Consider the following 144,179-nt stretch of genomic DNA (forward strand, 5'->3'; position numbering starts at 1 on the left):
CTATGGAGGTAAAACCCTACTTCCTGCTTGATTGATCTTGATGAATATGGGTATTACAAGAGTTGATCTACCACGAGATCGAATGGCTAAACCCTAAAAGTCTAGCCTATCTGGCTATGATTATTTTGTCTCCTTCTACGGACCTAGCCCTCCGGTTTATATAGACACCGGAGGGATCTAGGATTAAATAAGGTTGGTTACAGAGAAAGGAATCTTCATATTTGGCCGTCAAGCTTGCCTTCCACGCCAAGGAGAGTCCCATCCGGACACGGGTAGAGTCTTCGGCCTTTTTATCTTCATGGCCCATCAGTCCGACCCACATCCAATAGGTCGGACGCCCGAGGACCCCTTAGTCCAGGACTCCCTCGGTAGCCCCTGAACCAAGCTTCAATAACGAGGTGTCCGGCGCGCAAATTGTCTTCGGCATTGCAAGGCGGGTTCCCCTTTCCGAATACTCCAAGATAGTCTTCGGACGTAATGAACGTGTCCGGATCTGCAATACACGCACCGCACACACAGCCGTAGAGAGTATAATATTTCACGAGTTCCATCTGCTGACAACTTTTCCAAGATGACTTCACACATGTCCGGTCATTATACCGAACCGTTTTGTCTGCCGTTCCGCGTTTCGAGATGCGCTTTCCACTGGCACGTCTTGTCAAAGAAGAGATCGTGTCCCCTTATTGCGGGAGTCTCATCAATACGGGTGTGGGTAATTCAACCACGCCGTTTGCACAACCCTTGGGAATAGGCGAGTTTTAGGGTGAGTGGGAGGCGTTCGATATGCACTGCCTTTATAAGGGGATAAGGACTCCCTTTATTCTCCCACGCCTTCTCTCTTCCTCTACCCTTCCATTCTTGAGCTCCAGCGCCCAAGTTCTCATCTTTCCCAACTCGAGCAAACACTCAACCATGTCCAGATCCGAGGGTCAAGGCAAGTGGATGGCCTCCTCCGTCAAGGAGAAGGACATCACTGAGCTTCGGGCGGCCGGGTATCTGGCGAAGGAAATCGCCCACCTTCTTCCGACCAAGGGGCAAGTCGTCCCTACACCGAAGCCCAACGAGAGGGTGGTATTCATCCCTCATTTCGTCCGCGGGCTAGGGTTTCCACTCCACCCATTCGTCCGCGGGCTGATGTTCTATTACGGGCTAGATTTCCATGATATAGCCCCGAACTCTTTCCTCAACATCTCGGCATTCATTGTTGTGTGTGAGGCTTTCCTCCGCATCCAACCCCACTTCGGACTGTGGCTCAAGGTCTTCAACATGAAGCCGAAGGTGGTGGATGGCCAACACGTGGAGTGTGGAGGCGCCATGGTGAGCAAGCTGCCCAATGTCACCTGGCCAAAAGGTACTTTCATGGAGACTGTCAAGGAGTGGCAGAAACTGTGGTTCTACATCACAGAGCCCCGCGGCGCCACCTGGGCCGCGGCTGCTGAATTCAACTCTGGAGCTCCAATGCGGCTCAACTCCTAGATTGAGAAGGGTCCAAATTGGTCTTCGTAAGATGAGTCGATAGCGCTACTGTCGGATTTCGGGTTCCGGCAGACCCTTGAGGTTCGAACACTGGGGTGCGCGCGGAGATTTCGCCTTCTACCTACCTGCACACCTCCGCCTCGCTAAGATCTAAGCTATGGAAAGAACAGCACAAGAGACACAGGGTTTATACTGGTTCGGGCCACCGTTGTGGTTTAATACCCTACTCTAGTGTGTGGTGTGGTGGATAGCCTCTTGGGCTGATGATGATGAGCAATACAAGGAAGAACAGCCTCGCGAGGGTCTGTTCTTGGCTGGGGGGATGAACTGCTAGGAGGAGTTCAGTCGCCCTTCTCTCTCTCTCTGTGATGCTACTCGATCCGATCCTAGCTAGTTTCTCTCTTGGCTTCTAGATTCTTCCTTCTTCATTGCCCCTCTACCCTGGGGGTGGCTAGTCCTATTTGTAGGAAAAGTCCCTGGGCCTCTTCCCAAATATTGAGCGGGAAGGGCGCCAACAATTGGACATTTTGAAGGGGAACATCTGGTATACTTATCCTGACTAAAGTTGGTCCTCGCCTGCCAAAGGCTCTGGTGGTGACGCTGGCTTGGGATCCACAATGACTTCCTCCCTGCCGTTGGACTTGTCTTGGTTTCGTTGCATCGAAACGGGTGCCTTTGCTTGATGCTCTCGCCTGCGCTTGCTCCCTTTGCACCAAATAGGAAAGGAGGACACTGCGCGGTTGGCGCCTTTGGTCGTCATGGCTTGCATCACGGGCACCTCGTGAGGTACCCCGCCTTGATATCTCCGCCTCCTCGTGAGCCAGCCTGATGAGGCCGTGCCTGAGGAAGCTCCGTGTCGTCCGCCCCGCGAGGCTTGGCCCCTCGCGAGGGTCTTGGGTCTGTGTTGATGAAGATGGGCCACGCTGGGCCCCCTTTTGAGCCACGCCGCAGGCCGCAGGCAGGCAAGTCTGGGGACCCCCGTTCCCAGAACGCTGACAGTAGCCCCCGGGCCCAAGGCGCGCCCGGACATGGCCGTGCAGGGAGGCGAAAGGGCAAGAGCGAAGTGCCGCGGGCCCTAACAGCCTGCGGCCTTGGGCGCCACGTGGCGGTTGACTGGACGTGTGCGCCTCAGCAACCGCGCGAGTTGATAAGGGAGCGGCATCTGCCTAGGCTTTGCTTTTTTTGCTTTCTCCGGTGGCTGCTCAGATCCCCTTTCTTGCGCCTCTCCTTCCTTCCTCCAAAATTTCCAGATCTACTCCGACCGCGTGACCTAGGAAGCCATGGCGCCTCGTCAGTCCCCGGCCGGAGCTTGGTACTCGTCTGCCCTGGACTCGCCGAACGTGTCGGAGGCGAGCCTCGCCCGGTTGCGCTGGATGGCGGCGGCGCAGGGCATCGATGGGGCGAAGGTGTTTTCAAGGCCGGCTCCGCCACCCCTGAGGGCCAAGGGAGCACCTTCTATCCGTTCGTTGTAAGCGCCATTGCTACTGGCCTGGTGCCTCCCTCCTCCGAGTTCTTCTTCTCTGTCCTCCGCCATTATAAGCTACAGGCTCTGCATCTCCACCCCAACTCCGTCCTTCTCCTGGCAATCTTCGCCTATTACTGCGAGGCTCACGTAGGGGTGCAGCCCTCAGTGGCCTTGCTGCGCGACTACTTCTACCTCCGGACCTCTCGCGGTCCTGCTTCCGCGTGCGCGAGCTTCATCGCATACAGTGGCGCCATTGCCATTTCGAACCCCGGGAAAAGGATTGAGGGCTTCAGGAGCAAGTGGGTCTTGGCAGATGCTGGGCGCATCCACCCTCGGCTGATCTTGCCCACGGAGCAACCCATGAGCTCCAGCGATTGGGGTCGAGCGGAGCTCGCGGACCCCCGCGCGAAGCTGGTGTTGGAGAAGATGGACGCGGATCTGAGGCCGGCCAACATGGCGGCGGCGAAGCTGACCGGCGCGTCGCTGCTGAGGGAATTCCTGGAGCACCAGCTGGTTCCGCTTCGGCAATACTCACTTTCGATGTGGAGGCCCCATCCGAGCCCCGCGGCCTTGGCCGATGAAGATCTAGCTACGGTCCTCCAATCTCTGGTCGGGGGCGATGTGGCGAGGTTGGAGGGCGCTCCTACGCCCTTGTTCCTCCGCGACGACTGGGAGCAGGTAGTGGAGTCCATGCCCGTCTTCAACGGGGACGGGCCTGTGCCCATGGAAACTCCCAGGGAATCGGTGGACGTGTCCTCCGACGACTCCAACGAAGAGGAGGAAGGAGGGGAGCGGGAAAAAGGGCCTGACTCCAAGGTGACTGACAGAGAGTCAAGGGCTCCCCTCCCCCGGCGCAGGTCCCGCGCTCTCTGCCTCTCTCCAAGCAATGACGACGAGGATGATGACGAGCAGGGCGGCGGGAGCTTTCCCCCGATCCCGAAGAAGGACAGGGCCGGGCTGATGTCCCGCGGGTCTGCCCCGGCCCCGAGGCGGACCGCAGACGCGCCTTCCGCTCCCGAGCTTCCCAAGGTTGACCCTCCAGCCGGCCTTTAGGCTTCAAATTTGGCCGGAGGCTGCCTGAGCTCACTGGCAATGACCCATAAGCCCTTGATTCTTGTCTTTATTTCTTGTTCTACTGCTGAGGCTTGATGTCCACATCTCTTGGACAGGCTGGCGCCCGCAACAAAGAAGCCGAAGGGAGCTCTTGAGGTTCCATCCATGGCAGTGCCTCTGCTCGCGAAGGAAGGTGACCGCGATGCACGGGCTTCTCCTGCCCGGTCGTCCTCGCGAGGCCTGGCTGAGCCGGCTGGGGCGAGCTCAGCTCCCATGGCCCAAGTGACTCCCGAGGTGCCTTTGCCTGCTGCCGCCACTACAGCCGTTGGGGCGCAGGAGGCTCCGCCTCAGGATGCTGTGGTCGCGCTGCCGCCTTCTCCTCCTACTCCACCGACTGCTGTCTCTCCGACTCCTCCTGCCGATCTGGATCATGCTGCTGCTGAGCTGGACCGGCTGCGGCAGGATCTTCTTGGCGCCGACCCTCGCTTAGTGGCCGGGCGCTTGGAGCTAGCTTCAGGATGGATTCGCTTCGATGCTTCGATTCGGGCGGCGATGGTCCAGGCCTCGACGGCTTGCGATGAGGAGAGGCTGGCCGTCCTTGATGTGAAGGCTACTCGTGACGCAGCCCTGGGGGAGGTGTTCGACGTCCGTGGTCGCTGCAAGGCGCTGGAGGATGAGCTGCAAGGCCTGCGGGACCAGCTCGCAAAAGAGGCCCGCCTTCGCCAAGAGCAGGAAGAAGGCGTGAAGGCTCACGAGGCGGCCGTCAAGGAGAGGGAGGTCAAGCTCAGGAGGCGCCGTGACCGCCTAGGCGCGCTGGAGCAGGAGTTGGGGGCGAGGAAGGTCGAGCTGCACGACAAGACCCAGGTTCTTGCCGAGGACTGCGTGGCCTTCGCGGAGATGGAGGCGAAGGCTCGTTCCTCGCTGAGGACGCTTTACGACAGCGGCCTGGAGAGCCCGCTGGCGGGCGCTGAGGATGGCCCCGCCAAGCTGCTTCCCTTCCTGGTTCACGCTCTTGAAGATGTTGCCCTTGGCCTTGGCCCCACGGCCGAGGCCGAGGCGCGTGTCCTGTCTTCTGCAGCGCTGACGCGGGTCCTCACCCACATCTACCTTCGCGATCCCGGCATCGACCTCGACAGCCTGCTGGAGCCAGTAAGCGGCGAGCGTGCCGCTGCCGCTGCCGAGGCCATGAAGGGTCGCGCGGAGGCTCTGCTGGGGAAGTTCCAGGCCTTCAACACCAAGCCGAAGCAAGGCGCTGCCGACCCCGCTGCTCCATGAGGCGAACCCACTCCGCGCTGCTCCACCGCCGACAAGTGACTCCGTTGTGGCTCCTGTCCTGCCTTTAATTCCTGCACATGTATCATGCCTCGGGGAGGCGTTTAAACTTGCGTTTGGCATTGAGATAACAGTGTGGACTATAATATTTTCTTTTGAATTCATTGAAATTTACGCTTTTCCTTCCTACTTGCTTATGTTCTACGCCGGCAGAGCCCGGCCCCGCACATACCTCAGCCGCCGTTAGCCTCGACCGGAAACCAGGACGGGACCAAGGAGTGAGGGGCTACGTGACAAGTTAGGCTCCTAAGTCGTGATGCTCAGGAGTCCCCCTTGGCGCACGAACAACAAGTAGGGAGGTGTGATGTGGGTGGAAATATCGTTCTACGTCTGCAGAGCCCGGCCGCGCGCATACCTCAACCGCCGTTTGCCTTTCGGAACTAAGGAGTGAGGGGCTACGTGACCAGTTAGGATCCTGAGTCGCGATGCTCAGGAGTCCCCCTTGACGCTCAAACGGCCTTTGTACCTTTGCTCCACTCGGGGAGAGACGCGCGACGAACCAGGCCCGGGGGGGCCTGGCTGGGTGGCGTGCGTCTGGGCGTGACCCAGGCGCAGCCCCCGTGCCCAGCCCCCTCGCACGGCACTCCCGAGGGGAGGCGTTACGATGAGGCTAGACACTGAGCTCTGGGCTCCCTGAGGTTGATGCGGCCCGGGGGCCGCCCTCAGTTGTTTATCACCAGCGCGGAGCATAGTGCTTCCGTATGTGTACGGGCATGGCCGCTCCTCGGCAGTGTCGTCAGCCAGCGCGGAGCATGGTGCTTCCACTGGTACGTGGGAGGGGGCTCCCCTCCGGGAGGAGCCCCCGGGGCGTGTACAACCCCGCCCTGACATGTGGCTGGCACGGTAGGGCCTGCGCGAGGTGTATCTGGGCACCCGTGAGCCAGCGCGGGACTCACGGGGCCCTACCTCTAGGCGGGTTGCGCCTGGCACTGGGCCTTATCTTGTGCTGTGTGCCTGCAAATTTGGTTAGATGCCGGCACTCTACGTCCTCGGGTCCCGGCCCTCTAGCTGGTCTCAGCCGTCGCTGGTATGCCAGGTCGCGATGCCGTGGACAAGGCCAGAGGGTGAGGGCTGGAGAGCCAGTAAGAGCCCTGAGTCGCGATGCTCAGGTACCCCCCCTTTAACGTGCAAGTGGTCGGCATGGAGAAGAAGAGGTGCCGTGGACAGGCATCAAATAATCAAGCATGGTGGGTCAAACGCATAGCCGGAAATAAACGCGAAAGGGATACATGCCACTGGGTCTGGCCCGAGCGACTTGGGGGATGAGGCAGCCCGAGGGGCGCCCCCAACAAGGTAAGCTAACAACATGAAATAAAAGGGATACATGCCGCAGGGACGGACCCACGCGGCCTGGGAATAATGCAGCCCTGGGGGGCGCTCCCAGCTGGAAATGAAACTTGAAAGATGTCACCTAATGATGTTGATGACGAAGGAGTGTTGGCGTAGCAGACTCGGTGGGCTGCGGAAGCCGATCCTCACGAGCCCCCTGGCCCAGGGGCCTCGGGAGGCTCCGGAGCCACTGGTGGCTCCTCGCGGACCATCTCCATCTCCGCCAAGGCTGCGGAATGCCTGGCCTCTTGAGCCTCCATGATGCCCCTCATGAGGCGCTGGTACGTGGCAGCCGCGTTCGGCAAGCCGTGAGGCATGCGAACGTAGCTGTGGGGTGGACCTTCGCAGCGCCCCACTCGCGTGGGCCAGAGGCGCTCCAGAGAGGCGACTCGATTGAGCCCTGGTATGTCGATGCGGACGTGCAGCCCACCATCCTCGCCTGGATGGGGAGCCACAGCTGGTAGGCGGCGGCCGCCTTTCATGACTCTTGACTCCTGTAGCTCCTGAATGGCCTTGCTGACGAACTCCTGAGGGTCTGGCTCTCCTTGCCTTACTCCTTCTTGAGGGAAACATGCTTCGAAACATGCCTCCATGTGGTGCCCAAGCGCCTCCCTCGTGACCTTAGCCGTGTCGGTGGCCCTCCAGGGGAGAGCCCCCGAGCCCTACCTGAGGAGGGCGCTGGGGGCGCTTTCCTATGCGATGGAAGGAGGTTCCCCCTGGGCAGGCGCGGGCCCTGAGGGGCCTGCCTCCTGAGGGGCCGGGCCAGGCAATGTCTTCTTCTTGGGGGCGGTCTCGGGAAGCCTCCTGCTTCCGCGACCTGGGTCTTCCAGTGATGCGGCCTGAAAGGCTCATTCCAGGGAACACACCGCGTCCTTCTCTTCACAGGGCACCGTGATGACTCCGCCACTTCCTGGCAACTTGAGGATGTTGTAGCCGTGGTGAGTTACGGCCATGAACTTGGCCAGCGCTGGGTACCCAAGCATGGCGTTGTACGGCAGGCGAATGTGAGCGACGTCGAAGTCGATGAGCTCGGTGCGGTAGTTGTCGCGTGCCCCGAAGGTGACAGGGAGGCGGACCTGCCCAATCGAGACCGTGGAGCCGTCGGTGACTCTGGAGAAAGGCTTGGTTGGCTGAAGCTGGTTGTAGGGCACTTGGAGATTGTTGAATGTTTCCATGGACAGGACGTTGAGCCCTGCCCCGCCATCGATGAGGGTCCTCGTGACCACCACGTTGTTGATGATTGGGGAACAAAGCATCGGGAGGACTCCGGTTGTGGCCGCACACTTGAGCTGATCTGCTGAGGTGAACGTGATGGCGCACGCCGTCCACCTGAGAGGGCGCGTGGCTTCGAGCTTAGGGAGGACTGCATTCACTTCGCGGGCGAACTACTTGAAGATGCGTTGAGAGGCTGGGGCTTGAGCCCCGCCCAGGATGCAGGCGATCGCGCGCGGCTCCTGGAAGCCCCCAGCCCCCTCGTCCTAATGGCGGTCCTCGTTTCTCCTTGGCCGCGGCGGCAGCGGAGGGAGGCCTGCGTTGCCTTGCAGGCGATCCTCGCGAGGCTGATCCCTCCAGTCTCCCTCGTGAGGTGGGTCTTGCCAACGATCCTCGCGAGACCGATCGCGCCACCCTTGGCACGGGCAGCGGTCTTCCCAGCGTCCTGCGTTCCTTCCTCCTCCTCGACTGTAGCCCCGGTCACCGTGGTCAGGGCGACGGTCGATCCTTCCTTCTCACATGGCTCGGAGCTCTTGACATTCGTTGGTGTTGTGGGTGTGGAGGTCGTGGTACACACAGTACTGACTGCCCTTGGAAGATTCGGGCTGATCTCTGCCCCGCTTGGTGTTTGGTTCTACCGCGAGCACGGCATCCCCCTTGCGCTTCACATCCTTCACCTTGGGCTTCTTCTCTTCTGGGTCCGCGGCAGGCAGCTCGAGGAGGGAGAGATGCCCTTCCTCAGCCCTGGCGCACTTGGTTGCCAAGTTGAACAACTCCAAGGAAGTGCACATGTCTTCATGCATCGCCAGCTCCTCCTTCATCTTGACATCGCGCACGCCGTCGGAGAAGGCTGAGATGATGGCCTCCTCGGTCACCTTGGGAATCTTGAGGCGCGCGTTGTTGAAGCGCTGGATGTACTTCTGCAGAGTCTCTCCGGGTTGTTGCTTGATGCGGCGCATGTCGCTCACGGTGGGTGGCCGGTCGCGAGTACCTTGGAAGTTGGCGATGAAGTGGGTGTGCATCTCGTCCCAGGAGGAGATCGTGCCTAGAGCCAGGTTCAGGAGCCAGGTGCGGGCCCCGTCCTTGAGCGCCATGGGAAACCAGTTCGCCATGACCTTCTCGTCTCCGTTGGCAGCTTCGATGCCCAGCTCATAGAGCTGGAGGAACTCCGCAGGGTCGGCCGTGCCATCATAACGAGGAGGCAGGTCTGGCTTGAACTTGCCGCGATGAGCGCAGCTCGAGCCTCCATGGGTGCACGGAGCGCACGGGACGAAGAACAGCCTGGGGTGAGCGAGGGAGTAGCGGTGCGACCGTCTTGCCGCACGGACGAATGCTGAGACGACGCTTGCTGCTCGTTCCCCGCCGGACTGGTGGCGGCGTTGACGGCAGGTGACGGGGAACGGCGAGGACGCTCGCCAACAGGAGCCGTCTGGGCGACGCGGGAAGCGAGAGCGGCCCGGCGCTCGGCGCGAGCTCGACGAGCGTCAGACATGGACGCGATGGTCACAGGAGAACGGGGTGGTGGAAGACGAATTCCGGTGCACCCCTACCTGGCGCGCCAAATGTCGGATTTCGGGTTCCGGCAGACCCTTGAGGTTCGAACACTGGGGTGCGCGTGGAGATTTCGCCTTCTACCTACCTGCACCCCTCCGCCTCGCTAAGATCTAAGCTATGGAAAGAATAGCATAAGAGACACAGGGTTTATACTGGTTCGGGCCACCGTTGTGGTGTAATACCCTACTCCAGTGTATGGTGTGGTGGATTGCCTCTTGGGCTGATGATGATGAGAAATACAAGGAAGAACAGCCTCGCGAGGGTCTGTTCTTGGCTGGGGGGATGAACTGCTGGGGGGTGTTCAGTCGCCCTTCTCTCTCTCTCTGTGTGTGTGATGCTACTCGATCCGATCCTAGCTAGTTTCTCTCTTGGAATCTAGATTCTCCCTTCTTCATTGCCCCTCTACCCTGGGGGTGGCTAGTCCTATTTATAGGCAAAGGCCCTGGGCCTCTTCCCAAATATTGAGCGGGAAGGGCGCCAACAATTGGCCATTTTGAAGGGGAACATCTGGTACACTTATCCTGACTAAAGTTGGTCCTCGCCTGCCAAAGGCTCTGGTGGTGACGTTGGCTTGGGCTCCACAATGACTTCCTCCCTGCTGTTGGACTAGTCTTGGTCTCGTTGCACCGAAACGGGTGCCTTTGCTTGATGCTCTCGCCTGCGCTTGCTTTCTTTGCACGAAAGAGGAAAGGAGGACACTGCGCGCCTGGCGCCTTTGGTCGTCATGGCTTGCGTCACGGGCACCTCGTGAGGTACCCCGCCTTGATCTCTCTGCCTCCTCGCGAGCCAGCCTGATGAGGCTGTGCCTGAGGAAGCTCCGTGTCGTCCGCCCCGCGAGGGTCTTGGGTCTGTGTTGATGAAGATGGGCCGCGCTGGGCCCCCTTTTGAGCCACGCCGTAGGCAGGCAAGTCTGGGGACCCCCGTTCCCAGAACACCGACAGCTACAAACGCGCATTCAAAGTATGGTGGATAAAAACGTTAAGCTCATCAACGTAATCCAGGTGATGCTAGTTCGCCAGATTCTCCCATGCCAAAGCCGAAGCCGCCCTTTATGGGAATTCAATCCAAAGAAGCACCAAACTCTAGAAAGGCTCTTCGGAACCACTCACGAAGATGCCTGGAAGTTGCTCTTTAAAGGCAACGGGATGCCGCTAGCCATAGACTCGGACCGCGAGCACGACATTACCCATTCCACCAATGAGGTAAGCCTTTTATGCATCCTCTACTTGCTTGTTTCAAGGAGGATATCTAAACTATTATTTCAGGTATGGACGGAGAGAGCGGAGCAGATTCGATGTCCGGCTCCATTGCCCGAAGAACCAGTCATCCTGCGCCTGGCAAAATGCCGGTACCGGCGCCCTATAAGGCGCTGGAGAAGAAGGCCAAGAAGAAGGCCAAGCGGGTCCGAAGTGGCCCCCGCCGCAAGGGCACTTCGGACGTGACGTCCGAAGACAAGACCCACTCCTTTGCCACCAAAGACGATGATGGCGAGGAGGAGGAGTAGGAGAGAAACTCTCCCCCCTGATGGGGGGAGGAGGAAGAGGGCGGCCTCCACAAATCTGGAGGCGGAGGCGCCCAAGAGAGGGAATGGCCCTCTCGCAGATAACTCCGCGCGGGACATCGACAATAGTCCGGAGCAATGCCCCCGGAACAAGCCCCTGGCCGCATCGTGAGTACTAAGAACTCGCACGCGTCCATTTATCAGGCCTCTCCACTTTATGGTATTAATATGGTTAATCATGTTATTGCAGTCTGGCCCACGACAGCTCCCAATGATCCTCATCAAGAGGCTCGTTGGATTTAAAGGCGATGGCCAGCGAGTCACAGCCGGCTGCTTACTCTCCCATGGCCAAGGGTGACGACGAGGTGCTGTCCCAAAGAACCTTCCCAGGCCAGGGAGAGGTTCAGGAGGCCGTCATGGTGGCACTAGAGGGTGAAACCTCGGGCGCTGGACACATGGGGGAACAGACCCCCATGGAGACTAACGATGGTGGGCATGCTCAGTTTGGCCCCCATCCGAGCACGAATCTGGAGACCCATACGGCTCCAGAATCCGATAAGCAGCCTCCTTCAAGAGAAGGAGGCGTGCCCGTCCTGCCGGTGAACTCTGTCCAACCAGAGGCGCCGGATAATCTACTGGGAGCGCTACGAGGCGCTTCCATTGTGGAAGAACACCATATCCTTATGGGTATGGTGATTGGGAAGGTTCAGTCCGTCAAGAGCAGACTGACCGAAGCTTGCAACAGCCTGCTGACAGGTTTTCAGGTAAGCGGCGCAAAAGATAAAAATCCCAATATAGACAGTAGCCCCTGAGACACTGTCCGGTGTTCGGAAAGAAAAGCCGGACAGAGGATCAATTAAATTTCGCAGGAAACTAACTAAATGTGTCTTATGTGAATAAGCAGGCGTCGTTGCTCGCCGCGACCTCACACACTACCGAAGTCTCCGGACTAAAGCAGAGACTGGAGTGGGCCGAGGAGGAGCTCGGCCAAGCGAGGAAGGAGCTAGAAGACCAGCAAGGTATGTAATGACTCGCTATATATTCGGAAAGAATAAATAATTTATATTGACCATAGTGTCATGATATGTGTAGGAGCGATGACCAAGGTCGAGGCCCTTAAAAAGGCCCTGGCCAAAGCTGAGGGGAAAGCTGGCAAGGAGCAGGCCGCTCGTAAGGAGATTAAGGCCAGGCTGAACGAGGTCCATCAAGAGCTCCAGGACGCTGTGAAGAAGTGCGAGACCTTGGAGTGCGATGTTTCGGCTCGGGAGACCGAACTTGCCAAGGCTCGCCAAAGCGCGGAAGTGGCCCAGGTTGAAGCCCAGGGTGCCCTCCAGGAGATCCAGGAGGCCAAGAAGATCGCAGCGGGTAAGGCATTTAGTATGCAAAGCAAGTATGTGAAGGAGTATTTCTTACTAACCTGGATTCGGAGTTCTCTAGGGGCATTTGCGGATCTGCCACACAGTGTGTCCGACACTGCGGAGTTCTTTCGAGCCGAAGAAGGGAGCTCAATGGAGAAGCTGTTCTGGTCGTAATTCCTTGCGCCAGAACATCTAGTGCCCTTCACCGATCAGCTAAGATAGCTGGTCGAGCTGCATAGAGTGTCCGAACTGGCCATGAAGGATTTAATAATCCCGCTATGGCCTGCCGAAGTTATACCCAGCAGCTACTTCGGACTCGTGAAGCGGCTGGTAGGTGCTTGCCCTCTGCTGGACATCATCAAGAGGTCGGCCTGCATCGAGGGAGCGTGCATGGCCTTCGCCCGCGTCAAGGTGTGGTGGGCGAAGATGGATGCCGTCAAGCTTGTGACCGAGGGGCCACCTAAAGGCAAGGAGCACCGCACGCCGGAGCGGTACTTTGAAGACGTCCTGGAGGGGTCCCGCATTATGGCGATGCAATGTCCGCAAGACAATATTTTTGAATGAATATATTCATGTTGTCTCTGCCTTGTATGATGAAACACATTTTGTTATGTAATATAAGGTTTTTTTTAAAAAAATCACCTCCTGTGCGGCCGTATTGTGTGAAATCTGAGAGTTGGCCAGTCGTCGGCTTCTTCCCCCACGTAGGAAGTACGGGGGTGTTCGGGATATAATCTAAACACTCTTGATCCGATTGTTTGGTCCTTGAAGGAGGTGTTTAGCGCAGCGAACCAGGCAATCAGACTATGCGGCTTGAACACCTTGACTTAGCCGTAGGAGTTCGACGATAAAAATTTAGCCACAGCCCCTGGTATCCGAACTAGGAGGCTATAAACACCTAATCGGGCAAGTACCATTCCCTCGCGTAATGCAGAAAAAATCTGTAACGATTTGAGACCTCCGAAGAGCTGACCGGCTCTTGCCGCATCATGACAGTCAGTTTTCGGCTTTCTCTACTGAGGTGCTCATCCGGGTAAACTAGGGAACAATTGCAGTAGTTCTCCCTTTACTACCCTAGCCGGTGTAGCAGAACGTAGGGTAGCAAGCACAGGAGCCGGGCAACCCAACTATTGACCAAAGACATGATTCGGAGCCAGTGCACATAGTGCTAAATTCGGGGTGCCAAACAGTAAAAAGTGTTCAGGCTTTATTGCCGTGTTGTGGGGCACTATGAAGCCCCTGGCAAATTGGAACGTACCAAAGTGTATGGGTGCTATCTGATAAGGTTATCAGTATAAAAAGGAAAACGACAAAAAAAGAGCAAGGGTAATGAGCCAAGGCCGCAGAATTTGGGCCGCAAACTATCTCCGTTATAATTTGACTAGTACATTGAAGCGCATTGATACAAATAGTGCAATAAGCAACAGGCTAAGCCATGACCAAGAGAGAGCTGCGTGTGGGTCCTGAAAACAGGTAGAGTGATTGTTAAAGAAACCACCTAAAAATTGCCCTATACATATGTGCTTTGTGCCATCTTGGTATATTTATCCTTTGAAAGGACTGGTGATTGGGACACCAGGGGGAACCTGTGGAAAGAAAACCTGAAAAGGAAAAAAGGAAACAGTGGGAGTATGTGTGTCTGGGAGCGGTCGAGTCGTATTGTGGATCACAGGCTAGTTATGCCTCCGTGGTATCTTGAGTGCGTAGTTATGTATGCATGGTATGAATGACGCTACCTGATCGGGACTGGGACGGAGGTCGAATTGCTAGTCGAGCTCTTGACGAGCGGAGCTGTCCTGCTGCAGAGTAGTCTGGACTCTCTTGACAGTGTCCGGGAGCTCGGCCGCCGAATTAAGGTTCTGTTTGAAAAGGCCGCTTTGTACTTCTGCTGCTAAGGCGGCGGTGTGCTCCTCGATGCGGAGGGAGCGTTTCGTGTTTCCATTAACTGTTATGATGCCGCGTGGTCCGGGCATTTTGAGCTTGAGATAAGCGTAGTGTGGCACCACGTTGAATCGAGCAAATGCGTTTCATCCAAGTAGTGCGTGATAGGCGTTGTGAAAGGGGACGATATCAAAGATTAACTCCTTGCTTCGGAAGTTGTCCAGAGATCCGAAGACAACCTCTAGTGTGATTGAGCCCGTACAGCGGGCCTCTACACCTGGTATGACTCCCTTAAAGGTAGTCTTGGTGGGCTTGATCCGTGATGGATTAATGCCCATTTTGCGCATTGTATCCTGATAGAGCAAGTTGAGGCTGCTGCCACCGTCCATCAGGACTCGCGTCAGGTGGAACCCGTCAATTATTGGGTCCAGGACCAGTGCGGCTGAACCGCCGTGACGGATATCGGTTGAATGATCCTGGCGGCCGAATGTGATCGAGCATGACGACCATGGATTAAATTTTGGGGCAACTGGCTCTATCGTGTAGATGTCCCTGAGCGCGCGCTTGCGCTCCCTCTTAGGGATGTGGGTAGCATACATCATGTTCATTGTTTTGACCTGAGGGGGAAACTTCTTCTGTCCTCCTATGTTTGGTGGGCGGGGCTCCTCGTCGTCTTCTTCGCTTTGCGATCCCTTCTCCTTGCTTTCGGCATTTAACTTGCCGGCTTGTTTGAAAACCCAACAATCTCTGTTGGTATGATTGGGTGGTTTGTCTGGGGTGCCTTGAATCTGGCACGGATGATCGAGTATGCGGTCCAAGCTCACTACAAGAAATATGTCAACTTATGACCACCACTATTGGTCACTGAATGGTCACAAATTTCCATTTATGACCTTTTTGTGACCAAAAACATAAGGTCAAAAGCTGGGCGTTGTAAACTGACTATAGCGACCTTTCTTCTGGAATGGTCGCAAACGTTTATGACCAAAATATGGCCACTGTGGCGTTTTGGTCACTAGCAACCTCCGCAGGCCACGTAGGCAGCGTGGCAAGCTGATGTGGCACAAGATTCAGCCCGGTCCAATTCGGTTTTCTACATGGGCCTAGCCCAACAATTCGGCCTTTTTACTATATATTTTCTCTATTAATTTTCTCTAGCTACATGGGCCTGGCCCAACAATTTGGCCTTTTTATTTTCTAGGCATGGCCTTTTTCGGTCCATTTCATTTTTATTTTCAAGGGTTTTTGTGGTGCAATTTTTAGATGGGTCCCAATTGTCAGATTTTTCCTGGCAGTGGAGCCACATCGCTTTTTATCAAAGAACTCATCAGCTTTCCATTTCTCACATTTCTCACAGTACACAAATGACAAATATTTCAAATGAAACATAACTAGGTACAAAGTATATTTCTCACATTTCTTACAGTTTTACAACTTCACTGGATTCTGCTCCAGAATGTGCCGACTACTACAGAATACAATATAACTAGGTACAAAGTACAACCAAAACACAAGGCAGATTATCCAGATAACCACCATGCTTCATCGTCTTCTCTTCCAAACAAGTGGAATGAGCCCTCTCTTCTCCTAGGCATGCTCCACCTACAACAGCAGCAAGAGCAGGTCAAGAACAACAATAGAGTCATATGAGCTGCTTCTGCTCCTGTTAAACAGAATAACAACAAATCGAGTTAATAAACAAGCTTGAAGCACTATGGGAAACAAAAGCATAAAAACAAACTAATGTCTCAGGTATAATCATAGGATAAATCTGTGTTGAATCACTGTGTTTATATGTATTTTAATTAATTTCAAATGTGTAATGTAAGGTGTTGTGGATCAGTGTATAAGAACAACAGTTTGTAAATAACAGGAACAACTTGGTATTACACACAGAGCACTATACAGATTTTAGCTTTTCTATCCAAGTACAAATAGCAAAACATACTAAATTAATTGAGACACTCATAAATACTTGCCGAGAGACTAAGATGAAACGTGTATATATATATATACTACTGTAAATTAATTGAGACGCTCATGCCAACATGTTCAGATCGAAATGCACTAACAAGTAGTACCTGCGAAACTAACAAGCGCAGTCAAGGAAGGATTCCGAGGGCAATCAAGAATATATAAATAGCACTTCCTTCATAAAGTGTTGTTGTGAACAGAATAGGAAAATGAATATTGTTGAATTAGTTTTGAACTAGGCAAGGAAGGATTTTTACATATTTGATGAAGATATGCCCCAAAGAATTTATGAGATTTTTTTGGGAATTTTGGGAATGATAGAAATATAGGTTGCTTCACAACCTAGGGCAAAAACTGCCACATGGACATGACACATAGGCAAAACTGATGAGATGGCGCCTAGTCATCACAACCCACCACAATCTACAAGGCTATGACCATCTATATTGGTCATTAACAACTAGAAATAAGGCAGCGAACTAGCACTGTTTGCTTTGTGACCATTTCGTGTAAGGAAATTACGACCTTTCTGACCAAAATGGTCGCAATGGTTTAGGGTTTGGAGCCCCCTGAACAGCTTTTGACCAATTGGTCTAAAATGGTCATAAATTTATGACAAATTCTTCGAGGGTCACTGATAGAAGGTCATAAGTTGACATATTTCTTGTAGTGGCTGGATGAGCCTGAATTGTTCTTTTGGAATGGCTTCTTCCACTGACCAGACTTAGAGCCACTGAATCCGGCATTGAACGCCATATCATCAGTGTTGTAATTGTTGTTTCGATTCTTGTATCTGTTGCGTCGGGACTTGTTGTTGCTATATTTGGCTTCAGGGGTGCCGGCGTCACTTGCATTGTTTTTGCTACGGGCCAACCAACTATCCTCACCCGCACAAAAGCGGGTCATGAGTGCCGTGAGGGCTGCCATGGACTTCGGCTTTTCTTGGCCGAGGTGGTGGGCGAGCTATTCGTCCCGGATGCTGTGTTTAAAGGCCACTAGGGCTTCGGCATCCGGACAGTCAATGATCTGGTTCTTTTTAGTTAAGAACCTAGTCCAGAATTTCCTGGCAGACTCTCTGGGGATTGAACTATATGGCTTAAGTCATCAACGTCCGGAGTTCGAACATATGTACCTTGGAAGTTATCAAGGAAGGCTTCTTCCAAGTCCTCCCAGCCGCCAATGGAATTTTTGGGCAGGCTGTTCAGCCAGTGCCGAGCTGGTCCTTTAGTTTTAGGGGAGGTATTTAATGGCATGAAGGTCGTCACCGCGGGCCATATGAATATGGAGAATGAAGTCTTCGATCCATACCGCGGGATCTGTGGTTCCATCATATGATTCGATATTCACGGGTTTGAACCCTTCTGGGAATTCATGTTCCATGACTTTGTTAGTGAAGCAAAGAGGGTGTGCGGTGCCTCTATATCGGGCCGCATCGTGACGTAGCTCTGATGGAGTCCGTCTGCGGCTTTCGGCCCGCGCATGATTAGGTTTGTGGAGGCACGTCCTCGCAATCCGTAGATCAATCTGGTATGTCCTGCTCTATTGTTTAGGTCCTGTTGGAGGTCATATGTATGACCGCGAGTTGTTTTACCTCTGTATTTGCAATGAGGCGGGGCGGGCTGGTGTTCGGCTTGAGTTGCCGTTTTATCCCCACGTGGTGGTTGGTCAGCTGCATTGCGCGATAGTGGTATGTGCTCCGGCGCCTCATCATCCAAGTGAGGTAGCAATTTGCTCTTCGGGTAGCTTTTGGCTGCGCGCTTGAGGCCGTATTCTTCGGCTGCTAGGACATCGGTCCATTTATCATTGAGCAGATCTTGGTCAGCTTGAAGCTGCTGCTGTTGGGAAACGTAGTAATTTCAAAATTTTCCTACGCACACGCAAGATCATGGTGATGCATAGCAACGAGAGGGGAGAGTGTTGTCTACGTACCCTCGTAGACCGACAGTGGAAGCGTTATGATAGCGCGGTTGATGTAGTCGTACGTCTTCACGGCCCGATCGATCAAGCACCAAAACTACGGCACCTCCGAGTTTTCGCACACGTTCAGCTCGATGACGATCCCCGGACTCCGATCCAGCAAAGTGTCGGGGAAGAGTTCCGTCAGCACGACGGTGTGGTGACGATCTTGATGTTCTACCGTCGTAGGGCTTCGCCTAAGCACCGCTACAATATTATCGAGGAGTATGGTGGAAGGGGGGCACCGCACACGGCTAAGAAAATGATCACGAGGATCAACTTGCGTGTTTAGAGGTGCCGCCTGCCCCCCTATATAAAGGAGCAAGGGGGAGGCCGGCCGGCCCTTGGGCGCGCCAAGGAGGAGGAGTCCTCCTCCTAGTAGGAGTAGGACTTCCTACTCCTACTATGAGGGGGAAAGGAAGGGGGAGAGGGAGAAGGAAAGGGGGGCGCCGCCCCCCTCTCCTAGCCCAATTCGGACCAGAGGGGGAGGGGGCACGCGGCCCACCCTGGCCACCCCTCTCTCTCTCCACTAGGGCCCATAAGGCCCATTACTTCTCTCGAGGGGTTTCTGGAAACCCTCCAACACTCTGGTTTTCTACGAAATCACCCGGAACACTTCCGGTGTCCGAATATAGCCGTCCAATATATCAATCTTTATGTCTCGACCATTTCGAGACTCCTCGTCATGTCCGTGATCACATCCGGGACTCCGAACAAACTTCGGTACATCAAAATATATAAACTCATAATGAAACTGTCATCATAACGTTAAGCGTGCGGACCCTACAGGTTCGAGAACAGTGTATACATGACCGAGACATGTCTCCGGTCAATAACCAATAGCGTAATCTGGATGCTCATATTGGCTCCCACATATTCTACAAAGATCTTTATCGGTCAGACCGCATAACAACATACTATGTTCCCTTTGTCATCGGTATGTTACTTGTCCGAGATTCGATCGTCGGTATCTCAATACCTAGTTCAATCTCATTACCGGTGTCGGCGTTCTGGGAACGGGGGTCCCCAGACTTGCCTGCCTGCGGCCTGCGGCGTGGCTCAAAGGGGGGCCCAGCGCGGCCCATCTTCACCAACACAAACTCAAGACCCTCGCAAGGGGCCAAGCCTCGCGGGGCGGACGACGCGGAGCTTCCTCAGGCGCGGCCTCGTCAGGCTGGCTCACGAGGAGGCGGAGAGATCAAGGCGGGGTACCTCACGAGGTCCCCGTGACGCAAGCCATGACGAACGGGGGCGCCAGGCGGGTGCCAGCCCGTGCAGTGTCCTCCCTTCCTCTTTGGTGCAAAGGGGGCAAGCGCAGCCGCAGAGTATAGAGGCGTCAGGCAAAGGTTGCCATTTCGGTGCAACGAGACCAAGACCAGGAGGACTACGAGACGGAGGTCACCGTGGAGCCCAAGACACCGTCATCACCAGAGCTTTGTGCAGGCGAAGACTACTTTTGTCAGGGTAGCTAGTACTAGTTGTCCCCCTTCAAATTAGCCCGCCATTGTTGGCTCCCTTCCCGCTCGATATTTGGGAAGAGGACCAGGGCCTCTATAAATAGGACCAGCCACCCACAGAGCAAAGAGAGCTGGGGGGTTTGGGAGAAAAGAGAGGTGTTTCGATCAGAAAGAGAGAGAGAGAGAAAGGTGACTGAACTCCTCCCAACAGTTCATCGCCCCAGCCAAGAACAGACCCTCGCGAGGCTGTTCTTCCTTGTATTGTTTGTCATCATCATCCCAAGAGGCAATCCACCACAGCACACACTGGAGTAGGGTATTACACCACAACGGTGGCCCGAACCAGTATAAATCCTGTGTCTCTTGTGTTGTTCTTTCCATAGTTTAGATCCTAGCAAGGCGGAGGAGTGCAGGTAGGTAGGAGGCGAAATCTCCGCGCGCACCCCAGTGTTCGAACCTGAAAGGTCTGCCGGAACCCGAAATCTGACATTTGGCGCGCCAGGTAGGGGTGCGCCGGGATTCGTCTTCCACCACCGCGTTCTCCTCCGACCATCACCCCCATGTCTGACGCTCGTCGGGCCCGCGCCGAGCGCCGGGCTGCGCTCTCTTCCCGCATCGCCCAGACGGCCCCTGTCGGCGGGCGTCCTCGCCGTTCCCCGTCACCTCCCGTCAACGCCGCCACCGGCCCGGCGGGGCACGAGCAGCAAGCATCGTCCCAGCATCCGTCCGTGCGGCAAGACGGCCGCACCGCGACTCCCTCGCTCACCCCAGCTGGTTCTTCGTCCCGCGCGCTCCGCGCGCCCATGGAGGCTCGGGCTGCACTCATCGCGGCGAACGAGCTCCTGCGCTACCGTCCCGTCGACGACGTCTACGAAGAATGGCTCGACCGCATCGCCGAGCTCGTCCGTGCCGCAGGGGGCTCTCCTGCGCCGTCCGTTCCGCTGCACCGCACCCCGCCCCGCGCGGGCAATGAAGCTCCGGCGGCGCCCCGGCCGCCTCCTCCTCAGGAAGGCGCCATGGCTCCAAGGCGCCATGCCTCCAAGACCCTGCGCCGCTCCCAGCTGTAGTGCATGGGGACATGCAAGACCAAGCTCCCCGTCACCCAAGGCCTCCCGTGGCCACAGCAGGCTGCCGCGCCTTCACCGCCGAGCTACATAGCGTCGTGTGGCCTGGCAAGTTCAAGCCAGACTTGGCTCCTCGCTACGACGGCACGGCTGACCCTGCGGAGTTCCTCCAGCTCTACGAGCTGGGTATCGAAGCTGCCAACGGAGACGAGAAGGTCATGGCGAACTGGTTCCCCATGGCACTCAAGGACGGGGCCCGCACCTAGCTCCTGAACCCGGCTCCACGCACAATCTCTTCCTGGGATGAGATGCGCACCCGCTTCATCGCCAACTTCCAAGGCACTCACGACCGGCCACCCGCCATGAGCGACATGCGCCGCATCAAGCAACAGCCTGGGGAGACCCTGCAGAAGTACATCCAGCGCTTCAACAACGCGCGCCTCAAGATTCCCAAGGTGGCTGAGGAGGCCATCATCTCGGCCTTCTCCGACGGCGTGCGCGACGCCAAGATGAAGGAGGAGCTGGCGATGCATGAAGACCTGTGCACTTCCTTGGAGCTGTTCAACCTGGCAACCAAGTGCACCAGGGCCGAGGAAGGGCGTCTCTCCCTCCTCGAGCTGCCTGCCGCAGACCCAGAAGAGAAGAAGCCCAAGGCCAAGGATGTGAAGCGCAAGGGGGCTACCATGCTCGCGGCAGAACCAGACACCAAGCGGGGCAGAGATCAGCCCGAACCTTCCAAGGGCTGCCGGTACTGTGTGTACCACGACCTCCACACCCACAACACCAACGAATGTCAAGAGCTCCGAGCCATGCGAGAAGGAAGGATCGGCTGTTGCCCTGACCGCAGTGACCGGGCTACGACCAAGGAGGAGGAAGGAACGCAGGATGCTGGGAAGACCGTGGCCCGCGCCAAGGGTGGCGCGATCAACCTCGCGAGGATCATTGGCAAGACCCGCCTCGCGAGGGAGGCTGGAGGGATCAGCCTTATGAGGGAGAATGGAGGGATCAGCCTCGCGAAGATCGCCCGCAAGGCAACGCAGGCCTCCCACCGCTGCCGTCGCAGCCAAGGAGAAACGAGGACCGCCACCAGGACGAGGGGGCTGGGGGCTTCCAGGAGCCACGCGCGATCGCCTGCATCCTGGGCGGGGCACAAGCCCCAGCCTCTCAGCGCATCTTCAAGCAGTTCGCCCGCGAAGTGAACGCAGTCCTCCCCAGGATCGAAGCCACGCGCCCTCTCAGGTGGTCGGCATGCGCCATCACGTTCAGCTCAGCAGATCAGCTCAAGTGTGCGGCTACAGCCGGGGTCCTCCCGATGCTTTGTTCCCCAATCATCAGCAACGTGGTGGTCACCAAGACCCTCATCGATGGCGGGGCAGGGCTCAACGTCCTGTCCGTGGAAACATGCAACAACCTCCAAGTGCCCTACAGCCAGCTTCAGCCAACCAAGCCTTTCTCCGGTGTCACCGACGGCTCCACGGTCCCGATTGGGCAGGTCCACCTCCCTGTCACCTTCGGGGCACGCGACAAGTACCGCACCGAGCTCATCGACTTCGACGTCGCTCACATTCGCCTACCGTACAACGCCATCCTTGGGTACCCAGCGCTGGCCAAGTTCATGGCCGTAACTCACCACGGCTACAATGTCCTCAAGATGCCAGGAAGCGGCGGAGTCATCACGGTGCCCTGTGAAGAGAAGGACGCGGTGTGTTCCCTGGAACGAGCCTTTCAGGCCGTGTCACTGGAAGACCCGGATCGTGGAAGCAGGAGGCCTCCCGAGACCGCCCCTAAGAAGAAGAAGACATCATCCGGCCCGACCACTCAGGAGGCAGGCCCCTCTGGGCCCGCGCCTGCCCAGGAGGAACCTCCTTCCATTGCATAGGAAAGCGCGCCCAGCGCCCTCCTCAGGCTGGGTTCGGGGGCTCTCTCCTGGAGGGCCACCGACCTAGCTGGGGTCATGGAGGCGTGTTTCGAAGCACGTTTCCCTCAAGAAGGAGCAAGGCAAGGAGATCCAGACCCTCAGGAGTTCGTCAGCGAGGCCATTCAGGAGCTACAGGAGTCAAGAGTCATGAAAGGCGGCCGCCGCCTACCAGCAGTGGAGCCCCATCCAGGCGAGGATGGTGGGCTGCGCGTCTGCATCAACATACCAGGGCTCAACCGAGTCGCCTCTCTGGAGTGCCTCTGGCCCTCGCGAGTGGGGCGCTGCGGAGGCCCTCCCCACAGCTACGTTCGCATGCCTTACGGTTTGCCGAACGCGGCTGACACGTACCGACGCCTCATGAGGGGCATCACGGAGGCACGAGAGGCAGGGCGTTCCGCAGCCCTGGCAGGGATGGAGATGGCCCGTGAGGAGCCGCCAGCGCCTCCGGAGCCTCCCGAGGCCCTTGGGCCTGGGGGCTCGTGAGGATCGGCTCCCGCAGCCCACCGAGCCTGCTACACCAACGCTCCTTCGTCCTCAACATCATCAGGTGACATCTTTCGAGTTTTATTTCCAGCAGGGAGCGCCCCCCAGGGCTGCATTATTCCCAGGCTGCATGGGTCCGTCCCTGCGGCGTGTATCCCTTTTTTATTCCATGTTGTTAGCTTACCTTGTTGGGGGTGCCCCTCGGGCTGCACAATCCCCGAGCCGCTCGGGCCAGGCCCAGCGGCATGTATCCCATTTGCGTTTATTTCCGATCATGCGTTAGACCCACCATGCTTGATTATTTGATGCCGGTCCACGGCACCTCTTCTTCTCCATGCTGACCACTTGCACGTTAAAGGGGGGGGGTACCTGAGCATCGCGACTCAGGGCTCTTACTGGCACTCCAGCCCTCACCCTCTGGCCTTGTCCATGGCATCGCGACCTGGCATACCAGCGACGGCTGAGACCAGCTCGAGGGCTGGGACCCGAGGACGTAGAGTGCCGACATCTAACCAAATTTGTAGGGACACATCACAAGATAAGGCCCAGTGCCAGGTGCAACCCGCCTAGAGGTAGGGCCCCGTGAGTCCCCCGCTGGCTCACGGGTGCCCAGATACACCTCGCCAGGCCCTACTGTGCCAGCCAGATGTCAGGGCGGGGCTGTACATGCCCCGGGGGCCCCTCTCGGAGGGGGCCCCCCTCCCACGTATCAGTGGAAGCACCATGCTCCACGCTGGCTGACAACACTGCCGAGGAGCTGCTATGCCCGTACACATACGGTAGCGCTATGCTCCGCGGTGGTGATAAACAACTGAGGGTGGCCCCCGGGCCACACCAACCTCATAACGCCTCCCCTTGGGAGTGCCGCACGAGGGGGCTGGGCACTGGGGCTGCACCTGGGTCACACCCAGACGCACGCCGCCCAGCCAGGTCCCCCCGGGCCTGGTTCGTCGCGCATCTCTCCCCGAGCGGAGCCAAGGTACGAAGGCCGTTTGAGCATCAAGGGGGACTCCTGAGCATCATGAATTAGGAGCCTAACTGGTCACGTAACCCCTCACTCCGTGGCCCCGTCCTGGTTTCCGGTCGGGACCAACGCTGGGTGAGGTACGCGCGCGGCCGGGCTCTGCAGACGTAGAACGGTAGATCCACCCGCATCACACCTCCCTACTTGCTGTTCGTGCGCCAAGGGGGACTCCTGAGCATCGCGACTCAGGAGCCTAACTTGTCACGTGGCCCCTCACTCCTTGGCCCCATCCTGGTTTCCGGTCGGGACCAACGCTGGGTGAGGCATGCGCGGGGCCGGGCTCTGCCGGCATAGAACATAAGCAACTAGGAAGGAAAAGCGCAAATTTCAAGGAATTCAAAAGAAAATATTACAGTCCACACTGTTATCTCAATGCCAAACGCAAGTTTAAACGCCTCCCCGAGGCATGATACATCTGCAGGAATTAAAGGCAGGATAGGAGCCGCGACGGAGTCACTTGTCGGCGGTGGAGCAGCACGGATTGGGTACGTCTCACAGAGCGGTGGAGTCGGCAGCACCTTGCTTCGGCTTGGTGCTGAAGGCCCGGAACCTCCCCAGCAGGGCCTCTGCGCGACCCTTCACGGCCTCGGCAGCGGCAGCGGCACGCTCGCCGCTCACTGGCTCCAGTAGGCTGTCGAGGTTGACACCGGGATCGCGAAGGTAGATGTGGGTGAGGACCCGCGTCAGTGCTGCAGAAGACAGGACACGCGCCTCGGCCTCGGCCGTGGGGCCAAGGCCAAGGGCGACATCTTCAAGAGCGTGAACCAGGAAGGGAAGTAGCTTGGCGGGGACGTCCTCGGCACCAGCTAGTGGGCTCTCCAGGCCGCTGTCGTAAAGCGTCCTCAGTGAGGAGCGAGCCCTCGCCTCCATCTCCGTGAAGGCCACGCGGTCCTCGGCAAGAACCAGGGCCTCATCGTCCAGCTCAGCCTTCCTCGCCCCCAACTCCTGCTCCAGCGCGCCTAGGCGGTCACGGCGTTTCTTGAGCTTGACCTCCCTCTCCTTGAGAGCCGCCTCGCGAGCCTTCACGCCTTCTTCCTGCTCTTCGCGAAGGCGGACCTCATTCGCGAGCTGGTCCCACAAATCTTGCAGTTCGCCCTCCAGCGCCTTGCAACGACCATGGACGTCGACCACCTCCCCCGGGGCTGCGTCATGAGCAGCCTTCGCCTCAAGGATGGCCTGCTTCTCGTCGCATGCTGTCGAGGCCTGGACCAGCGCCGCCCGAATCGAAGCGTCAGAGCGAACCCATCCTGAAGCCAGCTCCAAGCGCCCGGCCACCAAGCGGGGGTCGGCGCCAAGAAGATCCTGACGCAGTCGGTCCAGCTCTGCAACAGCATGATCCAGAACGGTAGAAGGAGTCGGAGAGACAGAAGCCGGTGGAGTATGAGGAGAAGGCGGCGCGCGGCCACAGCATCCTGAGGCGGAGTCTGCCGCGCCCCGACAGCTGTAGTGGCGGCGGCAGGCAAGAGCACCTTGGGAGCCACTTGGGCCATGGGGGCTGAGCTCACCCCAGCCGGCTCAGCCAGGCCTCGCGAGGACGACCGGGTAGGAGAAGCCTGTGCGTCGCGGTCACCCTCCTTCGCGGGCAGAAGCGCTGCCACGGATGGAACCTCGGGAGTCCCCTTCGGCTTCTTTGCTGCAGGCGCCAGCCTATCCAAGAAATGCGGACGTCAAGCCTCAGAAGCAGAGCAAGAAATAAAGACAAGAATCGAATTCTTACGGGTCGTCGCCGGTGAGCTCAAGCGGCCTCCAGCCAAATTTGCCCTGAAAGCCGGCTGGAAGGGTCAACCCCGGGAAGCTTGGAGGCGGAAGGTGCATCTGTGGTCCGCCTCGGGGCCGGGGCAGACCCGTGGGAGATCAGCCTGCTCCTGTCATTCTTAGGGATCTGGGGTGAGCTCCCGCCGTCCCGCTCGTCGTTGTCCTCGTCGTCGTCTTCGTCGTCATCCTCATCGTCATCGCTCGGAGAGAGGCGGAGAACACGGGACCTGCGCCGGGGGAGCCCTCGACTCTCCGTCAGTCGCCTCGGAGTCAGGCCCTTTTCCCCGCTCCCCTCCTTCCTCCTCTTCGCTGGAGTCGTCGGAGGGCACGTCCACCGATTCCTCGGGAGTTTCCACGGGCACGGGCCCATCCCTGTTGAAGACGGGCATGGACTCCACTACCTGCTCCCAGTCATCGCGGAGGAACAAGGGCGTAGGAGCGCCCGCCAACCTCGCCACATCGCCCCGACCAGAGATTGGAGGACCGCAGCCAGATCTCCGTCGGCTAAGGCCGCGGGGCTCGGACGGGGCCTCCACATCGGAAGTGAGTACTACCGAAGCGGAGCCAGCTGGTGCTCCAGGAATTCCCTCAACAGTGACGCGCCGGTTAGCTTCGTCGCCGCCATATTGGCCGGCCTCAGATCCGCGTCCATCTTCTCCAACATCAGCTTCGCGCGGGGGTCCGTGAGCTCCGCTCGACCCCAACCGCTGGAGCTCGTGGGCTGCTCCATGGGCAAGATCAGCCGAGGGTGGATGCGCCCAGCATCCACCAAGACCCACTTGCTCCTGAAGCCCTCAATCCTTTTCCCAGGGTTCGAAATGGCAATGGCACCACCGTACGCGACGAAGCTCGCGCACGCGGAAGTAGTACCACGAGAGGTCCGGAGGTAGAAGTAGTGGCGCAGCAAGGCCACTGAGGGCTGCACCCCTACGTGAGCCTCGCAGTAATAGGCGAAGATTGCCAGGAGAAGGACGGAGTTGGGGTGGAGATGCAGGGCTTGTAGCTTATAGTGGCGGAGGACAGAGAAGAAGAACTCGGAGAAGGGAGGCACCAGGCCAGCAGGAATGGCACTTACGAAGAGCGGATAGAAGGTGCTCCCTTGACCCTCAGGGGTGGCGGAGTCGGCTTTAAACACCTTCGCCCCGTTGATGCCCCGCACCGTCGCCATCCGGCGCAACCTGGCAAGGCTCGCCTCCGACACGTTCGGCGGGTCCAGGGCAGACGAGTACCAAGCTACGACCGGGGGCTGACGAGGCGCCATGGCTTCCTAGGTCACACGGTCGGAGTGGATCTGGAAATTTTGGAGGAAGGAGAGGCGCAGGAAAGGGGATCTAAGCAGCAACCGGGGAAAGCAAGAAGCAAAGCCAAGGTGGATGCCGCTCCTTTATCAACTCGCGTGGTTGCTAGGGCGCCCACGTCCAACCAACCGCCACGCGGCGCCCAAGGCCGCAGGCTGTTAGGGCCCGCGACGCTTCGCTCTTGCCCTTCCACCTCCCTGCACGGCCAAGTCCGGGCGCGCCTCGGGCCCGGGGGCTACTGTCGGCGTTTTGGGAACGGGGGTCCCCAGACTTGCCTGTCTGCGGACTGCGGCGTGGCTCAAAGGGGGGCCCAGCACGGCCCATCTTCACCAACACAAACCCAAGACCCTCGCAAGGGGCCAAGCCTCGCAGGGCGGACAACGCGGAGCTTCCTCAGGCGCGGCCTCGTCAGGCTGGCTCACGAGAAGGCGGAGAGATCAAGGCGGGGTACCTCACGAGGTGCCCGTGACGCAAGCCATGACGACCGGGGGCGCCAGGCGGGTGCCAGCCCGCGCAGTGTCCTCCCTTACTCTTTGGTGCAAAGGGGGCAAGCGCAGCCGCGGAGTACCGAGGCGTCAGGCAAAGGTTGCCATTTCGGTGCAACGAGACCAAGACTAGGAGGACTACGAGACGGAGGTCACCATGGAACCCAAGACGGCATCATCACCAGAGCTTTGTGCAGGCGAAGACTACTTTTGTCAGGGTAGCTAGTACTAGCTGTCCCCCTTCAAATTAGCCCGCCATTGTTGGCTCCCTTCCCGCTTGATATTTGGGAAGAGGACCAGGGCCTCTATAAATAGGACCAGCCACCCACAGAGTAAAGAGAGCTGGGGGTTTGGGAGAAAAGATAGGGGTTTCGATCAGAAAGAGAGAGAGAGAAAGGTGACTGAACTCCTCCCAGCAGTTCATCGCCCCAGCTAAGAACAGAGCCTGGCGAGGCTGTTCTTCCTTGTATTGTTCATCATCATCAGCCCAAGAGGCAATCCACCACACCACACATTGGAGTAGGGTATTACACCACAACGGTGGCCCGAACCAGTATAAATCCTGTGTCTCTTGTGTTGTTCTTTCCATAGTTTAGATCCTAGCAAGGCGGAGGAGTGCAGGTAGGTAGGAGGCGAAATCTCCGCGTGCACCCCAGTGTTCGAACCTCAAGGGTCTGCCGGAACCCGAAAACTGACAACCGGTAAGTCTCTTTACTCGTTGAATAATACATCATCTCGCAACTAACTCATTAGTTGCAATGCTTACAAGGCTTATGTGATGTGCATTACCGAGAGGGCCTAGAGATACCTCTTCGACAATCGGAGTGAAAAATTCTAATCTCGAAATACGCCCACCCAACATGTACCTTTGGAGACACCTGTAGAGCTCCTTTATAATCTCCCAGTTACGTTGTGACGTTTGGTAGCACACAAAGTGTTCCTCCGGCAAACGGGAGTTGCATAATCTGATAGTCATAGGAACATGTATAAGTTATGAAGAAAACAATAGCAACATACTAAACGATCTAAGCTAATGGAATGGGTCATGTCAATCACATTATTCTCCTAATGATGTGATCCCGTTAATAAAATGACAACACATGTCTATGGTTAGGAAACATAACCATCTTCGATTAACGAGCTAGTCAAGTAGAGGCACACTAGTGATGCCTAGTTTGTCTATGTATTCACACAAGTATTATGTTTTCGGATAATACAATTCTAGCATGAATAATAAACTTTTATCATGATATAAGGAAATAAATAATAACTTTATTAATGCCTCTAGGGCATATTTCCTTTAGTCTCCCACTTGCATTAGAGTCAATAATCTAGATTACACAGTAATGATTCTAACACCCATGGAGCTTTGGTGCTGATCATGTTTTGCTCGTGGAAGAGGCTTAGTCAACGGGTCTGCTATATTCAGATCCGTATGTATCTTGCAAATCTCTATGTCTCCCACCTGGACTAGATCCTGGATGGAATTGAAGCGTCTCTTGATGTGCTTGGTTCTCTTGTGAAATCTGGATTCCTTTGCCAAGGCAATTGCACCAGTATTGTCACAAAAGATTTTCATTGGACCTGATGCACTAGGAATGACACCTAGATTGGATATGAACTCCTTCATCCAGACTCCTTCGTTTGTTGCTTCCGAAGCAGCCATGTACTCTGCTTCACATGTAGATCCCGCCACAACGCTTTGTTTAGAACTGCACCAACTGACAGCTCTACCGTTTAATGTAAACACATATCTAGTTTGCGATTTAGAATCGTCCGGATCAGTGTCAATGCTTGCATCAACGTAACCATTTACGATGAGCTCTTTTTCACCTCCATACATGAGAAACATATCCTTAGTCCTTTTCAGGTATTTTAGGATGTTCTTGACTGCTGTCAAGTGATCCACTCCTGGATTACTTTGGTACCTCCCTGCTAGACTTATAGCAAGACATACATCAGGTCTGGTACACAGCATTGCATACATGATAGAGCCTATGGCTGAAGCATAGGGAACATCTTTCATTTTCTCTCTATCTTCTGCAGTGGTCGGGCATTGAGTCTTACTCAATTTCACACCTTGTAACATAGGCAAGAATCCTTTCTTTACTTGATACATTTTGAACTTCTTCAAAACTTTTTCAAGGTATGTGCTTTGTGAAAGTCCAATCAAGCGTCTTGATCTATTTCTATAGATCTTAATGCCCAATATGTAAGTATCTTCACCGAGGTCTTTCATTGAAAAACTCTTATTCAAGTACCACTTTATGCTATCCAGAAATTCTATATCATTTTCGATTAGTAATATGTCATCTTCATATAATATCAGAAATGCTACAGAGCTCGCACTCACTTTCTTGTAAATACAGGCTTCTCCAAAAGTTTGTACAAAACCAAATGCTTTGATCACATTATCAAAGCGTTTATTCCAACTCCGAGAGTCTTGCACCAGTCCATAAATGGATCGCTCGAGCTTCCACACTTTTTTAGCTCCCTTTGGATCGACAAAACCTTCTGGCTGCATCATATACAAATCTTCTTCCAGAAATCCATTCAGGAATGCAGTTTTGACATCCATCTGCCAAATTTCATAATCATAAAATGCGACAATTGCTAACATGATTCGGACAGACTTAAGCATCGCTACAGGTGAGAAGGTCTCATCGTAGTCAATCCCTTGAACTTGTAAAAAACCTTTTGCGACAAGCCAAGCTTTGTAGACAGTAACATTACCGTCAGCGTCAGTCTTCTTCTTGAAGATCCATTTATTCTCAATTGCTTGCCGATCTTTGGGAAAGTCAACCAAAGTCCACACTTTGTTCTCATACATGGATCCCATCTCAGATTTCATGGCTTCAAGCCATTTTGCGGAATCTGGGCTCACCATCGCTTTTCCATAGTTCATAGGTTCATCATGATCTAGTAGCATGACTTCCAAAACAGGATTACCGTACCACTCTGGTGCAGATCTTACTCTGGTTGATCTACGAGGTTCAGTAGTATGTGGTTCTGAAGTTTCATGATCATCATCATTAGCTTCCTCACTAATTGGTGTAGGTGTCACAGAAACCGGTTTCTGTGATGTACTACTTTCTAATAAGGGAGCAGGTACAGTTAACTCATTAAGTTCTACTTTCCTCCCACTCACTTCTTTCGAGAGAAACTCCTTCTCTAGAAAGTTTCCGAAGTTAGCAACAAAAGTCTTGCCTTCGGATCTATTATAGAAGGTGTATCCAATAGTTTCCTTTGTATATCCTATGAAGACACATTTCTCCGATTTGGGTTCGAGCTTATCAGGTTGAAGCTTTTTCACATAAGCATCGCAGCCCCAAACTTTCAGAAATGACAACTTTGATTTCTTGCCAAACCACAGTTCATAAGGCGTCGTCTCAATGGATTTTGACGGTGCCCTATTTAACGTGAATGCGGCCGTCTCTAAAGCATAACCCCAAAATGATAACGGTAAATCATTGAGAGACATCATAGATCACACCATATCTAGTAAAGTACGATTACGACGTTCGGACACACCATTATGCTCTGGTGTTCCGGGTGGCGTGAGTTGCGAAACTATTCCGCATTGTTTCAAATGTACACCAAACTCGTAACTCAAATATTCTCCTCCATGATCAGATCGTAGGAATTTTATTTTCTTGTTACGATGATTTTCAACTTCACTCTGATATTCTTTGAACTTTTCAAATGTTTCAGACTTATGTTTCATTAAGTAGATATACCCATATCTATTGAAGTCATCTGTGAAGGTAAGAAAATAACGATATCCGCCACGAGCCTCAACATTCATCGGACCACATACATCTGTATGTATGATTTCCAACAAATATGTTGCTCTCTCCATAGTACCGGAGAACGGTGTTTTGGTCATCTTGCCCATAAGGCACGATTCGCAAGTACCAAGTGATTCATAATCAAGTGGTTCCAAAAGTCCATTAGTATGGAGTTTCTTCATGCGCTTTACACCAATATGACCTAAACGACAGTGCCACAAATAAGTTGCACTATCATTATCAACTCTACATCTTTTGGCTTCAACATTATAATATGCGTGTCACTACTATCGAGATTTAATAAGAATAGACCACTCTTCAAGGGTGCATGACCATAAAAGATATTACTTATATAAATAGAACAACCATTATTCTCTGATTTAAATGAATAACCATCTCGCATCAAACAAGATCCAGATATAATGTTCATGCTCAACGCTGGCACCAAATAACAATTATTTAGGTCTAATACTAATCCCGAAGTTAGATGTAGAGGTAGCGTGCCGACCGCGATCACATCGACTTTGGAACCATTTCCCACGCGCATCGTCACCTCGTCCTTAGCCAATCTTCGCTTAATCCGTAGTCCTTGTTTCGAGTTGCAGATATTAGCAACAGAACCAGTATCAAATACCCAGGCACTACTGCGAGCATTAGTAAGGTACACATCAATAACATGTATATCATATATACCTTTGTTCACCTTGCCATCCTTCTTATCCGCCAAATACTTGGGGTAGTTCCACTTCCAGTGACCAGTCTGCTTGTAGTAGAAGCACTCAATTTCAGGCTTAGGTCCAGATTTGGGTTTCTTCTCCTGAGCAGCAACTTGCTTGCTATTCTTTTTGAAGTTCCCCTTATTCTTCCCTTTGCCCTTTTTCTTGAAACTAGTGGTCTTGTTGACCATCAACACTTGATGCTCCTTCTTGATTTCTACCTCCGCAGCTTTCAGCATTGCGAAGAGCTTGGGAATTGTCTTATTCATCCCTTGCATATTATAGTTCATCACGAAGCTCTTGTAGCTAGGTGGAAGTGATTGGAGAATTCTGTCAATGACGCAATCATCTGGAAGATTAACTCCCAATTGAATCAAGTGATTATTATACCCAGACATTTTGATTATATGCTCACTGACAGAACTGTTTTCCTCCATCTTGCAGCTATTGAACTTATTGGAGACTTCATATCTCTCAATCCGGGCATTTTCTTGAAATATTAACTTCAACTCCTAGAACATCTCATATGCTCCATGATGTTCAAAACGTCGTTGAAGTCCCGATTCTAAACCGTAAAGCATGGCACACTGAACTATCGAGTAGTCATCAGCTTTGCTCTGCCAGACGTTCATAACATCTGGTGTTGCTCCAGCAGCAGGCGTGGCACCCAGCGGTGCTTCCAGGACGTAATTCTTCTGTGCAGCAATGAGGATAATCCTCAAGTTACGGACCCAGTCCGTGTAATTGCTACCATCATCTTTCAATTTTGCTTTCTCAAGGAACGCATTAAAATTCAACGGAACAACAACACGGGCCATCTATCTACAATCAAACGTAAACAAGCAAGATACTATTAGGTACTAAGTTCATGATAAATTTAAGTTCAATTAATCATATTACTAAAGAACTCCCACTTAGATAGACATCTCTCTAATCCTCTAAGTGATCACGTGATCCAAATCAACTAAACCATGTCTGATCATCACGTGAGATGGAGTAGCTTCATTGCTGAACATCACTATGTTGATCATATCTACTATATGATTCACGCTCGACCTTTCGGTCTCCGTGTTCCGAGGCCACGCTCGATCACGTGGTGTCTCAGCATGAAGAACTTTCGCAACGGTGCATACTCAGGGAGAACACTTCTTGATAATTAGCGAGAGATCATCTTAAAATGCTACCGTAAATCAAAGGAAGATAAGATGCATAAAAGATAAACATCACATGCAATCAATATAAGTGATATGATATGGCCATCATCATCTTGTGCTTGCAATCTCCATCTTCGAAGCACCGTCATGATCACCATCGTCACCGGCCCGACACCTTGATCTCCATCGTAGCATCATTGTCGTCTCTCCAATCTTATGCTTCTACGACTATCGCTACCGCTTAGTGATAATGTAAAGCATTACAGGGCGATTGCATTGCATACAATAAAGCAACAACCATATGGCTCCTGCCAGTTGCCGATAACTCGGTTACAAAACATGATCATCTCATACAATAAAATTTAGCATCATGTCTTGACCATATCACATCACAACATGCCCTGCAAAAACAAGTTAGACGTCCTCTACTTTGTTTTTGCAAGTTTTACATGGCTGCTACGGGCTTAAGCAAGAACCAATATTACCTACGGATCAAAAACCACAACGATAGTTTGTCAAGTTGGTGTTGTTTTAACCTTCGCAAGGACCGGGCGTAGCCACACTCGGTTCAACTAAAGTTGGAGAAACTGACACCCGCCAGCCACCTGTGTGCAAAGCACGTCGGTAGAACCAGTGTCACGTAAGCGTACGCGTAATGTCGGTCCGGGCCGCTTCATCCAACAATACCGCCGAACCAAAGTATGACATGCTGGTAAGCAGTATGACTTATATCGCCCACAACTCACTTGTGTTCTACTCGTGCACAACATCAACGCATAAAACCAGGCTCGGATGCCATTGTTGGGAAACGTAGTAATTTCAAAATTTTCCTACGCACACGCAAGATCATGGTGATGCATAGCAACGAGAGGGGAGAGTGTTGTCTACGTACCCTTGTAGACCGACATCGGAGGCGTTATGACAACGCGGTTGATGTAGTCGTACGTCTTCACGGCCCGATCGATCAAGCACCGAAACTACGGCACCTCCGAGTTTTAGCACACGTTCAACTCGATGACGATCCCCGGACTCCGATCCAGCAAAGTGTCAGGGAAGAGTTCCGTCAGCACGACGATGTGGTGATGATCTTGATGTTCTACCGTCGCAGGGCTTCGCCTAAGCACCGCTACAATATTATCGAGGAGTATGGTGGAAGGGGGCACCGCACACGGCTAAGAAAACGATCACAAGGATCAACTTGTGTGTTTAGAGGTGCCCCCTGCCCCCGTATATAAAGGAGCAAGGGGGAGGCCGGCCGGCCCTTGGGCACGCCAAGGAGGAGGAGGAGTCCTCCTAGTAGGAGTAGGACTCCCCTCTTTCCTACTCCTACTAGGAGGGGGAAAGGAAGGGGGAGAGGGAGAAGGAAAGGGGGGCACCGCCCCCCCTCTCCTAGTCCAATTCAGACCAGAGGGGGAGGGGGCGCGCGCCCACCCTGGCCGCCCCTCTCTCTCTCCACTAGGGCCCATAAGGCCCATTACTTCTCCCGGGGGGTTTCCGGTAACCCTCTGGCACTCCGATTTTCTCCGAAATCACCCGGAACACTTCCGGTGTCCGAATATAGCCGTCCAATATATCAATCTTTATGTCTCGACCATTTCGAGACTCCTCGTCATGTCCGTGATCACATCCGGGACTCCGAAAAAACTTTGGTACTCCGAAACTGTCATCGTAACGTTAAGCGTGCGGACACTATGGGTTCGAGAACAATGTAGACATGACCGAGACATGTCTCCGGTCAATAACCCATAGCGGAACCTAGATGCTCATATTGGCTCCCACATATTCTACGAAGATCTTTATCGGTCAGACCGCATAACAACATACTTTGTTCCCTTTGTAATCGGTATGTTACTTGCCCGAGATTCGATCGTCGGTATCTCAATACCTAGTTCAATCTCGTTACCGGTAAGTCTCTTTACTCATGTCGTAATACATCGTCTCACAACTAACTCATTAGTTGCAATGCTTGCAAGGCTTATGTGATGTGCATTACCGAGAGGGCCCAGAGATACCTCTCCGACAATCGGAGTGACAAATCCTAATCTCGAAATACGCCAACCCAACACGTACCTTTGGAGACACCTGTAGAGCTCCTTTATAATCACCCAGTTACGTTGTGACGTTTGGTAGCACACAAAGTGTTCCTCCGGCAAACGGGAGTTGCATAATCTCATAGTCATAGGAACATGTATAAGTTGTGAGGAAAGCAATAGCAACATACTAAACGATCGGGTGCTAAGCTAATGGAATGGGTCATGTCAATCGCATTATTCTTCTAATGATGTGATCCCGTTAATCAAATGACAACACATGTCCATGGTTAGGAAACATAACCATCTTCGATTAATGAGCTAGTCAAGTAGAGGCACACTAGTGACATCTAGTTTGTCTATGTATTCACACAAGTATTATGTTTCCGGATAATACAATTCTAGCATGAATAATTAACTTTTATCATGATATAAGGAAATAAATAATAACTTTATTATTGCCTCTAGGGAATATTTCCTTCAGCTGCTGCTTCTTTTTCAGGCTCATTGCAGTGGCTATTAGCTGGCGCTTGAAGCGCTCCTGCTTGATACGTCTCCGACGTATCTATAATTTTTGATTGCTCCATGCTATATTATCTACTACTTTGGACTATATTGGGCTTTATTTTCCACTTTTATATTATTTTGGGACTAACCTATTAACCAGAGGCCCAACCCAGAATTGCTGTTTTTTGCCTATTTCAGTATTTCAGAGAAACGGAATATGAAACGGAGTCCAAACGAAATAAAACCTTCGGGAACGTGATTTTCTCACCGAACATGATCCAGGAGACTTGGACCCTACTCCAAGGAGTCAAAGAGGCGGTCACGAGGGTGGGGGGCGCGCCCCCCCTAGGGCGCGCCCCCTGCCTCGTGGGCCCCTCAGTGCTCCACCGACGTACTCCTTTCTCCTATATATACCTACGTACCCCCAAACGATTAGAACAGGAGCCAAAAACCTAATTCCATCACCGCAACTTTCTGTATCCACGAGATCCCATCTTAGGGCCTGTTCCGGAGCTCCGCCGGAGAGGGCCGTCATCACGGAGGGCTTCTACATCACCATAGCCTCTCCGATTAAGTGTGAGTAGTTTACCTCAGACCTTCGGGTCCATACTTAGTAGCTAGATGGCTTCTTCTCTCTTTTTGGATCTCAATACAAAGTTCTCCCCCTCTCTTGTGGAGATCTATTCGATGTAATCTTCTTCTTTTTTGCGGTGTGTTTGTTGAGATCGATGAATTGTGGGTTTATGATCAACTCTATCTATGAATAATATTTGAATCTTCTCTGAATTCTTTTATGTATGATTGGTTATCTTTGCAAGTCTCTTCGAATTGTCCGTTTGGTTTGGCCAACTAGATTGGTAGTTCTTGCCATGGGAGAAGTGCTTAGCTTTGGGTTCGATCTTGCGATGTCCTTTCCCAGTGACAGAAGGGGCAGCAAGGCACGTATTGCATCATTGCCATCGAGGATAACAAGATGGGGTTTATTTCATATTGCATGGATTTATCTCTCTACATCATGTCATCTTGCTTAAAGCGTTACTCTGTTTTTAACTTAATTCTCTAGATGCATGCTGGATAGTGGTCGATGAGTGGAGTAATAGTAGTAGATGCAGAATCGTTTCAGTCTACTTGTCACGAACGTGATGCCTATATACATGATCATGCCTAGATATTCTCATAACTATGCTCAATTCTGTCAATTGCTCAACAGTAATTTGTTCACCCACCGTAGAATACTTATGCTCTTGAGAGAATCCACTAGTGAAACCTATGGCTCCCGGGTCTATTCTCATCATATTAATCTCCATCACTTTAATCTTGCTTTGATTTTTTACTTTGCCTTTTACTTTTCACTTTGCATCTCTATACCAAAAATACCTAAAATATTATATTTGTCAGATCTCACTCTCGTAAGTGACCGTGAAGGGATTGACAACCCCTAATCGCGTTGGTTGCGAGTAGCTATCGTTTTGTGCAGGTACGAGGGACTTGAGCGTGGCCTCCTACTGGATTGATACCTTGGTTCTCAAAAACTGAGGGAAATACTTACGCTACTCTGCTGCATCATCCCTTCCTCTTCGGGGAAATCCAACGCAAGCTCAAGAGGTAGCAAGAAGGATTTCTGGCGCCGTTGTCGGGGAGTCTACGCAAAAGTCAACATACCAAGTACCCATCACAATCCCTATCTCTCGCATTACATTATTTGCCATTTGCCTCTTGTTTTCCTCTCCCCCACTTCACCCTTGCCATTTTATTCGCCCTCTCTCTCTATCCTCCCTCTCTATTTGCCTTCTTTTTTCCGCTTGCCTTTTTGTTTGCCCGTGCATTGTATTGCTTGTTTGTCGCAATGGCTCAATCGAAGTTTGGTGATCTTCACCTTGAAAGGTTAGAGGAGATCGAAAACAACGTTAGGAAGTTTATGGTTTTGCAATTTGAGCATAATAATTTCTTTAGAAACGAGCTTAAGGAATTTTTTTATGAATTATATGAATAAAGAGCTTGATGATATGTCTAAAGAATTTGATGGTATAAGATCCCAAATTGCTCGTCTAGAAAAGATGACTGCTGAAATTTCGGATATGCAAGCCACCTTAGTTAATAAGATGGCCACTAAACCGAATTCCTATGAAAATAAAGAAGAAGATCTAAAAGTTATTGATGTGTCTCCTATTAAATCTTTGTTTTGCAATATGAATCTTGATGAAACAGAATATGATCTTCCTTTACCTAGAAGGCGTTCTAAAAATTCGGAGTATTTAGATCTTTATGATGAAATTGATGAAAGTGGGATTGAAAGAAATAAAAATCTAGATGTTGCTAAACCCACTATATTGGATTTCAAGGAATTTAATTATGAAAGTTGCTCTTTAAGTGATTTTATTTCCTTGTTGCAATCCGTGCTAAATTCTCCACATGCTTATAGTCAAAAGAAAGCCTTCACCGAACATATTGTTGATGCCTTGATGCAATCTTATGAAGAAAAACTTGACTTGAAAGTTTCTATCCCTAGAAAACTCTATGATGAGTGGGAACCAACTATTAAAATTAAAATTAAAGATGATGAGTTTTATGCTTTGTGTGATTTGGGTGCTAGTGTCTCTACTATTCCCAAGACTTTGTGTGATTTGCTAGATTTCCGTAATTTTGATGATTGCTCTCTAAACTTGCATCTTGCGGATTCTACTATTAAGAAACCTATGGGAAGGATTAATGATGTTCTTATTGTTGCAAATAGGAATTATGTGCCCGTAGATTTCATTGTTCTTGATATAGATTGCAATCCTTCTTGCCCTATTGTTCTTGGTAGACCTTTCCTTAGAACGGTTGGTGCGATTATTGATATGAAGGAAGGGAATATTAGATTTCAATTTCCATAAAAAAGGGCATGGAACACTTTCCTAGAAATAAAATAAAATTGCCATATGAAACTATCATGAGAGCCACTTATGGATTGCCTACCAAAGACGGCAATACCTAGATCTATCCTCGCTTTTATGCCTAGCTAGGGGCGTTAAACGATAGCGCTTGTCGGGAGGCAACCCAATTTTATTTTTATTCCTTACTTTTTGCTCCAGTTTAGTAATAAATAATTTATTTAGCCTCTGTTTTGCTTGTTTTTTTGTGTTTAATTAGTGTTTGTGCCAAGTAGAACCGTTGGGAAGACTTGGGGAAAGTCTTGTTGAACTTGCTGTAAAAAACAGAAACTTTAGTGCTCACGAGAACTTCTGTCATTTTTATTTTACGAGTGATATTTAGTTAAATATTTTTTTAGATGATTAACATATAAATTCCTCACGTCAAGAAATTTATTATAGAATTTTTGGGGTTCCAGATCTTGCGCTAGCTACAGATTACTACAGACTGTTCTGTTTTTGGCAGATTGTGTTTTTCGTGTGTTGTTTGCTTATTTTCATGAATCTATGGATAGTAAAATAGTTTATAATCCATAGAGAAGTTGGAATACAGTATATTTAACACCAATATAAATAAATAATTAGTTCATTACAGTACCTTGAAGTGTTTTTTTGTTTTCTTTCGCTAACGGAGCTCACGAGTTTTCTACTTTAAGTTTTGTGTTGTGAAGTTTTCAAGTTTTGGGTGAATTCTTTTGATGGATTATGGAACAAGGAGTGGCAAGAGCCTAAGCTTGGGGATGCCCATGGCACCCCCAAGATAATCCAAGGACACCAAAGAGTCAAAGCTTGGGGATGCCCCGGAAGGCATCCCCTCTTTCGTCCACTTCCATCGGTAATTTACTTGGTGCTATATTTTTATTCACCAACATGATATGTGTTTTACTTGGAGAGTCTTATATTATTTGTGTCTTTGTGTTTTAGTATTCCACAATCATCCTTGCGGTACACACCTTTTGAGAGAGCCATACAGGAATTAAAATTTGATAGAATACTCTATGTGCTTCACTTATATCTTTTGAGCGTTATTATTTTGCTCTATGTGCTTCACTTATATCTTTTGAGCTATGAAGTTTTGCTCTATGTGCTTCACTTATATCTTTTGAGCTATGTAGTTTAGCTCTATGTGCTTCACTTATATCTTTTGAGCGTTATAATTTTGCTCTATGTGCTTCACTTATATCTTTTGAGCTATGAAGTTTTGCTCTATGTGCTTCACTTAGATCTTTTAGAGCACGGTGGTGGATTCGTTTTAAAGAAACTATTGATCTCTCATGCTTCACTTAAATTATTTTGAGAGTCTCTTAATAGCATGGTAATTTTCTTAATAACAATATGCTTGGTATTCATGATTTGTGAAACTTTCTTTTGAGTGTGTTGAATACTAAGAAAAGATTGAAGCATGATAATTGTTTTGAGATATGGAGGTGATAATATTAGAGTCATGCTAGTTGAGTAGTTGTGAATTTAAAGAATACACGTGTTAAAGTTTGTGATTCCCATAGCATGCATGTATGGTGAACCGTTATGTGATGAAGTTGGAGCATGATTTATATATTGATTGTCTTCCTTATGAGTGGCGGTCGGGGACGAGCGATGGTCTTTTCCTACCAATCTATCCCCCTAGGAGCATGAGCATAATACTTTGCTTTGATAACTTCTAGATTTTTGCAATAAGTATATGAGTTCTTTATGACTAATGTTGAGTCCATGGATTATACACACTCTCACCCTTCCACCTTTGCTAGCCTCTCTAATACCGTGCACCTTTCGCCGGTACCATACACCCACCATATACCTTCCTCAAAAGAGCCACCATACCTACCTATTATGGCATTTCCATAGCCATTCCGAGATATATTGCCATGCAACTTTCCACCGTTCTGTTTATCATGACACATTCATCATTGTCATATTGCATATCCCGGTACACAGCCGGAGGCATTCATATTGAGTCATACTTTGTTCTAAGTATCGAGTTGTAATTGTTGAGTTGTAAGAAAAATAAAAGTGTGATGATCATCATTTTTAGAGCATTGTCCCAAGTGAGGAAAGAATGATGGAGACTCTGATTCCCCCATAAGTTGGGATGAGACTCCGGACGAAAAGTAAATAAAAGAGGCCAAAGAAGCCCAAATAAAAATAGAAAGAAAAGAGGCCATAAAAAGAGAAAATGCCCAAATAAAAAAATGAGAGAAAAAGAGAGAAGGGAGAATGTTACTATCCTTTTACCACACTTGTGCTTCAAAGTAGCACCATGATCTTCATAGTAGAGAGTCTCTCATGTTATCACTTTCATATACTAGTGGGAATCTTTCATTATAGAACTTGGCTTGTATATTCCAATGATGGGTTTCCTCAAATTTCCGTAGGTCTTCATGAGCAAGCAAGTTGGATGCACACCCACTTAGTTCCTTTTTGAGCTTTCATATACTTATAGCTCTAGTGCATCCGTTGCATGGCAATCCCTACTCACTCACATTGATATCTATTGATGGGCATCTCCGTAGCCCGTTGATACGCCTAGTTGATGTGAGACTATCTTCTCCTTTTTGTCTTCTCCACAACCACCATTCTATTCCACCTATAGTGCTATATCCATGGCTCACGCTCATGTATTGCGTGAAGATTGAAAAAGTTTGAAAAAGTTAGAGTATGAAACAATTTTTTGGCTTGTCATCGGGGTTGTGCATGATTTAAATACTTTGTGTGGTGAAGATAGAGCGTAGCCAGACTATATGATTTTGTAGGGATAACTTTCTTTGGCCATGATATTTTGAGAAGACATAATTGCTTTGTTAGTATGCTTGAAGTATTATTATTTTTATGTCAATATAAACTTTTGTCTTGAATCTTTCGAATCTGAATATTCATATCACAATTAAGAAGATTTGCATTGAAGTTATGCCAAGTAGCACTCCGCATAAAATATTCTCTTTTTATCATTTACCTACTCGAGGACGAGCAGGAATTAAGCTTGGGGATGCCTGATACGTCTCCAACGTATCTATAATTTTTGATTGCTCCATGCTATATTACCTACTGTTTTGGACAATATTGGGCTTTATTTTCCACTTCTATATTATTTTTGGGACTAACCTATTAACCGGAGGCCCAACCCAGAATTGTTGTTTTCTGCCTACTTCAGTATTTCATAGAAACAGAATATCAAATGGAGTCCAAACGGAATAAAACCTTCGGGAACGTGATTTTCTCACCGAACGTGATCCAGGAGACTTGGACCCTACTCCAAGGAGTCAAAGAGGCGGTCACGAGGGGGGGGGGCGCCCCCCTAGGTCGCGCCCCCTGCCTCGTGGGCCCCTCGGTGCTCCACCGACGTACTCCTTCCTCCTATATATACCCACGTACCCCCAAACAATCAGAACAGGAGCCAAAAACCTAATTCCACCGCCGCAACTTTCTGTATCCACGAGATCCCATCTTGGGGCCTGTTCTGGAGCTCCGTCGGAGAGGGCCGTCATCACGGAGGGCTTCTACATCACCATAGCCTCTCTGATGAACTGTGAGTAGTTTACCTCAGACCTTCGGGTCCATAGTTAGTAGCTAGATGGCTTCTTCTATCTTTTTGGATCTCAATACAAAGTTCTCCCCCTCTCTGTGTGGAGATCTATTTGATGTAATCTTCTTCTTTTTTGCGGTGTGTTTGTTGAGATCGATGAATTGTGAGTTTATGATCAACTCTATCTATGAATAATATTTGAATCTTCTCTGAATTCTTTTATGTATGATTGGTTATCTTTGCAAGTCTCTTTGAATTATCCGTTTGGTTTGGCCAACTAGATTGGTAGTTCTTTCCATGGGAGAAGTGCTTAGCTTTGGGTTCGATCTTGCAGTGTCCTTTCCCAGTGACAGAAGGGGCAGCAAGGCACGTATTGCATCGTTTCCATCGAGGATAACAAGATGGGGTTTATTTCATATTGCATGAATTTATCTCTCTACATCATGTCATCTTGCTTAAAGCATTACTCTGTTTTTAACTTAATACTCTAGATGCATGCTGGATAGCGGTCGATGAGTGGAGTAATAGTAGTAGATGCAGAATCGTTTCGGTCTACTTGTCACGGACGTGATGCCTATATACATGATCATGCCTAGATATTCTCGTAACTATGCTCAATTCTGTCAATTGCTCAACAATAATTTGTTCACCCACCGTAGAATACTTATGCTCTTGAGAGAAGCCACTAGTGAAACCTATGGCCCCCGGGTCTATTCTCATCATATTAATCTCCATCACTTTAATCTTACTTTTATTTTTTACTTTGCCTTTACTTTTCACTTTGCATCTCTATACCAAAAATACCAAAAATGTTATATCTATCAGATCTCACTCTCGTAAGTGACCGTGAAGGGATTGACAACCCCTAATCGCGTTGGTTACGAGTAGCTATCGTTTTGTGCAGGTACGAGGGACTTGAGCGTGGCCTCCTACTGGATTGATACCTTGGTTCTCAAAAACCGAGGGAAATACTTACGCTACTCTGCTGCATCATCCCTTCCTCTCCGGGGAAATCCAACGCAAGCTCAAGAGGTAGCACTGCTCAAGAGGTTCCTCGGGCATGATGAAATCCTCAGTGCCGAGGCTCGCCTCATCCTCGAAGAACGAAAGATAATTACTATCCTCCGAGTCTTCGTGTGTGGCCTGTTTACTAGGGCTAACTTGCCCATCTTCCTTTTCATCCTGTTCGGCAGTTGCATCAACGGGGTCTTCATTCTCTTCGGCACCTTCCGGAGTGTTATCTTCTCCTTTGCTGGTGTTGCTGTCTTTGCTGCGGCGTGACTTAGAGTGGCGCCGGCACTTTGACTGTATCTCAGGAGGTTTATCCTCAAATGAATCTTCCTTGTCATCGCCAATTTTCTCTTTTGGTGCATCCACCATGTATACATCATACGAGGAAGTGACTGTCTAGCGTTCGGTAAACCGCGGGTTTTGAGCCTCTTCTGCTCTGGCATCCTCGTCCATACCTTCAATGTCGTCGGAGCCGTAATCGAGCATGTCAGTTAAGTCTTCGACAGTGGCTATGAAGTGGGCGGTGGGTGGGAAGCGAAATTCTCCATCGTCAGCCTCCGGTTCTAACTGGATACAATTCGGCTGTGGGCCCCCTGCTAAGGATAGTGCTCTTAACGAGTTTAACACGTCGCCCAAGGGCGAGTGCGGGAAGATGTCCATGGAGCTTAATTCAATGATCGATGACCGATCAAGCTTGACGTATGCGGACGCACAAGGTTCGGGACTTGTAGCCGGAGACATGTCCATGGTTCCGGCGACATGGATTTCACTTGAAGTTAAGTCTGTGTGCTGCTCCAACGCTGCTGAGTCTATGGCTTCCACGGCGGGGTTGAGCTTCCCATCTTCGGATGGCGCGATCTGCTCTGGATCTAGGGCCAGAGCAGCTACAGGTACTATCTGCTGCAAATGGACCGATGACAGATTTAAGTCATGTTCATCATGGTGGCAGGAAGCAGATGCCACGTTCTCGAATCCGTCGAAGATCAAGTCTCCACGGATATCCGCGACGTAGTTCAGGCTTCCAAATCTGACCTGGTGGCCAGGGGCGTAGCTTTCGATCTGCTCCAGATGGCCAAATGAGTTGGCCGGCAGTGCGAAGCCGCCAAACATGAACATCTGTCCGGGGAGGAAGACTTCCCCTTGGATAGTGTCGTTGTAGATGATTGAAGGAGCCATCAAACCTTTTGACGACGACACAGTGGAACTCTCAATGAAAGCACCAATGTCGGTGTCAAAACCTGTCGTGGTTCTAAGTCTGACAGTGATGTAGGGGGGTAAGTATGGAGAGGCAAGATCTTAGCTATAGAGGAGTTGTAGGAACGCGAGATTTACGAGTTCAGGCCCTTCTCGGAGGAATTAATAGCCCTACGTCTCGGAGCCCGAAGGCGGTCGACTGGATTATGCGTGTGTGAATTACAGGCGTGCGAACCCTTGTCTCAGAGGAGGGGGGCGGCTTATATAGAGTGCGCCCAGACCCCAGCCAGCCCACGATACAAAGGGTTCAATGTACATTAAGGCAGGGCGTTACTGGTAATGCTAGTAATAAAGTGCTATGATGACCATAAAAGCTACTTAATAACCGACCGTTAACATGCGGAGCGCCTTTAGGTCACATGACCGTCGAGTGGCTTGGTCTTGGTCGAGTGATTGCTTCTTGGTCGAGTATCTTCAAGTCTGTCGAGTGAGACACATTCAAGTCGATTGAAAGATGATTTCTTCTAGAGATGTCCTTGGGTAGGTTAGTTTGGACAGGTCCATGACCCTACCCTAGGTACATAGCTTCATCATTAGCTCTCGAATGGATCGAGGTTTGAGTGGGACAGGGTTTGAGAATTTTTCCGACTCGTTTTTCATGCCGCGAGCATACCTTGTTTCGGATCAATGAACCTGAGTGTTGACAGTGACTTCCTTTCCAGTCGCCTTGATCCATTCTTAATTCTTCGTCGAGTGAGTTTCTTTACTCGAAAGGCTCCGAGTGACGGTGCGGAGGAGATCTTTTGTTTGACAAGTTGTTCTGCTGTCCGCGGATTTCGTGGGATCCGAATTTTGGGAAGCGCGCGGGACGGGGGAGGCCGCAGTAATCGGATGGGATAGAGCGGAGCTGCCTTGATCCCCGTGCCACCTTTTTCGCCACGTATCGCGCGCGCGATTGTTACGGGATTTGACAGAGCCGCCTGGGCCTACCCGTCAGCCACTTGGAAGCGGCCTCATATAAGGCGTTGGACCAGAGTCTCCCGAACAGTGCATTCCCATTACCTCTTCTCTTCACGCCCCTTCGCTGCGCTCGCTCTCGCCCCAGCGCCACCGCTCCGTACGCGTCTCGCCGGCGACAATGGGGAAGGAGAAGACGGCTGCTCTGGAGCGGGCAAAGAAGGCGACGGCGAGGTCGAAGGGGAAGGCGACCAGCCGGGGCGGATCTTCCTCGTGAACCGGCCTCCCGAAGGGCTGGATCCAGGGCGACTGGATCCACTCGAGGATCACCCAAGAAGACCTCGACGACCTGGCCGAAGGGGGGCTGATCCCCTATGACTCGGCGCGGCTTCCGGGGAAGGAATCTGAGCCGCAACCTCGGGAGGGTGAGCGTGTTCTTCTTTCCACCCATGTCGACCGTGGATTTTCCTTGCCTCCTCACCCTTTCTTTCGAGGGTTTCTGAACTTCTTTGGGGCACAACTCCACCACTTTACTCCCAAGACAATCGTTTATCTCGCCGCTTTCATTTCTTTGTGTGAGAACTTCCTGGGTTGCCGGCCTCACTGGGGTCTTTTCAAGCGCATTTTCACTTGTCGCTCCCAGACGGTGAAAAAGGCTAATCTGAGTGACGAGAGGACGCAAGTGATTCAGATGTGTGGGGGTCTTGGTATCCAGATGAGAGGAAAAAGTTCTTTTCCGTCTATGATTCTTCCCGACTCAGTCCGCGGATGGCAGTCAACCTGGTTTTACTGTAAGGACCAGTCGACGCCAGGGCAGTCGACTGACCTCCCTCCCTTTACCATGGACCAAGTGAGGAAACCCTCCCCTTTGAAGGTGCTCCCGGAGGAGAAGGCGCAGGTGAGGGTGCTGGTCGATCGAGTGGTCCAGCTTATCCGTGACAGGGTCACTGGTATGGATCTCTTGGAGGTCTTCCTTCAGCGGCGCATCCAGCCTCTTCAAGCCCGAGACCATCCGATGTGGATGTATTCGGGTCTTGAAGGCTCCACTCAGATCCACCCGGAGGAGGTCGACGACGACACACTGGAGAAGTGGCTGTCGGGCATTACCGGGAACAAGGACAACCCCAGGGGAGCCAGGAGAGTCCCTCCATTCGACCAGTCTCATGCACCAGAGAAGGTCTGATTCTGAGTTTTTGCTTTGTAATTTGAATTCGCTCCTGCATACATTGCGTCGACTGACTTTGTTCTCTCTGCTTTCTTTCAGGCCATTATTGAAATGTATTCAATGCCCAACGGAGAGCAAGAGCAAGCTCTGGAAGGCGAGGCGAGCGGCGGCGACAGTGGCGAGTGGACTTCCGATGGTGAAGGGGTTGGAGGAAGCGACGACTCAAGTGATGGAGAAGAAGTCGAGTCACCTCCTCGCCAGGAGAGGCGATCCAAGCTCGACCAAGAACGACCGAGTGCCCGTGAAAAGGTAACTACTCAGGCTAGTCAGTCTCCGAAGCGTCCTCGGGTCTCTTCACCAACCCCGACTGAGAAAGCGCCAAAGCACCCCAAAGTTGCAGAGCTGAAGACTCGGAAGGCATTGTCGAAGATTAAGATTGACATCCCCGTTGCTTCCGCGTGAGTGTCTCCTTTCGTATTCACTCGACGCTTCATGCTGTTTGTTTTTCTTGTTTTAACTGGTCAGATTTTGGGATTGTCAGTGCTGCCACTTCCGGGACCTCAGCTTACAGGGACGAGGTGATGGAGGATGCGGTCACTTCTAATCTAGGTATGATTTCTGCCGTACTGTCTTTGTTTGGTCGATCCAATTGCAATGTGCATCATTGGGTGATGTGACTTTGGCAATTGCACCCTACACAGCTCCCAACGTTATTTACCTCCCTGACGATGATGAAGAGCCCGAGAGGCCTTTGACGAGGAAGAGTAGGCAAGCTCCTACAAGCGAGGCGCTACAGTCGACACAGAGGGCGGAACCAGTCGTTCAGGACGCTGGCGACGCCAATCGGGGTTCTGTTACCGAGCGGGATTCTACTGGCCAAGAGCCAATGAAATGGCAAAAGAGATAGTCGACAAGTGTGAAGGATGTTAGTATTACTCCAATATGTCGCACAAGCCCGCGTCAGCTCTGAAAACCATTCCACTCGTCTGGCCCTTCGCTGTTTGGGGGCTGGACATGGTTGGACCACTGAGAACAGGCAGGAGCGGCTTCACTCATGTGCTAGTAGCAGTCGAAAAGTTCACCAAATGGATTGAAGTCAAGCCTATCAAGAACCTTGACGCTTGCATTGCTATCAGTTTTGTCAAAGGGTTGATAGATATGGGGTTCCGCACAGCATCATCACTGACAATGGGTCAAACTTCGATTCTGACAAATTCAGGGCCTTTTGCGCCTCTCAGGGTACCCGAGTCGACTATGCTTCGGTCGCTCACCCCCAGTCGAATGGGCAAGCAGAAAGGGCAAACAGCCTAATTCTCAAAGGACTGAAACCCCGATTGATGCGAGATCTCAAGCACGCAACAGGTGCATGGGTCGACGAGCTTCCATCAGTCCTTTGGGGATTGAGGACAACCCCGAACCGATCGACTGGAAGAACCCCATTCTTTCTGGTCTACGGAGGCGAGGCAGTCTTGCAGAGTGACCTGCTTCACAACGCTCCCGAGTCGAGCTCTACTCTGAAGATGAAGCAGAATAAGCCCGGCAGGACGCAGTCGACCTCCTGGAAGAAGAAAGAGAAATGGCCATGATCCGATCGACCGTCTAACAACAAGAATTGCGCCGATTCCATGCCAGAAATGTGAAGGGCCGAGCCTTCCAAGAGGGAGACTTAGTCCTCCGAGTGGATCAGCAGAAACCACACAAACTCGCCCCTACTTGGGAAGGCCCCTTCATAGTCACCAGAGTCCTTCGCAATGGAGCATACCACCTCTACAATGTCGATCGCCAGATTGATGAGCCGCGATCCTGGAATGCGGAGCTACTCCGCCCCTTTTATACTTGAATTCTCACTCGGATCAGATGTAATAAGAAAAAACTCCTATAGTTTATTTTTCAAAGACAAGAGCGTTATAATTTTATCAGTGATTGTTATCGTTTTTTGTTTGCGAATGAAATCCCCCAGTGGGTGGCTTAGCTGCGAATCTGTTTCGCCTAAGTTTAAAAAAAATACTACCGAGTGGAGAGCAGTCCTCCCACTCGGGGGCTTAGCTGCAGTCTAGTACTCGCCTAAGTTCTCTCACCGGAGGACTTAGCTGCAGTCAGGCACTTGCCTAAGTTTGAAAAAATCCTACTGAGTGGAGAGCAGTCCTCCCACTCGGGGGCTTAGCTGCAGTCCAGTACTCATCTAAGTTCTCTCACTTGAGGACTTAGCTGCAGCCAGGCACTCGCCTAAGTTTGAAAAAATCCTACCAAGTGGAGAGCAGTCCTCCCACTCGGGGGCTTAGCTGCAGTCTAGTACTCGCCTAAGTTCTCTCACTTGAGGACTTAGCTGCAGTCAGGCACTCGCCTAAGTTTAAAAAAAATCCTACCGAGTGGAGAGCAGTCCTCCCACTCGGGGGCCTAGCTGCAGTCCAGTACTTGCCTAAGTTCTCTCACTGGAGGACTTAGCTGCAGTCAGGCACTCGCCTAAGTTTGAAAAAATCCTACCGAGTGGATAGGAGTCCTCCCACTCAGGGGCTTAGCTGCAGTCCAGTAATCGCCTAAGTTCTCTCACTTGAGGACTTAGCTGCAATCAGGCACTCGCCTAAGTTTGAAAAAATCCTACCGAGTGGAGAGCAGTCCTCCCACTCGGGGCCTTAGCTGCAGTCCAGTACTCGCCTAAGTTCTCTCACTTGAGGACTTAACTGCAGTCAGGCACTCGCCTAAGTTTAAAAAAAATCCTACTGAGTGGAGAGCAGTCCTCCCACTCGGGGGCTTAGCTGCAGTCCAGTACTCGCCTAAGTTCTCTCACTGGAGGACTTAGCTGCAGTCAGGCGCTCGCCTAAGTTTGAAAAAATCCTACCGAGTGGAGAGTAGTCCTCCCACTCGGGGGCTTAGCTGCAGTCCATTACTCGCCTAAGTTCTCTCACTTGAGAACTTAGCTGCAGTCAGGCACTCGCCTAAGTTTGAAAAAATCGTACCGAGTGGAGAGCAGTCCTCCAACTCGGGGGCTTAGCTGCAGTCCAGTACTCACCTAAGTTCTCTCACTTGAGGACTTAGCTGCAGTCAGGCACTTGCCTAAGTTTGAAAAAATCCAACCGAGTGGAGAGTAGTCCTCCCACTCGGGGGCTTAGCTGTAGTCCAGTACTCGCCTAAGTTCTCTCACTTGAGGACTTAGCTGCAGTCAGGCACTCGCCTAAGTTTGAAAAAAATCCTACCGAGTGGAGAGCAGTCCTCCCACTCGGGGGCTTAGCTGCAGTCCAGTACTCGCCTAAGTTCTCTCTCTTGAGGACTTAGCTGCAGTCAGGCACTCGCCTAAGTTTGAAAAAATCCTAACGAGTGGAGAGTAGCACTCCCAGTCGGGGACTTAGCTGTAGTCCAGCACTCGCCTAAGTTTGAAACACATCCTGCTTTACAGCAACAAGGGGCAGGTCGGCTACCGCCTCCTCCTTGGGGAGCTTCGCCACAAATACAACACGCACTTCATCCTGCTCTGTAGTAACAAGGGGCAGGTCGACTGCCGCCTCCTCCTTGGGGCTTCGCCACAAATACAACGTACGATCCATCACTGACCCGCAAAGACGACGAGGTGCAGGTCGACTGCTACCGTCTCCTTCAGAGCTGCGCCGCAACTACAAAAGTTGTCTCGAGTAAAGAACGATTTCCACTCGACGGGGAACGCATAAAGGTATTCGACGATAAACCAAGTTCGGATAAATCCTAAAGGTTTCTGGACCACAGATCAAAGTACTCGGGCATTCAGCCCGAAAGAGTTTAACGGTTACAAAAACCACTCGGCATTCCGAGGCAAATTTAAGGTGAGGCATAAAAGTTTGTTCACCCCGCAGGAGGAGGGCTGGCAGGCTCGACGAACTCATCGAGGTCGACACCGTCGGCTATCCGAGTGGCTGCAGTGATGAAAGTCTCCATAAAAGTTCGGAAGTCATGTTTCTGGGTGTTGGCGACCTTGATTGCTCCTAGTTTGTCTTGTCGCACCTCCTTGCAGTGGACACGAACCAAAGACAGAGCCACGTCAGCGCCACACCAAGCAGCAGACTTCTTCCACTCCTGCACTCGGTCTGGGATTTCATTTAGTTGAGTCATCAGGGACTCAAGATCATTTTGGACCACAACCTCTGGCAAAGTGCCGGATCAATCCGCGACATGGCGACCTTCAGTCGAGCCAAGTAGTCCACGACACCGTCAATGCGGGATTCCAGTCGGAGCAGATTCATGGCAGTTTCATCTTTCATAGGAGAATTGATTGGATCCAAACCAGGTTCGATCCGCCCAGTCTCCTCCTCGAAGTTCTGGCAAAACACTGCATCACGATCCAAGGATAAGTCAATTTACATACGTCGAGTCGACAAAAAAAAATCAGTCAGAACAAAATGTGCACCTTCAAGCTTGATGAACAACTTCTTGGCAAGACTCCTTAGGTAGCTCTCCAGATCGTCCCTCCTGCGAGCAATGCATTCCATCTTCTCGCCCAGGATGAGATTCTCCTTCTTCAAGCGCGAGCACTCCTTGTTGGCGTCATTCAGAGCAGACTTCAGCCTGGTATTCTCTTCTTCCAACTGGCCGACCGAAGCTAGTTTCTGTGCAGCTAGAGCGGTTTTGTCGTCAGCCTCCTTTCGAGCAGCATCCAAATCCTGGTCCTTCTTCACCAGAGCTTCTCTCAGTTTTTCTACAAAGAAATGATGCCTGATTTAGAAAGAGCAGAAGGGAACTCAAGCTTAAGACGGACCAGTCGGCAAATTCGTCTTACCAGTGGCGTCGTCCTTGACCCTTTGCAGCTCTGTCTTGGCCAGCTCCAAGTCAAGGTTCAGTTGGATCCGCTGTTTCTCTAAGTCAGCAAAGCGAGCCCCAAGATCACAATATTTCTGAAATCAAAGGAGAGAAGTTATTTTTACAGCAAAAAAAAGTTACTAAGGCTACGGTCGACTGCCCGCAGTCCACCATAGCCTCGGGAACTACACCCAGCGGGTGCACTTTGCGTGCCCCACCGGTTCTGAGCCCACTCGACCGGCCCGCCTGAGTCGAGTGCAGGGAGTAAAAAAAGAAAAAAAAAGAAAGCTCAGACCACAGTCGACTGCTAGCAGTCGACCGCGGTATCGGGGACTACACCCAGTGGGTGCAGTTGGCGTGCCCCCACCGGTTTCGACCCCACTCGACCAGACCGAGTGGAAGAGACAAACTATCAATTCGGTTTACACTCAACAAGATACAAAGACTACAGTCGACTGCGCGCAGTCCACCGCAGTCTCGGGGACTACGCCCAGTGGGCGCACTCAGCGTGCCCCCACTAATTCAAAGTTCAAGCAACGCACCCAGTGGGTGTATTAACACAAAGATTTTCAGAAAGGAGTCTTCAGATATCATATCCCAACAGAACAAGCGGTGACCAACTAACCTGAACGTTGCTTTGGAGAGCCGAGTTGGCATCATAGGCAGCCTGACTGGCGTCTCGCACCATCTTCATCTTCTCCATCATGACACCCGCCTGGCGTATAGCTTCCTTGGCAGCATTCACTTAGTCTTCTAGGACATGATGGCTTGCAAAAACCGAAGGTGGGTCGACAGGGGCCTGAGCAGTCGACGAAGAAGGCAAGGCACTCGATAGTGGCACGACGAAGGTAACAGAACCCCGATTGGCGCATGGTGACCACAAGTCCCCGAGTGGACATCATCAAGGATCATCCGACCTTCTTCTGGTGTAATACCCCACTTACTGACTCCACGGTGGGCGCCCAGGTCGACTACAGCTGGAATTTCAACTTCAGTCGAATCCGAGGCGCTTTTTGGCTGCGGGGCCTCTTCACTGAAGGGATCCTCCTGAACTGATGGTATGTGAATGTGTTCCAAAAACACATTGCTGGGGATGGCTTCTCTTTTGGAACCTATTTTTGCCAGATCATCAGCTGCTTGATTTTTCAGTCGGGGTATGTGATGATATGAATGATCTCTGATAATGGAGCGTCGCTGACGACTGTAATGGAATGATCAGAGAAGTAATGAGCAAATTTCTTTGTGGTCATATAAATCCCGTATACAAGCTTCTGATAATGAGGGTATCCTTGCTTCGACGGGGTCAAAACTTCAGAAATATAATATACTGGGCGCTGAATTTTGAAGGCCTTTCCTTCTTCTTCCTGCTCGACCGTAAGTACCGTACTGACGACTTGTCCCGTGGCTGCAATGTAAAGCAGCAAAGGCTCCTTACTGATTGGGTCAGCAAGCAACGGCTGGGTGGAGAGCAGAGCTTTGAGCTCTGCAAACGCTGCATCAGCTTCAGGAGTCCACTAGAACTTGTCGGACTTCTTCATCAATCGGTAAAGGAGCAATGCCTTTTCACTGAGACGAGATATGAATCGACTTAAAGCGGCCAAGCAACCAGTAAGCTTCTGGACGTCGTGCACTCGCACAGGACTTTTCATTCGGAGTATAGTGTCGACTTTTTCTGGATTGGCGTCGATTCCCCATTCGGAAACGAGAAAACCGAGTAATTTTCCGCCAGGAACTCCGAATGTGCACTTTGATGGATTAAGCTTGATATCATACCTCCTGAGGTTGGCAAAGGTTTCAGCAAGGTCAGTCAGCAGGTCGGAACCCTTCCGTGACTTGACCACAATATCATCCATGTACGCCTCCACATTCCGACTGATTTGGGTGAGCAATCTGAATCATCCTCATGAATGTGGCTCCGACATTCTTGAGGCTGAATGGCATGGTAACATAACAGAAGCACCCAAATGGAATGATGAAGGCTGTTTTGATCTCGTCAGGTCCATACAGACAGATCTGATGGTACCCGGAATAGGCATCTAAAAAAGACAGTCGCTCACATCCAGCAGTCGAGTCGACTATCTGATCGATGCGGGGGAGAGGAAAATGATCTTTCAGGTAGGCCCGATTGATATGTTTAAAGTCAATGCACATGCGAAGTGACTTGCCCTTCTTGGGGACCATAACAACGTTGGCGAGCCACTCGGAGTGGTAGATTTCTCGGATGAACTCCGCTGCTAAGAGCCGAGCCACCTCCTCGCCAATGGCCTTTCTCTTCTAGACAGCGGACCGTCGGAGATGTTCCTCGACAGGTTTTACTTTTGAGTCAACTTATAGGCGGTGCTCAGCCAGCTCCCTGGGAACACCCGGCATGTCAGAAGGCTTCCATGTAAAAATGTCCCAGTTGGCATGGAGGAACTGGATGAGCGCTTCTTCCTATTTGGAGTCGAGTGTTGTCGAGATATGAGTTGGAGCAGCGCTGGGGTCGGTCGGGTGGATGTGAGCTGTTTTCGTATCGCCAGTCGACTGAAAAGCTGATTCTGTAGTGGGCTTCTTGGCTGGCAACAAATCACTCGGGTCTGCAGTCTTCTGGTATTCGTGCAACTCCACCACTGCCATCTGAGCATCGGCGATCTTCGAACCTTTCTGAAAACATTCTTTCGCTTTCTTCCGATTGCCCGTAATAGTGATCACACCTTTGGGGCCAGGCATCTTCAATTTGAGATACACATAACATGGTCGGGCCATGAAGCGTGCATAAGCTGGCCTGCCCAAAATAGCGTGGTAGGCACTCTGGAAGTCTACAACTTCAAATGTCAACTTTTCTTTGCGGTAATTCTTGGAATCACCGAAAACCACATCAAGAGCAATCTAGCCGAGTGATTCAGCCTTCTTCCCAGGAATGACTCCATGGAAACTCATGTTGCTGGCACTAAGTCTGGACATCGGAATGCCCATCCCTTTCAATGATTCAGCATACAGTATGTTCAAACCACTGCCACCATCCATCAAGACTTTGGTCAGTCGAGTGCCTTCAACCACTGGGTCGACCACCAGAGCTTGCCTCCCAGGGGTGGCAATATGCGTTGGGTGATCGGACTGGTCGAACGTGATGGCAGTCCGAGACCATTTCAAATAACTTGGTGTCGCCGGAGCAACCATATTCACCTCTTGGTTGATGACTTTCAGTCGACTTTTGCTCTCAACATCAGCAAAAATCGTCAGGGTGGAATTGACTTGGGGGTATCCATCGTCGCTATCTTCCTTGTCGTCAACTTTGTCTGACTCCTTCTCTTTATCTTTGGGTTGCTTGCCCTAGAACTGCTGGATCAAGAGTCAACACTGTTGAGTGGTATGTTTTGGGTAAATAAAATTACCCTCTTCATCTTTCTTAGTGTGGACGAGGCATGACAAATCCAACACATCATTTCCGTCTTGGTCTTTAACTTTCTTGGGGTTCCAAGGTCCTTTGGGTTTCCCCTTAAACTTTCCTTGAGTCACAACCAAGGCATCCCTAGGAGCAGCTGGCTCGGCTTTCCGCTTCTGTTTCCGATTGGAATTTCCTTCGGTTTCTTGGGCGACTGACTTTAGCTTGCCACTCCGGAGTCGATCCTCATCTTCTCCATTAGCGTACTTGGTGGCAATCTCCATCATTCGGTTCAGAGACATATCTCCAGTTCGACCGAATTTCAGATTCAGTTCTCTGTACTTGACGCCTTCTTTGAAGGCACAAACTGCTTGGTGGTCAGGCACATTCTCTACCATGTGGTGCAACGTGATCCATCTCTGGATGTAATCGCTCAAGGTTTCATTCGGCTTCTGCACGCAGGACTGCAATTCCGTCAACCCTGCCGGTCATTTGCATGTTCCTTCGAATGTGGTGACAAACACTCGGGTGAGATCTTCCCAAGTGTAAATGCTTCTAGGCGCTAATTGGTTCAGCCACGCTCTGGCCGAGCCCTCCAACATGAGAGGCAGGTGCTTCATGGCCACCTCATCATTGCCGCCGCCAATCTGGACGGCCACTCGGTAGTCTTCAAGCCAAGTATCGGGTTTGGACTCGCCAGTGAACTTGCTGACTCCAGTCGCCAACCTGAAGTTGGGAGGAATCACAGCGGCCCTGATGGCTCTACTAAAGCACTCTGGCCCCGAAACATGTGCTCTGCTACTGGTAGGAGCATCTCTGTTGTGTCCTTCCTGGTGAGCTCTGTTCCTGTCAACCAAACCTTGAATGAGAATGGATCTCGCATCGAAGCCTGGCTCCCTGGAGCCTACTGGAATCCTTCGCCCAACACTACGAGGGCGCCTATCATCCTGTTGTCGAGGCGCATACGACCCGCTCCTCGGGGGAGGGGTGGGCACTCGACGTCGATCATTACGATCGAATCGGTGATCATATTGCTCACGGTTACCATGCTGATGACGCCGGTCCCCACATCCCTCACGCCTCGGGGGCGATCTTGGGCTATGAGCCGACTGGACTGTGTCTGCGGCAACCGATCTACTGTGAATCCTGTTCCGCGACTGAGAAACAGCGGAATTCTGGTCTCTTGCTGACCGGAGCAACGCTCTGATCTGCAGCAAGCCTCTGCCAGCCTCCGATTGGGAAGGCTGAATCGACTCTGCTATGCGGGCTGCAGCTGTTAAATTCTGAATCGGAGTTCGATATACCTGCGGGGGCGGGAAGAGCTGACGTCGACTGGATTCGGGAACCCGTTGTCACGCACGCTCGTCGAGGGCTCGCTGGAGGTTCTCCAGTCGAGTGCGCTCGGCCAAGTTTGCCAGGCGCGCGTCCTCCAAGGCACGAGCCTCGGGGGTTTCTCCAATGATAGGAGTGTGCAATGCATCCATGTTCCGCTGGCGAAGTTCTTCTCTCTGCAGCGACGTGAGAGGCTCGGGAAGATATTCCTCATGAGGACGCGACGGGTCGCCTCCACCCGCGCCTCCGTCGGTGCGGGGAAAACTGGGAGGACTGGGAGGTCCATCGACCATCAGAACCTCCGCCGCCGGATCGCTGCTGTCGCACTCGGATGCGGTCTCTGCTGAGCCGGTCGATAGGTCGAACAGGCCGTAGAGGGATTCGCCGGGCTCAATCGCCGCGACTTGAGGGGTGGCCGACTGGCGTGCCACTGCGTGTCTCACCCACCGCTGGAGTCTCGACCGACCAGAGCGCTTGCGCCGGCGGGAAACTGGGAGGGAGGACAACACAGGAGCCGACCGGTAGGGGGTCGACGGTTGCCGTAGGAGAACGCCGCAGACGCACGCGCTAAAGTGCGTTGCCCCGCGGACAGGGTGTGCGTCCACGTCGAGGGGAGCCTCCTGAAGCCACGCAGAGTCGTCGGCGATGAACGTGAGCGGCCCTCCACCAAAACTCCACCGAAAACCATGATGATTCAGAACGGAAAAGATCGCAACTCCTCCAACAAAACGCTAAAACACCTGCCCCACGGTGGGCGCCAACTATCGTGGTTCTAAGTCTGACAGTGATGTAGGGGGGTAAGTATGGAGAGGCAAGATCTTAGCTAGAGGAGTTGTAGGAACGCGAGATTTACGAGTTCAGGCCCTTCTCAGAGTAAGTAATAGCCCTACGTCTCGGAGCCCGGAGGCGGTCGACCGGATTATGCGTGTGTGAATTACAGGCGTGCGAACCCTTGTCTCAGAGGAGGGGGCGGCTTATATAGAGTGCGCCCAGACCACAGCCAGCCCACGATACAAAGGGTTCAATGTACATTAAGGCAAGGTGTTACTGGTAACGCTAGTAATAAAGTGCTATGATGACCATAAAAGCTCTTCATAACCGACCGTTAGCACGCGGAGCGCCTTTAGGTCACCTGACCGCCGAGTGGCTTGGTCATGGTCGAGTGATTGCTTCTTGGTCGAGTATCTTCAAGTCTGTCAAGTGAGACACCTTCAAGTCGATTGAAAGATGATTTCTTATGGAGATGTCCTTGGGTAGGTTAGTTTGGACAGGTCCATGACCCTACCCTCGGTACATAGCTTCATCAAAACCGGCGGATCTCGGGTAGGGGGTCCCGAACTGTCCGTCTAAGGTCGATGGTAACGGGAGACGGGGGACACAATGTTTACCCAGGTTTGAGCCCTCTCTATGGAGGTAAAACCCTACTTCCTTCTTGATTGATCTTGATGAATATGAGTATTACAAGTGTTGACCTACCACGAGATCGTAATGGCTAAACCCTAAAAGTCTAGCCTGTCTTACTATGATTAATTTTTCTCCCTCTATGGACCTAGCCCTCCAGTTTATATAGACACGGAGGGATCTAGGGTTACATAAGGTCGGTTACAAAGAAATGAATCTTCATATTTGGTCGTATAGCTTGCCTTCCACGCCAAGGAGAGTACCATCCGGACACGGATAGAGTCTTCGGCCTTTGTATCTTCACGGCCCATCAGTCCGGCCCACATCCAATAGGCCGGACGCCCGAGGACCCCTTAGTCCAGGACTCCCTCACCCCCACCCTTATGGCCCCCTCGTGACTCCACTGACCTATTTCTTCCGCCTATATATTCTGAAATACCCCAAACCCTTCCAGGGGTGCCACGAAACCACTTTTCCACCACCATAACCTTCTATACCTGTGAGATCCCATCTAGGGGCCTTTTTCGGTGTCCTGCTAGAGGGGGATTCGATCACGGAGGGCTTCTACATCAACACCATTGCTTCTCCGATGAAGCGTGATTAGTTTACCACAAACCTATGGGTCCATAGCTAGATGTAGGCAGGAGTCGGTCGATGTGTGGAGTAATAGTAGTAGATGCAGAATCGTTTCGGTCTACTTGACACAGACGTGATGCCTATATTCATGATCATTGCCTTAGATATCGTCATAACTTTGCGCTTTTCTATAAGTTGCTCGGCAGTAATTTGTTCACCCACCGTAATATTTTCTATCTTGAGAGAAGCCTCTAGTGAAACCTATGCCCCCTGGTCTATTTTCCATCATATAATCTTCTATTTTCCATCATATAAGTTTCCAATCTACAATTATAGTTTCATATTTACTTCATTTGCAATCTTTTACTTTCCGATCTATAAACAAAAAATACCAAAATAATTACTTTGTCATTTGTCCATCTATATCAGATCTCACTTTGCAAATAACCGCGAAGGGATTGACAACCCCTTTGTCACGTTGGGTGCAAGTTGGTGTTTGTTTGTGTAGGTATTTGGTGGCTTGTTGCGTTGTCTCCTACTGGATTGATACATTGGTTCTCAAAAGCTGAGGGAAATACTTACTCTACTTTGCTTCATCACCCTTTCCTCTTCAAGGGAAAAACCAACGCAAGCTCAAGAGGTAGCAGTGATACGTCTCCAACGATTCTATAATTTTTTATTGTTCCATGCTCTTTTATTATCAATCTTGGATGTTTTATAATCAATTTATATCATTTTTTGGTACTAACCTATTGACATAGTGCCAAGTGCGAGTTCCTATTTTTGTGTGTTTTTTACATCACGGAAAATCAATATCAGACGGAGTCCAAATGCCACAAAACTGGTTGGAACATGTTGGGCCCTGGTTGCACCTGGGGGGAGTCCCGAGGAGGGGACAACCCACCAGGACGCGCCACGAGGCCCAGGTGCGCCCTGGTGGGTTGTGCCCACCTCGGGTGCCCCCCGGACCACCTCTTTGCTCTATAAATACCCCCAAAATACCAGAACCCTAGAAGCATCAACGGAATATTCATTCAGCCGCCGCAGAGTCCAGAACCACCGAATCCTATCTAGACACCACCTCCATTGGTGCCTCTCCGATGATGCGTGAGTAGTTCTTTGTAGACCTTCGGGTCCGTAGTTAGTAGCTAGATGGCTTCATCTCTCTCTCTTGGTTCTCAATACAATGGTCTCTTGGATATCCATATGATGTAACTCTTTTTGCGGTGTGTTCATTGGGATCTGATGAACTTTGAGTTTATGATCAGTCATATATTTTTATATCCATGAAAGTTATTTGAGTTTCTTTGATCTCTTATATGCGTGATCTCTTATAGCCTCGTATTTCTTCTCCGATATTTGGGTTTTGTTTGGCCAACTTGATCTATTTATCTTGCAATGGGAAGAGGTGCCCGGTAGTGGGTTCGATCTTACGGTGCTTGATCCCAGTGATAGAAAGGGAACCGACCTGTATGTATCGTTGCTACTAAGGATAAAAAGATGGGATCTATATATACGCAATAGATAAACGTATCTTGTCTACATTATTTCATCGTTCTTATTGCATTACGCCATTTTTCCATGAACTTAATACACTAGATGCATGTTGGATAGTGGTCGATATGTGGAGTAATAGTAGTAGATGCAGGCAGGAGTCAGTCTACTAATCTTGGACGTGATGCCTATGTAATGATCATTGCCTGGATATCGTCATAATTATTTGTGGTTCTATCAATTGCCAAACAGTAATTTGTTTACCCGCCATTTGCTATCTTTCTCGAGAGAAGCCACTAGTGAAACCTACATCCCCCGGGTCTTCTTTCTCATATATTTGCTTGCGATCTACTTTTCATTTGCATTTTTATTCAGATCTATTAAACCAAAAATACAAAAATACTTTGTTGCACTTTATTTATTTATGATCTATTATTTCAATCTACTAAAAATTTCTAGCATCGTTACCCGAAAGGGATTGACAACCCCTTTAACACGTCGGGTTGCGAGGTGTTGTTATTTATGTGCAGGTGCTGCTTACGTTGTGTTGCTTGGTTCTCCTACTGGTTCGATAACCTTGGTTTCATCAACGAGGGAAATACCTACCTTCGCCGTGCTAAATCATCCCTTTCTCTTCGGGGAAATACCGACGTAGTCCTAGCAGACATGAGTTTTCTGGCGCTATAGTCAGGGAGCAATCAAGCAGCAGGGATTGGAGAACTCTGTCAATAACATTATCGTTTGGAAGATTAATGAAGGAAATATGCCCTAGAGGCAATAATAAAGTGGTTATTTATATTTCCTTATATCATGATAAATGTTTATTATTCATGCTAGAATTGTATTAACCGGAAACTTAGTACATGAGTGAATACATAGACAAACAAAGTGTCACTAGTATCACTACAAAAAAAACACTTCCGTGATGATATGTGTTTGTCACAGTAGGTCATGTTTTCTGTCATGCATGTACATCCATGACAAATTTTTGACAGAATCAAGATAGTCATACCTGTGCTGTCGTAGAAGTGTTCCATGGCATTACCAAAATTATCATCATGGAAGTGTCCACTTCCATGACGATAAATCGTGCGTCACAGAAATGCTTTCGTCAAGGGTGACCGACACGTGGCATCCACCGTAACGGGACGCCGTTATGCTATCGGGTCTGGTTTTGGATCCGATAACCCATTAACAACCCCGACCAATGGGATTTTCCACGTGTAAAATCATCATTGGCTGGAGGGAACACGTGTCGGCTCGCCGCTGGGACAAATGTCATCCACTCATTGGACCCAAAGAGCCTATGATACGTCAACACGTGGCACGGCCCAACAGAGGCCCATTCCTATGAAAAGGTCAGTATCGGTGTCAAAACCAGAGGATCTCGGGTAGGGGGTCCTAAACTGTGCGTCTAAGGAGGATGGTAATAGGAGGCAGGGGACACGATGTTTACCCAGGTTCGGGCCCTCTTGATGGAGGTAACACCCTACGTCCTGCTTGATTGTTCTTGATGATATGAGTATTACAGGAGTTAATCTACCACGAGATCAAAGAGGCTCAACCCTAGAAGCTAGCCTATGGTATGATTGTATGTTGTTCTATGGACTAAAACCCTCCGGTTTATATAGACAACGGAGGGGGCTAGGGTTACACCAGGTCGATTACAAAGGAGGAGATATACATATCCATATTGCCTAGCTCGCCTTCCACGCCAAGTAGAGTCCCATCCGGACACGGGACGAAGTCTTCAATCTCGTATCTTCATAGTCCAACAGTCCGACTAAAGAATATAGTCTGGCTGTCCGGAGACCCCCTAATCCAGGACTCCATTAGTAGCCCCTAAACCAGGCTTCAATGACGATGAGTCTGGCGCGCAGTATTCTGTTCGGCATTGCAAGATGGGTTCCTCCTCCGAATACACCATGGAAGAGTTTGAAATACAAGGATAGTGTCCGACCCTGCAAAATAAGTTCCATATACCACCGTAGAGAGAATAATATTTCCACAAATCTAATCTGCTGACAAGTTTTGACAGCATGACATCACGCCACGGCCCGGTCATTATTCGAACCGTTTTTCTTAACCAGCTCTGCACATATCGCGCATCGGTTTCCTTGATACGTCTTGTCAAAGCAGAGATTGTGTCCCCCTTATCACGGGATTCTCATTAATACAAATGTGGGTAACCCAACCGTGCCTGTTGGCATGACTCCTAGATTTTAGGTAAGTCTCAAACGGCCACGAGGAGGACGCCTGATATTCACCCTCTTTATAAAGGGGACAAGGCTTTTTCTTTTTCCCTCCCGCGCTCAATCGAATCCTTCCCCGCCTCGAGTTGTAACACCCAAAGCTCAGGTCAGGCGCTTCGGACCTTCAACTATGTCCGGATCCAACCTTCAAGGTTGGTGGATGCCTTCCTCCGTCATAGAGGAGGACATCATGAAGTTGAGAGAGGCCAGATATCTGACCGCCGAAATTTCGTATAGGCTCCCCGCCCGAGGGAAGGTCGTCCCTACTCCCAAACCCAACGAGAGCGCTGTGTTCATCTCCCACTTCCTCCGAGGACTAGGCCTCGCTCTGGATCCCTTTGTTAGGGGTCTTATGTTCTATTATGGGCTGGATTTTCACGATCTAGCCCCGGATTCCCTTCTTTATATCTCTTCATTTATTTTCATACATGAGGCCTTCCTCCGCATTACCCCTCACTTCGGTCTGTGGCTCAAAACCTTTGATGTGAAGCCGAAGATGATCGAGGGGCATCACGCAGCGTGCGGAGGTGCTTTAATAAGCAAAATCGCTGACACTCCATGGCCGGAGGGTTCCTTCCCAGAGGTATCCGGATTGTGGCAGCGGGAGTGGTTTTACATCACAGCTCCCCGAAGTGCCAAGTGGGTAGCTGCCCCCACATTTTGCTCGGGCCCCCCACCGCAACTGATGTCATGGATCAGCAGGGGGCTGAGCTAGGGTCCAGCCAAGGACGTGTCAATACTGCAAAGCCATATCCGAGATCTCTTTGAGAGAGATTTCAGTCTGGTTATGGTAATGCAAGTTATGCTAGTTCGTCGAGTCTAGCCTTGCAAACGCCGGCCCCTCCACATGTGGGAATTCAACCCGGAAGGACCGTGTGCTATTCAGCATTTCCTTGGCATGACGCGCGAAGAGATGTACAAATCGTTCTTCGGACCCCAAATAGAGTGTCCGGACACCACCGAGGACGTGGGTCTGAGCTGCAACCACCCCGCTGCCCAAGTAAGTAATCCCATGCCGAACATGCTGTCCTTTTATTTATCACGACATCATTTTAAAGAGCCGCCTTTTGACCAGGACTGGATAACAAAGGCGATGATGATCAGGTTATCGGCCCCCCTTCCTAAGGGCTTGGATAATCCGGTACTGTACAAGATGCTTGAGCCGGCGCCTTATCCTGTGTCCTCAAAGGAAGATGATGGGGGGGGGGAATAAAGAGGGCAAAAGCGAGCCTCACTCGCTACTTATTCCAGCCGGGGGAATGAGCACCTCCGCGAGGGAGGACAATCAAAGGGAAGAATCTGACATTCTCTCTCCCCGGGGAAGGAAGAGGACTACCTCTAAAGATCCAGAAACTAAGGTTTCCAAACGGGAGAAGAAATCTTCATCAAAGGGTCCTGCCTCGGAAGGTATTCTTGCTGCACAATGTCCGTGCGGGGATCAGCCCTCTACTGAGCTACAAGTAATCAAAAAGTACTTAATAGTGAAAACATCCTACCTTACTTCCGAAGACAATAACCGATGCTTATAAATTGTAGTCCGGATCGTAGCCCTTCTCGACAGAGTTCATCTTCGGGGGATCCTCTTCCGGAGATGATGGAGCGCGAAACGCCTCCCCCGGACACCCTGCCTCAAGAAGCGGGCGACCTTGAAGTGTCGTTGCGAAGGGTATCTCCGGATCCACTAGGGCTAGAGGATAACCCTTTGGCTACCCGGAATCCCCAGTATCCTGCTCCTAAGGAGAGCGACAGCAAGGGTCCGTATAGTGTGCGGTCAGACGCGCTGAAGTATCTTCTGGGGAAAGCGGCCATCTCGGAAGCGCATCGTACGCTAATGGGTACGGTAATTGAAAGGATTTCATCCGCTGAAAGCGGTTTGCATGAAGCCTTTATGAGTCTGCTGAAAGTCTTCGAGGTACGTGAAATAATGTATGTTTTTAACAATACCGCATATGTTAGGTATGCCCTATGTAGATAGTAGCCCCTGGGACTCTGGGTGTCGTCGAGAACGGTGGCAAACAGAGGATCATAGTCCCAGGTAATAACCAGACCGCCTTTATATGCAGGTGGCTGAAGCTCCGGTGGCTAGCTGGACTGATGGGTTTGCCGAGCTAAAGCGGCAACTTGATGCGGCAGATGCCGACATTGTGCTTGTCAAGAAGCGGCTTGACGAGGCACAAGGTGAGTGATTTTTCTGGTGGTCGTCACATAATAAGAGTAGCATGATGCCAATATCTTTAATATGTTGTGACTGCAGATGGAGCTGCCACCATGGAGACCCTTCGGGCGGAGCTTGCCCGAGCCAAGGAGCAAGCAAGGAGTAGCAATGCGGCCGCTCTAAAGGCGGCCGAATAGTTAAGGTCCCAGCAGGCCGCACATTGCGTGAGCAAGGAAAAAATAGCCCAGATGGCTGTAGAGTTAAAAGATGCCGCTGATTGTTACCAGCTTCTTGAAGAAGAAAACTGGGCGAAGGCGACTGACCTAGAGAAGGCCCTGGTGGCTGCCAAGGAAACCCGCTCCAAAATTAGAGCGACGAAGGAGGAGCTGAATCAAGCTGCAGATATCGTGTCTGGGAAGCCCTTCTTGTTGCGGACTAAGTTCGGAGATCCAAAGTATGCTCCTCTGGACCGGCTATGGAGTTCTGCAGATGCGTACATGGATTTGGCTGCACGTGCTGCTGATGCGGCCGAGTACTTCAAGAATCAGAAAGGTCCCGAAGTGGAAAAGCTCTTCTGGTCACAGTTTCACGCTCCAGTCCGTCCGCTGCTGTTGAATGAGCGATTGGCCAAGTGGGCCGAGCTCCATAGGTTGTCTGGACTTGCCATGAGGTCCGTTGTGGATCACCTTTGGCTGGGAGGGCCAAGGCCGAATAGCTACTTTAGCTTAGTGCAACAATTCCTTTGTGTTGTGCCATGCATCGATGCTGTAAAGAGATCGGCGTGCATAGAGGGTGCACGGATGGCCCTTGCCCGTGTCAAGACATACTGGGCAGAGATGGAGGCCACCACTGTTGCGACACAGGGTTCGACCGTAGGCCGAGTGGCTGCCGAGCACTACTTTGAAGAAGTTCTTGAAGGCGCTCGTTCGATAGAGGCTCTGTGCTCGAAGAATATTATGTTCTAGTGACATGTATTCCCATTGTACAAACAATGTTTGAATTATCAAGGCTGTATTTATACTTTTGCCCGAAAGTACTATGATGCCTCCTATGCGGCCGTTTATGTATATATGTGTATAACCTGAAAGTTTGCAGTCATCGGCTTCCGCCCCATGCATATAATGCAGGGGTGTTCGCAAAAGATGCATATCCACACTTGATCCAACATCTTGGTCCATTAAGGAGGTGATAGCGTAGTGAACGAGGCAATCGGACTATATTGCTTTAACACATTCACTTGGCCATAGGAGTTTGTCGGTGGGGCGACTATATAGCCCCTGGTACTTCTGCGCTCGTCCGAATACGGGGCGCTTACGTACATGACCGGGAAACGGCCCTTCTTTAATGTGGAGGAATCCCGAAGATTCCGATGAGTCATCTAGTGGTTGACCACTCTCTCGCTATATCATTACAGTCAGTTTTCGGCTTTCTCTACTGAGGTGCTCATCTGGATGAACCAGGGCACAATCGCAATAGTTCTCCCAGTGCTACCTTAGCCGATATAACGGAACGTAAGGTACCAAAACATGGGAGCCGGGCAAACCCAACATTTGACCAAAGACATGATTCGGAGCTGATGCATATAGGGCCAAACTCGCGATGCCGAACACTCCCGAAGGTGTTCGGTCTTTATAACATATATCGGGCTAAACAATGACCTTAATAAGAACCCCCATGTGTCCAGGTACGTGCAAAATCCTGGCGTGGCCACATTCCAATAACACCAGCATCCTTCTCAGTTGTGTGGAGTATCCGGAGGATGTGAACAACTAGAGACAGTAAAAAAGGTTTACGCAGGGTCTTAATCTAAAAAGAAACCTTTGGGTGGGTCCCTGCTGCACGTCTGCGCCTGTGTCTCCATTGTGCCGTGTCCTGGACGGGTGTAGCACGATTGTCATCTACAAAAGGAAAGAACTTAGGTGAAAGTTGCTGTGCCAAAAAAGAAGAGTTGGTTATTATCAATGAACTATCAAAATGCAAGAGAAGCCAAGTTGAGCCGGGTTGGCCCTGATTACACGCGGGAAGCCCCTGGTATCGTTTATGAGGGTTTGATCATCAAACCGATCTCATGTATATATGATGGAACGCCGGATTCATTTGACCATGTCCATGGTCTTGACAACCTGCCATTTTTCTGGTTGGTGAGGCCGTCTAGTTTGTGGCTGCTAGAGCCGTCGCATCCTCTTCCGTACGTGGGAAACGTTCGGTATTTCCGCTAACTGAGATGATTCCATGTGGACGGGCATCTTAGGCTTCAGAAAAGCATAATGCGGTATTGCGTTAAAACGAGCGAAAGCCGTTCTTCCGAGTAGTGCTTGATAGCCACTTCGGAATGGGGCAATGTGAAAAGTTAACCTTTCGCTTCGGAAGTTATCGGGAGAACCAAATACAACCTCTAGTAGTAGACAGCCCGTACAGCGGGCCTCTTGGCCTAGTATTACTCCCTTGAAGGTAGTATTACGGTGGCTTATTTGTGTCGGGTCTATCTCCATTTTGCGGACTGTGTCCTGATATATCAGATTTAGATCACTGCCACTGTCCATGAGGACTCGTGTGAAATGGTAACCATTTATTATTCGGTCTAAAGCCAAGGCCGTCAGTCCTTCATGCCGGATATTTGTCTCGTGATCTCTATGATCAAAAGTGATCAGGCAGGCCAACCAGGGGTTGAACCAAGGGGTGACGGGCTCTATGGTGTGTGTGCCTCGGAGTGCATGCTTGCTTCTCCTCTTTGTCACATGGATCACATTTATTGTTTTAACCTCTGGTGGGAACTTTTTTTGTCCTCCGGCGCTGTGCTGGCGAGGCTCATCCTCGTATTTACTTGGTGTCTCTTCCCCTTTGTGTTTGGTGTTTAGCTTACCGGCCTGCTTGAAGACCCAACATTCTCGGTGGGTATGATTTGCAGGTTTGTCTAGGGTGCCATGAATCTGACAGAGTTTGTCAAGAATTTTTTTTAGGCCAGATTTTCCTTCTCTGCTGCCTTTGGAAGGCCTTTTTCCGCTGACCTGGTCGGGAGCCCTTGAATCGGGCGTTTACCGTTGTGTTATCTGGGCTACCTTCTTTAATTCGACGCCTGTTTTTGTTGCGTCATGGTTTACCAATGCCATCCTTGACTTCGGATGTGCTTGGGTCGCTGGTGCTGCTATGGGCCAACCAGCTGTCCTCGCCCGCACAAAAGCGGGTCATGAGGCTTGTTAGGGCTGCCATTGTTCTCAGTTTTTCTTGAGCGAGGTGTCTGGCGAGCCATTCATCTCAGATGCTATGTTTAAAAGCTACTAAGGCTTCGGCGTCCGGACAGTTGACGATTTGGTTCTTCTTGGTGAAGAATCCATTCCAAAGCTTTCGGGCGGACTCTCCGGACTGTTGGATTATATGACTTAAATTGTCTGCATCCGGAGGTCGGACATAAGTCCCTTGAAAATTGGCCCGAAAAGCGTCCTCGAGCTCCTCCCAACTTCCAATTGAGTTTTCGGGGAGGCTTTTCAGCCAGTGCCGAGCTGGCCCTTTAAGCTTGAGGGGCAAGTATTTAATGGCATGGAGATCGTCTCCACGAACCATATGAATATGGAGTGTGAAGTCCTCTATCTAGACTCCAGGGTTTGTGTTTCCATCTTACGCCTCTATGTTCACCGGTTTGAATCCCTCTGGGAATTCATGATCCAGCACCTCATCAGTGAAACATAAGGGGTGTGCGGCACCCCTGTATCGGGATGCGCCATGGTGTTTGAACGGTTGTAGTATTCGGTGTTGGTTTTGTACCATAGCGCGCTTCCAAGATCCATAGATAGATCTGGTCGCGCCGGATTTTTGGCGCAAGTTCTCATATAGATCTTGTGTTGACTTATGCGCGACTTTGTTAGCCGCTCTATCGCGTTGACAAGGTGGTGGATCCGGCTGGTTGGCCGTATCGCCTTTCGGCTGTATGGGCTCTAAGGCCTCATCATCGAATTCCGGTAATAGCTTGCGCTTTGGATAGCTATTTTTATGGTAACTTCCACCATACTTTGTTACTTAGTTCCACTTGCTATTGAGCATATATTATGTGACCTTGAGCCTTTGCTTCTGTTTCTTCAGGCTCCTCGCTGTGGCAATAAGCCTTCTGCGGAGGTTTTCTTGCTCCAAGTGCGTTTCCGGGATCATGTGTGCATCTTCGTCCGGATTGTTTTCTTCCCCCGACGGGGTTTGATGAGCCTTATCCTTGGCATCGTCGTGGTCGGACGTCGGATCCGTACTATGTTTGCAGTTTGCATCTTGATCGTGCTTTGCCACCGGGGTGGTGCAGTTTCGTCTTCCGCTATTATCGCTGTTTTTGCTATGGCGGGACTTAGAGCGGCGCCGTTGGCGTCGGCGACGGGGTTTCTTGGAGGGGGCATCCTCCGCTATCTCTTTGCCATTGCCCTCTCTGGGTGTATCCACCATGTATACGTCATGTGATGAAGTGGCGGTCCAGCACCCTATGGGCGGTGGTTCCTGTTCGTCTCCTGCAGCGTCGTAAATGCCGTCAATGTCTTCGGAGTCGAAGTCGAGCATGTCGGTTTAGTCGTCGACAGTGGCTACTAAGTGGGTGGTGGGTGGGCAGCGAATTTCTTCGTTGTCCGCATCCCATTCAAGCCGGACATAGTTCGGCCAAGGTTCTCCTGACAGGGACAGAGACCTTAATGAATTTAGCACATGTCCGAAAGGTGAGTGTTGAAAGATATCCGCGGTGGTGAACTCCATGATCGGCGCCCCGTCGGATTCGACAGGCACAGATGTAGGCGGCTCGGAGTCTATGGACGGGGATAAATCCAGTGGTTCGATGAGACGGCTCTCGAAAGGGGTGAAGTCAATATCTAGATCTATCTCCACTGAGAGTGCGGCCTCCATGGTGGGGTCTATCCCTCCGCTCTCGGATGGCGCGATTTGTTCCGGATTAACAGCTGGATTAGCTGCGGATGCGATCTCCCGAACATTGTCCGACGGTAGAGTTACGTCTTGCTCGTCGCGACTGTGCGGCGCGTCCGGCATGGGCTCGAACCCGTCGAAGATCAAGTCTCCGCGGATGTCGTCCGTGTAGTTCAAGTTTCCAAATCTGACGTAATGGCTAGGGGCGTAGTTTTCAATCTGCTCTAGATGGCCAAGCGAATTGGCCCGCGGTGCGAAGCCGCCGAATACGAAGATCTGTCCGGGGAGGAAAGCCTCACCCTGGACCGCATCGCTAGCGATGATCGAAGGAGCCATCAAGCCTTATGGTGACGACACAGTGGAACTCTCAATGAAAGCACCAATGTTGGTGTCAAAACCGGCGGATCTCGGGTAGGGGGTCCTGATCTGTGCGTCTAAGGCGGATGGTAACAAGAGGCAGGGGACACGATGTTTACCCAGGTTCGGGCCCTCTTGATGGAGGTAATACCCTACGTCCTGCTTGATTGTTCTTGATGATATGAGTAATACAAGAGTTGATCTACCACGAGATCAAAGAGGCTAAACCATAGAAGCTAGCCTATGGTATGATTGTATGTTGTCCTATGGACTAAAACCCTCCGGTTTATATAGACACCGGAGGGGGCTAGGGTTACACCAGGTCGGTTACAAAGGAGGAGATATACATATCCGTATTGCCTAGCTTGCCTTCCACGCCAAGTAGAGTCCCATCCGGACACGGGACGAAGGTCTTCAATCTCGTATCTTCAAACTCCAACTGTCCGGCCAAAGGATATAGTCCGTCTGTCTGGAGACCCCCTAATCCATTACTCCCTCAGTCGGCCCATTTGACTTGGTCAAAAGGTGGCGGGCCGGCCCACGGCAAGCCTGTTAATGGCTTGTTCGCATATAGCCCATTTACAGCCCGCTAACCCAGGGCCCATTTATGGCCTATCCGAATTAGGCCCAGTAGCGTCATCTAGGCTGTCTAATATAATTCCAGCCCATTTTAACTTCTGGCCCATGTATGGCGCATGACGTCTTTCGGCCCATATGAGGCCCTTAGTAACCCTCGGCCCATTAACGGCCCATGGTAGAACTGGCCCGTAATGGACAGTGTATCAGTCTATACCCATTAACGACCCATTATACCGTTGGGCCGTTTCCAGCCCATGTAATCTATCGGCCTTCTCCGGGCCCATTTATTCTTGGTCTCATTTCCAACATTTGTTTACTTTCGGCCCGTTACTGTCATTTTCTGCTTGTGGGCCAAATTCAGCCCGTGGTTACAGTCGGCCCGTTTGTGGCCCGTTAATACGTTGGGCCGTTTTCATAGTGTCATCAAATACGGCCGATTAACGACGACCCATTATGGTCGACCCATGAACGGACGATTTCAACTCTAGCCCATTTACAGCCATAATGTGGTTTGTTATTGGCCCATGTTTGGCCAACTGATCATACGACCCATAGAAGGCCCATTGATGATACGGCCCGTAGAAGGCCCATTGTGTCTACGACCCGTATAAGGCCCATTGTTTCTACACCCCGTAGAAGGCCCATTGTTTCTATGGCCCTTATAAGGCCCATTGTTTCTACGGCCCGTAGGAGGCCCATGTTAACTACAGTAAATATGTAGCCCATGGTTAATGTGGCCTAGTTTTAAAAAATAGGCTATTGCGGCCACTAGCAAACCGCGGAAAAAGAACTGCACTGACTGCAAGAAAACAAATAAACAAGACACTAAGGAAATAAATAGGCAAGGAACTTACGCTAGGCTATCACGACTATTACACATATTACATCCACTGGGCATCAAAGTTCGCCACCAGTGCAAATATAGGGAACAAATCAACATATAAATGCCGCAGCAAAACAAGTCCAGAACTGAAACCACTTCAGAAGAGCTCAAGAAACAATATCCTGGGTACCCATAATGCTGGCAAGATGCTTTATTAACTTTCTCTTGTTTGGCGCTTAAATCCTCCAGCACTTGCTGTTGCACCAGAAAGTATGCATCTGAATTCTGCAGGGACTTCCTCAGTCCTTCGGCTTCCTGTCGCATAACATCTGATCGATGTCTTTCAACTCGAAGTTGAGACTCAAGATGCCGAACTGATTCAGGCAGCGAGTTCGAAGAGCTGGTGCTAGTAGTAGTAGCCAGTAACTCGAACACTACATCAAGACATGACTTTGGGGTTGTCTCAGTGTCTTCAATATAGTTTTTATCAGCTTTCTTGGAGACCAACAGGGATGTCTCACTATCTTGAACCTTATCTGCACTACTTCCTGTACCATTGCATAACGGGGTACTCTTCTCCAATATTTTATCCGCATTCTAAAAGAGAAACAAACAAACACATCACAGGTTTACAATGTAGTATATGAAACTCGTTTTGGTAACCCAGTTCAGTAGTAAGGTGGACATGATAACAACATAAAACAAACATATATCTATGTTGTATGGTCACTGTATGGTCTATATCATTCTAGTTTATGTTGCCAAATCAAGATAGATACAGTTCGAATCATATCTATTTAAGACAAAGCAGCTTAGACAAAATATAAGTGTGGGAAACTACACAGCAATAACAACACTTGTAAGGTGCATGGCATGAGAATATAACTGTTTATTCAATTGAAACTGAAATCAACATAGAGCAAGTTACAACAGCAAACGCGTTAAAGAAATAGGTTTAAAACATACATGTTGCGACATTAGAGTTTCAATTGCATCCTTCAAATTTGAAATTAGTTGGTATGAGTAAATACAGTGATGCAAGAGTAAAGTAGTATGAACCATAGCTATGGAACCTAACCTAAGAACAATTCTTCTTCTGCTTTAAGCGTTGACTTGGGGTTCGGAGTGGTGGTCCTCGTGCTTTGGGCACTGCAGTTGCCTTACTAACTGCTCGTGTTTGGGTGCTCTGTGGTGGAGAGGTGCTGTGTCAATGGGAACTGGGTTACTATCTGCTGGGGTTGGGGTTAGAAGGGGTGTAGCTGGTTCTCTGTCCAACTGGGTAGGGGTACAATATGCGTGAGTCTGGGTTATGTGTGGTGGGGCTGGTTCTTGGGCAAGTACAACCGTGGTTCTATCTCCATCGACAGGTAGCACGATCTTTTATGAAGACCGTGTTTTTACTCCCACAGATACTGCCATCACCCCCTCCAATTGAAATGGCTGATAAACAAGAAAAGTAATTGAATGTACAGACATTGTAAGATAGATAGGTGCAATGGATAATAGGGAAGAAAACAGGGCATGAAATAATTCACATTTATGTTGTCTAACGAAACAGAATAGCAGGACATAATTTCACATGTATGATGGCTAACTAAACATGATAGAATGACATACTCCAAAATATGATGACTATGTAAATAGGATGACATGATATAACTATACGATGTGTCTATTAAAGTGGTTGGCATGCCATAAATTACAAACATGCCGTTGATGGAAACATGATGGCATGATATAATTCACGGATAGAATGGCATAATTCAAAATATGATGACTATGTGAACAGGATGAGATGATATAACTATATTATGTGTTTATAAAATGGGTTTGCATGCCATAATTCAGATACATGATGTATATGTAAACATCATGGCATGATATAATTCAAATATATGATTTATATACTAAGGAAGTGAGCAGAGGGCAATCACATATATGATGTGTCAACTAAGGAGATGATATTCAATATTGTGAATATGATGTAAAACTAAGCATTGCAATACAACATATGCATGATATGAGTAATATAACCCTGCCAAGTTTGAGCATACACCTCAGGGGGATAATAGGACTGGTCATCTGCCTCTGAAGAGCTATCTGTAACCAGCAATATATCTGCTTCACCAGGTAGCATTGTCTGCTCTGAAGACCTTGTTTTCACTCCAGATTTCTCCATCACCAATTCAAATGGCTGATGCACAGGAAGAGCAGTTGAATATACAAACATTGTCAACAAAAGCAATGAGAAATAGAAAAAAGGACGGCATGATATAATTCACATATATGACGCTTGGCTGAATAGCATGGCATTGCATAATTCACATATATAATGCCTTGCAACAAGATAGGATTGCATAATTCAAATATATAATGTCTTGCAACAAGATGGCATTGCATAATTCACATATATGGTAACTAGACACTAAACAGGTGGCATTCACACAAAGCATGTCTAAACTAAGAAAATGACATAGCAATGCAAGATACCATACGCACGATATGAGCATCATAACCCTACAAGTTAGAGCATGCACCTCGGGGGGAGTGTAGGACTGGTCATCTGTCTCTGAATCCTCCTCTGAGGAGCTATCTGTAACCAGCAAGACATGCGCTTCGTCATATAGCATTGTCTACTCTGAAGACCTTGTTGCACTCCAGATTTTTCCATGACCGTGCCTAATGGCTACTTCACAGGAAGAGTAATTGAATGTACTAAAATTGTTGACAAATTTAACAAATAATAAAAAAATGATGTCATGATATAATTCATATATAAGATGACTGGCTAACCAGGGTGGCATTGCAAAATTCACATATATGATGCCTGGCTAAACAACTGGCATTGCATGATTCACATATACGATAAAGAAACTAAACATATGGCATTGACACAAAGCATGTCTAAACTAAGCAGATGCCATCTTTGATGTATACAGTAAGCAATGCAAGGCACCATATGCATGATATTACCGACATCATCATGCCAAGTTAGAGCGAAGACCTCATGGGGTAAATAGGACTGGTCTTCTGCTTTTGAATTCCCCTCAGAACAGTTATTTTCCTCTTGATTATGACTCAGGAATAAAACATAGTGAGATTATGTAAGGAGTGCATGCACAAATCCAGAGTGATGGTAGCAAACTATGGATAGACCCAAAATAAATGATAGCAGACAGATAATAGCTTTAGTTAAAAATATAGATAATGGCTCCTTTAATGTTTGTTTGCACCCAACATGAAACTCATAGTAGACACCCAAGATTAACCAGATAGTGCTGATTGCTGCCCCAATGTGTTCCCCATAACCATTTAGAAACTCAAGTTTCAGCATAAGTTTGGACCTGAGTCGGAGTCTAATAGGTGAAAACGATGATAAAGTAGCATGTCATCATATTAAGCGATGCATAACATAAGCAGACACGGAAGAGTGCGACCTCTCTTGCGGACCCGTGTAGTCCTCAAGGTCATCTGCTCAGTTGATGATGGTAATGCAGTTGTCGTGGCTGCCCGTGGCGGGGAAGAAGATCTGAGGCGGCGAAAGACAGTCTGGAGAGCGGATCCTTGCTGTGGTGAACCCTTCCATCGTTGGAGCAGCTGAGCTGGGGTGGAACACAACACCGCAGGAGCAGGACAAACCACACAAGGTTTTCTTTGACACATATCTGTAACATAAGTAATTGTGTAAGGGCTTGTTTGAATTTGAGGATTCTAACAATGCAGGGAAAGGAAATAGACAAGAATAGGATAGGAATGCACGTGCAAAACAAAGAATTTAAAAACATAGGATTTCTGCCAATCTGGGTGTTTGGTTCACAAGAATTGGAAGATCACAGGATGCAAAGAAGCATGTTGAGATTAAGTCAAACCATAAGAAGTGTACAACCTCTTTGGCGAAGCCATGTTGATCTCAGCGTGATTTTGTTAGCCGGTGAGGATGCTCCGGCTAACTTGGCTGTCGGAGGAGGGGAAGAAGATCTTAGGCGTCTAGAGATGGAGCCCGAGATACTGCTCCGCTGTGATGGAGGGTTTCGTCGTTGGAGAAGCTCCGGTGAGTTGTACGACGCCGAGGCTGAAGCAGGACAAGAGAGACAACGTTAACCTGAGTGGAATTCTAATAGCATCTCCAATAGATGAAGTAAAATACATAACCACAAAGTACTCTAATAGTGGAATTCTAAATTTAACTGTCGAAACTAAATTTAACTGTCGAAACTGAACTTAACTGTCAAAACTGAATTTTGCTGTCGAAATTGAATTTTACTGTCGAAACTGAACGCACTAAAGGTGAGGCTACAAGTCAGTCGACTGACTTTTTCATCTCTGGTCAGTCGATTTTGCAGCTCTTGGATACGAAATCAAGGGCCTGCAGTTCATCTTCAACCTCCACCCCTTTGAGCCACCAGCCACCACCGGCCAATCAGCTGCCCCCCGCCGTCCGCGGCCGGCGGTGCGCCGCCTCGCCCGCCCCGTAAACACTCCCCACCACTGGTCCGCCTGCCGCCCCAGCCAGCCCTGTAGGCCACCCCTGTGCCGAGCTTTCTGTCCGGTGATCCCCACACCACCGCCCTAGCACCGCCGGCGACCACCGCCCCACCCTGTACCTTAAGATAGGTAGTGGGGTACCTCTCCGGTGAGCCCTCCTCCCCGCTGCGGCTGGTTCTTCCTTAACTCCGGCGAGCCCTCCTCCCCGCTGCGGCTGGTTCTTCCTTAACTCCGGCGAGCCCCCCCACCCCATGAAAATCGACTGACCCAAAAGTTGATACAGTCGACTGAAGTGTAGCTAAATCAGAGCAGCATCGCAAGCAAGAGCAAGAGCGAGAGCAGCAGCATGAGCAAGAGCAAGCAGGCAGGGGACCGAGAGCAAGAGCACAACAGCAGCGCGAGCTAGAGCTAAAGGAGCAACAGCAGCAGCTCCATCTAGCTAATAACTATGGACCCGTAGGTCTGAGGTAAACTACTCACACTTCATCGGAAGGGTTATGGTGTTGATGTAGAAGCCCTCCGTGATCGATGCCCCTCCGGTGGAGCTCCGGAACAGGCCCCAAGATGGGATCTCGTGGATACATAAAGTTACGACGGTGGAATTAGGGTTTTGGCTCCGTATCTGGTAGTTTGGGGGTACATAGGTATATATAGGAGGAAGGAGTACGTCGGTGTAGCAACAGGGAGCCCACGAGGGTGGACGGCGTGCCCAGGGGGGTAGGCGCGCCCCCTACCTCGTGGCTTCCCTGTTGATTGCTTGACGTAGGGTCCAAGTCCTCTGGATTATGTTCGTTCCCAAAATCACGTTCCCGAAGGTTTCGTTACGTTTGGACTCCGTTTGATATTCTTTTTCTGCGAAACCCTAAAATAGGCAAAAACAGCAATTCTGGGTTGGGCCTCCGGTTAATAGGTTAGTCCCAAAAATAATATAAAATTGTATAGTAAAGCCCAATAATGTCCAAAACAAAATATAATATAGCATGGAACAATCAAAAATTATTGATACGTTGGAGACGTATAAAGCATCCCCAAGCTTAATTCCTGCTCGTCCTCGAGTAGGTAAATGATAAAAACAGAATTTTTGATGTGGAATGCTACTTGGCATAATTTCAATGTAATTCTCTTAGTTGTGGTATGAATATTCATATCCGAAAGATCAAGACAAAAGTTTAATATTGACATATAAATAATAATACTTCAAGCATACTAACTAAGCAATTATGTCTCTTCAAAATAACATGGCCAAAGAAAGTTATCCCTACAAAATCATATAGTCTGGCTATGCTCCATCTTCACCACACAAAGTATTCAAATCATGCACAACCCCGATGACAAGCCAAGCAATTGTTTCACACTTTTAATGTTCTCAAACTTTTTCAATCTTCACGCAATACATGAGCGTGAGCCATGGACATAGCACTATAGGTGGAATAGAATGGTGGTTGTGGAGGAGACAAAAAGAGAGAAGATAGTCTCACATCAACTAGGCATATCAACGGGCTATGGAGATGCCCATCAATTGATATCAATGTGAGTGAGTAGGGATTGCCATGCAACAGATGCACTAGAGCTATAAGTATATGAAAGCTCAAAAAGAAACTAAGTGGGTGTGCATTCAACTTGCTTGCTCACGAAGACCTAGGGCATTTTGAGGAAGCCCATCATTGGAATATACAAGACAAGTTCTATAATGAAAAATTCCCACTAGTATATGAAAGTGATAACATAGGAGACTCTCTATCATGAAGATCAAGGTGCTACTTTGAAGCACAAGTGTGGTAAAAGGATAGTAGCATTGTCCCTCCTCTCTTTTTCTCTCATTTTTTTATTAGGGCCCCCTTTTTTATGGCCTCTTTTTTTCGTCCGGAGTCTCATCCCAACTTGTGGGGGAATCATAGTCTCCATCATCCTTTCCTCACTGGGACAATGCTCTAATAATGATGATCATCACACTTTTATTTTCTTACAACTCAAGAATTACAACTCGATACTTAGAACAAGATATAACTCTACATGAATGCCTCCGGCGGTGTATCGGGATATGCAATGACTCATGAGTGACATGTGAGAAAGAATTATGAACGGTGGCTTTGCCACAAATACAATGTCAACTACATGATCATGCAAAGCAATATGACAATGATGAAGTGTGTCATAATAAACGGAACGGTGGAAAGTTGCATGGAAATATATCTCGGAATGGCTGTGGAAATGCCATGATAGGTAGGTATGGTGGCTGTTTTGAGGAAGGTATATGGTGGGTGTATGATACCGGCGAAAAGTGCGCGGTATTAGAGAGGCTAGCAATGGTGGAAGGGTGAGAGTGCATATAATCCATGGACTCAACATTAGTCATAAAGAACTCACATACTTATTGCAAAAATCTATTAGTTATCGAAGCAAAGTACTACGCGCATGCTCCTAGGGGGATAGATTGGTAGGAAAAGACCATCGCTCGTCCCCGACCGCCACTCATAAGGAGGACAATCAATAAATACATCATGCTCCGACTTCTTAACATAACGGTTCACCATACGTGCGTGCTACGGGAATCACAAACTTCAACACAATCATTTCTCAAATTCACAATTACTGAACTAGCACGACTCTAATATCACCATCTCCATATCTCAAAACAATTATCAAGTTTCAAACTTCTCATAGTATTCAACACACTCATAAGAAAATTTTATTTATTAATCTTGAATGCCTCAAATAATTAAAGCAAATTACCATGATGTTTTGTAGGACTCTAAAAAATAATCTAAGTGAAGCATGAGAGAACAATGGTTTCTATAAAACAAATGCACCGACATGCTCTAAAAGATATAAGTGAAGCACTAGAGAAAAAACTATATAACTCAAAAGATATACGTGAAGCACATAGAGTATTCTAATAATTTCCGAATCATGTGTGTCTCTCTCAAAAAGGTGTGTGCAGCAAGCATGATTGTGGTGAACTAAAAAACAAAGATTCCAATAATACAAGACGCTCCAAGCAAAACACATATCATGTGGTGAATAAAAATTACCGATAGAAGTAGACAAAAGAGGGGATGCCTTCCGGGGCATCCACAAGCTTTGAATTTTAGGTGTCCTTTATTGGGGGTGCCATGGGAATCCCCAAGCATAGGCTCTTGCCACTCTTTGTTCCATAATCCATCAAATCTTTACCGAAAACTTGAAAACTTCACAACACAGAACTTAAAGTATGAAATCTCGTGAGCTCCGTTAGCGAAAGAAAACAAAACACCACTTCAAGGTATTGTAATGAACTAATTATTATTTATATTGGTGTCAAAAGTACTGTATTCCAACTTCTCTATGGTTTATACACTATTTTACTAGCCATAGATTCATCAAAATAAGCAAACAACACACGAAAAACAGAATCTGTCAAAAACAGAACAGTCTGTAGTAACCTGTAGCTAGCACAAGATCTGGAACCCCAAAAATTCTAAAATAAATTGCTCGACGTGAGGAATTTATCTATTAATCATATTCAAAAATAATTAACTAAATAGTACTTTCCAAATAACAATGACAACAGTTCTCCTGAGCGCTAAAGTTTCTGTTTTTTACAGCAAGATTAACAAGACTTTCCCCAAGTCTTCCCAATGGTTCTACTTGGCACAAACACTAATTAAACACAAAAAACACAACCAAAATAGAGGCTAGATAAATTATTTATCACTAAACATGAGTAAAAAGCAAGGAATAAAAATAAAATTGGGTTGCCACCCAACAAGGGCTATCGTTTAACGCCCCTAGCTAGGCATAAACAGCAAGGATAGATCTTGGTGTTGCCATCTTTGGTAGGCAATCCATAAGTGGCTCTCATAATAGATTCATAAGGTAATTTATTTTTCTTTCTAGGGAAGTGTTGAATGCCTTTCCTTAACAGAAATTGGAATCTAATATTCCCTTCCTTCATATCAATAATTGCACCAATCGTTCTAAGGAAAGGTCTACCAAGAATAATAGGACATGAAGGATTGCAATCTATGTCAAGAACAATAAAATCTACGGGCACATAATTCCTATTTGCAACAATAAGAACATCATTAATTCTTCCCATAGGATTATTAACAGTGGAATCCGCAAGGTGGAAGTTTAAAGAGCAATCATCAAAATCACGGAAACCTAACAAATCACACAAAGTCTTTGGAATTGTGGAAACACTAGCACCCAAATCACACAAAGCATAGCAATCATGATCTTTAATTTTAATTTTAATAGTAGGTTCCCACTCATCATAAAGTTTTCTATGGATAGAAACTTCGAACTCAAGTTTTTCTTCATAAGATTGCATCAAAGCATCAACGATATGTTTAGTAAAAGCTTTATTTTGACTATAAGCATGAGGAGAATTTAACACGGATTGCAACAAGGAAATACAATCTATCAAAGAGCAATTGTCATAATTAAATTCCTTGAAATCCAAAATAGTGGGTTCATCAATATTTAAAGTTTTGACTTCTTCAATCCCACTTTTACCAATTTTAGCATCAAGATCTAAAGACTCCGAATTTTTGGAACGCCGTCTAGGTAAAGGTGGATCATATCATATTTAGTCCCATTATTATCAAGATTCATATTGCAAAACAAATATTTAATAGGGGACACACCAATAACTTTTATATCTTCATCTTTATTATCATGTACACTAGAAGAACACGCTTTTATAAAGCAATCTTTCTTAGCATGCATCCTAGCGGTTCTTTCTTTGCACTCGTCAATGGAAATTCTCATGGCTTTGAGAGACTCATTGGTATCATTCTTAGGTGGAATACACCTAAGTTTAAAAGAATCAACATCAAGAGAAAAGTCTATCAATGTTCCTAGCCAACTCATCAATCTTAAGCAATTTTTCTTCAATCAAAGCATTGAAATTCTTTTGCGAAGTAATAAATTCTTTAATATTAGATTCAAAATCGAGGGCATATTATTATGATTTCCATAAGAATAGTTGTAGGAATTTCCATAAGAATAAAGTTTCCTCTATATGCGTTGTTACCAAAATTGTTCCTACCAACAAAATTCACATCCATAGATTCGTTATTATTCTCAATCAAAGTAGACAAAGGCATATCATTAGGATCAGAAGAAACACTTTTATTAGCAAATAATTTATAAGTTCATCCATCTTTCCACTCAAAACATTAATTTCTTCTATTGCATGCACTTTCTTATTAGTAGCTCTTTCAGTGTGCCATTGAGAATAATTAACCATAATATTATCTAGGAGTTTAGTAGCTTCTCCTAAAGTGATTTACATAAAAGTGCCTCCCGCGGCTGAATCTAAAAGATTTATAGAAGCAAAATTCAATCCGACATAAATTTTTTGTATAATCATCCACAAATTCAAACCATGCGTAGGGCAATTACGTATCATTAATTTCATCCTCTCCCAAGCTTGTGCAACATGTTCATGATCAAGTTTCTTAAAATTCATAATATCGTTTCTAAGAGAGAATATCTTAGCGGGAGGAAAATACTTAGAGATAAAAGCATCTTTGCACTTATTCCATGAATCAATACTATTTTTAGGCAAAGACGAAAACCAAGCTTTAGCACGATCGCTAAGCGGAAAAGGAAATAGCTTCAATCTAACAATATCATTATCCACATATTTCTTCTTTTGCATATCACACAAATCAACAAAGCTATTTAAATGGGTAGCGACATCTTCACTAGGAAGGCCGGAAAACGGATCTTTCATGACAAGATTCAGCAAAGTAGCATTAATTTCACAAGATTCAACATCGGTAAGAGGAGCAATCGGAGTGCTAACAAAATCATTGTTGTTGGTATTGGTAAAGTCACACAATTTAGTGTTATCTTGAGCCATCATGACAAGCAAGCAATCCAACACACAAGCAAACGAGGAACGGGCAAAAAGAGGCAAATAGAGAAAGAGAGGGAGGATAGAGAGAGAGGGGGCGAAGAAAACGACAAGGGTGAAGTGGGGGAGAGGAAAACGAGAGGCAAATGGCAAATAATGTAATGCGGGAGATAAGGGTTGTGATGGGTACTTGGTATGTTGACTTCTGCCTATACCTCCCCGGCAACGGCGCCAGAAATCCTTCTTGCTACCTCTTGAGCACTTGCGTTGGTTTTCCCTTGAAGAGGAAAGGGTGGTGCAGCAAAGTAGCGTAAGTATTTCCCTCAGTTTTTGAGAACCAAGGTATAAATCCAGTAGGAGGCCACGCATGAGTCCCTCATACCTAGACAAACAAATAAATCCTCGCAACCAACGCGATAAGGGGTTGTTAATCCCTACACGGTCACTTACGAGAGTGAGATCTGATAGATATGATAAGATAATATTTTTGGCATTTTTATGATAAAGATGCAAAGTAAAATAAAAGGCAATAAAAATAACTAAGTATTGGAAGATTAATATGATGGAAGATAGACCCGGGGGCCATAGGTTTCACTAGTGGCTGCTCTCGAAAGCATAAGCATTCACGGCGGGTAAAAAAATTACTGTTGAGCAATTGACAGAATTGAGCATAGTTATAAAAATATCTAGGTATGATCATGTATATAGGCATCACGTCTGAGACAAGTAGACCGACTCCTTCCTGCATCTACTACTATTACTCCACACATCGACCGCTATCCAGCATGCATCTAGAGTATTAAGTTCAAGAGAACAGAGTAACGCTTTAAGTAAGATGACATGATGTAGAGGGATAAACTCATGCAATATGAAATAAACCCCATCTTGTTATCCTCGATGGCAACAATACAATACGTTCCTTGTTGCCCCTACTGTCACTAGGAAAGGACACCGCAAGATTGAACCCAAAGCTAAGCACTTCTCCCATTGCAAGAAAGATCAATCTAGTAGGCCAAACCAAACTGATAATTCGAAGAGACTTGCAAAGATAACCAATCATACATAAAAGAATTCAGAGAAGATTCAAATATTGTTCATAGATAAACTTGATCATAAACCCAAAATTCATCGGTCTCAACAAACACACCGCAAAAGAAGATTACATCGAATAGATCTCCACAAGAGAGGGGGAGAACTTTGTATTGAGATCCAAAAAGAGAGAAGAAACCATCTAGCTAATAACTATGGACCCGTAGGTCTGAGGTAAACTACTCACACTTCATCGAAAGGGCTATGTTGTTGATGTAGAAGCCCTCCGTGATCGATGCCCCCTCCGGCGGAGCTCCGAAACAGGCCCCAAGTTGGGATCTCATGGATACAGAAAGTTACGGCGGTGGAATTAGGGTTTTGGCTCCGTATCTGGTAGTTTGGGGGTACGTAGGTATATATAGGAGGAAGGAGTATGTCGGTGGAGCAACAGGGGGCCCACGAGGGTGGAGAGCGCGCCCAGGGGGTAGGCGCGCCCCCTACCTCGTGGCTTCCCTGTTGATTGCTTGACGTAAGGTCCAAGTCCTCTGGATCATGTTCGTTCCGAAAATCACATTACGGAAGGTTTCATTCTGTTTGGACTCCGTTTGATATTCTTTTTCTGTGAAACCCTAAAATAGGCAAAAAATAGCAATTCTGGGCTGGGCCTCCGGTTAATAGGTTAGTCCCAAAAATAATATAAAAGTGTATAATAAAGCCCAATAATGTCCAAAATAGAATATAATATAGCATGGAATAATCAAAAATTATAGATACGTTGGAGACGTATCACGGACGGAGGAGGGTGTGGGGCTTCGCGGGTTTTGCCGGCCTCGGTGTACGAATGGGTGGGCGGATGGACGGGAGTGGGGAACCATGGCTTAGGGACACACTTGTCCGAAATGTGGGGTAAGTTATGAAAGTACCCCCACCGATTTGAGGCGGTTCTTTCGGTTCAGGGGTATCACAGGTATTTCGCATGTCAGGATTTCATAGGAGGTGGGAGTTTTCGTGCGCGTTGTAATTTTGGAATAGCAAGGCACGGGTTGAGATGGAGGGAGTTTTCGGAGCACAGTGAGACAAAGATATATCTTAAATATTTCGGGCTAACGAGGTGCGGGTTGAAGAGGCGGGAGTTTCGCAGCACGATAGACAGAGATGCTAGCTTCAAACTTCGGCATAACAAGGCACAACTTGAAATTTCGGGAGAAAAAGCTTAACGTGTACCCAAAAAAGACAATTTAGACTAGTATGATATACTACGTACAATGTGTTTAGCACGCACAACACACACACAGACACCATTTAGACTAGTAAGGTACGCGTGCATTGCACGCATGAGATTTGGCAACCAAATTATGAATAAATACCACATTATAGCATGTAACCTTTGAGTCATATATGCATGATATAGATGTCTGTTTAATTCTTATAGTTCATTTCATTCAAAATCATCTAGTTTTTATAAGAAAGCTAATCTGTTTTAAGATTCATGGAATTGTGCGTTGTAAGGCATAAAGTAAAAAAACAAATCATGTAGAAAAACATTAGGGCAATTATGATACGGACGATTCTAGAACAAAGAGGAAGTGCTTGTGTTTTGAGGTTTGTGCATTATGCTTAAGTTCAACCATAGAGTCTTCTAGATTGTACATGTGGCAAAATCTGGTGGAATATAGATGATATCCAACGACCAGTAGTGCTCAAATTTGCCAGCTCTGCACCATCAGATTGGCCTCATCCAATGACCATTTTTCAAAGTTAAAGATATCCGCACACTATATAAAAAATATAAAATATAATATATATAGAGGGGTATAGATATAGATATGTGATGCGAAAGCCACCCATCATCTCCAATTAGAATAGTTTGTCCATGAACAGATGTAATATGGCCAAACGATGTCTGCCATCGGTATCTCAAATTCAAACCAATCTGACCTTGTTCAATGTGTATACATTGCAACATGCTCGTTTCCAAACCACAGCGCGCATATCTCCGTTATATTCATGCATGCATGGGTTTCAAACATCATGATGTCTGATTCAAATATTTGAATTCAGCTTTACATTGATTATGACCTCACCTAGTCTTTTACACCCACACATTGGTCTTCTCTTTATAATTGTACCACTAACTTTCTCTCGTGCATGCATGCACACACACTACCAGTCGACATTATCCATCGCACACATGCAATCTTTTTCTTCAGGTCGGTCTCCCATGAAGGCACACACACACACATCCCCCTCTCCATCATATAGGGCATTCTTTATCTCTAACGTGCATGCGCAACGACCGATGTTCCTCTATGTGTGTGTGTGTGTATAGCTAGGTCTTTTATAGTTTTCCACATAAATCGATCAATCCATATATCTAGTGAGGTCTCACCCTCTTTCCCACGTCCACATCGATCAATCTATACCTCTCTATATAGGATTACATATATAGCTAATACACCCACATTAATTATATATCCAACACCCCCCTCTCATCATCCATGCCTTCCGCTTCATCTCTCAGACGCGCGCACAATGGCCAAGACAGGGGGCAACAAGGGCCCTGCCACCCTAACATCACTATATATCGAGGCTAATATGAATGTGATCATTAGAAAATTGCTGGTAAAAATGGTTTCAGTTGATGAATTGGCCCTCCTCGTCAAGGATTATCAATGTTGGCCCCTAGCTCATGGGACATTTTTCTTGGCTCCGCCACTGCGCGCAACAGCGCACGTTCTCGCCCCCTCTCTCTAAATATCGATCTTGCAGTTGTGCACTCCTTCGTAGTCTCCCTCCACTCGAGCCCTCGCACCATCTTCTAGCTCCCACCGGATTTTGCCACATGTACAATCTAGCAGACTCGATGGTTGAACTTAAGCATAATGCACAAATCTCAAAACAACAGTGGTTCTTCTTTGTTCTAGAATCATCCGTATCGTAACGGCCCAAGATTTTTTTTCTAGTTGAATTGCCATTCTTTGTTCGTACTTTATGCTTTACATGCACAATTCCATGAATCATAAAATAGATTAAGGGCTTCTTTGATTCAAAGGATTCTCGAAGGAATTTTGGAGGATTCTAATCCTTAGGAATTTTTCCTATCTTGGTTGTTTGATTCGTAGGATTGTAAACCATAGGAATTTTTCCATATGATTCATTTACACTAGATTTCATAGGAAACATCCCATCTACTCAAACCTCTTTGAAAGAATTCTGCGTTTTTCTATGCACAATCAAACACTCGTACCATCCTATAGGATTCAAGATGACATTCCACTCTAATCCCATGTTCTTCCTATTCCCGCATTTTGGAAATCCTACGAATCGAAGAGGCCCTAGGTTTTTTATAAAAACTAATTGATTTTGAATAAGATGAACTATAAGAATTAAACAAAGGTCTACATCAGGCATTTATGACTCAGAGCTTACATGCTACAGTGTGGTATTTATTCGTGATTTGGTTGCAAAATCTGACGCGTGCAATGCACGTGTACCTTACTAGTACTTAGAGTATGTGCAAAAACACAATGGCACGCTACACAGTGTCTCTCTTACAGTTCATGAAGCCACGTGGGCACGTGGCACATGTGGATGCGTTGTCACGACATCCTTGTGTGGATTGATCACAGTGACGTGCTGCTAGTTCCAGAAGAATGTACTCGTCCTCCCCGAGCCACACTGGCGGTACATGCACAAAGCGAAGATGTGCACGCATGCCACGCACGCACTCATTCCCTCACACGCACACGCGGGTACACGGGCGGACACAATTTTGTACCAAGATCCACCCCATGTGATAATTTGACGCGTGTAAAGTCCTTCACTTAATTGATGGTCAATTAATACAGCGAATGCAAATTGAGTGGACGTGAGGCTGGAAGAAAGACATTAATACTCCACTGCGCGCATGCGAGTAGTTAAATCATGGGTTGCTAGTTGTACTTCCATTGGTCTCCTTCGTATTGTGTGCCAATTTTTCATAGTAACTTAATATTTACGCATCTGAGCAGTGCAGTCTACTTGAAATTTATGTACCACTAAACTGATAGGGAGCCGTTTCGGGCCTTGAAACCAAAAACCATCAATTAATCTTTACCTTTTTCCCATCACATTCGAAAGTACTAGTGCTACAATTAAGTGCAAGCCTTCTCACACCTACCGGTATGTACCAAACCTGAACGTGTTCCCACTTTGCAGTTTTTAGTACTAGTGCTAGTACTTAGGTTATAAAAAGGGGAACTACCTAACCGAAAATGACTGGACATTCCTCCTCAACTCCTCATCCACAAGAAACAATCAAGCCATAGCCAGCGTGAGTTTTGGGTCGAGAGATTTCCACCAGGGAGAGGTGAGCATGGAAGAGGAAGCACGAGAGATGTCCCGCCTCACCTCGAAAGCAGCCGACATGTCCAGCCGCGCAGCAGTAGCAGCACAGAGGTCCTGCCGCGCCACCGAAGCAGCACATAGGTCCCACCGCGCCGTCGATGTAGCAGACTGGTCCGGCCATGCCGCGGAAGCAGCAGAGATGTCCCGCCGCGCCGCCGAAGCAGCAGGGAGGTCCCGCCGCGCCGCGGCGGCCTGGGAAAATTTCTCGTGGGCAGGCGAGGACTCTTACAGGCGCATGCATGCGATAGTCCACATCCAGGTGGGCAGGCGAGGATGCAGGACGAGGCTACCTGCGTCATCCGGCAACTCAGTGAGGGCAATGCGAAGCTCCGGGGCGAGCGCGACCTACTGAGGGCGAAGATCGCCGGAAGGGCGAAGCAGGAGGTGGAGACCGCTGCCGTGTTGCAGAGGACGGGCGTCATCATCAATTAACTTACAGATAAGAAAGCCATGCTCCGCATCGAGCACAACAGGCTGGTGGAGGAATCCATGGATGCTGCCAAGCAGCGTATTAAGGACATGAAACTGATGAAACAGATCATCGCCCGCCGCGAGAACTAGTCTCCGCGACCAGCAGTGCATAAAGAAAGTAGAGATCAGTGAGACAGATCGTTGTATGCGTCTTCCTTCTTCTTTTGCCCTTGTGTATTTTGGGCGTAGCCGCATGTGGCTTTTTTAATTATCTTCCTAATTATGTAAGACAATTATTATCCACTCTCGTCATCCTTATATATATATTCATCAGTCTTGCTAGAAGTTACAGTAGATGCTATATAGGCCCGTCAGATCTTACATCAAGATCCGTGCAAAATTTTCTTTTTTCTCTCTTAAATCTTAGTCGAGTGAGACATTGTCACACCATTAAACAGAGGCTCGGGCGCCATTAATGGTACCTTAGGAGAGAGGTGGACGGCAGATGGAGGTTAAAGGGCTCTCCTTCCGATAAGCATGCGCATGGGTCTGATCGCACGCCTCCTGTACTCAAATAGCTACCCTGCACGGCGCCTCCTAGCTAATAAAAAAGGGGACGCATGGCGGCACGTAAATGGTAAATAGATGCCCACGGTTTCAATAATACTTGTGTTTCCGATTGTAACGTGACATCACTTGTTCCAAAATGACTTTGTTGATTGTTAATGTGTGCACCTTCGCAAATCGGACAGCAAAATTACCACATCATGTTGGTGCCATGTCATGGCACCAAGCCAAGTTTCATGATTTTCATGCGTGTTTCGGATTTACGGGAATTAAAAAACCAAGTTTTTCAATGTTTCCAGCCGAGCCATGACGCCCAGATGTTTGAATTTCATTCCTATTTCTGGCATGGGACCTAGAAATTTACCCCAGGACACACATGTGATTTTTCAACCAGCTTTGGTGCACTGGAGCATGTGCTTGTATTTAAAATTTGAATTATGCACACAAAGGTGACACGTTCCCTCTCAGAACCACGAGCCTTCTTCAGAGAAGCTCCAGTTTGCAAGAAACTTATACCAAAACTTGTTCCTATTCTGCATTTTTACCACAACATGGTAGTACCATGACATGACACCATGCCAAGTTTCATGATTTTCAGGCGTGTTTTGGATTTACAAGAATTTTAAAACCAAGCTTCTCAATGTTCTCGACCGAACCACGATGCCCAGATGTTTGAATTTCATTCCCATTTCTTGCATGGGACCTAGAAATTCACCCGAGAACACACATGTGATTTTTCAGTCAACTTTGGTGCACGGGAGCATGTGCTTGTAGTCCAAATTTGAATTATGCACATTAAATGACCAGAAACTCAATTAATGTATAAAAAGGCCAAATGAACCCGGAATAATTCCAAAATTTAATAGGGCACTCATATAGTTCTATGTTGCCTCTGTAAAGAAAATCTGGCGGGTAGGCAGCGTATATTGCTTCGCACACAAAGGTATAAAGAAAAAAAGAAAAAAAGAAATTAGCCCTATTTAATTCTTGGGTTCTTATTATTTATGTACTAGTTGTGTATCATTACTCAGTTTTGCCATTAGAAGTTACAACTACTCAAAAAATGCCATCGATCCATGAGATGCCTGCTCAAAAATACAATTAGATATCTAAAAAATGCCATCGTTAAGTAAGATGTTTGCTCAGAAATGCCATTAGACATTGTTATTTACACGTCAAACCCCGTTGACTGTGTTACATGACAAAAATAAGCCGATTCTCACAATGATAAGTTAATGGTGTCCAGCATAACACACCCCTCAAATAAAACTAGGCACCCTGGAATTCTTTGACAAAACTAAGCACCCTGAAATTCTTTGACAACTAAACTGCTGGCTATATGATGTTGGCCATATATATTGTACGTATATAATGTCAAGAAACGAGTGGTAGTACTATACCAACTAAAAGATGAAATGTATGAAATATAACAAGAAGAAACATAACATAGTTCTGCTGGGGGCTCAGCACAACATACCCCTCAAATAAAACTAAGCACACCAGAAATTAAACTAAGCAACTAATCCGGTAGACACTTCATTAGAACCACCATGAGCAACAACACTGCCACCTTACTCAGAGTCCTTGTCCACGTCCTCGACTTCGTCCTTGTCCCTCTTCCACTTGGGCGATATTTCTTTGCTTGAACCACACACTTGGCTCTTGCTCTTCATCCAACCCTTGTAGATATTGAAACAAAGGTAGCCATCCATTGCAACATAGTGGATATGGTCCATGTCTAGTACATTCCACTGCCATGCATGATGATGAAACGTGTACGGAGGTTTCTCTAGTTTACCGTATGAAGGACGAACCATGGCTCCTGTCAGGGTCAGCATTGAAGGCTAATCAAGGGAGGGCACCAACCCTTCCTTCTGGAGTTCGAAGGGGTCACCTACAATGAGGCCTGTCCGACCCAGGATTTCCTTGTCATTCCTAAAGTCTATAGTAACGAATTTGACTCGGCCGCCCTTGAGGAACTTCTTAAATTCCACGCACTCAACGTCGGCATGGCATATGTGGTAGACCAAGCATAAGTCATGCACGAAAACCTGGATCACGGCGGGCTTCTTCTTCTCTGCCTCCTTTAGTTTCTTCTCAGTTCCCAGGACTGTGGTGTACTCAACATCTAGCCCAGCGACGCACTCATCATTTGAGTTTTCGAACATGTGTTTGAAGCGAGCAAGGCATTCTTTCACCGTTGCGGAAGAACGGGTGTAGATGACGTCGAAATCATCGCCGGTGATGGTTCTAACCTTGTACTCACCGCCGATCATGGAGATTTGTGACGCCATGGATTTGCGAGGAGGGTTAGGATTAGTGGAACTGCCATAATGTGAAAGGACGGGACGACTAGGATCGGTTTATCGATTGTAAAAATGTCGAGTGGGGGGCACTTGCGAATGGCAGGGTAGTGGCTTGCCTGGCGGATAAATGGATTCATGCACAGTACTATGGGGGCCCAATTAGATGTCATGTCTACTCGACGCCCAATTAAATGGCTTTCGATGTCATGTCAAGCGTCGGGAAAATTACAGGTGATACGAAGCTTTCCATTCTCCCATGATACGAGCTTTTGAGAGCCCTTGGATCTGAGATCGAACGGTTGCATGGTGTGGTTCTAGACCTATGGGTGAATATCCTATCCTGGAGGGTTATTCTGCAAATTTTCAACAACTTAGCATGCGACCGTTCGATCTCAGATCCAAGGGCTGCCTGCAGCCCGTATCATGGTCGTGCCTACCACGACCGTCGCCTCCCTCGCGCGCTTGGAGATTTAACACGGTGCGTTAGGCTATCTGATGTTGGCATGTCATACATACTCATCACTTAGTCACTCATACAACAAGGTTAGCTGTAAGGTTGGCTATAAGAGTATTTTTTTGTTTACTTCTCTCTATCTCTTTCTTCGTAGTATTTATTGCATTTTCCAAGGAGTGACCTCTTCCAATGAAATGGTGCTTAGATGAGATGCTATGGGCATTAAATGGCTTGGCAACTCAAGTCCCCAAACATAGGTGCATAGTTTTTTATGGCTATGTTTGCTTCATCTAGGTACACGCGCTTAGCACCGTTTCTTTCGGGGGTCACCAAACTAGTTTCTCTCTTCTTAATTAACTTGCCACATCAGACTTTATGCCTATGTGGCAGGCTTAGCACCTGTAGGATCAAGTACAATAGTGGGCTATAAGCCTGCTTTACATGGAATTTTTGCATATGTGGGTGAAAGAGGCTAGGAAAAAGTGGAGGAGTGGGCTCTCAAGCAAGATCCAGCCTCTACATGGTGGAGCATCAGGAGAGGCACCTGTATGGAGGTGGTCAGGAATCGCGAGACTTAAGCCGGTCGTAGCACCGTAGTTAAAATGATAGTGGTAAGTCAAATCACCGGGCCCCACCTATCCAGCAGTAACTCACTGTCAAATCACACAACCCTACGTTTGCAGCAGCCTACTCCCTCATCTTCCCGCGTCTCTATCGAACCGACTAGGCAGAACTGCCCCGCCTACCGTGCGGGAAAAGCCCCGCCCTAGATTTTTAAATAGTACAATATACTAATTTTGTATCCATGGATTGCGCCATGGAGCAAAGCCTCAAGAAAACGGCGGTACACATGTACGGAGTATACAGCACGCCCGTCGCATTCGCGTCGCACCCCAGACAGTCGGTCGGTCTGGCACGCCGCTCTCCGAATGTGGAACACACGTCATATTGCATTTGCACACACATGTGGGACCGCAATTGAGAACCGACCATAGGCACACTCCCCGGCCCCGCAAGTCGGATGAGTTAATATAAGCACATACTCCACCTTGGTACCTAGACGATCCCTGCAAGACACAGAAGACCAGTTCGTCCATGCATGTGACCAGACTCCAGCAGACACACCTGGATTGGCTATCGTCTACATATCGTGCAGGTTGTGTTGTACAGGGCTATAGTTTTGGTGAGAAATCTGAAAAAGGTTTCTTGTCATCTCGCAAAATTAGGTGTCATGTGCTTCTGATCACTGCGAGGGTTAAACAGCGACAACTGAGTTGGGCTAGTCATTGGGGGCACATGCACGAAGACTACTCGGCTGCCATCTAGGTCAAGCCGGCTATGTTAATTAGGACATCTATCGGCGGACCCCTTTTCTACGAGTTTATCTTTAATTTGAGCTTTGATCCTCATCTAGTTTGTCCGTCGGGATTCATCTTGTCTCCTTTGAGCAGTGAGGTTATGATTTCTTGTCATGTGGCTTTTTTGTGTGTTATATGTTATAATCCGGTGCTTCAGATCAAAATGACGACAACAGCGTGTCCGGGGCACATGCATGAAGACTTCTCGACAGGCATTGCCGAGGTCAAGCCGGCTCCGACTGGTAGACAAAAGAAAACTAGTACTCCACTATATAGGCAGGAGCCTCCGCACTTTCTTGCTAGTGTTGCTCTCTTCACACTGTCTCGTTCTCTCCATATCTAAACACGACAGCGGTGGCCACCCACTCTCTCTACTCACCGCTGGTCACAGATCCAGCCGGATCCTCTCCGCTGGGGAAGGTGAGAAGGTGCAACGTTCACGCGTTCGTCCTCAGCGAAGGCTCTTACCCACTCCTGGGGTGCCCCGATCAGTGTGCCTTGCCGTTCTCTCCCAAGCATCACTGGCGTGGGAGGGCCTCCCATCCCTTCTTCCTCGCTGCCGTAGCATGGGCAGATCCGGCCTCCCGCCGCCCACCTAGCGACATCCCGGCGACCCTCAGGTATAACTTCCTTCAAAACCGTCCTTGTTCTACTTCCTGAGCTCCTGACGTTGCTACATTTGTATATTTTACTATTTCTCAGGCCCCCTCGTGTAGATAGGATCGATCGGCTGTTCGAAAACCACCTAATTTTTTACTGTTAAGAGTTAAAACTAGTTCATGCACTCGAATCTAGTAGTACTTGGTTCAAGCAAGGAAGAAAGGGGGTGGGGGTGGGGGAAGATTTGTTACCTCAATCTAGGACTTGGTCGAAAGAGGAAATAATGGGGGCGAAAAGTAGTAGAGACTGGCTATCCAACTGGTCTTTAGGTCTAATAGGGAAATAAAGGGAACGCAGTACAAACTCAATATAAACCCTATCTATTGGTTGAAAAAGGAAAGAAAGTGGGGATTGTCGGACAAGTCAACAAAGTAAGTCCAGCACTAGATTTGCTAAGGTGGCTATATACTGAACAAAAATGGGACCAACCCAGATATCCTCTTCTGATGTTTGTTGCCCTGAGCCGCTCTTATGTAATGCCACTGGTAAAATGTTGCAGTCGCACTGTTAAAAGTAAGGACACGTTAAACCAATGTTGTTTTCAATGTAATGCCTCCAGTAATATGAATCAATGGCACTTTTTTTCATGTCCTGCTAAATTTCCCATTAAGATAAGTTGCTTCTTTTCGGTAGAGATGCATCTGTCCAAGTCCTCCTACTCTCTAGGAGCTTCATGACCAACCATGACGTTGCTCAATTTTATTGCAACCAATGAAGAAGCTATGTGGGTTTCATTTTCTGATGGAAATGGAACCGAGGCTGGAGGCCTTTTCTTAAAAGAAGAAGAAGAAGAAGCTGCTAGCTCATGGGACATTGCTTCATTTTAGGTGAACTGCACCAAAAGGTCCCATGAATTGAATCATCCATGTTGGTGACGGGTGTCACCCCTTCTACGATGGCGTTGACTGCAGATATGGTTCCCATCATGAGGTATGTTCCTTTTTGGTCTGACCGTTTGCCAAAGATCCTGCATGTTGATCCTGCTCTTGTGCTACTGTTTTGGCACTGCCATGATAAAGCAGTAATGTTATTATTTTGCACCTTAATCTAGTGGCACTATTAATTTGAGGCAATGTTTTGGCACCGCTAGTGCCACTGTTTTTTTAATATATCGAAAGAGGGGGTTCCCTCCAATTTCATTAAAGAAACCCAACCATAGAGAACCATTATCCGACAACATCTCAGTGTAAACGGGCAGTTATGCAACTACTACTAGAATGGACTAAGTACTAGCAGGTGACAAGTTCGCCACATAAGCTAGGCAGGTAGGGGGACGCAACACCAGCTCGACCAAGTTTGGATTACAACCCAAATGCTACCAAACAAACATCAGGGGGAAGATAGGGACTGAAAGAGCCAGCTTCAGCATCCCAGTCTAAGCACCCCGGCCATCATCCTTGCGACGCACGGTACACCTCGTTTGCCACCTGCTCGACCCTAGTGTCACTGATAAAATGAAGTAATAATACAGTTAAAATAGAGCGAGTGTCCTCTCTATCATTTCATTTCCAATGTAGATAAAGAAAGTGCTTCTCTTTGTTAATGTATGTTTCATCAACTAGTCCCATTGTTAATGTTTAAGCATTTCTGCAAACTGGGGTGCTTAATTTTAGTTGTTCTCCATGGTACACCTCGTTTGCCACCTGCTTGAAACCAGTGTCACTGATGTTCATCACTGGCAGAAGGTGTATCGGGGAGACTTCGGTCGATTTCCAGTATGATGTAATATTTTCTTCTGTCTATTAGCGTATGTTTCATCAGCTAGTGCCACTATAATCTAGTCACACCTTTTCATTATCTGTGCAAACAGGGTTATTCAGCTGCATTTTGGTGGAACTGCACAAATTTACGGATGGAACAGGCATATATGCAGAGTGCCAGGTGCCAAGTAAAAATTACCGACACCAACCTGCTCCATCTAAGCATTGGCATCCACCACCATCAGTGGGATGTGTGGCACTCACTATGGACGGATCTTTCTCGGCAACAAATCCTCTAACCAAATACTAGTAGCTTAGACTTAAAAAACACTAGTAGCTTATATTGGCAGTTTTCTAGGGGTGTACTCTTTTGTGAAACAAGCGCCAGTCTATTTTTCTTTATTTGTACACAGTGTCACAATTTTGACACAAAGGACTAGAGCTATTTTAGGGTGATTGGCATAGTACTCGGAGACTGATTGTAAGCATGATTTTTATTAGTTGTCACACTGATTGTAAGCATGAGCAGATGGAAGATTAGGTTAGTGCGAAGCTTACCTTAAACCCTACCGACGCCATTGAAATGAGGCAAGCATCGAGGGAACCGTCGAGAACGGCGGGGAAGCGACGTTGCGCCATCCGGCCTCCTCTTGCAGTGGGAGAATGAATACTCCTGTGGCTCCGGCTGGCTCTGCACCCTAACGAACGACACACCGTCCTCGATCAATTCGTTATCCTATGGGTGCTCGACCTTCGACCTGTACGCCCACCACCTCCGCCTGACTTTTGCCTCGGGCGAATCTGTGTGCTCCATCGCCCAGAGGAGATAATCTATGAACTCGAAGGATTGCGGTGTTACTGCCGCCAAGGAGTACATCACCGCCCTCATCGCCGTCGTCTTGCTCTTTCGCATACATTGCCACATGGCCCTCACCGTCCTCGAAATCTCCCACTCATTGTAAAACCAAGTAAGGATCTCCTTCAACCTGGCTAACTTTGCTTGGTCACCGCCGGCGATCTGCCAGATTCGCTGCTGCATCCCCTCCATAGATGTCCTTCTGAGTGGTCCGGTGCTAGCTTTGGAAGATGGGAGGAGAGATGATGGTCTTGCAATAGAGAAGAGGGAGAGGCGAGATGGTGGTTTTGGAATGGAGATAATTGAGAGGAGAGGTTCCCTCGCCTTTCGGTCGCTGACAGGTGGGCCCCACGCTTGGGGGGACCCATGTGTCAGTGTCTCAATGGCAGGATGGGCTACGTCAGGGGATCCTCGTCCGAGGAGAGAGGAGGTGTTTCTGTAATGGAGAAGAGGGAGAGGCGAGACGGTGGTTTTGGAACGGAGATGATGGAGAGGAGAGGAGGTGGTTTTGCAATGGAGAAGAGGGAGAGGAGCATGCGGCAGCGATTTAGGATCGGACGAGAGGGCCGGCGCGCTGTGACTAGATCAAAATCAAAATCAATTTACCCTTCAATTAAGAAAGCGACCCCACATTAACTAGTCTCCCTTTTATTCTGGGTCATAATTGACCATGATTTTCGCAAATAAAATACATGTTATACGTTGCAAAAATAATATAATTTGAAAGTACATCCAGGTACGAACCAAACGATACAATTTTTGGTGACATGCATTCACATTTTGCTTGTAAAATACAGTACGTGGTCAAACTTTGACGCAAAATACACAAAACAAAAAAATACTTCCAAGACCAGCGTCGCTCTTCCGATCTTCTCCTCTTAAACCACTGCCGCTCCTCTCCTATTCCAATCTAAATCCAACGGCGCTCCTCTCCTCTTCGATTTCAAAACCACCGCCCCTCCTCTCCTGTTCCAATCCAAAACCAGCATTACTCCTCTCCCATTCTAAACCAAAACCTGCGATGCTCCTCTGCTATTCCATTCAACAACCACCGCCGGCGTGTGAAGGTGCTATGGAGAAGTAGATCGAAGGAGGAGTACAACCGATACGTGAGGATCGTAGATGGAAACACTGTGAAGCTAGCTAGGATGTTGGAGATATAGTCTTGGTTTGAGAACAAGGACCAACTAGTGGCGACGGTGACATCCATGGACAAATATCTGCAACAGATCGAAAAGGCAGCTATACTCTCAGAGGGAGTCGTGCGGGAGTACATAGAGTTGCTCCTCTGGGCCATGGAGCAAACAGATTCACCGAATTTGATCGTGAGGGAGCGGTGGTGGGAGTATTGATCCCAGATGGAGCATCCACCAGAGATTGAAGGATCGAGCATCTACAGGGTGCCGTTTGTGAGGGTGACGTGCCAGAGCGAGCTGGTGGAGTCTTCGTCGACCGAACCCAACTACAAGAGGAGAAAAACAGTTGGCCCGATGACGCTTCCCTACCATCCTCTCCCTTGCCGTTCATATCGTCTCACAGGGCGGCTGTCTGCCGCCGAGGACTAGTCGGGCAGGTTGTGAATTGTCAGGAGGAGCTTAGGGTTGTTAGTATTTGCAGGTTGTGAATTGTGTTTTCTGTTGTGTATTTTGAGAGTACTTTCAGATATGAATGTCTTTTGAATTTCAGATTTGTAGTATTGACCATATGAAGTATTTTATGAATTGTAGAGATCTATTTTTAGCACTTAAAAAATGTAGTTTCATAGGAGTATAAAAGTCCAGACAATGTGATTCTCAGAGAAGAAACTGCAAGTTTTAGTTTCAGATAAGAAACTCCAAGTTCAGTTTCAGATAAGAAACAACAACTTTCAGAGGCAGAGCATTTATATTAACACGACCTTTTCAAACAGTGTTAACATCATGCTGGAAGTTTTATTCATGGTCGAAACTGGAACTACCAGCCAGTTAACATCATGCTGATCAACATTCATGCATAGCACATCTTCATATAATGCACCGTCAAAAAAATATGCTACTTTCAAAATGCCCACACAATGTCGAGTGTGCGAAAAACAGAGAAAACGAGGGATGATGTTTTGGCAAGTGTAGGACGTGGTGTACGTAGATGACAATTGGGACGCACATGTCAATAAAGGCAGAGGCAAAAAATTTGGTGATATTTTCTCTACATAGGTGGAATCGAAACCGGGCGGAACAGCTGTCGGGTAGTGTCACCCGGCCACTAGGCTAGTTCAGTTGTTTTGTTAGTAATAAGGCACTTCCTCAGGTTGTCGGATCTGTTTCTGCGACTTTGTGCGCTCGCCGCGACGCCGTTGTCTGCCGTTGTGAACATGTTGAACAAATGAGTGGAATCTGGAGAGGATTGTACGTGGAGAAGCAGACAGTCAGGACCCACCAGGTCTATGACCGTATGCAAGCAAGTGCCTCATCAAAAAAAATACTTCCTCCTAATGCTATACTGACATTGGGGCCCATGGGTTTGTCAACATAGTTACATTTTTAGGTGCTTCAACGTAGTTACTATAGGAGACAAATTCACAACGAAGCCGGGGAGCTAGCAGGTATCATTTATTATCACTGGGGCAGCAAGTATCAGCTGGGTTTTGGGCAGCCCCGTCTTGGTTTTCTTTTTTAACATGCGCAGCCCACGACCTCGGATGGGAGGTCCATAAGGCTGTTTGTATTTTCTTGAGGGCCGTCATGTATCGACCGACCTATGGACCTCCCATTCGAGGTTTTATTTTTCGTGAAACATCGGCAGCCCAATTTATGTTTTTTTGAAGAAAACACAGAGGTCTATTCTATTTTTCTATATAAGAATAGGAACGCCTGGTCCAACTTATGTTTCCCTTCTAACTGTATTATATATATTTAAATTATTTTATATGTTATTATATATTATTGTTATTGTCATCATATATTTAACAGATACTTACATATGTAAGAAAACAATATCCCACGTCTTGTTAACTTATAAAAATAATTTCTTAACAATAAAATCGGAAGTAGACTGTGCGTGGAGAGGCTGACAGCTGGGTGCACGGCCGCATGCAAGGAAATGCCTCCTTATTACGCGCAAAATAATGATTCCTCCACCTGATAGCTAGGACCCACCAGAAGGGCCTCTGTATTTCGCAAAAAAAACGTTCCCACCGCTAACAGGTCGGACCCACCAGCTATATCTTCGCACGCAAGGAAGTGCCTCCTTATTACTCACAAATGAATGAATACTCACCCTTCTAGTAGGGACCCACCTTGGTGGGAGGCTGACTTGTGGGCCTACTAAGTTGACGGTGACAGAGTGCTTTCTCAACTTAGTCAATATGAACGATTCTAGCTCCAGTGACCATACGATGTCCATCCAACGGCCGTAGTGCTACTTCAACCTCTGGTCTTGTTGCTCCAGCCGCCCAAAGCAGCGCCGGTCGTGCCGCATGCTCCTGCCTCCCGTGGCCGGCTGTGCTGCCACGGATGCCTCACCGCGCCCTACTATTCCCCCCGCTGGCCAGGCCATCCCTCTACTCACCCACACCCCCTGTTATTCTGCGGCGATGGCAGCCTCACACCACAGCAAACCAGTGAACCCTCGTACTCCTCTATGCGTGAGCATCCACTGCCGCGTATTCCCCGGCTCCATGTCGTCCCCTTCCTAGGCCTCACCGTCGTCCACCGCCCTGGTGCTGTCGGTGCGGCGTGGTCAACGTGGTCAAGGAACGGCTTCCATCGGATGTCAACTGTACGTGGAGAGGCTGACAGCTGGGTGCACGGCTGCAGCAAGGAAGTGCCTCCTTATTACGCGCAAAATAATTATTCCTCCACCTGACAATGGGGACTCACCATACGGGCCACCATATTTCACGAAAAAAACCTTTCCCCCTGACTGTTGGGACCCACCTGCTACATCTTCGCACGCAAGGACGTCCGTCCGGGCAAAAAAAAAACGATTCGCCCCCCTGACAGCTGGGACCTACCAGCTACATCTTCGCACACAAGGAAGTGCCTGACAGTCAGGACCCACCTGATCGAAGCGTACGTAGCATTCTCATTCTGGTCGCGAACGTGTACGTACATACTAGTCGATGTAGAGCCGCGCACGTGTCGTAGCAGAGGCGCGCACGTAGCATGTACACGCACGTACAACAGCCAGGGTGCAAGAAATTAAATACGGGCACGTACGTACATACGGGCGGGGTCTCGAACACCTACTCGCGCATACGTATGGCCAGGGCTCGTGTACATGGCTGGGCCGGAACGGAGAAACAGCGTCATCGTCATGTTCATGGGGAGCCAACCGGCTGGATCGGAACGGAATGCATCGTCGTGTTAATCGGGAGGGCTTGGACAGAACTGCCGATGGAAACGAGGCCTGGCATACCGTAGAACAGAGGAAACAGCCTTGTGTTCGACCGGCCACGTTCGAAACGGGATCCTGTTCATCGTGAGGGGTCTGGCGTACCGCAAAATGGAGGAAACAGACCTCCTACGGTCGAAACGGGGGTTCTGTTGATCGGGAGGGGTGTGGTGTACCACAAAACAGAGGAGACGGACCTCCTACGGTCGAAACGGGGGTCCTGTTGATCAGGAGGGGTGTTGCATACCGCAAAACGGAGGAAACAGACTTGTGTTGGAGCGCTACGGTTGAAACGGGGGTCCTGTTCATCGGGAGGGGTGTGGCGTACCGCAAAACAGGACTCCATGGGATACTTCTCATCTCCACCGTCGACCCCCTCCAACCTCCATGGGCTACTGTTCATCCACCGTCGACCTCCTCCAGCCTCCACCTGTGACTGTTCATCCACGGGCTCCTGTTCATCCAGCCTCCACCACGCACTACTCCACCGGCTACTGTTCAACCAGCCCTCTCCATGGGCTCCTGTTCAACCACCCCTCCACGGGCTACTGCTCATCCTGCCCTCCACCGTCTACTGTTCATCCTGCCCTCCACGGGGTGGTCCTGTTCATCCTGCCCTCCACAGGGTCCTGTTCATCGATCGGGGTACTGTTCATCCAGAGGCAACACCACGGGGTCCTGTTCATCTAGAGGCAGCATCGATCGGCTTCAGTTAGCAGCAACGCTCACTGTTCATCCAGAGGCAGCATCGATCGGCTTCAGTTAGCAGCAGTAGCGAAGGAATCGCTCGATCGGGTTTAGTTAACAGCCATCGATCGATCGCTCGGGTTCAGTAACACGTAGCCTGCAGTGCAATAGCTCGGGTTCAGTTAGAGCCCAACGCCTTGCACACACGCCCGCGTACGTACGAGAGAAACCCGCATCGCTCGGCCGCCGACAACCCACCTTAACCGGGGACTCACCGATATTTTTCGTGCCCTTGCTTCTACCACGATTTTTACTGTCATGGACGGCCCAAAGAATGTCATGCACCTGCGTCTCCGGCCCGCCTAGGATGAAAAGCCCATTTTATGTCATGATTTTTTGTCATAGAAGTAGGACCCCACCACATCTATGATGATGCCGTGTTTTGTCATAATTATTGTGATAGAAGTGTCAGAAGTATGACATAATTTTTTTCATTCGGCCCAAAATTTCACGGATTTGTCTTTTTATTTGTAGTGTATGCCTCTACTTGACTAGCTTGTCAATCAAAGATGGTTAAGTTTCCTAGCCATGGACACAGAGTTGTCATTTGATGAAGCGGGATCACATCATTAGAGAATGATGTGATTGACTTCACCCATCCGTTAGCTTAGCACAATGATCGTTTAATTTACTGCTACTGCTATCTCCATAACTTATACATGTTCCTATAACTATGAGATTATGCAACTCCCGAATACCGGAGGAACACTTAGTGTGCTATCAAACGTCACAACATAACTGGGTGACTATAAAGATGCTCTACAGGTGTCTCCGATGGTGTTTGTTGAGTTGGCATAGATCAAGATTAGGATTTGTCACTCCATGTATTGGAGAGGTATCTCTGGGCCCCCTCGGTAATGCACATCACTATAAGCCTTGCAAGCAATGCGACTAATGAGTTAGTTACGGGATGTTGCGTTACAGAACGAGTAAAGAGACTTGCCGGTAATGAGATTGAACTAGGTATTGAGATACCGATGTTCGAATCTCGGGCAAGTAACATACCGATGATAAAGGGAACACTGTATGTTGATTGCGGTTTGACTGATAAGGATCTTCGTAGAATATGCAGGAACAAATATGAGCATCCAGGTTCCACTATTGGTTATTGACCGGAGATGAGTCTCGGTCATGTCTACATAGTTCTCGAACCCGTAGGGTGCGCACGCTTAACGTTCAGTGATGATCGGTATTATGAGTTTATGTGTTTTGATGTACCGAAGGTTGTTCGGAGTCCCAGATGTGATCATGGACATGACGAGGAGTCTCGAAATGGTCAAGACATAAAGATTGATATATTGGACGGCTATATTCGGACACCTTCAGTGTTCTGGGTGATTTCGGAGAAACCGGAGTGCCAAAGGGTTACCGGAACCCCCTAGGGAACTAGTGGGCCTAGATGGGCCTTAGTGGAGAGAGAGGGGCTGCCAGGACAGGCCACGCGACCCTCCCCCTGGGGTCCGAATTGGACTAGGAGGGGGGTGGCCCCCCTTTCCTTCCTCTCTCCCACTCCTTCCTTCCCCCTCCTAGTAGCACTAGGAAAGGAGGAATCCTACTCCTACTAGGAAGAGGATTCCTCCCCTCCTTGGTGCGCCCTAGGGCCGGCCGGCCTACCCCCTTGCTCCTTTATATACGGGGGCAGCGGGGAACCCTAGAACACACAAGTTGACATTGTTTAGCCATGTGCGATGCCCCCTCCAACATAATCCACCTCGGTCATATCGTTGCAGTGCTTAGGCGAAGCCCTGTTCCGGTAGCTTCATCATCACCGTCATCATGCCGTCGTGCTGACGAAACTCTTGCTTGACACTCAGCTGGATCTAGATTTCGCGGGACGTCACCGAGCTGAACGTGTGCAGATCGCGGAGGTGCCGTACTTTCGGTGCTAGGATCGGTCGGATCGTGAAGACGTTCGACTACATCAACCGCATTGTCATAATGCTTCCACTTATGGCCTACGAGGGTACGTGGACAACACTCTTCCCTTCTCGTTGCTATGCATCACCATGATAGATCTTGCGTGTGCGTAGGATTTTTTTGAAATTACTGCGTTCCCCAACGGTGGCATCCAAGCCAGGTCTATGCGTAGGTGTTATATGCATGAGTAGAACACAAAGGAGTTGTGGGCATGGGTATATACATATTGCTTGCCATCACTAGTTGATTCTTGATTCAGCTGTATTGTTGGATGAAGCAGCTCGGACTGACATTTATGTGTACGCTTACGCGAGACTGGTTCTACCGACGTGCTTCACACAGGTGGCTGGTGGGTGTTAGTTTCTCCAACTTTAGTTGAATCGGATTCAATGAACAGGGTTCTTTCTGATGATCAAAAAGCAATCACTATACCGCGTTGTGGTTTTTGATGCGTAGGTAAGAACAGTTCTTGCTTAGCCCGTAGCAGCCACGTAAAACTTGCAACAACAAAGTAGAGGACATATAACTTGTTTTTGCAGGGCATGTTGTGATGTGATATGGTCAAGACATGATGCTATTTTTATTGTATGAGATGATCATGTTTGGTAGTAGAGTTATCAGCAACTCGCAGGAGCCATATGGTTGTCGCTTTATTGTATGAAATGCAATCGCCATGTAATTGCTTTACTTTATCACTAAGCGGTAGCGATAGTCGTAAAAGCAATAGTTGTCGAGTCGACATCGATGCTTCGATGGAGATGAAGGTGTCAAGCCAGTGACGATGGCGATCATGACGGTGGTTTGGAGATGGAAATCAAAGGCACAAGATGATGATGGCCATATCATATCACTTATATTGATTGCATGTGAATGTGTATACTTTATGCATCTTATTTTTCTTTGTCCAGTGGTAGCATTATAAGATGATCTCTCACTAAATTTCAAGGTACAAGGGTTCTCCCTGAGTATGCACCGTTGCTATAGTTCATCATGCCGAGACACCACGTGATGATCGGGTGTGGTAAGCTCTATGTTCACATACAATGGGTGCAAGTCAGTTTTGCACATGCGAAATACTCGGGTTAAACTCGACGAGTCTAGCATATGAAGATATGGCCTCGGAACACTGAGACCGAAAGGACGAGTGTGAATCATATAGTAGATATGATCAACATAGTGATGTTCACCATTGAAAACTACTCCATCTCACGTGATGATCGGACATGGTTTAGTTGATATGGATCACATTATCACTTAGATGATTATAGGGATGTCTATCTAAGTGGGAGTTCTTAATTAATTTGATTAATTGAACTTTAATTTATCTTGAACTTACTACCTGATAGTATTTTGCATGTCTATGTTGTTGTAGATAGATGACCTGTGCTGTTGTTCCATTGAATTTTAATGCGTTCCTAGAGTAAGCTAAGTTGAAAGATGATGGTAGCGACTACGCGGACTGGGTCCGTAACTTGAGGATTATCCTCATTGCTGCACAGAAGAATTATGTCCTGGAAGCACCGCTAGGTGACAAACCCACTGCAGGAGCAACGCCAGATGTTATGAACACCTGGCAGAGCAAAACTCATGACTACTCGATAGTTCAGTGTGACATGCTTTACGGCTTAGAACCGGGACTTCAACGACGTTTTTAACGTCATGGAGCATATGAGATGTTCCAGGAGTTGAAGTTAATATTTCAAGAAAATTCCCGGATTGAGAGATACGAAGTCTCCAATAAGTTCTACAGCTGCAAAATGGAGGAGAATAGTTTTGTCAATGAACATAAACTCAGAATGTCTGGGTACCACAACCACTTGACTCAACTGGGAGTTAATTTTCCTGATGATAGTGTCATTTACAGAGTTATTCAATCACTGCCACCAAGCAACAAGAGCTTCGTGATGAACTATAATATGTGAGGGAGTCTTGGATTAGGGGGTCTCCCGACAGCCGGACTATATCCTTTGGCCGGACTATTGGACTATGAAGATACAAGATTGAAGACTTCGTCTCGTGTCTGGATGGGGCTCTCCTTGGCGTGGAAGGCAAGCTTGGCAATAAGGATATGTAGATCTCCTCCCTTGTAACCGACTCTGTGTAACCCTAGCCCCTCCGGTGTCTATATAAATCGGAGGGTTTAGTCCGTAGGACAACAACAATGATACCATAGGCTAGCTTCTAGGGTTTAGCCTCTACGATCTCGTGGTAGATCAACTCTTGTAATACTCATATCATCAAGATCAATCAAGCAGGACGTAGGGTATTACCTCCATCGAGAGGGCCTGAACCTGGGTAAACATGGTCTCCCCTGCCTCCTATTACCATCCGCCTTAGACGCACATTTCGGGACCCCTTAACCAAGATCCGCCGGTTTTGACACCGACATTGGTTCTTTCATTGAGAGTTCCACTGTGCCGTCACCGTAAGGCTTGATGGCTCCTTCGATCATCGGTAACGATGCGGTCCAGGGTGAGGTTTTCCTCCCCGGACAGATCTTCATATTCGGCGGCTTCGCCCCGCGGGCCAACTCGCTTGGCCATCTGGAGCAGATCGAGAGCTACGCCCCTGGCCACCAGGTCAGGTTCGGAAACTTGAATTACATTGCCGATATCCGTGGAGACTTGATCTTCGATGGATTCGAGCTCATGTTAGGTGCGCCGCACGATCACGACGAGCATGATTTAGCTCTGTCGTCGGACAGTGTTCGAGAGATCACACATGAAACTACTCTGGCCCTCAATCCGGAGCAAATTTCGCCATCCGAGGACGGGTGGATAGACCCCGCCAGGGAGGCCGCACTCTCAGTGCCGATAGAGTCGGATACTTACTTCACCCCTTACGAGAGCCATGTTGCCAAACCATTGGATTCGTCCCCGGCCACGGGCTCCGAACCGCCTGCATCCATGCCCATCGAATCCGATTGGGCACCGATCATGGAGTTTACCTCCGCAGATATCTTTCAGCACTCGCCTTTCGGCGATGTGCTAAATTCATTAAGGTCCCTCTCTTTGTCAGGAGAACCTTGGCCGAACTATGTCCGGCTAGGATGGGATGCGAGCGACGAAGAAATTCGCTGCCCACCCACCACCCACTCAGTAGCCTCTATCGACGATTTAACCGACATGCTCGATTTCGACTCCGAAGACATCGGCAGTATGGACGACGATGCAGGAGACGAAAAGGAACCAACGCCCACAGGGCGCTGGACCGCCAACTCATCACATGACATATACATGGTGGATACACCCAAAGTTGGCAATGGCGGCAAGACAGCGGAGGATGACCCTTCCAAAAAGCAACGCAAGCGCCTACGTCAGTGGCGCCGCTCTAAGTCTCGCCATAGCAAAAGCAGCGATAACAGCGCAAGAGAAAATAACACTCCTGTCGGAGGAAATAACCATGGGTAGCCAAGCCGGCTCCCCCTGGCCCTTCTGAAAAAATTATTACGAGCCCATCCGGCCCTCAAGAATCCAAGACATGGGGCCGCCTTCCCCTCGCCGGCTGTTTCCCAGGCCGACTATCGGAAGGCGGCCCGACTTCAGCCGTCATGAAGAAAGTCACGGGAGGGCCGGCTCCGAGGAGCTGGCCGTGAGAAGGCCGACTCCAAGAAGCCGGCTCCCATAAAGTGGTCAAGATCGTACCCTCGAAGTATGCACCCACATAACGGCGATGTGACGGGGTGTGGCTACAGTAAAGCTTGCCACCCCCAAATCCCGGAGCACGCCTGGCACAGTGCGCCGTACGGGTGGCCATGACCCGTCTGGCGCGGCACTGTTGCCACGTTCACCCTGATGTCATCCACGACGGCGCGGTGGGCCCCTTCAGGCAGAGAGACACCCGAAGGCGGCCCGGCCTCCCCTAGTCGGCCCAAGACAGAGCCGGCTCTCCACAGCCGGCTTGCCACCCCCTCGAAGGGGACGCCCCATTAAGGAGACAAGACGTGGTGAGGCTACAGCAATCACCCGCCGGACGGCGGCACTGTAGCCACGCCCACCTCGGCGAAGCCTTCGTCACCAGGATTGAGCAACAGTAACCAGCCACCGACAAGGCCCTGGATAGTGGGGCCTGCCTGTCGACCAAAGAGCCGGCAGCCGGTGGGACCCACCAGCCGGCGGGCCCCAGCAGTCGGCGCGGAAGCCGGCGAGTGTAGACACAGACGGCCGGGCCCCGCGCCCAGCCGAATGACCATAATATCCCCGGGGGTAGGCCTATATAAACCCCCCGGGACACCCATGCAAAGGGTTGATCCCTGCTGGTTTTAAACAGCACATAGGGAGGAGAAGAGAGCGGGCAGAGCCCTTCTTCCTCCTCTCGCCAAACAGCTCAAGGTCCATCGTGTAGCTACTTGTTCATCTAGTGATCATGCGGAGACCCCGCAGAGCAGCAGTAGGGGTGTTATCTCCACAGAGAGCCCCGAAGCTGGGTAAGATTCGCCGGCGTGCATGTCTTCGCCTCATCCCGCTTCCAGGCACCGGCGACGTCTTACTGGCTCCCACAATGATAAGCCACCCGTTGGCATATGTCGCACCTACCACCCGACAACTCCAGTCGACTCTAGAGGAAACGACAACATTGACTCAGCGGCAAAGCACGATGAAACTCCAAACACGAACACAACAAGGATCCGACATCCAAACACAGCTACGCCGAGGATAAAGCTCATCAACCTCCCTACAGGGAGGAAAACGGTCCGGACGAAGATGCATACATCATCCTGGAAACACACTTGGAACAAGAGAACATCCGCAGAAGGATTATTGCCACAGCGAGGAGTCTGAAGAAGCAGAAGCAAAGGCTTAATGCCGCACAAAATACGCGCAACAGCAGGTGGAACAAAGTGCTCGACAACGAAGAAAAGTATGGTGGAAGTTACCACACAAAGAGCTATCCGAAGCGCAAGCTATTGCCTGAATTCGACGATGAGGCTGTAGAGCCCACACAGCCAAAAAATAAAACGGCCAACCGGCCGGATCAACCACCTTGTGGCCGCGATAGAGTGGCTAACAAGGCCGCACATAAGTCAACACACGATCTACGTGATGACTTGCACCAAAAATCCAGTATGGCCATATCCATCTATGGATCTCGGAAGCGCGCTCCCGCAAAAAATCAAAACCGAATACTACAACTGTCCGAACGCCATGATACCTCCAATTACAGGGGTGCCGCACACCCCCTATGTTTCACCGATGAGGTGCTGGACCACGAATTTCTAGAAGGATTCAAACCAGTGAACATAGAGGCGTACGACGGGACCACAGACCCTGGGATCTAGATTGAGGACTTTATCCTCCATATCCATATGGCTCGCGGAGACGATCTCCACGCCATCAAGTACTTGCCCCTCAAGCTTAAAGGACCAGCTCGGCACTGGCTGAAAAGCCTCCCCGTAAACTCAATTGAAAGTTGGGAGGAGCTAGAGGATGCTTTTCGGGCTAATTTTCAAGGGACCTATGTCCGACCTCCGGATGCAGATGATTTAAGTCATATAATTCAACTGCCCGAAGAGTCAGCCCGAAAGCTTTGGAACAGGTTTCTCACTAAGAAGGACCAAATCGTCGACTGCCCGGACGCCGAAGCCTTAGCAGCTTTCAAGCACAGCGTCCGAGACGAATGGCTCACCAGACACCTCGGCCAAGAAAAACCGAGAACAATGGAAGCCCTAACAAGCCTCATGACCCGCTTTTGCGCGGGCGAAGATAGTTGGTTAGCCCACAGTAGCACCAACGACCCAAGCACATCCAAAGTCAGGGATGGCAATGGAAAACCATGATGCCGTAAAAACATGCGTTGAAATAAAGAAGATAGCCCAGATAATACGGCGGTAAACGCTGGATTCAGGGGCTCTCTACCAGGTCAGCAGAAAAAGCCTTTCAAAGGCAGCAGAGATGGACTGTCCAGCCTAAACAAGATTCTAGACAACCTATGTCAGATTCATGGCACCCTCGACAAACCTGCAAATCACACCCACAGAGAATGCTGGGTCTTCAAGCAGGCTGGTAAGCTAAACGCCGAACACAAGGGGAGGAAGACACCAAACGAAGACGAGGACGAACCTCGCCAGCAAAGCACTGAAGGACAGAAAAAATTCCCACCAGAGGTTAAAACAGTAAACATGATCCACGTGACGAAGAGGAGAAGCAAACATGCACTCCGAGGCATACGTGCCGTAGAGCCCGTCACCCCTAAGTTCAACCCCTGGTTGGCCTACCTGATCACTTTTGATCGCAGGGATCACCCGACAAGCATCCGGCATGAAGGATTGGCTGCCTTGGTGTTAGACCCAATAATAAACGGATACCATCTTGCACGAGTCCTTATGGACGGTGGCAGTAGTCTTAATCTGATATATCAGGACACAGTTCGTGAAATGGGGATAGACCCGACAAAAATCAGCCACAATAATACTACCTTCAAGGGACTAATACTAGGCCCAGAGGCCCGCTGCACGGGCCTCTATTACTAGAGGTTGTATTCGGTTCTCCCGACAACTTCTGAAGCGAAAAGTTAACCTTCGACATCGCTCCATTCCGCAGCGGCTATCAAGCACTACTCGGAAGAGCGGCTTTCGCTCGTTTTAATGCAGTACCGCATTACGCTTCTCATAAGCTTAAGATGCCCGGTCCACGTGGCACCATCACAGTTAGTGGAAATGTTGAGCGTTCTCTACGCGCGGAAGAACGTGCGGCGGTTTTAACAGCCGAGCACTAGACGGCCTCACCAACCATGATAAATAACAAGTCATCAAGACCAGGGACACGGTTAGACGAGTCCGGCGCATCACTAGATATACCTGAGATTGGTTTGATGGTTAAACCCTAATAGACGATACCAGGGGCTTCCCGCATGTAATCAGGGCTAGTTCGGCTCAACTTGACTTATCTTGAATTTTAATGGTTTATCGAGAATAACCAATTTTTTTGGCACGACAACTTTCACCTAAGATCTTCTCTTTTACAGATGACAATCGTGCTACACCCGTCCAGGACACGTCACAACGGAGACACAGGCGCAGACGTGCTGCAGGGACCCGCTCAAAGGTTTCTTTTCATATTAAGACCCTGTGTAAACCTTTTTTACTGTCTCTGTTCACATCCTCTGGACACTCAATACAACCGAGAAGGATGCTGGTGTTATTGGCATTTCGCCACGTAAGAATATTGCACGTACCTGGACACTTGGGGTTTATTATTAAGGGCATTGTTCTGCTCGACATATGTTATAAAGACCGAATACCTTAGGGAGTGTTCATCATCGCGAGTTTGGCCTTATATGCATCAGCTCCGAATCATGTCTTTGGTCAAATGTTGGGTTTGCCCGGCTCCCGTGTTTTGCTGCCTTACGTTCCGCTCTATCGGCTAAGGCGGCACCGGGAGAACTACTGTGATTGTGCCCTGGTTCATCCGGATGAGCACCTCAGTAGAGAAAGCCGAAAACTGTCTGTCATGATAATGCGCGAGACTAGTCAACCACTCGATGACTTAGCGGAATCTTCGGGATTCCTCCGCATTAACGAAGGGCCGTTTCCCGGTCATGTACGTACGCGCATCGTATTCGGACGAGCGTGGAGGTACCAGGGGCTATATAGTAGTCCCGCCGTCAAACTCCTATGGCTAAGTGAAAGTGTTAAGGCAATATAGTCTGATTGCCTTGTTCACCGCGCTACCACCTCCTTAATGGACCAAGACGTTGGATCAAGTGTGAATACGCGTTTTTTGCGAAGAATCCCGCATTATATGCGTGGGGGCTGAAGCCGATGACTGCAAACTTTCAGGTTATATACATATATACATAAACAACCGCATAGGAGGCATCATAATTGAAAGTGCGTTATATCGACTAGAGGAGGGGGTGAATAGGCGATTTTTATGAAAGTCTTCAAAACGTAGAAGTTTCGAAGCCAAACGATAGAAATAAACCTATTACCATGCAGCGGAAGGTAGACTACACTAGGCAAACCATAGTCAAGTATTCAATGAAGTGAAAGCACAATGACTAATAGCAGCTAGGTAGTAAGGATCAGGTAGGAAGATATTATGAAGCCGATCAGAACAAGCAGTCACTCAGTGAAGACAGAAGATAGTGCAATCATACAATGACTTCACAAGGACCAACAGAAAGTAAAGGGAAGGGAAGGATGAAACCAGTGACTCATTGAAGACAATGATTTGTTGGACCAGTTCCAGTTGTTGTGACAACTGTACGTCTGGTTATGGCGGCTAGGTATTTAAACCTGAGGACACACGTCCGGACTCCCAGTCCTGAACACGCAGCTCAGGACACCCAGTCCTCACCGTATTCCCCTTGAGCTAAGGTCACACAGACCTCGCCCAATCACTCTGGTAAGTCTTCAAGGTAGACTCCCAAACCATCACAGACTTTGTTCACCGGTCATCCACAATGTCTCTTGGATGCTCAGAACGCGACGCCTAACCGGCTGGAGGATTCACAGTCCTCAAGTGTAATAAGTCTTCAGATCACACAGACAAGAAGACTTAAGTGATGCCTAACACTCTTTGGCTCTGGGTGGTTAGGGCTTTATCCCGCAAGGAATTCTCTCTCAAAGGCTTCGAGGTGGGTTGCTCTCAAACGACAAAAGCCGTACTCTAACTCTGAGCAGCCAACCGTTTATGGTTGTAGGGGGTGGGCTATTTATAGCCACTAGGCAACTCGACCTGATTTGTCCGAAATGACCCTGGGTCACTAAGGAACTGACACGTGTTCTAATGGTCAGATTACAAACACACACGGCAACTTTACTTGGGCTATAAACAAAGCTGACTTGTCCGACTCTGGACAAGATTCGCTCTCATAGTCTTCACTCGAAGACATAGGTTTTGGTTAAGCATCACTTCAGTCATTCTGACTGGTTCTCTTGGACCCCACTTAACAGTACGGTGGTTCCTATGACTCAATAAAGAAGAAAAGGAACTACGAAAGATCTGAGTCTTCGAGCTCCATAGGCTTCATGCGATGTCTTCTCTTGTGATAGTCTTCAATGAGAATATCTTCATATACCACCTTTGACATCAATGTCTTCATACATTTTTAGGGGTCATCTCTGGTAGGAAAACCGAATCAATGAGGGACTTCTACCTGTGTTATCCTGCAATTCTCACAAACACATTAGTCCCTCAACTAGGTTTGTTGTCAATACTCCAAAACCAACTAGGGGTGGCACTAGATGCACTTACAATCTCCCCCGTTTTGGTGATTGATGACAAACTAGTTGAAGTTTTCAACGGGGAATATAATATGTGAAATTGTAAAGGAATTGTATTCATTAGTTGCAAGGGCTCCCCCTGAAGATGTGCATATAAGTAATTTGCTTTTGGAATGCAAATGCACATGGCAGGTTGTACTCGTGGAGATCCTCTTCAACTTATGATGTAAAATTCATTATGCATGTGAAGGTATGTGAAGATAATGACATGCATAATGGAAAATGGACGTCTGCAAAATGATCTAAGTGCGAATTTATCGCCGCACATGCGGAATTTATCGTCGCATCATGAAGTAGCAAATAAGTAGCAGACGACCATCGAGTTTAGGTGTCACAACTCATAGAACCAAATGTATCAAAACGAGAGTTGTAAACACGAGGCAAAATATAAAGCAACCGCCCATGTGGACCCGCTTGAAGACTATCAATCTCATATGCTTCTCCCCCTTTTGTCAGTAAGGACCAAAAATGTTTGAAGACATAGAGCATCTACTTGTTCCCATGAAGAGTAGGTGAAGCAGCAGGGTCGTCGGTGGTGTTCGGCGGTGCAGAAGAACTTGGAGCAGTGTCGAAGCGTGCTGAAGGAGGTGGCGGTGAAGTAGCATCGTCTTCGTCCTCGATCACTCTGGCATTCACAGTTGCAGCAAAGGAAGAGAACTCAGAGTCTCCAAGAGATGGAGTTCGTCGCAGCACCGCCCTTCGAGGAGGTGTGGAGTCAAACTTGAAGCGTTCAGAGAAGCCATCCTCTTGAAGATCATCTTCAGAGCACATAAGCGTCAGTCCTTTCCATGTGCGTTGAGAGGTTTCATGCGAAAAAAAGGCATTCTTGGTGGCAAGATTGCGAATGTAGTTGACATCCACCAAGAGGCTTTGCATTTGGCGCTTCAGCCAGTCATGATGCCTACCTGTTTCTGATGAAGAGCCACAAGAAGCTCTCGGTCGTTGAGAACACGAGATCGCTTCTTGGGTCATTGGCCAATAGTGCTTTCGGTGGCTTCAGTAAGGGCACGATGAGGTGCACGTGTAGTTCCAGCCAGAGGACTGCTTCAACTCCTTCAATGTTCTGAGAGAAACTTTGATGCTCCGCATTCTGAAGACTAAGAGGCTCCTTGGCAGGCTCAGGATAAATGGATTCAACGGACATATCCACATCAGGCAGAAAGATCCGATGATTGCGAGCAGATGGTTGATATGAGATAGCGGAGTGGAGTTTAATCAGCCGCATTATCCATGGAGCGTAGAACTTCAAGCCAAAAAGATCAGAGCCTGATGCAGCAAGTTGGCGGCTGAAGAAGTCCTGTGCATTGAAGCATTTGCCATGAAGAATATAGAAGACCAAAGTCTTCATTGCACCTTCTAGCTTGGCATGTGGAGAATGTCCTTTGATAGGCCAGAGAGTTCGCCTTATGATGTGATAAATAGTCCTTGGCAGATACTCAAGGTCTTCAACAAGGAACTCCTGAGGATATGCAGCATCTTGTGGAAATGGCTTCATCATACTGAGCATCTGACTCATGTTTGGTTCAGGCTTCTGAAAGATGCTCTCCATAGCTTCACTGTGAATCTGACAGCCAGGTTCGTAGAGATCGCCAGGAGTGGGCAGACCAGTGAGCTGAATGATATCAAAGGCTTTGGCTTCATGATGAACATTTCCTGACATCCACTCCAGGACCCAAGTCTTCGGATCTCTGTTGTACCCATGGATATGAAGTGTGGCATAGAATTGGAGCAGCAACTCTTCATTCCAGTGGTCTTGGTCGGTGACAAACGGCAGCAATCCAACCTCTTTGAAGCAATCCAGAGCTTCTTCCAGACATGGCAGACCAGCTATTGCTTCGATGTCAAGACGCTTATGTGGGAAGATGCGACCTTGATTGTACAGAATGCAGGAGTAATAGCTTCGCTGCGGATAGCTCCAGAACTGATCAGAAGATATTCTTTCCCTTGAGTAGGGGTTCTTGGAGCTATTGAAGAAAGTGTTGTCTGCTTTGAAGCCGTTGACATTGAAGGATCCAGGTGCTAATGTAGGACCTGGAAACCTAGGCAATCTTGGGATTGGCTTCTGTACCTGAGGCCTGTGCTCAACATGATAGTCAAACTGAGGACCAGCAGCAGGCGCAGGAACAGAAGCAGTAGTATCATTGGCTTCACTGACTTCTGGTGCTTTTGTTGGTGTAGGCTCCACATTGGCTTCAGTCATGACAGCGTCAGTGGCATCGGTGGCAGCCTCAAGATTCTCAAACTCCACTTGATGAACTGGAGGGTTGGTCATAGTCACGTTCTCCTCGAGAACAGCTTCTTGGTGAGATGGGGGTGTAGCAGCTCTTGGGGTTTCTTCTTCATCGGCTGATGCAGCCGGAATGTCTTCAGCAGCTTTAGCTTCAGACTCAGAGACTGGAGGCCTTGGTCCTTTGCGAAGCCTGCGGAGTTGGAGTTGGCTGGGCCTCAAAGTCATCTTCCTCTTGTGCTTGTGGGTGATCAGCCCATGATGCATCCTAAGAAATTGGCGTCAGAGGACGACCAATGCTGATGAGTTCGATGTGCGTTAGCACAGGCGATGATACCTGTTGGTGCTCGATCTGAGGAAGAACTACATCATCTTCAACATGGTCATGGTGACCAATGTCTTCAGCAGCGGTGGGATCAGCTGCTGGAAAGTCTTCAGCTTCATGAGCCTCTGTGGAAGCAGGCTCATGGACAGTCAGTTGGCGCTCTTGATGTTCAGTGGCTGGGCGAACCATGGAGATGGGTTCAACAATTAAGGGCTCTGTGGGAGAAGCCCGTTCCTTTTTGGTCTTCCGCTTCTTCTTGCAGGGAGCAGTAGCAGAGGCTTCAGGATGTTTCCTCTTTCTGGCTTCAGCCTCAGCAGTCCTCGTCTTCTTTAGTTCTAAAGCGGTTGACCTGGCCTTTGGCTTCGAGCCAGTCATGCTAGTTGGGAAGACAATGGGATCTGCTTCCTGCCTTGGTGCATCGGGTTCGGCCATAGCGGGCTTCTTCTTCTTCTTTGCAGCCATCCTGGGGTCGATGCCAGGACGCCCAAGGGCCTTGCGCTTCTCAAGCTCATTGTAGGCTTGCACATACTTGTCAGCCAGGCTCTTCATGCGCTCACGACAACCTTGAGCTTCTTCACGCTTCTTGAGAAAGGCTTCTTTGAGCTCGTGCAGCATGATCTTGAAGTTCTTGACCTCTTGCACGCTGAGCTTGGCCATATGCTTCTTGAACTGAGCTTTTTCAAAGTCAATCTTTTGCTTCAGTTCGACGAGGCGCTGAGCTAGAGCTAGCTCTGAAGCAATGGCGCCATGGAAGGCGACACTGAGGCCAATGGGAAGTTGCAGGTCTTCAAAGCTGAGGTTGGGCGTGTCAAACCACTCATCAATGAAGTCGTGGGTGATTGCCACGTCAAAGAGAGGCAAATTGTTGAAGATTTCTGCTTCTTCTTTGCTCTTGATCAATTGCTCAAGAGCGTCATCTGCAAGATCTTCATCACTGGACAGATCAATGGCATCGTTGCGCAGAATAGCAGCAGCTGTCAGTTCTTGGCCGGTGTGTGGCAGAGGCATCTTGACCTTCTAGGGCTTGGAGATGCGTGACAAATCTTCAGACTGCACACTGTCTTCAGGAGGTGTAGTGGCCAGTGGCTTCGTCCGTGAGATTTTTGGTGCAGAGGTAGGCTTTGAAGCTTTTGGCTGCTTCAGTTTCTTTGGCTTCGGTGCTGCAGGCGCTTCATCTGATTCAGCGTCATCTGCAGGCTCATTCACGGCTATCCCTTGAACCACGATATGGGTGATGAGACCTTCAAGGTTGTAGAAAGGACCAATGACATTGGGTTTTGCATCGCGTGTGTCGTCAGCCCGGGGAGCAGAAGGACCAGGGTTGAAGTCTAGTCCCAATGACTTCTTGTTTTCCTTGGCCGATGCCTTTGCGTGCTGGAAGTTGCGCTTGAAGAGATTATCGTCACGACACCATAGCAATGATGATGGGTCGGCATCTTCAGGCTGAGGTCCACGGACCATACACGGATAGAAACCCTGAGCAATAGCTTCAGCTCTGTTCTTGGGTGGAAGGCCTCGGAAGAGAATATCACCCAAGGACTTTTGATAGCACTCTTCTCAGCATATTCCTTGGTCACGAATCTTTATTTGTACCACTGTTCTGCCCAATATCTTCGAATCCACTGGATTCGGGTCTTGCGCTGATTATAATCCTCTTCAGGATCTGTCTTGTAAAGCTCTGAGAGGTCATCAGGAAAATCTCTTGATGTTCCCCCACAATGCTGTCTCCCTCCCTTCCTTGCAGATTTCTTTGTAGCCATGAACTTTAAACTGAATGGCTTCAACACGTTCAAAGGCTTCAGAGGCTTTCGCTTGCTGGACAAACAGGAACTGGCTTCGGAAGAATTTATATGATACTGTAAGAATTCTGCAAATGAATGCAAACAATGAGAACCAAGGGATTCTCCCACGGACATGTACCTGTGACAGCATTAATGTGCGAGGGAAGGGGAAGAGGTCATATGCATTCTCAAAAGATTTTGAAGATAAATCAGTTTAGAAGACATTAACCTCATCGTGCGAAGACATTCACTCATAGATAAGGAGTTGGTTCCAGATTTGTACGAATCCACGGATCAGTACAAGTGAGGAATCTAACTACTTTGTGAAGCATAAGTGAATATACTAGGCATATTATGAGATGCAGTATGAAATATATCCAACTTGTGTGAACAGAAACTGCTTGTGGTAGAAAGTGACGAATCTATAGGATCAAAGGGGACGTAAAAGGGAAGTTTTATTTACCACACAAGGAACTGCTAGACGGAGTGGGAGAGGAGGCCGAGCAGTCCGATCGTCCGTGCCCTAACTTGGCGACGGAGGACACCTACGGCAATGACAGAGAAGACGATGTCCGCGGTCAGCGTGAAGACGGCGTCGGAGAGGTTGCGGCAGCTAAGCGCTTCGTCGCCGGCGTCGTCGAGGGCTAGCGGTGGCACTAGGCTTCGTGCGAGAGTGGAAGAAGAGATAATGACTGTGGTGAGGCGTATATTTATAGGGATAGGGGTGGCTCAGTGTTATTACACAGGTGCCCCTGGCGATTCACATCTAAGGAACATGTGGCCATCATGCAGCATATCGGGGGTTGTTCCACGTCCCACGCACGCCTTGATTGTCGGGTGGTCGTTCCCACTTCTCCGGGTTTCAGGTGAGGGAATTAGCATTGAAAGCGGACTTAATGTTTGTCTCTGTATCTTCTGCTGACAAGGATGCAGAGAAGACATTTGACAGGTTCAAAAGAATGCATATGATTTGGAGAGATAGAGTTTGAGATAGAAAGCATAGAGAGGTTAGGGTCCGATCACATTCACTTAGTTCAAAAGATTCAACAAGAAGACATAGCTATAAGTGAATGTTGTAGAGGACAGAATACCAGTATATACATATATAATCAACATAGTGAAGATAATCATGAAGACATGTTGAGATTGAAGCCAAACCAAATGTGAAAACATAGCAAATGTAACACCATGAGTGAAACACTTCAAACAGAACATTTGGTGGTGGCGTTACCCACCGTATATGTCGGCGTTCTGGGAATGGGGGTCCCCAGACTTACCTGCCTGCGGCCTGCGGCGTGGCTCAAAGGGAGGCCCAGCACGGCCCATCTTCACCAACACCAACCCAAGACCCTCGCGAGGGGCCAAGCCTCGCGAGGCGGACGATGCGAAGCTTCCTCAGGCATGGCCTCGTCAGGCTGGCTCATGAGGAGGCGGAGAGATCAAGGTGGGGTACCTCACAAGGAGCCCGTGACGCATGCCATGACGACTCAGGGCGCCAGGCAGGTGCCAGCCCGCGCAGCGTCCTCCTTTCCTCTTTGGTGCAAAGGGAGCAAGCGCAGCCGCGGAGTACCGAGGCATCAGGCAATGGTTGCCATTTCGGTGCAACGAGACCAAGACCAGGAGGACTACGAGACAGAGGTCACCGTGGAGCCCAAGACGGCGTCATCACCAGAGCTTTGCGCAGGCGAAGACTACTTTTGTCAGGATAGCTGATACTTCTTGTCCCCCTTCAAATTAGCCCGCCATTGTTGGCTCCCTTCCCGCTCAATATTTGGGAAGAGGACTAGGGCCTCTATAAATAGTACTAGCCACCCACACAGCTGAGGGGGGTCGACAAAAGGAGAGCAGAGAGAAAGATAGAGAGAGAGAGAATGGTGGCTAAACTCCTCCCAGCAGTTCATCGCCTCAGCCAAGAACAGGCCCTCGCGAGGCTGTTCTTCCTTGTATTGTTCATCATCACCAGCCCAAGTGGCAATCCACACACCACACACTGGAGTAGGGTATTACACCACAACGGTGGCCCGAACCAGTATAAACCCTGTTTCTCTTGTGTTGTTCTTTCCTTAGTTTAGATCTTAGCATGGCGGAGGGGTGCAGGTAGGTAGGAGGCGAAATCTCCGTGCGCACCCCAGTGTTCGAACCTCAAGGGTCTGACGGAACCCAAAATCCGACATTTGGCGCGCCAGGTAGGGGTGCGCTGGAATTCGTCTTCCACCGCCCCGTTCTCCTCCGATCGTCATGCCCATGTCTGACGCTTGTCGGGCTTGCACCGAGCGCCGGGCCGCACTCGCTTCCCGCGTTGCCCAGACGGCCCCTATTGGCGGGCATCCATGCCGTTCCCCGTCACCCGCCGACAACACCGCCACTGGCACGGCGGGGGACGAGCAGCAAGCATCGTCTCAGCATCCATCCGTGCGCGAAGACGGCCGCACCGCAACTCCCTTGCTCGCCCTAGCTAGTTCTTCGTCCCGCGCGCTCCACGCGCCCATGGGGCCCCGCAACCTCTCCCCCGACTATCGCGCTGCACCGACACCCCCAGTCGTCGCGGCTCTCTTGGGCGGCTCGCAGGCGCCACCTACAAGTTACCACGTCAAGCCGTTCATTCGCCGGGTCAGCGCCGCTTCCCCGCGGCAGGGGGCTCCCCTGGATCGGGCGGCGCCCGAGACCGGCCTGAGCTTCAGCTCGGAGGACCACCCCTCCAACTCGGCCTGCTCGGGCGCGCTCCCCATGCTGTGCACCCCCACCATCTGCCAAGTGGCCGTCACCAGAACTCTCATCGATGGCGGGGCAGGCCTCAGCGTGCTCTCAGTCGAGCCCTTCAACCTCCTCTGCATACCCCTGGAACGGCTGCAGCCTAGCCGGCCCTTCTCAGGCGTTTGGGCCAGGTCGTCCGGCTCCTTGGGACAGATCCGGCTCCCAGTGACCTTTGGCACCTATGACAACTTCCGCACGGAGCTGGTCGACTTCGACATCGCCCCCATCGGCCTTCCCTACAACGCCATCCTCGGCTACCCGGCGCTGGCCCAGTTCATGGCCGCGACGCACCCGGCGTACAACCTCATGAAGATGCCCGGGAGCAGCGGTGTCCTCACCGTGCATGGGGACATTGGGGACGCTCTGCGGGTGCTCAAGCTCGTCTTCAAGACAGCGGCGTCGGCACAGCCCGCCGCCTTGGAGGCCCCCGAGCCCAAGGGGGCTGCGCCCACCAAGAAGAAACAGTTGTTCACCCAAGACAAGGCAGAAACCAAGAAGATACCCGTCGATGAGGACGGGTCCACCAATGCCACTTTCACCATAGGCGCCCACCTCAAACCCGAGCAGGAGGAGGCCCTGGTCGGGTTCCTGCGCGCAAACAAGAAGGTATTCGCTTGGGAGCCAGACCAGTTGGCAGGGATCCCCAGGAGTGTAATCGAGCATCACCTCAACGTATGCCCCAACGTGTGCCCTGTGAAGCAGAAGGCCAGGCGGCAGTCCACAGAAAAGCGGGCCTTCATCATCTAAGAGACCCGCAAATTAGAGGCCGCTGGGGTCATTCGCGAGGTTCGATGCCCAGATTGGTTGGCCAACCATGTCGTTGTGCCAAAGAAGGGTGGGAAGGAACGCATGTGTGTCGACTTCACCAACCTCAACAAAGCGTGCCCGCAAGATCCGTTCCTGCTCCCCCGCATCGACCAGATCGTCGACTCCACTGTGGAATGCGACCTGCTATGCTTCCTGGATGCCTTCTCTGGGTATCACCAGATCAAGATGGTGGTTGAAGACATTGAGAAGACAGCCTTCCTAACCCCGTGTGGGGTGTACTGCTACACCTGCATGCCATTCGGGCTATGTAACGTAGGGGCGACCTTTCAGCGGCTGATGCATATCACCTTGGGCCCACAGCTCGGGAAGAATGTTGAAGCTTACGTCGATGACATCATGGTAAAATCTCGGGAGGCCAGGACCTTGATACAAGACCTGGAGGAAACCTTCGCAAGCCTCAACGCAGTGAACCTACGGCTCAACCCAGAGAAATGTGTGTTCGGAGTCCCCTCGGGCAAGCTCCTGGGTTTCCTCGTGTCTCACCGAGGCATCGAGGCTAACCCGGAGAAGGTCAAGGCAGTGGAAGACATGAGCCCGCCGAAGACCCTCAGGGAAATGCAGAAGCTCACGGGGCGCGTGACCGCGCTAGGCCGCTTCATCTCCAAGTTGGGGGAGCGAGCGCTACCCTTCTTCCAGCTAATGAAGAAAAAGGGGCCCTTCGAGTGGACTGAAGAGGCCGACAAGGCATTCCAGGATCTCAAGAAATACCTGACCAGCCCATTGGTCATGGTGGCTCCGCGCCATCAAGAGCCCCTGGTGCTTTATCTCGCCGCCACTCCCTACTCTGCCAGCGCAGCCCTGGTGGCAGCCAGAGAGGAGCGTCGAATCAGAACCGCGGCAGCAGCCCGGGACAAGGCGGAGCTGGTACGAGGAAGGCCCATAGAAGCCGCCACGGCAGCTTATGAGGACCAGCCGCCGCAGAGGGGCGCACCAGAGGCAGGGGAGGCCCCTCTCCCAGATGGCCAGTTTCAGGAGGCCTCATTGTCTCGAGAGGCGCCATGGTCTCCAAAGGGAGCCGCCAGCACTGACGCACTCCACCTCGTTGAGCACCCAGTGTACTTCGTCAGCACAGTGTTTCGGGATGCAAGGGAGCGGTACCCTATGCCCCAGAAACTCGTCCTCGCACTACTGGTGGCCTCGTGCAAGCCGCGGCACTATTTTCAGGGTCACCCCATCAAGGTCGTCTCGTCATACCCCCTGGAGAGGGTGCTCAGGAGCCCGAATTCAGCTGGGAGAGTCGCTGAGTGGAACATAGAGCTGCAAGCGTTTCAGCTTGAATTCAGCACGACCAGAGTCATCAAGGGAGCAGCGTTAGCGGATTTTGTGGCAGAATGGACGGAGGCGCCAGGCCTCAAGGCCGACGAGGATCGGTCCCTGTCCCCGGGAAGCCAAGCGCCAGAAGGCTGGGTCATGTACTTCGATGGGGCGTTCTCCAGACACGGGGCAGGGGCTGGGGCGGTGCTTATATCGCCCACCGAGGACAAACTCTATTACGCCGTACAGCTTTGTTTCCAGCAAGGCGAAAAGGTCTCCAACAACATAGCGGAGTATGAAGGTTTAATAGCAGGCTTGAAGGCCGCAGCTGCCCTGAGGGTGAAACGCCTCACCATCAAGGGCGATTCACAGCTCCTTGTCAATTTCTCCAACAAGGTGTACGAGCCGAAGGATGAGCACATGGAGGCCTACCTTGCAGAGGTCCGCGGGATGGAGAAGCAGTTCTGGGGGTTGGAGTTGCAGCATGTGCCCCATGGCACCAATAAAGAGGCCGATGACATCACCAAACGCGTGTCCAGGCGGTTATCTCAGGAGCCTGGCATTTTCAAGGAACGGGTCTTCAAGCCTTCAGCCTTGCCGTCACAATCAAACACGGCTCAGCCCCGAGAGGAGCTCCCCCAGCCACCTGCCTCCGGAGCTCCGGCCTGTGGCCCGGCCTCAGGAGCACGCCTGCTCCTGACGATGGAACCTCAGGAGGGATGTTGGATCACGGAGCTCCGGAGCTACTTGACGCAAGGGACCCTGCCGGAGAAGGAGGAGGAAGCAGAGCGAGTGGCACGCCAGGCCACAGCATACTGCATCAGAGATGGAGAGCTGTACCGGAAGTGACCAAACGATGTATCCTTGCGCTGCATCTCCAGGGAGCAAGGGAAGGAGCTACTGGAAGATATACATGGTGGGGACTGCGGACATCATTCATCATCACGGACCCTCGTCGGCAAGGCATTCCGCAGTGGGTTTTATTGGCCCACCACGCTCAATGACACCGTTGAACTAGTGAAAGCTTGTGAGGCCTGCCAGTTCCACGCCAAGCAGATCCATCAGCCGGCGGGGGGCTTGCATACTATCCCCCTTTCGTGGCCATTCGCAGTTTGTGGGCTCGACATCTTGGGTCCGTTTCCTCGGGCGCCAGGGGGCTACCGCTACCTTTATGTTGCTGTAGACAAGTTCACCAAGTGGGCTGAAGTGGAGGCTGTCCGCACCATTCCTACGGGTTCCGCGGTCAAATTCATCAAGGGCATCGTGAGCCGGTTCGGGGTGCCGAATCGCATCATCACGGACAACGGTTCGCAGTTCACCAGTAACCTCTTCAAAACATACTGTACTAACCTTGGAACGCAGATATGCTACGCTTCAGTGGCGCACCCCAGAAGCAACGGCCAGGCCGAGCGAGCCAATGCGGAGGTCCTGAGGGGCCTCAAGACCAGGACGTTCAAGAAGAAGCTGGAGGCCTGCGGCAGAGGTTGGTACAACGAGCTTCAGTCCGTGTTGTGGTCCATCCCCACAACCGCGACCAAGCCGACTGGGGAGACCCTGTTCTTCCTGGTCTACGGAGCTGAAGCGGTCCTCCCTCACGAGGTCAGACACCGCTCCGTGCGGGTCCTGGCATTCAACGAGGCGCAACAGGACGCCATGCGGGGGATGGACCTCGTGCTGGGGGAGGAACGTCGCCGAGAAGCCGCGCTACGAGCGGCGAGGTACCAACAAGCACTGCGGTGATATCACTGCCGCAACATCCGCCCCAGGACACTCGAGGTAGGAGACCTCGTGCTCAGGCGGGTCCTCTCCAGGGAAGGGCTGCACAAGCTCTCTCCCATGTGGGAGGGCCCGTTCAAGGTTGTTCATGTTTCCAGGCCCGGCTCAGCGCGCTTGGAGACTCAGGAGGGAGTGTCGGTCCAGAACGCATGGAACATCCAGCACCTCCGGAGGTTCTACCTCTAAAAAGGCCCGAAGCCTGTGAAGCAAGGCGAGTGCCTGTGAAGCTCCCGCGCTTTGGAAAAGGCTCGGAGCCTGTGAAGCAAGGCAAATGCCTGTGAAGCTATCGCGTTTTGGAAAAGGCCTAGAGCCTGTGAAGCAAGGCGAATGCCTGTGAAGCTATCGCGTTTTGGAAAAGGCCCGGAGCCTTTGAAGCAAGGCGAGTGCCTATGAAGCTATCGCGTTTTGGAAAAGGCCCGGCGCCTGTGAAGCAAGGCGAGTGCCTATGAAGCTATCACGTTTGGGAAAAGGCCCGGAGCCTATGAAGCAAGGCGAATGCCTGTGAAGCTATCGCGTTTCGGAAAAGGCCCGGAGCCTGTGAAGCAAGGAGAACGCCTGTGAAGCTCTCCGCCCGTGACACTCTCACGTAATAATGAGTTGGGGCTGTACACGCCCCCGGAGTCTCAGGAGCGCTGGCCTCAGGCCCTGGGGCTCCCTCCCACGCCCAGTGGCAGCACTTAGCTCCGCGCTGGTGAGAAGACGTCGAAGACTAGACTAGGTGCCGGACGCGGCTTTTCATTTGCTTTCCGCAGTTGGCTTGTTCTTCTCCATTTGAAGTTTTATTGAAGTTGTTGCTGTCTTTGGCTCGCGGTTCTTCAGCATTTCACGCTCCTGCCTCGATTTCTCTTGTGCAAGGCCTCGCAAGGGGGAGAGCCGAGCGCCCTCGCGAGTGTTCCTATCCTAGTCACTCAAAGGGTTCGCGACCTGGGCCCCTTGCAGGAGCACCCCTCTAGTCCGTGCCCCTCAGGCACCGCGACACAAACACAAGGCCTGGGTCGGTCGCCCCCACGGCTGGGGCCGGGAACCATCCACGCGTGGGCACATAGTCGGAAGGTACGATGAAGCTAGCAGAACGATAATTAACGGCAATAACCCATACACGCCCCTGCGGGGCACCACACTGCTGTCCTTCTTATGCAGGAAAAGGGAAGAGAAAAAAACAAATATGGGGTGGCTCGCCTGGCACCAGCCCGCAGGGAAGCCCGAGCAGCCTCCGGAGCTCAGGAGGACTCCCTCTCGCGCTTCACCAGGGCGCGACGGTGGGCGGACGCGCCACCACCCCCCAAGTAGATACGACGGCGTGGGGGCTAGCTGCGGCCACCACTAGGAGAGTCGCCGCCTGAAGAAGAACCGGAGAAGCTTGAGGAACCCTGAGCGCCGCCGGCCCCGCGAGCGTCGCTCTCTCCATCATCGCCGGAGCCAGTTTCCCAGCCGCGGTCGTTGCCCTCGGGGCAACACCCTGCGCGGCGACCATCTTCCCCAAACACCCTCACGTAGAGGGTGGCATCGCCGTCGAAACTGAAGTATAGGGTGCACCGATGGCTCAGGCCACGCGCGCGGGCAAACGTCTGCCAACCGCGGGCCAGGGCCAGGCTCCCGGCTGCGGAGACTTCCAGTGAGACCCATGAGTCCCGACTGCAGCAGCCGTCGGCCTGAAGCCATAGGCCTCCCGGGGCACCGGCCGGGAGCTCGCCGAGGAGGAAGCGAGGAAGTGAGAGCCGGGTGCTAGTCGGCTCCGCCGACCACACGACGAACTCCGGCAGCACCTCTGCAGCGCGAAAGTGCGGCATAGGGGGACGCGCAGCCGGAGCGCACCCCCCGGTCGCAGCAATCCGCCCGCCACTGCGCTGGAAAGCGTCTCCACGGCCGCGGGAAGCTGCCGTGGTGGCCACAGGATGTTTGCGGGGCGCCCTCGGCCGCGCTTGGGCAGGGGAGAGGCATGCTCTTCCTGGCAAGCCTTCCCCTTCTCCGCGGCCGAAAACCTCCTCGACGGGGCCATGAAGAAGAAGAAGAAGCAACGGGAGATGAACAGGAAGGGCGCACGCCGTCCAGTACTTATAGCCGGCGGAGGCCAACCGCCGACCTCCACGATCGCAGGTAATCATGACCCGTCTTGCATGTAGGGACTTGTCCAGTCAGTGCAGTTGCCGAGGCACCATGGGGAAGTGGAGACGCCCACGTCCAATCAACCGCCACGCAGCGCCCAAGGCCGCAGGCTGTTATGGCCCGCGGCGCTTTGCTCTTGCCCTTCCGCCTCCCTGCACGGCCAAGTCCGGGCGCGCCTTGGGCCCGGGGGCTACTGTCGGTGTTCTAGGAACGGGGGTCCCCAGACTTGCCTGCCTGCGGCCTGCGGCGTGGCTCAAAGGGGGCCCAGCACAGCTCATCTTCACCAACACCAACCCAGGACCCTCGCGAGGGGCCAAGCCTCATGAGGCGGACGACGCGAAGCTTCCTTAGGCACGGCCTCGTCAGGCTGGCTCACAAGGAGGCGGAGAGATCAAGGCGGGGTACCTCACGAGGAGCCCGTGACGCAAGCCATGACGACTCAGGGCGCCAGGCGGGTGCCAGCCCGCGCAGCGTCCTCCTTTCCTCTTTGCTGCAAAGGGAGCAAGCGCAGCCGCGGAGTACCAAGGCATCAGGCAAAGGTTGCCATTTCGGTGCAACGAGACCAAGACCAGGAGGACTACGAGATGGAGGTCACCGTGGAGCCCAAGACGGCGTCATCACCAGAGCTTTGCGCAGGCGAAGACTACTTTTGTCAGGATAGCTGATACTTGCTGTCCCCCTTCAAATTAGCCCGCCATTGTTGGCTCCCTTCCCGCTCAATATTTGGGAAGAGGACCAGGGCCTCTATAAATAGGACTAGCCACCCACACAGCAGAGGGGGGTCGAAAAAAGGAGAGAAAGAGAGAGAGAGAGAGAAAGGTGGCTGAACTCCTCCCAGCAGTTCATCGCCTCAGCCAAGAACAGGCCCTCACGAGGCTGTTCTTCCTTGTATTGTTCATCATCACCAGCCCAAGAGGCAATCCACACACCACACACTGGAGTAGGGTATTAAACCACAACGGTGGCCCGAACCAGTATAAACCCTGTGTCTCTTGTGTTGTTCTTTCCTTAGTTTAGATCTTAGCATGGCGGAGGGGTGCAGGTAGGTAGGAGGCGAAATCTCCGCGCGCACCCCAGTGGTCGAACCTCAAGGATCTGCCGGAACCCAAAATCCGACAGTATAGGAAGTGTTAGACCTAGACACGACGCACAATTATCGTGGGGCTCCGAAGTCAAATTCCACATTAATGTATTCACACCTAGAATGTATGTCTTCATTGATTGAAGATATACTTTACTTCGTGTGTTGCACATCTAAGTCATCAATATGCATAAGTGTTAGGATGTGTGCCTAATTACAGGACATTTGAGGATTCCATGATATTTAGCTCACACCATAACATGCAAAATATCTTCTCATCCAAGGGCTTGGTGAAGATATCTGCCAATTGCTCTTCAGTGTTGACGTGTATGATATCAATATCTTCCTTCAGAACATGATCTCTGAGAAAGTGATGACGAATTTCAATGTGCTTTTTCTTCGAGTGCTGAACTGGATTGTTGGCAATCTTGATAGCTCTTTTGTTGTCGCAGTAGAGTGGCACTTGCTTCAGATGAATGCCATAGTCTTTGAGTGTTTGCTTCATCCATAGAAGCTGAGCGCAGCAAGATCCAGCAGCAATGTATTCAGATTCAGCAGTGGACAAAGATACATAGTTCTGCTTCTTTGAAGACCAACATACAAGTGATCGTCCCAGAAAATGACATGTGCCAGATGTAGACTTGCGATCAACCTTGTCACCAGCATAATCAGTATCCGAGAATCCATCCAGATCAAATTCTGAGCCCTTTGGATACCATAATCCTAGAGTTGGGGTGTGAGCCAAATATCGAAGAATTCGCTTCACAGCTAAGTGATGCGATTCCTTAGGTGCCGCTTGGAATCGAGCACACATGCAAACACTAAGCATAATGTCTGGCCTAGATGCACATAGATAAAGCAAAGAACCAATCATGGAGCGGTATACCTTTTGATCGAACTCTTTACCATTGTCGTCGGGACCCAGATGATGTTTGGCTGGCATTGGCGTCATGAAGCCTTTGCAGTCTTGCATACCGAACTTCTTCAGGCAATCTTTGTGATACTTCTCTTGAGATATGAAGATGCCGTTGCGTTGCTGTCGTATTTGAAGACCGAGGAAGAACTTCAGCTCTCCCATCATGGACATCTGATATTGCTCTTGCATCATATATCCAAACTCTTCACTGCACTTCTGATTGGTGCACCCGAAGATAATGTCATCCACATATATTTGGCACACAAACAGTTCACCATCATATGTCTTCGTGAAGAGAGTGGGGTCGAGGGAACCAGGTATGAAGCCTTTGCTCTTCAGGAAGTATTTGAGTGTGTCATACCAAGCCCGAGGGGCTTGTTTGAGGCCATACAGTGCCTTGTTGAGCTTGTATACCATGTCAGGATGTTTTGGATCTTCAAAGCCAGGCGGTTGTGCAACATACACTTCTTCTTCAATCTTTCCATTGAGAAAAGCGCTCTTCACATCCATTTGATATAGAAGTATGTTATGATGATTTGCGTATGCGTATGGCTTCAAGTCGAGCCACAACAGCAAATGTTTCATCGAAGTCAATTCCTTCCACTTGAGTATATCCTTGAGCAACGAGACGAGCTTCGTTTCTGACAACTTGACCATGCTCATCTTGCTTGTTGCGGTATATCCATTTGGTGCCTATTATATTGTGCTTCCGAGGATCAGGACGCTTAACCGGTTCCCATATGTTATTCAGCTCAAACTGTTGAAGCTCTTCTTGCATAGCTTGAATCCATTCAGGTTCCATGAAGGCTTCTTCAACTTTCTTAGGTTCTGTTATTGAGACGAATGCGAAGTTCGCACAGAAATTTGCTAGCTGTGTTGCCCTTGAACGAGTGAGCGGACCGGGTGCATTGATGCTATCAATTATTCTCTCAATCTGCACTTCATTGGCAACACGAGGATGTACTGGGCGAAGATTTTGCTCTTGTTGATCATTGTCATTGTTAGAGGGATTGTCTTCAGGATGATCAGGTGCGGAGATGATAAGTTCCTCTTCAGGTTGATCTTCAGAGGGTATGATTTCTCCAGTTCCCATTAGTTTGATTGATTCGCTGGATGGAACCTCATCTATCACACTTGGCAGGTGCTCTCTTTGTGAACCGTTAGTCTCATCGAACCGCACATCCATTGTTTCAACCACTTTATAATGAAAGAGATTGAAGACTCTGTAGGAGTGCGAATCCTTTCCATATCCAAGCATAAAACCCTCATGTGCTTTTGGTGCAAATTTTGAAGTATGATGTGGATCCTTGATCCAGCACCTGGCGCCAAATACTCTGAAGTAACTGACATTTGGCTTCTTGCCATTAAGGAGCTCATAAGATGTCTTGTTCAGAAGCTTGTTAAGATAAACACGATTGATTGTATGGCATGCAGTATCAATGGCTTCAGGCCAGAATTTTCTTGGAGTCTTGTATTCATCTAGCATCGTTCGGGCCATCTCAATGAGTGTTCTGTTCTTGCGTTCGACGATGCCATTCTGCTGAGGCGTGTACGGAGCTGAGAATTCATGTGTGATGCCCAACGTATCAAGATATGTATCAAGGCCAGTGTTCTGAATTCAGTACCATTGTCACTTCTGATGTGCTTTATCTTGGCGCCATAGTTGTTCATTGCTCGATTGGCGAAGCGTCTGAAGACATCCTGCACTTCAGTCTTGTAGAGGATTATGTGCACCCAAGTATATCTAGAATAATCATCAACAATGACAAAGCCATAGAGACAAGCAGTAGTAGTAGGAGTTGAGTAATGAGTGGGACCGAAGAGATCCATGTGGAGCAGTTCGAAGGGTCGAGTTGTTGTCATGATTGTCTTCAAGGGATGCTTGGCCCTCGTCATCTTTCCTGCTTCACAGGCACCGCATAAGTGATCCTTCTTGAACTTGACGCCCTCGATGCCTATGACATGCTTCTTCTTTACAAGGGTGTGGAGGTTCCTCATGCCAGCATGCCCTAGCCTCCGATGTCAAAGCCAGCATTCTGAAGCTTTTGCTAGAAGACATACGGCAAGCTGTGGTCCTGCTGAGAAATCTACCACGTACAAATCATCTTTTCGATACCCTTCAAACATTAGAGACTTGTCAGATTCCATTAGAACAAGGCAATGATATTTTCCAAACATCACGATCATGTTTAAATCACAAAGCACTGAGACAGACATTAAGTTCAAACCAAGGGATTCAACAAGCATGACTTTATCCATGTGTTGATCCTTTGAGATTGCAACTCTACCTAGACCCAATACCTTACTTTTACCAGTGTCAGCAAATGTGATGTGACTCTTGTCGGATGGACGTAAGGTTGAGTCCATAAGAAGGCTTCTCTTGCCAGTCATGTGATTGGTACACCCACTATCAATAATCCATTCTAAAGATGCTGGTGTCGTACCCTACAGTGCAGTTAGGGGGATAGGCTTCACGAAGAGAATTGTGAAGCAAAAAGATTTGACGAACCAGTCGGTTATGAAATCTTAGATCGAGATTTGGACTGATAGGGAGAGTAGCAAGTGATTCAAGAGCGAAGTACATGGTAAGACCATTTGGGCATTTGATCTTGCGCCCTACAAGATGTTTAAGGTTCCCAGCAATAGCGTCAGACGATTTTGGTTTTCTGCTGGAGACCCTTCCCTGCAAAAGAGAGTTAAGCTTTCTTAGCCACCCACATCTTCAAGGGTGGCTTAGAAGCAATAAGTCTAAGTGCAGCATCTGAGAACTTTGGCTTTGGAGCCCTAGCAAAATGTCTTGCAGGCGGACAATAGTACTCATCAGAAAAAGCAGAATAGTTCTTGGTCTTATGAACATGGCGGTTTGATGAACCGCGCTCATATTCATAGGCCTGAGTATGGTTTCCCCGCAAAACATTTGCGTTAGTGCGACTCAGGTGAGTCCTCTATCTGTATGAAGCCTTTGGACTGTATGAAGCCTGTGGCCTGGGGTTTGTCTTCTTCACCTGTGGTGTCATAATGACATTCACAAGAAGATTCTCCTAACACCTTTTGGGCACCCAAATCTTCTTCATAGGCGGCCCATTCCTGCAGTTAGTACCAATATACCTGGCAAACACTTCACCATTCTGATTCTTAAACAGTTTATAGTTTGCATCAAAGGATTCATCAATGACAATGGGGTTAGCACAAGTGAAGCCAGATAGAGTGGATGGATCTGCTGAAGGTTCCTTTGCAGCAACCCATGTTGTTTTGGGGTACTGCTCAGGTTTCCAGTAAGAGCCATCAGTATTCATTTTCCTTACGAACGCAACACCCTCTTTCCTCGGGTTTCGGTTCTGGATCTGCTTTTTGAGGACATCACATAGTGTCTGATGCCCTTTAAGACTTTTGTACATCCCTGTTTCAAGCAATGTCTTCAACCTAGCATTCTCATCAGCAATAGCAGTGGTATCCTTAGCAGAGGGGTTAGTTCCCACATCAACAGTTGAAGATATTGCAACAGTAGCAGCAGTAGAACATTCAGCAATAGAGGTTGCATTATCACGCTCAATGCATTTAAGACATGGTGGTTCAAATCTTTCCTGAGCTGAACTGATCTGTTTGGCGTGAAGTGACTCGTTTTGTTTCTGAATATCTTCATGAGCCGCTCTCAATTTCTCAAGATCTTGCTTCCTTCGAAGATAATCATAGGAAAGCCTTTCATGAGCTGTTGAGAGCGTTTCATGACGACTTTCAAGTTCCTCATACTTAACGTGAAGATTTTTTATGTCTTCAATTAAGGACTGAGATCGAGTCATTTCAGCGTCTAACAGATCATCGCTTTTGTCTAACAGTTTTTGAATGTGTTCCATGGTTTTCTGTTGTTCAGTTGCAATTTTAGCGAGTGTTTTGTAGCTGGGTTTGGAACCATAATCAGAGTCATCGTCACTAGATGTTTGATAGTGAGTAGTGCGTGTGTTTACCTTGGCACCACGTGCCATGAAGCAGTAGGTAGGAGTGGAGTAGTCTTTGTCATTTGCATAGGTGTCGGTGATGGAGTCATTGTCTTCAGTGTTGAAGATGGACTTGGCAACGTATGTTGTAGCCAGACTCCCAATGCCAGAATCAGACTCCTCCTCATACTCCACCTCCGCCTCCTCAGAAGCGGACTCCTCCTCTGAATCCATTTCCTTGCCAACAAACGCACGTGCCTTGCCAGATGAGCTCTTCTTGTGTGATGAAGACTTTGAGGAGGACTTGGAAAAAGACTTTGAGTATTTCTTCTTCTCCTTGTCATCAGAATCATACTCCTTGCTCTTCTTTTTCTTCTTGTTCTCAATGTCCCACTAAGGACACTCAGAGATGTAGTGGCTAGGTTTCTTGCACTTGTGACATGTTTTCTTCTTGTAGTCATGAGCAGAAGCTTCATCATTCCTTGAGCTTGATCGTGAAGACTTTCTGAAGCCTTTCTTCTTGGTGAATTTTTGGAACTTCTTCACAAGCATAGCAAGTTCGTTTCCAATGTCTTCAGGTTCATCAGAACTGCTGTCAGATTCTTCTTCAGATGTGGAGACAACTTTTCCCTTCAAGGCACAAGTTCGCCCATAGTTGGGACCGTAGATATCTCTTTTCTCAGAAAGCTGAAACTCATGTGTATTGAGCCTCTCAAGTATGTCAGACGGATCGAGTGTCTTGAAATCAGGACGTTCTTGAATCATCACGGCTAGGGTGTCAAACGAACTGTCAAGTGATCTCAGGAGTGTCTTGACGACTTCATGCTTGGTGATCTCAGTAGCTCCGAGGGCTTGAAGCTCATTTGTGATGTTAGTGAGTCGATCAAACGTGAGCTGTACATTTTCATTGTCATTTCTCTTGAAGCGGTTGAAGAGGTTGCGAAGGACACTGATTCCCTGATCTCTCTGGGTTGAGACGCCTTCGTTGACCTTGGAGAGCCAGTCCCAGACTAGCTTAGATGTTTCCAAAGCACTCACGCGGCCATACTGTCCTTTGGTCAGATGACCACAGATGATATTCTTGGGAGTAGAGTCCAGTTGAACGAACTTCTTGACGTCAGCAGCAGTGACACCTTCTCCAGCCTTGGGAACGCCATTCTTGACGACATACCATAGGTCGACATCAATGGCTTCAAGATGCATGCGCATCTTATTCTTCCAGTAGGGATATTCAGTTCCATCGAAGACGGGGCACACAGCGGAGACTTTAATTATCCCTGCAGTCGACATAGCTAAAACTCCAGGTGGTTAAACCGAATCACACAGAACAAGGGAGTACCTTGCTCTGATACCAATTGAAAGTGTGTTATATCGAGTAGTGGGGCGTGAATAGGCGATTTTTATGTAAGTCTTCAAAACATGGAAGTTTCGAAGCCAAACGATAGAAATAAACCTATTACCATGCAGTGGAAGGTAGACTACACTAGGCAAACCATAGTCAAGTATTCAATGAAGTGAAAGCACAATGACTAATAGCAGCTAGGTAGTAAGGATCAGGTAGGAAGATATTATGAAGCCTGTATGGCCCAGGCCCCACGAGGAGGAGCTTGCCTCCTGCGAGGAGAAGCTTGGCGGGGCCCTCAAGCAAGTGGAGGACGCTGCCGCCGCCGCCAAGGCCGCCAAGGAGGAGTTGAAGATGAAGGTGGCGCGGCTGGAGGCCGATCTCTCCGAGAAGGGCAAGGAGCTCAGCGTCGCCAAGGCCTCCAATGTGGATCTTGAGTTGAAGCTAACCACTTTGACCAAGACTTTGGACAGCGCCAAGAAGCGGGAGGTGGCCTTGAAGGAGGAAATCAAGGCCGACAAGGCGCTGCTAGAGAGCGCTGCCACCGCCCAGAACACCTTCAGGGAGACTGTGACGCACTGGACGGAGAGTCTAGTGAACGCCGCCACAGATATCGACAAGGAACTGGCGCAGCTGGGGATGGAAGATCTTGGGTATCCCTCCGACAACCTCCAGCCCAGCGCCAAGCTCGTCCTATTCTTCAAGGGTGTGGCGACGGCCCTTCAGCGACTCCGAGAGAGGATCCCCAAGCAACTAGCTGACGAGTCGCGCGAGATCTGCGCAGGAGCCCTCGAGAAAGTGTTGATGAAGGTGGCCTTCCGCAATCCGGGCCTCCGCCTCACCAACATCCTCAGGTCCTTGCCACCAGAAGCTGATCTGGAGGAGCTCAAGGCCCTTGTCGCACCCATTGTGGACAAGGTGAGCGGGATCAAGCTGGTCGAAGGCGATCGCGTAGATTAGGCCGCTCATTTCTTCTTTTCTTGTCGCTGCCCATCATGTCATGAAAACAATCTGTTAGAGCTGCGACAAGCTATCTTTGTAATGTAACTTGATTGTGGGCAATGATTGCAACGTTACTCCCTTTACTTGATTCCTCCCTTTGTATGTTTTTTCCCTACGCTTTTAGGGAACTTGCCGGTGCAGGCACCTGAGCCGCGAGCGCTGAGTGCGGAACGTCAGCAGCCTGCTGGCGGTGCCGCTACCGGCAAGAAACCTTGTCGCAACTAGTTGCAGCTCACTTAAGTTGCTGAGCGAACTCGAAACAAAGTAAGGGCGCTAGCGGCTCACTTAAGTTGCTGAGCGGACTCGAAGCAAAGTAAGGGCGCTAGCAGCTCACTTAAGTTGTTGAGTGGACTCGAAACAAAGTAGGGGCGCAACTAGCTATGAGTTGGTTCCTCCGCGCACAGGTTTCCCATACAAAGTGTGGTCGTTCAAGGGAGATAACTTAAAATTTAAAAAATTCGATTGCTCAAACTTTGGCAACTTAGCTTTTCTGTTGTTTGCTTCCCGGCAAGGCGAAACTTTCTTGAATGACGCCTGGCCCATACCATCCATCGTCTTCTCCTTTCCCCCCCGGCAAACTTGTGGGTGAGGGGAACCTTGCTTTCAAAAGGAAGAAGAGACAATACAGATATGGAGCTTTATGGCTCGTTATTGCTTACCGTGGAGTAGGTGCTGCACAAAGTGTCAGATCATATATGCCAGAAAATAGAAAGCATAAAATTGACAAAATGTGCAGAGCACCTGAGCTTTACTTATGCACAGGATCTGCGCCCGGCTTTGTACAAAGGATTACATGCAACAGCGGCAAGACTTGTACAAAAGGTGGTTGCCGGAACAGGTTCCGACAACCGCGCCTTACGGGTAAAACTTACGAAGATGCTCAATGTTCCAGGAGTTGCTCACCGGAATGCCATCTTCGGTCTCAAGGCGGACATCGCCAGGCCTAGTGACTCGTTTCACCCGGTAAGGGCCTTCCCACTTCGGCGTCAACTTGTTGGAATTCTTGGCGGACTGAACGCGCCGAAGAACAAGGTCGCCTTCCTCGAGACTTCTGGCATTAACTTTGCGGCTATGGTAGCGGCGCAAAGCTTGCTGGTAGCGAGCAGCTCGCACAGCAGCCTGAAGACGGTCTTCCTCAAGGAGCAGCGCGTCATCTTGTCGCAGCCGCTCTTGCTCGAGCTCATCATAAGCGAGCACTCGAGGTGACCCGTATACGAGTTCCGTGGGGATAACTGCCTCTGCTCCATAGACTAGAGCAAAAGGTGTCTGTCCAGTGGCTCGATTTGGCATCGTTCTGATCGACCAAAGAACGACCAGCAGCTCCTCGATCCAGTTTCTTCCGCACTTGTGCAGCCTGTCAAAAGTTCTGGTCTTGAGCCCGCGCAGCACTTCAGCATTTGCCCTCTCCGCTTGACCGTTGCTTCTCGGGTGAGCAACAGAAGCGAAGCAGACCTTGGCGCCAAGATCTTGGACGTACTGCATGAAGGTGCGGCTCGTAAATTGCGTGCCGTTGTCGGTGATTATCCTGTTAGGGATCCCAAAGCGGCAAACAATCGACCTGAAGAACTTGACTGCTGACTGTGCTGTCACCTTCCTCTCTGGTTCCACTTCCGGCCACTTTGTGAACTTGTCGATTGCAATGTACAAGTACTCAAAGCCCCCGACAGCTCGGGGAAAGGGGCCGAGGATGTCGAGCCCCCAGACCGAAAATGGCCAGGATAAAGGGATCGTCTGGAGAGCTTGAGCTAGTTGGTGTATCTGCTTGGAATGAAACTGACACGCTTCACACTTGGTTATTTGTGCAGTTGCATCCTGGAGGGCTGTTGGCCAGAAGAAACCTTGCCGGAAAGCTTTACCGACAAGTGCTCTTGCGCCAATGTGGTGACCACATATGCCTCCATGTATTTCTGCCAACAGCTTTTGTCCATCTTCCCGTGGAATACACTTCAATTTCACACCGTTGAGTCTTCTTCTATATAGTGTCTTGTCGACAAACTGGTACATACTTGACTGCCGGGCTACTCTCTCCGCTTCTTCTTGCTCTTCGGGAAGTCCTCCTGTCTGAAGGAAATGGACAATCTGCTGTGCCCATGCTGGAGCTTGTGGCTCGACAACAAAGACTAAAGGCAAATCTGCTGCTGCGGGAACATCCGCTTCCACGGCAAGAACCTGCGGCTCTGCCGGAGCTTGACGTTCCCCGACAAGCTCGCCGGAGCAAAACTTGTCGGGAGCTTCTGCTTCAACGGAACAAACCCTAGGGCTTGCCGGAGCATCTTGCTCCTCAGCGCTCTTGGTGTTGATCTTGGGGACTGCTGCGGGAATATCCGCTTCTATGGCAAGAACCTGCGGCTTTGCCGGAGCGTGACGTTCCCCGGCAAGCTTGCCGGAGCAAAACTTGTCGGGAGCTGTTGCTTCAACGGAACAAACCCTAGGGTCTGCCGGAGCAGACTGCTCCTCAGCACTCTTGGCGTTGATCTTGGGGACCTTCTTGGCGGTGGCTTCGGGGAGCTCTGCCGGCAAATAGTCACCAGAAACCAACTTCCTCTTCTTACTCTGTCCAGTTGATGGCATTACGGACGGCTGAGTCAGCTTGAGCACAAAGATCCCTGGTTCCATAGGTAACTTAAGTGCGGCACACTTTGACAGGCCATCTGCAATGGCGTTCTGATCTCTTGGAACATGCTCCATTTGTAGGCCGTCAAAGTGTTCTTCTAGCTTTCTCACTTCGTCGACGTAAGCTTCCATCAACGGACTCTGATAACTCTTGTTTACTTGGCGGACGACAAGCTGTGAGTCACCCCTGACAATGAGCTTCTTGATCCCAAGGTCTGCCGCGATCCGGAGACCGGCAAGCAAGCCCTCATATTCTGCAGTATTGTTCGTTGCTTGCTCTTTGGGGAAGTGCATCTGGACTACGTACTTGAGGTGCTCACCGGTGGGTGCGACAAGCAGCACGCCAGCGCCGGCGCCTTGCAGGGAAAAGGCACCATCAAAGTACATCAGCCACTCTTTGCTTGCTTCCTTGTCGGGGATGCTCGTTTCTGGAATTTCTTCATCTGGTGTTGGCGTCCATTCTGCTATGAATTCTGCCAATGCTCTGCTCTGGATAGTTGAAGTGCTTTCAAACTTGAGGCCAAAGCTTGACAGTTCCAGTGCCCACTCAACAATCCTGCCTGTCGCTTCTGGATTCTGCAGTATCCTCTTCAGCGGAAAGCGAGTGACAACTGTGATCTCATGTGCTTGGAAGTAATGGCGCAGCTTTCTCGAGGCCATGAGAAGGCCGAAAAGAAATTTCTGCACACCAGAGTACCTTGACCTAGCCCCCTGCAGAAGGGAACTGACAAAGTAAACTGGGCGCTGCACCATCTTCTTGTGTATCTCGTCGTGTATCTGCGTAGATCCATCTTTGTCGGGACCAGAGCTTGTCGGGGAAGCTCCCTGCTTGTCGCTGGATGCGCTTGCCGCGGTTGCTGGCTCATCATCTGCCTCCCTCTCTTCTACTAACGCAGCACTAACCACTTGATTGGTTGCCGCTATGTACAGCAGCAACTTCTCTTATGGCTTAGGTGCGACAAGTATTGGAGGGGAGGATAGGTATCTCTTCAGGTCTTGCTGCGCAGCCTCCGCTTCCGGAGTCCATTTCATTGGACCTGCCTTTTTCAATAATTTGAAAAACAGCAGGGCGCGCTCAGCAGACCGAGAGATAAACCTGCTGAGAGAAGCCACACAACCGGCAAGTTTCTATACATCCTTGACGCGCTTTGGTGCTTCAATCTGCTCAATGGCCTTAATCTTGTCGGGATTGGCTTCAATTCCCCGCTGAGACACGAAGAACCCGAGAAGCTTGCCGGAGGGAACTCCAAACACACACTTCTCTGGGTTGAGCTTGAGGCTGATCTTGCGCAGATTTGCAAAGGTCTCGTCTAAATCTTGAATCAGGGTTGCTCTGTCCTTGCTCTTGACCACTATATCATCCATGTAGGCTTCCACATTTTTGTGTATTTGTGGCTCAAGAGCAACATGGACTACTCTTGCAAATGTCGAACCAGCATTTTTTAATCCGAAAGGCATCCATACGAAACAGTACGTGCCACGTGGAGTAATAAATGCAGTCTTCTCCTCATCCTCTTCTGCCATGAAGATCTGATGATATCCTGAGTATGCGTAAAGAAATGAAAGCAAATCACATCCGGCGGTGGAGTCAACAATCTAGTCAATGCGCGGCAAAGGAAATGGGTCTTTGGGACAAGCTGTGTTAACATCGGTGAAATCGATACAAAGTCTCCATTTCTCGTTTGCCTTGCACACGACTACAGGATTGGCCAACCACGTGGGATGGAGCACTCCTCTGACAAGGCCAGCTGCTTCCAGTTTCTTGATCTCTTCTGCAATGAATTCTTGGCGCTCCACTGCCTGCTTCCTGACTTTCTGCTTGACGGGCCGCGCATCGGGACAAACGGCAAGGTGGTGCTCAATTACCTTCCTGGGAACACCGGGGATGTCCGACGGTTGCCATGCAAACACGTCGACATTCACCCGCAGGAAAGCAACGAGCGCGCTTTCCTATTTAGGGTCGAGCGTGGCACTGATGGTGAAGGTACCTTCTTGGCGGATACCTTCTTCGTCTCTGGCGGAGCTGCCATCGTCTTCTTGCACTTGCCGGTGGAGCTCGATGGTGCGTCCTCGACGGCAGCGCAGAACTCTGAAGAGGTGCGCTTGCCGGAGTGGGCATCAGAACTCTTGCCGGACTTGGTCTTCTTTCCCTCGGGAGCTTCAGCGGCAAGTGGATTGCGATCTGCCGTGGCTGCTGCTTCCCGGTTGATCTTGTCGGCACAGATAAGAGCATCCTTCTTGTCATCGGGGACAGAAATGACGCTTATCGGGCCTGGCATCTTCAGCGTGTTATATGCGTAGTGAGAGGCTGCCTTGAACTTGGCGAGTGCTGGACGGCCAAGTATCCCATTGTAAGGCAATGGAATATCGGCAACGTCGAATGTGACCTTCTCAATGCTGAAGTTTAGCTCGCTGCCAAATGTTACCGACAGCGTGACCTTCCCCTTCGGCTTGCTCCTTCCCGGATTGATTCCTTGGAATGTGCCGGTCTCTTCGAGCTCGCTGTCAGGGATTTGGAGTTTTTGGAGTACAGCGGAGGAGATCAGGTTTAAGCCGGCCCCGCCGTCAACTAGCATCTTGGTGACTTTGAGGTTGCGGATAGTTGGTGATACCAACGTCGGCAAACACCCGACCGCAGTTGTGCGATCAGGGTGATCCTCAATGTCGAAGATGATAGGCGTGCTGGACCACCGCAGAAGCTTGCGTGATTCGATAGGTGATTCTGCTGCATTAACTTCCCGCACCCACTGTTTGAGTCGGCGGTGTGAGGTATGCAGAGAAGCACCACCGTCAACGCACAAGACCTCTGTGGCTTTCTGAAACTCCTGCTCACTGGTCTCAACATCATCCATATCTTCGTCGTCGTCGTCGTCTTCATCGTTGTCGCGGCCGCGGGGAGGTCTGTCTCCTTGCCGCTGCTTGGCCTTACCGCGGCGTCCTCCTCGGCCAGCGCGCTTCTTGCCAGATTCTGCAGCGCCACCTTGGGCCCTCTCCTTGTCTCGCCGCTCGTACTCAGCCTTTTGCTGTTGGACAAGCTGCTCGACCTTTTTGCAGCTCTGGAGGTCATGGCCCTTGGTATGGTGAATCTTGCAGTATTGCTTGTCGGAGCCGTCCTGCTTGTCGGCGGCTGCCACAGCCTGGCAGTTGGCGTACGCGGCAATCTCCTTGCCGGAGCTACCAACTTTGGCCTTCTTGGCGCCGCCTTCGTTGCCGGGCTGCTCAACGACTAGCACCTCTTTGCCTTTCTTCTTCCTGTTCCGCCGCCGGTTTTTCTTTGCCGGGGCAATATCCTCACTTTCAGATCCTTCTGCTCCCGTCTTCTCTCTGGGGAGTCTCCTCCCTTCCTCAGCGTGTGCACACTTGTCGGCCAGGGCATATAGCTCACTGATGTCTCTGATCCTGCACATCGCCATCTCCTCCCGCATCCTGCGGTTACGCACGTTCTGATGAAACGCGCTGATGACCGCGGCGGGGTGGACGTCTGGGATGTTGTATTGTACACGGCTGAACCTCTGAATATACTTGCGCAGGGGCTCTCCTTTCTTCTGGACGAGCAGATGAAGATCACTCTCTTGGCCATGAGGTTTGTGGCCGCCTGTGAAGGCGCCGACAAACTGATGGCATAGATCAGCCCAGGAGGATATGGAGTTGTCCGGCAAGTGCATGAGCCAGGACCTGACGTTGGGCTTGAGCACCAACGGGAAGTAGTTGGCAAGGATCTTATCGTCCCGCCCCCCAGCAGCCTGCACCGCGATGGTGTAGATGCTGAGGAACTCCGACGGATGCGACTTGCCGTCGTACTTCTCTGGTACATCTGGTTTGAAATTCTTCGTACTGGGCCACTGGACTTGCCGCAGCTCACGAGTGAACGCAGGGCAACCTCCCGCGTACGGCAAGTCGCCTGGTTCCCCTGGCGCATGCATGTCAACAGAGGGCCCAGCGCGCTGGTCTGATTGATGCCGCGCTTCTCTCCGGCGCTCGATGCGAGTACGAGCGTCTTCTTGTTGTCGTTCTTGAAGAACTTGGCACTGATCGCGACGAGCTCGCGGATCTGACGACGCGGTGGAGTCGCTGTCGAGGTGGACCCGACGAGTCGGCGATCTTGGCCTTCGGGGTGGAGAGTGCACAGTAGTTGCACCCCCACCAGTCTTGTCGTCTCTGGCTCGTGCCTGGCTGGCTTGCCGCGGCTGAGACGTGCTCGGCTGCCGTGGAGTGTCGCCGTTGGCGAAGCCGATGAGACTCTGGATAGTGGCCCTCCAGTCGTCGATCTTGTCCGCCGCTGGAGGGTAGTCTAGGAGCAGCTGAGCTCGCGCCAAAGCTTCTGCTGTGGTGGCGGGTGGCGGTGGCGAACGGTGCGAGGAGCGGGATATGCTCGGACTTCTAACTACGTTAGAAGGAGCAGTATCTCGTCCAGGCGACCGTGTTTCGCTCGCGCCAGCAGGTTGACGTGCATGGTGGTCCTGAGCGCTCCGAGATCCACCAGCTCGATCTTGATCTAGCGAATGCATGGTACCGTGAGTACCATGACGCTGCCGGTCCCGCGCCTCCTGAGATGGGCGCGGTGCATGCACGGACGCTGAGGTCTTGGAGTGTGCCCGGTCATTGTGGGAGCCGGCTACGCCGCTGATGGGCAGCGCAGCCTTGTCCTGGGACCTGGCAGCACCGTGAGTTCCCTCGTCGACGCGTGTCCTTCCGCTGGTGCCTGCCCCACCAACCGTTTGCTCCGGCGGTGGCTGGCTCGGCGCGGACGGAGCAGATGCCTCTGAAACTTTCTTCTTCGGCGGCATGTTGATGAAGATGATGAAGATCTAGCTCGCGAGAACGGCGGATCTAGTTCACACAACTTCGACGCCCCCTACCTGGCGCGCCAAAGATGCCGGGGTACTGATCCACGGGCACCTATGGGACCGGCGGGCCGGGTCCCTTTCGGTTCGGCGGGGGCGGAGATCGTGCAAAGAGCAAATCGAGGCGAAGCACGCGAGCGATTTACCCAGGTTCGGGCCGCACGGATGCGTAAAACCCTACTCCTGCTTTGTGGTTTTGTATTGATTTCTAGCTCGGGAGCGCGGAGTGCTACAGTACACACCAGCGGCTAGCAAGACCGAGCGTGAGTGTTCGAACTGGCTAACCCCCCTCAACGTTGCACACGGGCCTCCTTTTATATGCTCAAGGGGCTACCGACAGGTGGCAATGGAGGTAAAGGGCAAAAATGGAAAGGTGCTGTGGTAGGCACAGCTACCTGCTACAGTGTATCATACCTAACCCTGACGGAAGGGGACAAGGGTCTTAAATGCCCGTCTGTGTCGCCTAAACAGTGCAAAAAGGGACCGCCAGGGACGCCACCGTTCGCCACGATGGCGATCTTGTCAGCGCCGCTTGCCACCGCACGTCCCTAGCTGCACAGCCTTCCGCCACGTATGCCTGGAAGGGCCCCAGAGCGACACGTTGGTGGATGTGCTGGAGCGCGGGCGCGGAGAGGTGGCTTGCCGCGGCGAGCGCCTTGCCGTGGTCGTTGTCTTGCCGCGTCCGGGAGCTTGTCGCTCACCGGGTCTTGCTGGAACGCGTGGTGCGCCGCGGCAAGTTCCTTGAAATGCCTTGAGTGGCCTTCCCGGCAAGCTCCTCTTGCCGGGGTCTTGTCTTCTTGACTTGGACACTTTGTTCTTGAATGGATCCAAAGGAACCATGGAGGATCTTGGTGGTCACCCGGCAAGCCTTGCCGCGGGATGCTGCGACTGCCCGTGCACAAGTTCGGGATACTAGGGTACCCCTACTCTAGTACACCGACAAAGCCGATCAGAACAAGCAGTCACTCAGTGAAGACAGAAGATAGTGCAATCATACAATGACTTCACAAGGACCAACAGAAAGTAAAGGGAAGGGAAGGATAAAACCAGTGACTCGTTGAAGACAATGATTTGTTGGACCAGTTCCAGTTGTTGTGACAACTGTACGTCTGGTTAGGGCGGCTAGGTATTTAAACCTGAGGACACACAGTCCCGGACACCCAGTCCTAAACACGCAGCTCAGGACACCCAGTCCTCACCGTATTCCCCTTGAGCTAAGGTCACACAGACCTCGCTCAATCACTCTGGTAAGTCTTCAAGGTAGACTCCCAAACCTTCACAGACTTCGTTCACCGGCGATCCACAATGTCTCTTGGATGCTCAGAACGCGACGCCTAACCGGGTGGAGGATTCACAGTCCTCAAGTGTAATAAGTCTTCAGATCACACAGACAAGAAGACTTAAGTGATGCCTAACACTCTTTGGCTCTGGGTGGTTAGGGCTTTATCCTTGCAACTAATTCTCTCTCAAAGGCTTCGAGGTGGGTTGCTCTCAAACGACAAAAGCCGTACTCTAACTCTGAGCAGCCAACCGTTATGGTTGTAGGGGGTGGGCTATTTATAGCCACTAGGCAACCCAACCTGATTTGTCCGAAATGACCCTGGGTCACTAAGGAACTGACACGTGTTCCAACGGTCAGATTTCAAACACACACGGCAACTTTACTTGGGCTACAAACAAAGCTGACTTGTCCGACTCTGGACAAGATTCGCTCTCATAGTCTTCACTCGAAGACATAGGTTTTGGTTAAGAATCACTTCAGTCATTCTGACTGGTTCTCTTGGACCCCACTTAACAGTACGGTGGTTCCTATGACTCAATAAAGAAGAAAAGGAACTACGAAAGATCTGAGTCTTCGAGCTCCATAGGCTTCATGCGATGTCTTCTCTTGTCATAGTCTTCAATGAGAATATCTTCATATACCACCTTTGACATCAATGTCTTCATACATTTTTAGGGGTCATCTCTGGTAGGAAAACCGAATCAATGAGGGACTTCTACCTGTGTTATCCTGCAATTCTCACAAACACATTAGTCCCTCAACTAGGTTTGTCGTCAATACTCCAAAACCAACTAGGGGTGGCACTAGATGCACTTACAATAATACTTTCAGGAAAAAGTATAAACACAGCCTTCATAATTCAATAAAACATTGTTTTACAATGGGAATACATGTCACTAGAACATAATATTCTTCGAGCACTGAGCCTCTATCAAACGAGTGCCTTCAAGGACTTCTTCAAAGTAGTGCTTGGCAGATACTCGACCGACGGCTGAACTCTGGGTTGCAATAGTGGTGGCCTCCATCTCTGCCCAGTATGTCTTGACATGGGCAAGTGCCATACGGGCACCCTCTATGCACGCCGACCTCTTCATAGCGTCGATGTGCGGCACAGCACCAAGGAACTGTTGCACTAAACTAAAATAACTATTGGGCCTTGGCCCTTCCGGCCACAATGATCCACAATAGACCTCATGGCAAGCCCGGACAACCTATGGAGCTCGGCCCATTTGGCCATGCGCTCATTCAGCAACAGCGGACGCACTGAAACATGGAACTGTGACCAGAACAGCTTTTCCACTTCACGATTTTCTTGATCCTTGAAGTACTCGGCCGCATCAGCAGCACTTGTTGCCAAATCCACGTACGCATCTGCAGAACTCCACAGTTGATCAAGAGGGGCATACTTTGGCTCTCAGAACTTCGTCCGCAACAAAAAGGGCTTCCCAGCCGCGATATATCCAGCTTGACGCAGCTCCTCCTTTGCCGCCTTGATTTTAGAGCGGGCTTCTTGGATGCTACCATGGCCTTCTCCAGGTCCGCCGCCTTCGCTCAGCTTTCTTTTTCAAGAAGCTGGTAACGGTCGGCGGCATCTTTCAACTCAACGGCCATATTGGCAATTTTTTCCTTCCTATGGCAATGCGCAGCCTGTTCGGCTCTCAGCTCTTCGACCGCCCTTAGAGCAGCCGCATCATTATTCCTGGCTTGTTCCTTGGCTCGAGCAAGTTCCGCCCGAAGGGTCTCCACGGTGGCAGCTCCATCTGCAATCACAACATATTAAAGGTACTAGCATCATGCTCCTCTTACTTTGTGTTGATCACCGGAGAAATCACATACCCCGTGCCTCGTCGAGCCGCTTGTTGACCAGCACGATGTCGGCATCTGCCACATCAAGTTGCCACTTCAGCTCGGCAACCTCACTAGTCCGACCAGCCACCAGACCTTCCGCCACCTTCATATGAAGGCGGCCTGATTATTCCTTGGACTATGATACTCTGTTTGCCGCCGCTCTCGACAGCAACCAGAGTCTCAGGGGCTACGATCTACATAGGGCACATGTAACGTGTGTGGTACTGTCAAAAACATACACCATTTCACGTACCTCAAAGCCTTTCAGCAGACTCATAAAAGCTTCATGCAATTCGCTTTCGGTGGATGAAATCCTCTCAATTACCGCACCCACTAGCGTACGATACGCTTCTGAGACGGCATCTTGCTCCAGAAGATCCTTCAGTGCGTCCGATCGCACACCGGACGGTTCCGGACTCTTTCTGTTGCTCTCTTTAGGAGCCGAATACTGAGGAGTTCAGGTGGCCGAAGGATTACCCTGTGGCCTTGGCGAATCAGGAGAAACCCTCCGCGATGACACTTCAGGGTCGCCCGCCTCATGAGGCAGGGTGGCATGGGGAGGTGTTTCGCTCTCCATCATCTCCGGAAGAAGATCCCCCGAAGACGAACTCTGCCGAGAAGGGCTACAATCCAAACTACAAGATATATGCTTCGGTTATTGTCTTCAGAAGTAATGTAGGATATTTTTACTATCAAGTACTTTTTGTTTACTTACAGCTCGGTAGAGGGCTGATCCCCTTGCGGGCATTGTGCGACAACAGGACCCTCTGGCGAAGATTTGTTCCCCCGTTTGGAGACCTTTGTTTCCGGGTCTTCAGAGGTGGTCCTCTTCCTTCCTTGGGGAGACGATTTTCAGATTCTTCTCCCTGGTTGTCCTCCTTCACGGAGGCGCTAATTCCCACGGTTTGGATGAATAATCAGTGAGGCCTACTTTCAGCCTCTTTATCCCCCCCTTTATCTTCCCCTGAGGGTGCCTGATAAGGCGCCGGCTCGAGCATTCTGGCCAGTACTGGATTTTCTGAGCCTTCGAGAAGGGGAGCCGAACACCTGATCATCTTCGCCTTTGTTACCCAGTCCTGGTCAAAGAGCGACTTTTCAGAATGATGTTGTGATAAATAAAAAAGACAGCATGTTTGGCCACGGGATTACTTACTTGGGTATCTCGGCGATTACAGCTCAGACCCGCGTCCTCGGTGATGTCTGGACACTTTATTTGTGGTCCGAAGAACAATTTGTACATCTCTTCGAGCGTCATGCCGAGGAAGTGCTGAATAGTTCGCGGTCCTTCCTGGTTGAATTCCCACATGTGGAGGGGTCGACGTTTGCAAGGCGGGACTCGATGAACTTGCATGACTTGCATTACCGTAACCAGGCTGATATCTCTCTCGAGGAGATCTCGGATGTGACTCTACAATATCGGCACATCATTTACTG

Source organism: Triticum urartu, chromosome 3A, assembly GCF_056163025.1.
Source record: "Triticum urartu cultivar PI428250 chromosome 3A, HENAU_Tu73, whole genome shotgun sequence".
Classification (NCBI taxonomy): Eukaryota; Viridiplantae; Streptophyta; class Magnoliopsida; order Poales; family Poaceae; genus Triticum; species Triticum urartu.